General features: G+C 42.9%; 3 protein-coding genes across 5 annotated transcripts in view; all 3 read left to right on the top strand.

The window, feature by feature from the left end:
• Nucleotides 1–31,197: 31,197 nt before the first annotated feature.
• LOC311239882 (uncharacterized protein) lies at nt 31,198–43,397 on the top strand (the record flags this gene model as incomplete). The annotated part of the gene is made up of 4 exons (XM_084328326.1): nt 31,198–31,522; nt 32,837–32,914; nt 39,713–40,083; nt 43,383–43,397. Exons 2-4 carry the CDS (start codon nt 32,854–32,856, stop codon nt 43,395–43,397), a joined length of 447 nt encoding a protein of 148 aa, XP_084184452.1. The 5' UTR covers nt 31,198–31,522; nt 32,837–32,853.
• Nucleotides 43,398–45,546: 2,149 nt separating this feature from the next.
• On the top strand, nt 45,547–105,357 carry psmg3 (proteasome (prosome, macropain) assembly chaperone 3). Of its 3 annotated transcripts, none has more exons than XM_084328223.1 (4): nt 45,547–45,623; nt 58,107–58,184; nt 93,870–94,100; nt 104,133–105,357. In XM_084328223.1, the coding sequence occupies exons 3-4, from the start codon at nt 93,882–93,884 to the stop codon at nt 104,283–104,285; spliced, it is 372 nt and encodes a 123-aa protein (XP_084184349.1). In that variant the 5' UTR covers nt 45,547–45,623; nt 58,107–58,184; nt 93,870–93,881; the 3' UTR covers nt 104,286–105,357. The 3 variants fall into 3 exon arrangements, with proteins under 3 accessions (XP_084184349.1, XP_084184348.1, XP_084184347.1); XM_084328222.1 differs by lacking the exon at nt 45,547–45,623 and adding an exon at nt 56,455–56,786; XM_084328221.1 differs by lacking the exons at nt 45,547–45,623; nt 58,107–58,184 and adding an exon at nt 69,252–69,368.
• A 2,395-nt stretch (nt 105,358–107,752) lies between these two features.
• The window catches only part of tmem184a (transmembrane protein 184a), a 78,131-nt gene continuing 41,704 nt past the window's right edge, over nt 107,753–144,179 (top strand). The window contains exons 1-2 of the mRNA XM_084328404.1: nt 107,753–108,145; nt 117,621–117,842. Of these exons, the coding sequence (XP_084184530.1) occupies nt 117,621–117,842 (222 nt within the window). The 5' untranslated portion in view covers nt 107,753–108,145. The remainder of the gene's footprint in view (nt 108,146–117,620; nt 117,843–144,179) is intronic.

Genomic DNA, 144,179 nt, shown 5'->3' with positions numbered 1-144,179 from the left:
ATTTACTTGGAAGGCATATATAAAGACATGCATGAGGATTCACACCAGAGAAGAAACAAACTCACGTCCCTCCCTTCCTCATCTAGTTCACATTCAACCCCGTCCCTGAGTGGGAGGGTAGTTTGTTTACCAGTGTTGTGGCTATGTTTGTGAAGAAAGTGTTTTAAGTAATTGGCTACATCCAGTTTGTCTGTGATGAGCGTGTTGTCTGTCTTTATGTTTATATTTGAGAACCTGGTTTTAAGTTTTTTACTTCAAATTGAGTAATTTCCTAAGTTCACGTGGTTTATTTTTGTTTTCCTCAGTTTTGTCACTGACTGAACTGTCCTGGGGCACAGGAAGAACATACTGACTGAACTGTCCTGGGGCACAGGAAGAACATACTGACTGAACTGTCCTGGGGCACAGGAAGAACATACTGACTGAACTGTCCTGGGGCACAGGAAGAACATACTGACTGAACTGTCCTGGGGCACAGGAAGAACATACTGACTGAACTGTCCTGGGGCACAGGAAGAACATACTGACTGAACTGTCCCGGGGCACAGGAAGAACATGTGTGAATTCTTAAAATGGGTGGCTTTCCAATGGTGACAGCAATTACAACTATTCATGTTATTATTCTGCCTCCCTCCAGACCCCCCACAGCTCTCTGTCTGTGAAGAGGAGGTTCCCCCTGAGCAGCAGGAGAGGAGCCCCAGTCTGAGCCAGGAGCAGACAGAGCTCCTACAGATGAAAGAGGAACAGGAGGAACTCTGGACCAGTCAGGAGGGAGAGCAGCTTCAAGGTCTGGAGGAGGCTGGTATCATCAAGTTCACATTCAGCCCTGTCCCTGTGAAGAGTGAACATGATGAAGAGAAACCTCAGTCCTCATGGTTTAACCAAACCCAGGACCCAGAGCTCCTACAGATTAAAGAGGAACAGGAGGAACTCTGGACCAGTCAGGAGGGAGAGCAGCTTCAAGGTCTGGAGGAGGCTGATATCAAGTTCACTTTCAACCCTGTCCCTGTGAAGAGTGAACATGATGAAGAGAAACCTCAGTCCTCATGGTTTAACCAAACCCAGGACCCAGAGCTCCTACAGATTAAAGAGGAACAGGAGGAACTCTGGACCAGTCAGGAGGGAGAGCAGCTTCAAGGTCTGGAGGAGGCTGATATCAAGTTCACTTTCAACCCTGTCCCTGTGAAGAGTGAAGATGATGAAGAGAAACCTCAGTCCTCATGGTTTAACCAAACCCAGACTGAGGAAAACAGAGAGACAGAGCCTCTAGCCAGCACCTCAACAGAACAGATGAAAACAGAACCTGATAGAGAGGACTGTGGATTATCAGAACCAGTCAGTAACTTAGCTGGTGATTTAGAACCAACTACAGATGGCCAGCTCCTCTCTTCAGACTGTTCTGGAACTGATGACAGTGATGATTGGCTGGAGACTAGTGAACCTCATCCTGGTTTAAACTCACTGACATCAAAGAAGACACAGAAAAACAAAGGACAGAGTTTGTCTAACAGCAACCAGTTCAAGAGCTCTGTGGTTTCATCCCATGAGGTGAAATTATCAAACCAAATACCATGTGAGACCTGGAGCTGTAAAGTGTGTGGGAAATGTTTTCCTAATAGGAACGCTTTAATGCGCCATCTTAAAGCCCATTCTAGTGACTGTGGTTTGTGTGGAAAACATTTAGAACCCACAGAGAGCTTGAAACTTCACCTTCAAACTCACAGCACATGTACTGTTTGTGGCAAGAAATATACTGCCATTACACTCTTGGAAGCACATATGAGAAGCCATACTGGGGAAAAGCCCTATAGTTGCACCCTGTGTCCTAAAAGATATATTACACTGGGAGTGCTGAATATTCACATGAGAAGCCATACTGGGGAAAAGCCCTATAGTTGCACCCTGTGTCCTAAAAGATATACTACACAGGGAGAGCTGAATATTCACATGAGAAGCCATACTGGGGAAAAGCCCTATAGTTGCACCCTGTGTCCTAAAAGATATACTACACAGGGACACCTGAATTTTCACATGAGAAAATACTGGGGAAAAGCCCTATAGTTGCACACTGTGTCCTAAAAGATATAGTAGACGGGGAGAGCTGAATATTCACATAAGAAGCCACACTGGGGAAAAGCCCTATAGTTGCACCCTGTGATAAAATATTTGGTGCAAAACGTGACTTAAAAGTACATATCAGAACTCATACTCGGGGGGAAAAAACATTTAGTCGTGAAGTTTGTGGGAAAGGATTTACTCGGAAGGCATATATAAAGACACACATGAGGATTCACACCAGAGAAGAAACAAACTCACGTCCCTCCCTTCCTCATCTAGTTCACATTCAACCCCGTCCCTGTTGACTCATTGACCGCCACGCTCTTTTCCAATCTTTACTCAATGGCGCCAGCGTTATTGACCATTTTAGCGATGTTTGCGGACCCATTGTGTGTTCTGTATTATAGCTATGGAGACAATAGTATGGCTCATTTGACAGGCATTGTTTATAGTCCAAGACTGACTAACCAGTTAATTTCGACATACTTTAGTTTGTGCGCTATTCCATGCAAATTATTATTATAATCTTTTTTTACAGTGCAATAAAATAGTTCTGGATTTCTGTTCAACAGTTCAAAGTCGTCTTTACCTTCTCTGTTTGGTATCCACAGTTTAAAACTTGACAGTCTTCCCTCCTGTCTTATACCCACTTTGACCCTTCGAACCTCCCTCTCAGGGTGCAGTTCCCTCTCAGGGTGCAGTTCCCTCTCAGGGTGCAGTTCCCTCTCAGGGTGCAGTTCCCTCTCAGAGTGCAGTTCCCTCTCAGGGTGCAGTTCCCTCTCAGGGTGCAGTTCCCTCTCAGGGTGCAGTTCCCTCTCAGGGTGCAGTTCCCTCTCAGAGTGCAGTTCCCTCTCTCAGGGTGCAGTTCCCTCTCAGGGTGCAGTTCCCTCTCTCAGGGTGCAGTTCCCTCTCTCAGGGTGCAGTTCCCTCTCTCAGGGTGCAGTTCCCTCTCAGAGTGCAGTTCCCTCTCTCAGAGTGCAGTTCCCTCTCTCAGAGTGCAGTTCTCTCTCTCAGGGTGCAGTTCCCTCTCTCAGGGTGCAGTTCCCTCTCAGAGTGCAGTTCCCTCTCTCAGAGTGCAGTTCTCTCTCTCAGGGTGCAGTTCCCTCTCTCAGGGTGCAGTTCCCTCTCTCAGGGTGCAGTTCCCTCTCAGGGTGCAGTTCCCTCTCTCAGGGTGCAGTTCTAGGCCTGGTTCCTACACAGTTTTAAAGCCTGACAGTCTCTTGTTTGATACCCACACAGTTTAATACCTGACAGTTTTGAACCTGTAATAAAAAGCAATAGACAGAGTAAAATAATACAGTGCAATAATAGAATAGTAGAATAGATAGTAACATTATGCAATAGAATGGACAGAGTAAAATAGTGCTACAGTACAATCAACGTAATGAATAAAGGAAGATCCGGTCAGTTTGTTGTAGGCCTCAGTGTGCCGTGTATGATTGATTGATTGATTGATCGAAAACTTTATTAACAGATTGCAGAATGGGTACAATACAGTACAGCTCAATACACATAATTGTTAAGGGGATGCAGACCAGAGAAAGACTTTCATCTTGTTTACATCAGGGTCCCCCATTTTCAATTCATCATAACATATTATGACATACACAACATACAGATAGACAGTACTGCTACATCTATACATTTATGACATACCAGATTTACAAATACAGTACTGTTTGTGATACAAAAATAGTCTAAAAAAGAGAGTATATACATTTGACGTAGAAATTGTACATTGGAGGAGGTTGGGTAGGTGGGGGGGGAACTGTACATTGGAGGTGGGTGGGGGAAACTGTACAAGCAAAACTGTACATTGGAATATCGACTAAACCTTACTTCATCATCTATGTTTATTATGTAATCCTTCCTTATGTTTTCATGTTGTTCACCACACAGAAGGAGGCCCCTTAATTCAGCCTGACTGTGGGCAGTGACCTTCACATATACTGAATATATCATACATATAGTATATAACATAATATACTGTTTAATGTGTCCCAGCATTGACTACTGATAAAAGCAGCTTAAAATGTGTTTGTTCTTTGTTCGTTTTTTCCCCCTTCCTTTCCTTTATTCTTTGACATGTTTCTTTACATTTTTTTAATTCCTTTTAAATCAACTTCCATAATGATGTAACCTTTTTCAATGTACGTAAAGCACGTTGAAATTGCCTCTATGTGGCACGGCTGAGTGGCGCAGTGGGCAAGGCGCTCGCCACTAACACAGGAGATGCTGGTATCGAGCCCAGCTCTCTGCGTTGCTACCGGCTTGGCCGGTCGTCATACTAACACAATTGGCAAGTGTTAGAGGGTGGGAAAGCCGGTGGGTGGGGATTGGACGTTGTGGACAGCGACTCCTACAGGTCGGTTTGGTGACGCCGGTGCGGCGGAAACAGGAAGTATCGGGGGCAGCGTGAGCCTCCCACGCGTTACTCCTCGCCACTGAGAGTTCGAGCTGCTGCGGTGAAAAGATGCGACAGGCTGCCTCCTCGTGTACCGGAGGGGACACGTGATGCAAGGCTTCTATCCTCACTACAGCCGACCAGTGGGAGGCATAGTCTAGCAACGTTCAAGACAGGGGAGGGAAGAATTGGAAATATGAAATTGGGATGGGAGAAAAATAGAAAATGGGGAGAAAAAGTGGATAAAAAAAAATTGCCTATGTATGAATGGTACTACATAAATACATTTGCCTTGCCTTTGCCTGTATTGACCTGAACATCTCCTGCTTTTGCTGGCATCTAGGAAGGGGTACAGAATTGAGCATGGAGCACCGACCTGATAAATATTTATATATATATATATATATAGTAAGGGATATGTACAGATATATATATAGTATTAACATGTACAGTGTTACAAAGGGTCAGATTAAACCGAATATATATATTTATTTATGGATATATATTTAATAGTATTTGTATATCGTTTGATATCCCTTGTATATTCCTTGTACATATACACTGAATATCCCTTTATTCTACTACAGCCCATAATAGTTCATTCTCTCATTGGACAAGAACCTGGCGCCAGCAGACAGGCCCCTTGAGTCAAGTTCAATAGTGCCGACGAACATGTCCCAACTAGCCCCGGTTCCGCGTAGGAATACGGCTACCGAAATACGAATGGTACTATTTGTTCACCGTGCATATAAATAGGGCGCAAGAAATGTAGAATTCCTCTTAGTCCCTTGTCCCGTTCAGTCTCGTTCAGTTCCAGTTATCCAAGTGACGCCTGACCACACTATGCAACGTGCGGTAGAGTAGGACTCGTATTGCCCCAAATAGAGTCGTGTTTTATATCCTAATACGTTTGTTTAACGTATCGTTCGCTATTTACTAGTAAACCTTCATTACGAGTCAAAGACCACGTGAAGTGGGTAATTGTGTGTCTACATAGAGCACTTATTGCCGCGTGCTAATAGGATAGTAACGACAAGTTCAACCGTGGACCACCGCGCACCACGGAGGATACCTACACCGGTGATTGCAGAGCCACCTGGCAGGATTATTATTCTTCATTCTTCACCAAGCTGCTGGAGCAGAGAACCGTCTACCCCACTGCTGTGAGATCTACACATGCCCGTGAGGACATCACTCGAGCCCGTCTCTGTCGGAGCAGAGACTCCACGGCTTCATCTGCGGCGCGCACCCTAGTATTACAGCTGCTGCTTTCCCCGCTGACACAGGGGTGATATCGCCTCCGTGGACCCTTGACTTTGTATAGAGCATTGCCTCCCCCTGCTGGCTTACAACCGGTAGTACCCCCCTTTCAGTATCTCCAGTATCTCTCCTGAGTACCATAGATAATTACTAATATTCATTATTGATTTGCCTATGCACATTCTATTTGCCTTATAAGCGCAATTAAAGTATTGTTATAATATCCTTTTATGTAATAAATATTCTAAACAAGTATTTGTGTGGAAACCGTGTTATTGTGGAGAAGTTCTCATCATATACCTGTGTACGGTATTGGCCAGTAATGTACATAAGACGGTAGTAGTTTAATGATACTAATACTTGATTAATACAGTCAGGGAATTGTACCCCTCAGTTACATACAGTGATACAGGTATAAAGACACTATGGTAGTAAGTCATACTGGCCAGCAGCGTAACTAGTAAGAGTAGGTAAGGGACATGTACAAAATGTATAGATAGATAGAGGCTAGTATCTACAGATATACAAAGGATTATATGCAGGTATGTACAGACGGATGTGGATATATGTAAATGCAGATAATGGTTAACAGTTGGTTAATATAGTTATATTCGCTTACAATTTTATACGTTTATTTTTGCATATTAATAATAATACTCAGGATTGTATTTCATATGGGTTTATATAGATAATATGAGTGGCGCATGATTTCTTTTTGCTTGTGCAATTATTTAGTCTCACAAGACTTGTTTCCCACTTAATATCCGGTGACGTGTTTCCGCATTTCTTTGAGACCCGACATGACTTGATGGATGGCTGTCTTGACTTTGCGGTCAATTCAAGCAAGTAAAATAGTTGTCTAACACAAGACAATATAACAAGAAAAAGGACAAAGACACAACACAATCGATGTTCTCTTATACTGTCTGGCACGCAGCCAATAAGGTATTAGGCTTGTTCAAGATGGATTTCGGTTTGCCTCGACTAGTAGACGAGAGTAGCCGAGTGAAGCCGGGGGAGGAGTTAAAAGGGCGGACACTGCCGATTTCACGAGAGCCTCGCCGCCTAGTCTCGCATGGCAGATACGCTTTCACGTCACCACACACACATTACACACCTCTCCAGCTCATTATAATGCGATGGCCGTTTGCAAAATTAGATCAGATTCAAATGTACAGCACACACCATATACTGCTATAGTGGAATATACTATTCATATACCATAATGTATACCATCTTGTTGCGCGCTCCTGGCCGCACACACACACAACACACTGCTGAATAATTCTGTTTTGCATCAATATATATATATGTATACTGTGTATATTGAGGCAAAACAGAATTATATATACAGTATTGAGGCAAAACACGACGCATGTGTGTGTGTGTCTGACAGCTTGAAGTTCATCATGATGATATGATGATAACGCATAACATAATAAAGTTTTCAATCAATCAAACGTCTCATAACTCCCTGGCTGTCACATGGCTGGTGACTGACAACTTTTCTGAGCCAATAGGCGCTTTGCGCGACTGTAGCAAGTCGCTTCCCAGCCGGGAGCAGCCGGCTGAGAGGTACTGTGGCGCCTCGCTCTGAAGGCTGCTTGTGGCTCGCTCCCGCGGGAGTTCCACGCCTCGCCTCGTCAGATTTTCAGAGCAAGTCGGACAACATTCTAACCGTCATGCAACGCGCTTGGCGAGGCAGTAGTAAAACCTGCGCAGATCTGCGTCCGCCTATCCCATCTCGAACAAGCCTATTGATTGCTATGGATGATGATTTTCGTTATATGTTGACGGTTGATGTTAGCTACGTTTTTGATGGGCTTTCAATTGCTAATGGTATCATTTGTATGTATTTACGGTTTGGATGGAGAATGGACAAGCTTCATTAAAATCAGTTCAAGAAATCTACTTGTATACTGCGTCATGCCTGGAGGATGTCACAATATATATGGATAGATACATATTAATACAACAACTCTGTACATACATCTGATTAGCACTATTGCTCAGTAGTATGAATGAATGAAAACTTTATTATTATAACAGATTGCAGAATGGGTACTGTAACTGAGGGGTACAATTCCCTGACTGTATGGTTAGATATGATACTTACTACCACTACCTCTTGTACTTTAGACTCTGGCCACCCAGTACTAGGTATGAATATGTTGAACACTCCCACCTGATAAACGGATCCAACACAAATGTACCAAATCGAAAGTTTGAGTTTTAATACATAGCAAAAGGTATGTACAACGATCACTTAATTACATTTATGATTTGAAATAGTATGCACTTTTATGGCAAATGAGTATTCGTAGGTAGATCAATATCGAATGTCCAATCTCTGATTGCGCAGGAAGCAAATATACAACCTGGAATATTTAGGGAACAATAGCAATGATACTTGAATGATTATATAGCTGGATACACTAGGGGAAGGTTCCGACTGCTTGTAGGACAGCTGGAGGGGGGGGGGGGGTAGAGTCTGGCTGTATCCCGTCTGGCCGAGGGTATCCTGGGAGAGCCCACAGTCGTGCGACCCGGTGCCCAGCGATCCTCGATCCACAGATGAAAGCAGTTGGACTCTCTGTGGCCGGCGTCCTCCGGTCCACGATGGAGAGACGTGAGGCGACCTCGTCGTGTAGAGCGTCTTCTCACCTGTCGTCCTCTCCGGGGGGGGTATTTCCAACACACCGCAGTGTTGGCCTTTATCCATAGAATAATCAAAGTACTCAAAGCATAATCCAAGCCGGGGAAGGCTAGCCGTCGTCGGTAGAATAATCCAATATACAGGTCCACTCGCTCTTTGGCCTGGAGCTCCTCGGGTGCAGCTTCACGTGGGGTCAACCACCCTGGATAAGCGTCCAGCTGATGCCCGAAACGATGGGGGTGCTGATTACTATAGAACTCTTACCGCACGAGGCACTACATATGAATAGACTATTATTAGCTTAATAGAATACGTCCAACTCGACGATATAGTGCCAAATATGACTATTCAAATATTAATATACACGATGTCTCAATGCCGATACTGGGCCGAATTGGCCTTACTGCCCACACGTGGTTCGCAGGGAGGCTTTTGCGTCTGTCACTCTGTTGGAGGGTAAGGAACTGGACTAAAAGAAAGCTCTACTTTAATAGCGCAGTATATATACGCACTATGAACAAATAGTACCATTAGTGGTGCGGTAGACATATTCCTACGCGGAACTAGGACTTGTCCATACATGTTGAGCGGTACGATTGAACCTGGTCTGAGGGGTATGGCGACCTGGCACCAAGGTCTCGTCCAATGGTAGAATGGAGACTATTATGGGATGTTCAGTAGACTAGAAGGGATATTCAATGCATATTGTACAAGGAATATACAAGGGATATCAGGGGATATCAGGGGATATACAAATACAATTAAATATATATATATAAATAAATATATATATTCGGTTTAATCTGATCCTTCAGAACAGGTACAATACAGTACAGCTCAATACACACAATTGTTAAGGGGATGCAGACCAGAGAAAGACTTTCGTCTTGTTTACATCAGGGTCCCCCATTTTCAATTCATGATATTTATGACATAGGGACATACAGGTATATAGTACTGTTACATTTGTGACATATACGATATGCAAATATACAGTACTGTTACCCAGAGATCCTAAAAGAAAATATATACATACGGTGGGGAGGAGACTGTACATTAGGAGGGGGTGGGTGGGGGGGATTGGACATTTACAGTGGCCAGTTTCTAATTGCAGTCTCCCGTAGGTGCTCTTTGAGGGCGGTTTCGAAGGTGGGTAGTGATTCACATTCCTTTACGGCTGTGGTTAGGGCGTTCCACATTGTTGTGGCATAATTGCTAAACGTGTTTAGTCCCTTGTTTGAGCCGAATCTGGGTTGAACATGATTTGTGGAGCTCCCTCTGGTGTTGTGGGCGTGGTATTCACTGACCTTTTGGAAGTATTTCGACATGTACATGGGTACCTTAGTGTTGTAGTGTATCTTGTAGACCAGGCCCATTTAATAAAGTGTTCAATCAATCCACACAGTACATACAGTAACAAGGAAAGATGAAATTACCTACCTGGGTTCCATCCTAGAGGCTAATCTTTCCTGTGACAAAATGGCATCCAATGTAATAAAGAAAGTCAACCAACGAACTCGATTCTTGTACCGGATCTCCTCTCTGGTAAACAAGAATACCCTGAAGACTCTGGCAGGAGCACTCATTCAAGGGTACTACGACTATGCTTGCACCTCATGGTACCAAAGCACCTCAAAGGCGCTAAAAACAAAATTACAAACATCTCAAAACAAACTGGTCAGACTACTGCTTGACCTGACTCCTAGAACCCACCTCACCCCTGCCCACTTTGACAACCTAGGATGGCTTAGAGTAGACGACAGAGTACAGCAACTTGCAATGGGCCTGGTCTACAAGATACACTACACGACACATGGCCGCCTAGTTATAGTTGAATGTGGGGGTGCAATCATTCTTTTTTTTATATATATATATATATATATATATATATATATTTTATTTAAAAAAAAATTTAATTAAATTTTTTTAAATATATTGGGACAGGCAAGGGGTGGTTTGGAGGGGGTCCGGCACGAGCCCCGCCACGGCAGATTTTTTTACGTTATATTCGTTATATACGTTTTACGTTATATTCAACGGCATTTCCGTTTTATATATGCTAAAGAAATAACACAAACTGCATATGATCCGGGCTCTCCCAAAGCATGTATGGATGAAAGGGGGGCGGCGGGGGAGGTCGTTTAGTATTATTGATCACCAATAACAGTGTCCGTGTAACTGCCACATTCACCGATCGGCTGCTTCCGTTACACAGCAAGGTCCGATCCGGCTGTAATTTAGGTGAAAAGGGTCTTACCGTCAGCCCGTGGGATACCCCCCAGCATTTCCCCGTTATCGATCGGCATCTGGTAGATCGATATGCCCATTGGTTGATGATAAATCCCCTTATTCCATGGTGAAATCTGCGATTCGAAACGTAATCAACGGTGCATGCTGTTGGTTCGGGATCAGGGTAATATGAAACGCCATTGGAAGGTACACATTTTTTTTCTCCATTCGCCCACATGGTATACTGCAGTGGAGCGATGGCGCCCCTAAGAGGATCTGGCCGGTATTGCATGTTCTCAATTCCACAGACAAGGGTAGATCTGCAGAGCCGGTCGGGGATCTTGATCCGGTTATTAACACTTTGGTTGCCTAAGGTTAAATTAATGATATACCATAGATTGCCAGCGCTATTTGTCTATGGAGAAAGTCCCCTTCTTTGCAGGGCTATAACTTTTTAAATTCTATTGCTACATTGCCATTATTAGGGCCCATTCAAAGTCCTATATGTATTGTTCATTGTGTAGCAACGTTAAACTTTTTCATTCACATATTCATAGTAAAGTATGGTCTAATGTATAAGTATGTTTTCATCTCTTTCTGCAGCTTTCTCCAGAACGTGATATATAGCCCCAAATGCATTATATTGATGATGAAATACAGTTTGATGGCAATCAGCGCGATATAAAAAATTCCAACTAGACGTACTTCTAGAAGTTACTACACGTCATCTGATGTTGACCGGATGGGCGAGGGGGCGTTTATAATTCCGTGGGCAGCGTTATACCAATCATCTAATGCGGGTCAAATGTTGATAATATCAGTTATTATCGAAGACGGTAACGTTACACGCTGAAACTCACCCCAGTCTCCGCGCGCCGTTGGGCGATCATCGTCGAGTAGACATTTTATCATTATGGGATATATTATTACCCGGTCCATCTCCAGCTTGTATAATGGTATATACGTCCAAATCATGTTGTTTATCGAGTTATTGGCAATCGATCGCTATGTAGTGTGACGAGCTAGAGTGCCGGAACCTATACCGATTGCCCGGAAGTAATATGGCCGACCAGCAAAACCTCTACTGCGCTTCCTGTTAAGCGGTTGCGCCGATCGGCCACCAGATGGCGCTCCTGAACCGCCAGAGAGCTCAGTGGGTCCTGCTGGTGGATCTCAGGCCAGCGGAGGGACATTATGAATCCGATCGCAGATTTTTGAAATATTGATATAAGGACGCTGTACAGCGTCCCCCGGCAACTTTAGCATGGCCAGCAAAGACGTGAGAAGACGTGTCCCGGCACTCAAAGTGTTAATATGGAATAAAACAATAACAACTTGCCACGGCTATATACGTGCCTCTGGTCCACAACGCATGGCACCGAAACCCGTATATATACGTGGCCGGTCCCCATGGGGATGCAGACCAGAGAAAGACTTTTGTCTTGTTTACATCAGGGTCCCCCATTTACAATTCATAATAAATTGTAAGTAAGGGTGCAATTAACACTGTGCAATCCATTATTTGTGGAGCCCGCCCTTTAAGTCTTTGAGCTATTAGGCTACTAGGGTTCTTACTTTGCGTTTTGGTGTACTGAAAAATGCTCTGATGTCTGTATTCTTTCTTTTTTCTGCCATGTTACCTGGTTGGCTGGACACACACACATTTTCATTTCAGGTATTGTACCTTAAGATAATTGAAAACCTTGATTTACCGTAAATCCTCAAATATAGGACGGGTCTTCTATTTACCTCAGCTGCAAAGAGCACCAGGCCTTTATTAGAGAGGCTTATATAAGAGGCAGACCTTAATTTCTAAAAATGACACTCATGGACATAATCCCTTCATTTTCAGACTTGTATTGCATTATTATTATTATTATTATTATTATTATTATTATTATTATTATTATTATTATTATTATTATAATAGCACATCATAGCGTCTGTAATGTGTCAACTGGACAACGCCAGCCTCGTCTGCCATATAGATAGCGAACGTTAACGTTTGCAAACGAAGTCAACGTCATCCAGCTGACACCACATATCTAGATAATATGACAACGTTAGCTAGCGGCTAGCGCTAAAGTTAACGCCAACCAGAGGGAAACGTTATTATTATTATTATTATTAGAGGATTTACGGTATGACCAGATGGCATTTCGGGACCGTGAAACACTTTTATTGTATTGCGTGGTAGAAGTTCTACCACTCAATAGTAAAGACATGTCTAACATAATCATTTGTTTGAACAATTTACTGGAAAAGCCTGCCTGCCACCAATGACACACTCGGTGGCCTTTGATATTTACACTCAGCCTACCTGCAGCGCCGTGCGCCACTGTCTGCTGGGGGTGGGAGGCACTGGATCAAACCATATGGGGGGGGCAGGGGGGGGGGGTCGCAATCTTTGGAAACTTAAAAATTGCTATTAAGTGTCATTGCGTATTATTAATTTGATTGAAATTACGTAATTATGGTTAGATTTATATATTGGGGGGGGGGGGATATATCATATTTTTCATATGATCAAAAAGTGGGGGTGCAAAAGCACACGTTTGCACCCCCAAGTTCAATACTGGTGGAGCAGATGCTCCCCATGCTCTATTACGTAGGCGCCAGTGCATGTACATGTCAAAATACTTCCCAAAGGTCAGTGGATACCACGATCACAACACCAGAGGGAGCTCCACAAATCATGTTAAACCCAGATTCGGCTCAAACAAGGGACTAAACACGTTTCGCAATTATGCCACATCAATGTGGAACGTGTTGCGTGAGACATTTTTGTCAGCAGAAGTCTCCACGTGTGCAGTCAACCAAAGTAATTAGCATTCGACATGAAGAAATAGACACGACCACATGGACTGAGTTTCATCTAGGCTAAGGGGCGTTTATTTAGTGCGCATGCTCTTTTATATCAAAACACATTGTCTGTTGTACGCATGCACACAGTGATGTCATACAGGAGCAGACACATGACTTTGTCCACCAATAAAAAATATGCTCAACACTCCCACTCAAAGACATGTTGATTGCTCTCTCTCTACAGTGTTACACAAGATAAAAAAAAAATACACAACAACACCATCAACAACATCAATAAGAATAACTCTGGCGTTGTTCAATTTACACCTGCAATTTACATTTCTCCCCCGAACAGATATCCTTTGAACTTGTCAAGTTTAGCCTTTGTCAGAGGCTTGGTTAGGACATCAGCTACCATTTCCTCAGTAGGACAATATTCTATAGATATCTTCCCCTCAGCATGTGCAGACCGCATAAAGTGATACTTGATGTCCACATGCTTGCTTCTCTGTCTGCACACAGGGTTTTTGGATAGAGCTATAGCTCCTTGGTTGTCCTCGTATATCTTTACTGTCTAATGTAATGTGGGCTATTACGGTCTACCCCTTTTAATAACTGTACAAGGTACATGCTCTCTTGAGTAGTAGCCGCTAATGCCATGTACTCCGCTTCGCAGGTTGAAAGCGCCACTGTTGGCTGCTTCCTGCCTTTCCAGGATATAACTGGACCAGTTTTAGTTAAGCTGAAACAATATCCAGTTGTGCTTCTCCTATCATCTTGATCGGCTGCCCAATCAGCATCACTGTATCCCTCAAGCTTTAGGCTTTCCTCACTTTTCCTGTAGTGTAGCTCTTGATCTATAGTACCCTTCAGATACCTCAACAGGTGTTTTGCTGCGGCCCAATGCTGCTGTTTTGGTTCTGCTGAGTGTTGTGACAGTTTACTCACCACCCAGCTCAGATCAGGCCTAGTACATGTCATAATGTATATCAAGCTACCTACTATCTCTCTGTATCCTGTTGAATCCATAACTTCTCCCTCGTTGTCAAAATGCAGCTTTTGCTCGCATGGGGTTGATCTCGGTTTGCACTCTGACATGCCAAACCTCTCTAGCATCTTTGCTATGTGTCTGTTTTGGCTCATTTTGATCTCCCCTTCTCTCCGTGTGAAGTCGATACCTAGGAAGTGTTTGATTTCACCCAAATCTTTCATTTTAAACATCCTCTTCAGCATCTCTTTGACGTTACTAAGCGAACTGGTGTTATTTGCCGCTATAAGTAGGTCATCTACCCAAATCAACAGAATGACCCTTTCGTTTTCAGACTCTCTGTTGTAGACACAGTGGTCAGCATCATTTTGCACAAAACCATTCTCTGTACGGTGATCATGCAATAACTTGTTCCAGTTTCGCCCCGATTGCTTTAAGCCATACAATGACTTATTGAGTTTACACACCAATTGTTCTCCTGTTTTTGATTTCACCTCAAAACCTGCGGGCTGTTCCATGTACACCTCGCAGTCTATTGGTGCATCATGGAGATAAGCGGTTTTTACATCCATTTGGTGTAAGAGAAAATCCCCCTGTACAGCTGCCTGAATCACTGCTCGTACAGAAGTCATATTGGCAGTCGGTGAAAAAGTCTCCTTGTAATCGATACCTTCTACTTGACCGTAGCCCTTTGCTACATATCTGGCCTTAAAAGTCTCAGATCCATCTGGGCTTTCTTTTACTGTATATACCCAACGACCCCCCACTGCTTGTTTATCCTTCGGCAGTGTGGTCAGACTGAAGGTCTCATTCTCTGTTAAAGAGTTCATCTCCTCTTTCATCGCATCAGCCCACTTTTTGGACTTCTTAGAACCCACAGCGTCCCTGTATGATTTAGGTACGCCATAAGCAACCCTGTAGAAGTCATCTACATTTTCGTTCTCATCTTTACACTCAGCCTTGCACTGATACTCCCCTAAGTATCCTGGAGGATTCCTTTGTCTAGTGGGATAGCGTGGTGCACTCTCCCCCTGTTCTTTTTGAGTACCGTCTGTCTTGGTCTGACTAGCCTCAACAGGTTCTACACTCTCGGGCTGTATACCCACATCAGACTCTCTCCGACTATGGTTGACCCTCTTTGGCTCTGCTGGTGTCTCTGTTGGTGTTGCTGGAAAAATTTCCCCATAACTGTCATCCTCCATGCTACAACCTGTCTGAGTCTGACTATCTGTGCTACCCTTGGTGATACATTTCACCAGTCTGTGTTTCAGGACCGTCCCTGTCTCAGGATAAAATACTCTGTATGCTGGACTATATTTGTCGTATCCCACAAAAATACCCTTTGCACATCTAGAGTCTAGCTTCTTCTTATCCTGCTTATACACATAGCATTCGGAGCCAAATATCACCATGTTGGACAAGTTGGGTGTTTTGCCAGTAAAAACACGGTATGGGGTCTGCTCTAGACGCCTACAGTAACACCTGTTACGGATCTGTGCTGCTGTCTGTACAGCATGTGTCCATTGCTGCTTGGGGAGGTTACTCTCCAATAGCATGCAGCGAGACATCTCAAATAATGTCCTCCAACCTCTCTGGGCAGTTCCGTTCTGGTGAGGTGAGTAGGGTGCACTTGTCTCGTGCCTTATCCCGTTCCTCCTAAGTAAGGTTTGGAACTCATGCCCGGTGTATTCACCGCCATTGTCTGATCTTATGCACTTAATTTTCCCATAGGGAGCAATATCCGCTATGAATCTTTCAGTAGCTTTTGGTGTATCGCTCTTTGCTTTGATAAAGTAGGGAAAAATCATCCCACTATAATCATCAGTAAATGGTATGGCATATCTATATCCGTCGTTATCTGCTGGTTCTATTGGACCGCATAGGTCCGTATGTACAAGCTCTAGCACCGCCTCAGCAGTCTGTTCCTGCTTTGAGTGAACTTGCCCTGTGTACATACTTCACAGTTATGATTAGACTTATCATGTTTCCCTTTGATAGACATCCCTTCAACCACTTTCTCTAATTTTGACACATCCTCAAAATTACAGTGACCAAGTATTTTATGCCATGTCTGGATGTCATGACAACCATTGCATTCATCAGTATCTTCATCATCTACTGTACTAAGGTAATATTATAGCCTACCATACACATCCATTTTGAATTTGGTACCATCGGGATGAACCAGCCAGTCATCACCATCTTTGAAATGCACCACAGCTCCACTAGATGTCGCCGCTTTCACCGAAAAAATGTCTTGTGGGAAAGATGGGATGTAAAGCGCTCGTTTGAGCCTCGTCTTTACTCGCGGTCCCTCGCTGTCAAGCAAAGTCACTTCGGCGTCTCCCCTCATCTTCGCCATCCCGGTCGCTTTTGTCCCATCAGCCAGCTCTATCACGTGGTCCTCTGGTCGAAAGTCCTTATCGACTGTCTTGAACTTCATTAATCATGTGGGTCGTGGCGCCGCAGTCGACCATAAGACCCTTCTTATTTCCAGTCTGACAGTCACTTATCTTGAAAAAGAATGACGTAGTGGTGTCATCCTTCGTGCCGCCGTCAGCCTTCTTTACCTGGTCGCGGTATCGCCCTCGGCCTCGCCCCCTTCCTCGGCGTGGCGTGTCCCATCGTCTCTCCTCTCGCCTAGCTCGGGGCTCGTTAGGGCATGTTCGGGCCATATGCACCTTCTTGCCGCACGAGTAGCATTCAACGTCGGCTAGGTCCATCTTCTTCTCCCGTCCATGTCCTCGTGTCCTCGACATTGCCCCGCTGGTCAACATGACGTTGTCCTCGTCCACGTCCCTCGTCTTGTATTTATCAGTACTCAGGAGTTTGGTTCTAAAGAGGAGGCTGTGTGTGTGTTACCTGCAGGGTTGTAGAGGCTGTGTGTGTGTTACCTGCAGGGCTGTAGAGGAGTCTGTGTGTGTGTTACCTGCAGGGTTGTAGAGGCTGTGTGTGTGTTACCTGCAGGGCTGTAGAGGCTGTGTGTGTGTTACCTGCAGGGCTGTAGAGGCTGTGTGTGTGTTACCTGCAGGGCTGTAGAGGAGGCTGGGTGTGTGTTACCTGCAGGGCTGTAGAGGCTGTGTGTGTGTTACCTGCAGGGTTGTAGAGGCTGTGTGTGTGTTACCTGCAGGGCTGTAGAGGAGTCTGTGTGTGTGTTACCTGCAGGGCTGTAGAGGAGTCTGTGTGTGTGTTACCTGCAGGGCTGTAGAGGAGTCTGTGTGTGTGTTACCTGCAGGGCTGTAGAGGAGTCTGTGTGTGTGTTACCTGCAGGGCTGTAGAGGCTGTGTGTGTGTTACCTGCAGGGTTGTAGAGGCTGTGTGTGTGTTACCTGCAGGGTTGTAGAGGCTGTGTGTGTGTTACCTGCAGGGCTGTAGAGGCTGTGTGTGTGTTACCTGCAGGGTTGTAGAGGCTGTGTGTGTGTTACCTGCAGGGCTGTAGAGGAGTCTGTGTGTGTGTTACCTGCAGGGTTGTAGAGGCTGTGTGTGTGTTACCTGCAGGGTTGTAGAGGCTGTGTGTGTGTTACCTGCAGGGTTGTAGAGGCTGTGTGTGTGTTACCTGCAGGGTTGTAGAGGCTGTGTGTGTGTTACCTGCAGGGTTGTAGAGGCTGTGTGTGTGTGTTACCTGCAGGGTTGTAGAGGCTGTGTGTGTGTTACCTGCAGGGTTGTAGAGGCTGTGTGTGTGTTACCTGCAGGGTTGTAGAGGCTGTGTGTGTGTTACCTGCAGGGCTGTAGAGGCTGTGTGTGTGTTACCTGCAGGGCTGTAGAGGAGGCTGGGTGTGTGTTACCTGCAGGGTTGTAGAGGAGTCTGGGTGACGTGCACGACAAACGGTTTGAATGAGTCCGGTAACCCCTTCAACACCATGGCAATCTGCAACCCGTCACTGATATTTTCTTTGGCCCTTCTCAAAGACGTGAATATAGTCTCTGCTCGAATAACGTAGTCATGCAGTGACCGTCTCGTTGCTTGCTTTGTGGAGGGAGGAGAGTTCACAGTATAGACTCACGACACGTGGTTTGTCTCTGCCTGCGTAGTGCTCACGGAGTAACGCCAACGCTCTTCTTCCATCCCGTGTCGCGTCTCTCATTACTAGAGATAAACTTTTATTATCCAGACACTGCACTAATTCAGCATATGCTTCTGCATTCTTTGCTGCGTCTTCTTCAAGTGCTTCTTCGTCGTCATGGTGAATCTCCGGCTCTTCCAGGATAATTCCACTGAGCCCTCGCAGTTCCATGTGCGCCAAAAACCTTGTCTCCCATAACTCGAAGTTTTTCTCGTCGCCGTCAAATAACAGTCTAAACCAGTGGCGGCTCGCCACTAGGGGCGCTCGGGCGCCGCCCCCCCTCAGGCCCTACCCTGGTTATATGACAGAACAAGAAAAATAAGTTGTTAGTTTTTAGTTTTATAGCCCTATAAATAATATAAACATGTTTAAAATTAATAATATTTACTCATTTTAAGTGTTTGTGTTTCCAATGCACAATATAACGTTATTATCGCAATTAAAAAACACTCGTTTTCCAAAGCAGGAAGTGACATCATGTTTTTTTTTTTTTTTTTTTGTATTTCTCGGCCCGGGCTATACGCGATAGCGCTCTGAGTGCGCGTCACAGTTTGATCGCTGTATCCGTCACAGCCAATCAGTGCATAACGCGTTGTGCGTTGAAATATGACTATTATGTTGGAATCCGGGCGCGATTTGAAGCGGTCTAGCCAGTAGCGTCAAGAATATCTGTAGCCGCATTTCGCGGAGACGCTCTCTGATTGGCCGACGCCAGTATTTTTTTCCGTAGCAGAATTTCACAGAGACGATCTCTGATTGGCCGAATCCAATTTCTAGGTTATTCCTAGGTTGGTCGGTGGAGATAGTTGTGTTGTTGTGAGAATGATGCAGGCAGCTGTTTGTCTTAGACGAGCGTACCGTGACTGCAAGTTCTTTAGACTGTTAAGCTTAGGCACTCTTTCAAAGTTGGTTAAGGTTAGAGTTTGTCTTAGAGCATGGCGATAGAACGCCAGGTAGTTTGCAGGCTGTTCGAGGCGGAAATGGACAAAGACACAGCTCTTCACTCACACAGCTTGTTGGCTAACAACAAGCTATATGGATGCGGAGGGACAACAATGGATGGACATCAACACAGGCTGGATGGACAATGCCATGGAGTGGATATACTTTATCAACAAGCCAACAACAAGGTAGATTAGCGATCTTAACTCTAGTTTAATACATGATACGTTGTCTACTGATGCCGCACAACGTTGTAACGTTACATCTACTGCTAGCTGTTAGCTCCGTTATCTTAGCTGGCCACTTTTATAATTACTTCATGGAAACGGAGTAACGTTAACGTTTAAACGTTATGTCGAGGTCATACAATACTACAGTCGACATAAGGTTAACGTTACCCCGTTTCCATGAAGTGTTTAAATAGCAGCAATCTTGTTGAAAATGTAACTTTACTAAAATGCTCTCTCTCTCTCGCTCTCTCTCTCTCTCTCTCTCGCTCTCTCTCTCTCTCTCTAATTTCGCCGCATGTGGGACATAACCACTCAGACAATGAATGGTAACTTGTTTAAAATAACGAGCTTTACAAATGTGTTTATTATTGAATGGATCTGACATCATCTGAGAGAGAGAGAGAGAGAGCGAGAGAGAGAGAGCGAGAGAAAGAGAGAGCTGTGCGTGTTTCTGTTTGTTTTTTTACCAAACATTTGCAAAATGTTTGGTATAGCGCCCCTAGTGGCGAAGTACCCACCGGCCGCCACTGGTCTAAACCACTTTTGGCCACTTTGACTGGGCCCATAACCTGTTGCGTGAGACATTTTTGTCAGCAGAAGTCTCCACGTGTGCAGTCAACCAAAGTAATTAGCATTCGACATGAAGAAAGAGACACGACCACATGGACTGAGTTTCATCTAGGCTAAGGGGCGTTTATTTAGTGCGCATGCTCTTTTATATCAAAACACCTTGTCTGTTGTACGCATGCAGTGCACACAGTGATGTCATACAGGAGCAGATTGATTGATTGATTGATTGAAAAGTTTATTAACAGATTGCAGAATGGGTACAGTACAGTACAGCTCAATACATACAATTGTTAAGGGGATGCAGACCAGAGAAAGACTTTCGTCTTGTTTACATCAGGGTCCCCCATTTTCAATTCATCATAACATATATGACATACATGACATACAGATAGTCAGTACTGCTACATCTATACATTTATGACATACCAGATTTGCAAATACAGTACTGTTTGTGATACAAAAGTGTCCAGAAAAAGAGTGTATATACATTTGACGTAGAAACTGTACATTGGAGGAGGTTGGGTGGGTGGGGTGGGGTTGGGTGGGTGGCTGGGGGCTGTACATTGGAGGTGGGGGGGGGGGGGTGGGTAGGGGGGGGGACACTGTACACTGTACATTGGAATACTGACAAAGCCATACATTGTAATTTACTGTACAACTGGGTTAGGACATTTGTAGGGGCCAGTTTCGAATAGCAGTCTCCCGTAGGTGTTTTTTGAGAGTGTTTTTGAAAGTGGGTAGTGATTCACATTCCTTTACAGCTTTGGGTAGGGCGTTCCACATTGATGTGGCATAATTGCGAAACGTGTCCAGTCCTTTGTTTGAGCCGAATCTGGGCCCAACATGATCTGTGGAGCTCCCTCTGGTTTGATTGATTGATTGATTGAAAACTTTATTAACAGATTGCAGAATGGGTACAATACAGTACAGCTCAATACACACAATTGTTAAGGGGATGCAGACCAGAGAAAGACTTTTGTCTTGTTTACATCAGGGTCCCCCATTTTCAATTCATCAGGACATATATGACATACAGATAGTCAGTACTGCTACATCTATACATTTATGACATACCAGATTTGCAAATACAGTACTGTTTGTGATACAGAAGGAGTCAAGAAAAGGGAGTATATACATTTGACGTAGAAACTGTACATTGGAGGAGGTTGGGTGGGGGGGGTTGGGTACATTGGGATATTGACAACCATACTGGGTAATTTACATTGGAGGTGGTTGGGGGGGGGGGGGGGGAGACACACTGTATAAACAAGTGTTGTGATCGTGGTATTCACCGACCCCTGGGAAGTACTTTGACACATGACTTTGTCCACCAATACAAAATATGCTCAACAGAACGCCCTACCCAAAGAGGTAAAGGAATGTGAATCACTACCACTACTGTGTGTACGCAATACCAAGCTTCCTAAAACCAAACCACGCTTTATATTTAAAAGACTTTTTAAAAACTTTGAAGAACAAGCTTTCTTGCATGATTTATATCATAGCGACATTGAGAAAGTTTCCCTCATGTCTGATGTTGATGCTGCTTGGGATTATTTTCTGATGACATTTATGTCTATTTGTGATAAGCATGCCCCCATCAAAAAGTATAGGATCAGTGGAAGAGATAATCCTTGGTTTTCAGATAATATATCAACTTCTCTGAGACAAAGAGATGCTGCATGGGCAAAAGCTAGGAAATCGAATGCCCCTGCAGACTGGACCTCTTTTAGATCTCTCAGAAATAAGTGTACACGTTTGATTAGAACATCAAAATCAGAATTCTATTTGAAAGCAGTCACTGAAAATCTGAATAATCCAACAAAATTTTGGAAATTGGTTAAATCTGTAGCTGGTACAAGTGACTGCGCCAGCCTTCCAGACCACCTTAAGACAGATGGCAGTGGGATCAAAGATAAAAGTAACATTGTAAGGATTTTTAATGAACATTTAATCTCTGCTGGATCCATTTTGAACAATTCTGATACTGTGCCCTACACCTCGGCGGGACGCCCAATGGTGCCCCCGGCTGTAAGCTCTGTTGTGAATCCTTTCCACTTTAAGCCTATCACTGTCACTGAAGTCAGTAAAGCCCTGAAAGACATAGACTGTAAAAAGTCAGCAGGTCCGGACAACCTACACCCAGTCCTCCTAAAGACAGCTGCTGATTTTATTGCTGAGCCCATTGCCTCAATTTTTAATCTTAGTTTTGTGACTAGTACCATCCCCAAAGTGTGGAAGTCTGCTTTTGTCCTTCCATTATTAAAAAGTGGGGACCCCTCAGATGTTAATAATTATCGCCCCATTTCTAAGCTCCCTGTCCTGGCCAAAGTTTTTGAATCCTTTGTGAACATTCAACTAAAGCAATTCCTATTAGAAAATAACATCCTAAGTGAGGTTCAGTCAGGCTTCAGGTCTGGACATGGTACCATAACTGCAGCTATGCTAGTGGCTAATGACATAATCAACACACTTGACAATAAACAACATTGTGCAGCATTGTTTGTTGATTTATCAAAAGCATTTGACTCCGTAGACCACAAACTATTACTGGATAGTCACTGGACAACATTGGCATTGGACAGGAAGCGGTAAATTGGTTCAGAAATTACCTCTCAGACAGAACACAATGTATATTTGCAGAGAACTACAAATCAAGTTTTTTAGAAATCAACAAAGGTGTTCCCCAAGGGTCTATTTTGGCTCCGGTTTTATTCTCTATTTTTATAAATGACCTGGGGAAAAAAATCCAGACAGCCAAGATGCATCTTTATGCGGACGATACAATCCTGTATACAAGTGCTCCCTCCCTTACTCAGGTGATTGAGAACCTCCAGACTGCGTTTAATTGTTTTCAAACCTCCCTTTTTGATCTTAAACTAGTTTTAAATGCAAAGAAAACTAAATCCATGATGTTCACAAGGGCTCGCTCACAGCCAGTGAATCATGTTCATATCGTTACGCTAAAGGGAGCAACCATAGAAAATGTTTCATCCTACAAGTATCTTGGGCTATGGCTGGATGAAAAGCTATCTTTTAAAGTGCATATTGGAAACCTCACAAAGAAACTTAAACTAAAACTTGGTTTTTTCTTTCGCAACAAACGATGCTTTTCTTTTGAGGCCAGAAAGAAACTTGTTCAAGCCACATTCCTGTCTGTAATTGACTATGGTGACATAATATATATGCATGCTGCCTCTTCAATGCTAAAAAAGCTAGACAGTGTGTATCATGCTTCTCTGCGCTTCATCACTAGTGCCAAAGGGCTTACTCACCATTGTGTGCTTTACCAAATGGTAGGATGGACCTCTCTGTACGTACGGAGGAAATCCCACATGTTTGTTTTTATATATAAGGCCATCATAGGGAAGCTTCCCCTATATCTTTCCAACCTAATTAGCTTTGCCTCTAGCAGCTACCATACCAGGTCCACAAGATGGCTACTTTTAAAAAAAACGAGAATAAACACTGAACTAGGAAGAACGGCTTTTTCAAGCTTCGCACCTTGGGCATGGAATGGGCTACAGGACCATATCCACTTAGATACCCTGGTCTCCCTCTGCGAGTTTAGGTCTGTATTACATAACTTCCTACAGGAAGAGTGTCGCTGCTTTCTCTAGTCGGGTCCCAGCTGCAAAACTGCAGAGTTACTGTATTGCCCTGTATTTTACTGTTGTACACTTTTACTGTTATGTAGACTGTTCTGTTTTGTGTTTTTATGTTTACGTGTGATGTATTGTGTATTGTGTACATGCACTTTTATTATGTTCTTGTGTGATGTACCGCACATTTTATTGCTGTCTGATGTTTTCGGGTGTTATTGCTGTCATCTTGGCCAGGTCTCCCTTGCAAAAGAGATCTTGTATCTCAATGGGACTTCCTGGTTAAATAAAGGTTAAAAAAAAAAAAAAAATATCAAGACACCTTGTCTGTTGTACGCATGCACACAGTGATGTCATACAGGAGCAGATTGATTGATTGATTGATTGAAAAGTTTATTAACAGATTGCAGAATGGGTACAGTACAGTACAGCTCAATACATACAATTGTTAAGGGGATGCAGACCAGAGAAAGACTTTCGTCTTGTTTACATCAGGGTCCCCCATTTTCAATTCATCATAACATATATGACATACATGACATACAGATAGTCAGTACTGCTACATCTATACATTTATGACATACCAGATTTGCAAATACAGTACTGTTTGTGATACAAAAGTGTCCAGAAAAAGAGTGTATATACATTTGACGTAGAAACTGTACATTGGAGGAGGTTGGGTGGGTGGGGTGGGGTTGGGTGGGTGGCTGGGGGCTGTACATTGGAGGTGGGGGGGGGGGGTGGGTAGGGGGGGGGACACTGTACACTGTACATTGGAATACTGACAAAGCCATACATTGTAATTTACTGTACAACTGGGTTAGGACATTTGTAGGGGCCAGTTTCGAATAGCAGTCTCCCGTAGGTGTTTTTTGAGAGTGTTTTTGAAAGTGGGTAGTGATTCACATTCCTTTACAGCTTTGGGTAGGGCGTTCCACATTGATGTGGCATAATTGCGAAACGTGTCCAGTCCTTTGTTTGAGCCGAATCTGGGCCCAACATGATCTGTGGAGCTCCCTCTGTTTGATTGATTGATTGATTGAAAACTTTATTAACAGATTGCAGAATGGGTACAATACAGTACAGCTCAATACACACAATTGTTAAGGGGATGCAGACCAGAGAAAGACTTTTGTCTTGTTTACATCAGGGTCCCCCATTTTCAATTCATCAGGACATATATGACATACAGATAGTCAGTACTGCTACATCTATACATTTATGACATACCAGATTTGCAAATACAGTACTGTTTGTGATACAGAAGGAGTCAAGAAAAGGGAGTATATACATTTGACGTAGAAACTGTACATTGGAGGAGGTTGGGTGGGGGGGGTTGGGTACATTGGGATATTGACAACCATACTGGGTAATTTACATTGGAGGTGGTTGGGGGGGGGGGGGGGGGGGAGACACACTGTATAAACAAGTGTTGTGATCGTGGTATTCACCGACCCCTGGGAAGTACTTTGACACATGACTTTGTCCACCAATACAAAATATGCTCAACAGAACGCCCTACCCAAAGAGGTAAAGGAATGTGAATCACTACCACTACTGTGTGTACGCAATACCAAGCTTCCTAAAACCAAACCACGCTTTATATTTAAAAGACTTTTTAAAAACTTTGAAGAACAAGCTTTCTTGCATGATTTATATCATAGCGACATTGAGAAAGTTTCCCTCATGTCTGATGTTGATGCTGCTTGGGATTATTTTCTGATGACATTTATGTCTATTTGTGATAAGCATGCCCCCATCAAAAAGTATAGGATCAGTGGAAGAGATAATCCTTGGTTTTCAGATAATATATCAACTTCTCTGAGACAAAGAGATGCTGCATGGGCAAAAGCTAGGAAATCGAATGCCCCTGCAGACTGGACCTCTTTTAGATCTCTCAGAAATAAGTGTACACGTTTGATTAGAACATCAAAATCAGAATTCTATTTGAAAGCAGTCACTGAAAATCTGAATAATCCAACAAAATTTTGGAAATTGGTTAAATCTGTAGCTGGTACAAGTGACTGCGCCAGCCTTCCAGACCACCTTAAGACAGATGGCAGTGGGATCAAAGATAAAAGTAACATTGTAAGGATTTTTAATGAACATTTAATCTCTGCTGGATCCATTTTGAACAATTCTGATACTGTGCCCTACACCTCGGCGGGACGCCCAATGGTGCCCCCGGCTGTAAGCTCTGTTGTGAATCCTTTCCACTTTAAGCCTATCACTGTCACTGAAGTCAGTAAAGCCTGAAAGACATAGACTGTAAAAAGTCAGCAGGTCCGGACAACCTACACCCAGTCCTCCTAAAGACAGCTGCTGATTTTATTGCTGAGCCCATTGCCTCAATTTTTAATCTTAGTTTTGTGACTAGTACCATCCCCAAAGTGTGGAAGTCTGCTTTTGTCCTTCCATTATTAAAAAGTGGGGACCCCTCAGATGTTAATAATTATCGCCCCATTTCTAAGCTCCCTGTCCTGGCCAAAGTTTTTGAATCCTTTGTGAACATTCAACTAAAGCAATTCCTATTAGAAAATAACATCCTAAGTGAGGTTCAGTCAGGCTTCAGGTCTGGACATGGTACCATAACTGCAGCTATGCTAGTGGCTAATGACATAATCAACACACTTGACAATAAACAACATTGTGCAGCATTGTTTGTTGATTTATCAAAAGCATTTGACTCCGTAGACCACAAACTATTACTGGATAGTCACTGGACAACATTGGCATTGGACAGGAAGCGGTAAATTGGTTCAGAAATTACCTCTCAGACAGAACACAATGTATATTTGCAGAGAACTACAAATCAAGTTTTTTAGAAATCAACAAAGGTGTTCCCCAAGGGTCTATTTTGGCTCCGGTTTTATTCTCTATTTTTATAAATGACCTGGGGAAAAAAATCCAGACAGCCAAGATGCATCTTTATGCGGACGATACAATCCTGTATACAAGTGCTCCCTCCCTTACTCAGGTGATTGAGAACCTCCAGACTGCGTTTAATTGTTTTCAAACCTCCCTTTTTGATCTTAAACTAGTTTTAAATGCAAAGAAAACTAAATCCATGATGTTCACAAGGGCTCGCTCACAGCCAGTGAATCATGTTCATATCGTTACGCTAAAGGGAGCAACCATAGAAAATGTTTCATCCTACAAGTATCTTGGGCTATGGCTGGATGAAAAGCTATCTTTTAAAGTGCATATTGGAAACCTCACAAAGAAACTTAAACTAAAACTTGGTTTTTTCTTTCGCAACAAACGATGCTTTTCTTTTGAGGCCAGAAAGAAACTTGTTCAAGCCACATTCCTGTCTGTAATTGACTATGGTGACATAATATATATGCATGCTGCCTCTTCAATGCTAAAAAAGCTAGACAGTGTGTATCATGCTTCTCTGCGCTTCATCACTAGTGCCAAAGGGCTTACTCACCATTGTGTGCTTTACCAAATGGTAGGATGGACCTCTCTGTACGTACGGAGGAAATCCCACATGTTTGTTTTTATATATAAGGCCATCATAGGGAAGCTTCCCCTATATCTTTCCAACCTAATTAGCTTTGCCTCTAGCAGCTACCATACCAGGTCCACAAGATGGCTACTTTTAAAAAAAACGAGAATAAACACTGAACTAGGAAGAACGGCTTTTTCAAGCTTCGCACCTTGGGCATGGAATGGGCTACAGGACCATATCCACTTAGATACCCTGGTCTCCCTCTGCGAGTTTAGGTCTGTATTACATAACTTCCTACAGGAAGAGTGTCGCTGCTTTCTCTAGTCGGGTCCCAGCTGCAAAACTGCAGAGTTACTGTATTGCCCTGTATTTTACTGTTGTACACTTTTACTGTTATGTAGACTGTTCTGTTTTGTGTTTTTATGTTTACGTGTGATGTATTGTGTATTGTGTACATGCACTTTTATTATGTTCTTGTGTGATGTACCGCACATTTTATTGCTGTCTGATGTTTTCGGGTGTTATTGCTGTCATCTTGGCCAGGTCTCCCTTGCAAAAGAGATCTTGTATCTCAATGGGACTTCCTGGTTAAATAAAGGTTAAAAAAAAAAAAAAAATATCAAGACACCTTGTCTGTTGTACGCATGCACACAGTGATGTCATACAGGAGCAGATTGATTGATTGATTGAAAAGTTTATTAACAGATTGCAGAATGGGTACAGTACAGTACAGCTCAATACATACAATTGTTAAGGGGATGCAGACCAGAGAAAGACTTTCGTCTTGTTTACATCAGGGTCCCCCATTTTCAATTCATCATAACATATATGACATACATGACATACAGATAGACAGTACTGCTAGTGCTACATCTATACATTTATGACATACCAGATTTGCAAATACAGTACTGTTTGTGATACAAAAGTGTCCAGAAAAAGAGTGTATATACATTTGACGTAGAAACTGTACATTGGAGGAGGTTGGGTGGGTGGGGTGGGGTTGGGTGGGTGGCTGGGGGCTGTACATTGGAGGTGGGGGGGGGGGGGGGGGTTGGGTAGGGGGGGGGGCACTGTACACTGTACATTGGAATACTGACAAAGCCATACATGGTAATTTACTGTACAACTGGGTTAGGACATTTGTAGGGGCCAGTTTCGAATAGCAGTCTCCCGTAGGTGTTTTTTGAGAGTGTTTTTGAAAGTGGGTAGTGATTCACATTCCTTTACAGCTTTGGGTAGGGCGTTCCACATTGATGTGGCATAATTGCGAAACGTGTCCAGTCCTTTGTTTGAGCCGAATCTGGGCCCAACATGATCTGTGGAGCTCCCTCTGGTTTGATTGATTGATTGATTGAAAACTTTATTAACAGATTGCAGAATGGGTACAATACAGTACAGCTCAATACACACAATTGTTAAGGGGATGCAGACCAGAGAAAGACTTTTGTCTTGTTTACATCAGGGTCCCCCATTTTCAATTCATCAGGACATATATGACATACATGACATACAGATAGTCAGTACTGCTACATCTATACATTTATGACATACCAGATTTGCAAATACAGTACTGTTTGTGATACAGAAGGAGTCAAGAAAAGGGAGTATATACATTTGACGTAGAAACTGTACATTGGAGGAGGTTGGGTGGGGGGGGTTGGGTACATTGGGATATTGACAACCATACTGGGTAATTTACATTGGAGGTGGTTGGGGGGGGGGGGGGAGACACACTGTATAAACAAGTGTTGTGATCGTGGTATTCACCGACCCCTGGGAAGTACTTTGACACATGACTTTGTCCACCAATACAAAATATGCTCAACAGAACGCCCTACACAAAGAGGTAAAGGAATGTGAATCACTACCCACTTTCAAAACCACTCTCAAAGAACACCTACGGGAGACTGCAATTCGAAACTGGCCCCTGTAAATGTCCTAACCCAACCCCGTCCAATGTACAGTAAATGACCAAGTATGGTTTTGTCAATATTCCAATGTACAGTTTTGCTTGTACAGTTGTGTAGTGTCTTTGCCCATTTCCTCGTCAAACAGCCTGCAAACTACCTGGCGTTCTATCGCCACGCTCTCTGCTGAGGGGAGGTGCTTCAGTTTGAAATATAGCTCCTTATTTCACTCGTTTCTGCTAAATGTAACTCATTTACGTTTTAACTTGTAATACATAATGCTTAACGTTCATTTTATTACATGGTTTTATGACATTTGTGCTCATTTGACCACTAGTTCTAGTTTTATAGGTAGGAACTCTTAGAAGACTCTGATATCGCCGGTGTTCTGCAAAATCCTACTCCCTGCGGAATTCTACTGCAGAGCGCTCCTGCGCTTGCGCACGCATGCGCATGACCCACAATCCTTTTCCAATCGTTTTCAGCCACAATATTCTGCAGCCGAACGTATTGTTTGACTTGTTGATGGTGAGCAATATCTTAAAACATATTTGTACATACATAACTTATTACTGTATAAGCATGTAAATATTCGCATGTAATTGGCTTTGCAGCAGAATGTATAAAGCATGTATAAAGTAGATGATAAAATGTCGTACACCAAAATGTGACGATGTGACTCCCAGCTGACGACATCCAGCTGTAACACGCAGCTGTAAAAAGATATAGGCCTGAGTTTAGCGTTATCTTGTTTTAAAATCACTTTTGTATGCATCAAAAATCACTTGTGTGTTAATAATATCACTTTTTATGCATCAAAAATCACTTGTGTGTTAATAATACTTATCCCGACCCTGGTCTGTATAGCAATGGAGAACAGGTGGACCGCATATTTGTACATACATAACTTATTACTGTATAAGCATGTAAATATTTGCATGTAATTGGCTTTGCAGCAGAATGTATAAAGCATGTATAAAGTAGATGATAAAAAGTTTTGTTCCCTGAATTCTGAGTTTATTTGATAGCGATATATTGGTGTATTGAAATACCTTACCCCAGAAATCTTACATAAAAATGTTATGATGGAGTATAAAAATATGCTCACCATATGCATACAGTATACATGGAGTGAGTAGTGAGGTCATATAAAATGATTCTGTAGTGGGAGCATTCTTTGATAGCGATATATATGTATTAACAATTAGATTAATAACAACTACTCTGCTGAATTCTGCTGACAGCGCTCCTGTGCTTGCGCACGCATGCGCATGACCCACAATCGTTCACTCTACAATATTCTGCCACCTTGCTGACGAACGTCTTGTTGAGTCTTGTTGATATATCTTAAACAATATCATCCGAATGTATTTGTAGATGATAAAATGTCGGTACACCTGTTGGAATTCGGAGTGAACTATAGGGTGACGTCACCCAGCTGTCCAAAGATATAGGCGAGTCGCGCTACGGCAGCAGTTTTCGAGGAGGGAGTAGGATTCCGCAGAACACCGGCGCGATAGAATGACGTCGTTGTTTGACGTGATCTGCCTGGGAAATGTAGTCTATTTCCGGGGTTTTTTCGACGTAGCATTATGACGTGCCTTGAAACTACACGCTACTTTTTATTTGGTGTTGATAAAACAATAAATAACTGAACCAGGATCATTTCAATTCGATGCTAAATAAACCTATACGCATGCGTAAAATGTGCCAGATTTAATTTGACAGGCGTTACATTTTTATCAATATCTTGGCCATTTGTTGTGCTAGAATCAAGCCGAAAAAAGTGAGAGGAAGTTCTGAAGGAGGCGGAAGTTGACTGCCAGAAAATAACAGTAGAAGAAGAATGTAAGTGAGCGATCCGTTGTTTACAAGATCATTTCTGCAGAACACACGTTTTTCCAGCCAGCAAAACTTTAGCTTTAGTAGTTCGACTTATAACAGTAGTAGTAGCAGTAGCAGTAGTAGTAGTAGTAGTAGTCTAGTAGTAGTAGTAGTAGTAGTAGTAGTAGTAATTCGTCGTAATTCCACCAAATGGAGCGGTTTACGGCTTGAACGGAGCGAGTGACGTCATCTAAGATGGCCGCGCGTCGCTGTTAAACCAGCAGCTAACGTTTCTACAGCCAGACTGTTTACATTGAGGAGCTTTTAACTCGCTTCTCTGCTACAAAACCCTGATCAAAGGACCAGTTAAACACAACACAATGTGTTATCGGTCACCGTCAACTCCTCCGTGCAAACATGACTGACGTTGAACCCGATTGTGAAGCAGATTTGTTGTGAGTCGGAGCAGAGACATTAAACGAATCTCTTGCTAACGTCTCTGTGGCAGAACTGTACTGGATCAAAACGTAAGTACAGTTATATTCACATTGTTTTCCTCTTATCGCTCCTTTCTTGCAGCAGCAGCAGAAAGGAACCGTTGACACAGAACAACATAGTTCTCTAGGATGGCTGACAGTAGACGACTAAAAACCAAATTACAAACATCTCAAAACAAACTAGTCAGACTACTGCTTGACCTGACTCCTAGAACCCACCTCACCCCTGCACACTTTGCCAACCTAGGATGGCTTAGAGTAGACAACAGAGTACAGCAACTTGCAATGGGCCTGGTCTACAAGATACACTACACGACCAAGGTACCCATGTACATGTCAAAATACTTCCCAAAGGTCAGTGAATACCACGATCACAACACCAGAGGGAGCTCCACAAATCATGTAAAACCCAGATTCGGATCAAACAAGGGACTAAACACGTTTCGCAATTATGCCACAACAATGTGGAACGCCCTACCCAAAGCTGTAAAGGAATGTAAATCACTACCCACCTTCAAAAACACTCTCAAAGAACACCTACGGGAGACTGCAATTGAAAACTGGCCCCTACAAATGTCCTAACCCAGTTGTACAATAAAGACCAAGTATGGCTTTGTCAGTATTCCAATGTACAGCCCCACCGAACCCCACCCCACCTACCCAACCTCCTCCAATGTACAGTTTCCATGTCAAATGTATGTCAGTATTCCAATGTACAGTGTCCCCCCCCCTACCCAACCCCCCCCCCCCCCCCCCCCCACCTCCAATGTACAGCCCCACCCCACCTACCCAACCTCCCCCAATGCACAGTTTCTATGTCAAATGTATATACTCTTCTTCTGGATTTTTTTAGTGTCACAAACAGTACTGTATTTGAAAATCTGGTATGTCATAAATGTATAGATGTAGCAGTACTGTCTATCTGTATGTCATGTGTGTCATATGATGAATTGAAAATGGGGGACCCTGATGGAAACAAGACGAAAGTCTTTCTCAGGTCTGCATCCTCTTAACAATTGTATGTATTGAGCTGTACTGTACTGTACCCATTCTGCAATCTGTTAATAAACTTTTCAATCAATCAAGTAGTAGTAGTAGCAGTAGCAGTAGAAGTAGAAGAATCTTCATCGTTTGTAGATGACAACAACACAAGGTTAAGGCACTTATTTTGGAGATTTATTGCTTATGTTTAGTCAGTCACACTCTTACTGTACTTGTTGGGTTTGCAAAGAACACTCTTTGGATTGTAAATATGTGTATATGTGCTGTGCTGTGCTGTGTGCTGTATAAGATAAGAGATTCCTTGTTGAATGTTGAAAATAATGTGCTTTTTATTTTCTACAGTGAGGAGCAAGGAGCAGATGACCTGCCTTCAACCAGTTCAGTGCAGGCGAGACATGGAAGGAGGGCTAACCAAGACAGGTGAGAGACTTATTATTATTATTATTATTATTATTATTATTATTATTATTATTATTATTATTATTATTATTATTAGTGCTTTTGTTTAGTTATAACTCTGTTCATAGACAGAAACTGTTTTACTGCGTGGCACAATTGAGCAGTGTCTCTCTCACACACACACACACACACACACACACGTACGTACACATGAGTGTAGTGTATATATTTCTTTTGGATACACCTCAGGCATCCTGCACTCTATATGACTGCACTCTAGTCATATGTGTACTGTATATATGTATATTGAATATCCCACTTTACTTATCTTTTACTTTTTTACTGTAAAACTTATTTTTTTAACTTTTTTTTGTAAAAAAAACTTACTTTGACTGACTGTGTTAAAAAAAAGCATGCTGGTGATTGAGAATCAAATTTTCGTCTGTGTTTATTACCTGTGTATGGAGAAAATAATTATTTGTAAATTGAATTCTGTTCTGTTCTCTTTTGTTTATGTAAATATGCTACCTAGGGTGCATTTCCACAGTTTTATATGCTTGATTGAATATGTTTGCATTGGTTCATAGTAAAAATAACACATTTTCTCAATCTGATTTTGTGTTTTGTGTTGTACATTATGCAGTATACAGTATATACAGTATTATACAATATGAAAACTAACTTTCAGGTCATATATGTGAGGCTGTGCTGAAAAAAAGGATGCCAAACATACCATGGTAAAACATTTTAAAATGGGAATTATACAATTTAAATCAAAATTAGCTAAAACATTGAAAATATCCACCAACTCACTGACCTTTGGGAAGTATTTTGACATGTACATTGTGTAGTGTATCTTGTAGACCAGGCCCATTGCAAGTTGCTGTACTCTGTCGTCTACTCTAAGCCATCCTAGGTTGGCAAAGTGGGCAGGGGTGAGGTGGGTTCTAGGAGTCAGGTCAAGCAGTAGTCTGACTAGTTTGTTTTGAGATGTTTGTAATTTGGTTTTTAGTGCCTTTGAGGTGCTTTGGTACCATGAGGTGCAAGCATAGTCGTAGTACCCTTGAATGAGTGCTCCTGCCAGAGTCTTCAGGGTATTCTTGTTTACCAGAGAGGAGATCCGGTACAAGAATCGAGTTCGTTGGTTGACTTTTTTTACTACATTGGATGCCATTTTGTCACAGGAGAGATTAGCCTCTAGGATGGAACCCAGGTAGGTAATTTCATCTTTCCTTGTGACAATATTGTCACCCACTGTAACTGAGAAGCCGTCGGTCTTGCTGAGTTTGTTATTTGAACCGAAGAGAATGGACTCTGTTTTGCCCATGTGTAATGATAGTTTGTTGTCTGCGAGCCATATGCAGATTTTGCCTAGTTCCGAGCTGAGGGTTTTTTCAACCTGTAACTTGTTCTTCTCAGAGACCAGCAGGGCTGAGTCGTCCGCAAACAGGAACAAGTTGCAGTCACAAGCTGACGACATGCCATTTGCATAAATTAGGAACAGTAGTGGTCCTAGTATGCTTCCTTGTGGAACACCACAGTTCACTGTGAGGGGGGGGGGATAGGGTACCGTTTACCTCCACCATCTGTTCTCTCCCCTCCAGGTAGGATTGTATCCAGCTCACTGATAAACTATCAAAACCAATTGCTTTTAGCTTGTCAATCAGAATGGTGTGATTGACAGTGTCGAAGGCCTTTTGTAGGTCCAGCATGACCATGCCGCAGTATTTGCCCGTTCAAATAGACAAGGCATGTGTCAGTCGAGTGGGATGTTCTGAAGCCAGATTGGAATTCGTAGATTCGATTTTTTTCCGCAAGGTACTTTTCGACCTGTTCGTATACTATTTTTTCCATGACTTTCGAGATGGATGTAAGGATAGAAACAGGGCGGTAGTTGCCTGGGTCTAATTTGCTGCCCTTTTTGTGCAGGGGTGTTACTCTCGCAATTTTGAAGTCCTTGGGGACGTGTCCCTGTTTTATGGAGAGGTTTATTATGTGTGTGATGACTAGGGATGCCCCGATCGATCGGTCAATATAAATATGCGATCGGTGATCGGTGATGATGCTTTATTTTCGCCGATCGTCAAAACCGATCTCACTCGCTGAGTTCTGTCTCAGACACCGGGAGCTGCACACACTCCCACACAGTGGTGCGGCGTCTGCTCCTCCCTCCGGCCCCTCCCGCACGCAAACACGGTGTAGTCTAGTCTAAATAATAAACATAATCACGGTTATCTACCTCAACAACTGCATGTACGCGTCTCCCTGAGCTAACGTTAGCTACCGTTACAAAATGACCCAGTCAACCATTCACTTCCAGTCCAATACATGATGAGGCATTGTCTAACCGAGCGGTATCTAGCCGGCCAGCTACTGATAGCTCCTGACATCAACAAACGCTCCAGCAAGTCTGTATGATACCTCCGCTAGCTCACGTTAGCTGACGCCAGCTCACTGTTCAAAACGAAATGTCCCACTGAACTAAATAGTTCACTGAGGCGCTGTATCAACGTTATATAGCCGGCCAGCAGTAGCCACAGATGGCTCCTGATATCAATGTTTTATAACACTCATTCGATGCGTATTCGAGCTCAGGGTATGTTGTTGAATGTGATCAATAGGGTCCAGCTGCAGCTCCGGAGAATCCTGGCCGTAGCTGCAGGCTACTCGAGTATAGGGTGCAGCTCCGGAGAATCCTGGCCGTAGCTGGAGGCAGGGGGCAAAACTAGAGGCCGCCACCCGCCATTGGCGCTCAGTTTTTATGTTTGGCGCCTCCCACTGAGAGGTCTGCCCGCCGTGTGGCGGGCAATCAAATAGTCATGTGAAAACCGAAAATCATGATCCAATAGACCTGTCTCAAACCCTGCCCCTTTTCTTGATCCTCCAATCACAGCTGTCGCTTACCTCGGACTTTGTAGGAGGAAGTCCGAGGTAAGCGACAGCTGTGATTGGAGGATCAAGAAAAGAGGGCAGGGTTTGAGACAGGTCCATTCTTTAGCGGAGTTCTCACTCGCTGTCTCAGCACAGACACGCAGCGCATTGCTGCTCCTACCCCTCCCCACCTGTTTCTGTATGCTGCATGTAAACAGAGGCTATTGCCTCCGACAGTCACCGGTGTCTGGTAAAATTCAAATACTATGCGATATGGCCTAAATATGATATCACGATATTTTCTGACCTTTCGGCGATACACGATACGCATCACGATGTTTTTCTTTTTTTCCCCAAACAATTCATTATGAGGCTTACCAAGACAGTATTTGAGTTTGCAAGCTAACATTAAAGACAAAATAAAATACCCATGCATTTAGCATTTTTATATTATATATTAGATTTAGATTATTGGATTATTAGATTATATATTGCATATATTTAGCAATGAGATATTATATGATTTAGATATGAAATATGATGAATTGAAAATGGGGGACCCTGATGTAAACAAGACGAAAGTCTTTCGCTGGTCTGCATCCCCTTAACAATTGTATGTATTGAGCTGTACTGTACCCATTCTGCAATATGTTAATAAAGTTTTAAATCAATCAATAGGATTTTAGCATTTTTATGAAACTACTGTATATTTGTATGTCTCTAAATGTTTTGATGAATTGAAAATGGAGGACCCTTATGTAAAAAAGCCGAAAGTCTTTTTCTGGTCTTCATCCTCCAGTCAGTCCACTGTTGTTGTATTGAGCTGTACTGTATTGTACCCATTCTGCAATCGTTAATAACGTTCATTCATTCAATCATTCAGCCGGCAACAGAATAATTTTGATTGACAGTCGAGTCTGCCAATTACGTCACACCGCTTGTACCCGCCCTGCTGTTCTTAGCACCAATCGGCAAGCAGCGCTATTCTTTTTTTACTTCCTGAATGCCCTCCTTGATTTTAACGAGAGCTCAGCTCAACGACAACAACAACAGCTCACCGCAGCCGACGAGTGATTACTAGCGCACCGCAGCATGACAACGAGGCATAATGATTTTACTGCAACAAATGTTATAATAAAAGCCTTTCCATACATCTGTCTGATTGAAAACTTTATTAACAGACCGCAGAATGGGCACGCACAACTCGGCACGGACTGAGATATGAACAGTAACGCTTGCTATCTATTGCTATCTATGTCGTCATCGGACGTTGCTATGTTTGGGTAAATACGCTGATGTGTAACTATATAACGTGTAACTATATAATGTTGATGCCACAAAACGAATGCCTTTGTTAATCATAAGTACTAACTAACTTTGATGCAGTAGTGTGTGTGTGGGAGCGGCGTTGTTCAAAAGTTTGAACGGGGTGGACCAGATTGACGCGACACAATCCTCTTGGGCAAAACATCACGATATCCACGATACGTTAAAAAAGTGTATCGTTAATGAACTGTACCCGATATTTATATAATATCGTCATATCGCCCAGCCCTAATAACAATACAGTCCAATACACACTCAAAGACTGTGCTTTTTTTTTTTTTAAATAGAGACATCTTGTAACATTGCAATACAATTCAATGGACACTCAAGACTGCTTTTTCAAAAATAGAGACATCTTGTAACATTGCAATACAATTCAAGGACACTGCTTTAAAAAAAAATTAAAAAAAAAGATAGACAACTTTGTGAAAAACGTGTGAAAAAACTTGTGAAAGAACTTTGCAATTTGTGCAAAAAAAAGAGAAAATGTAAGTAAATTATGTGAGTCATCACAGCATTAGTGGCTGCAATGAGCGAGACCCCCTTGATGAGCGCCTGTAGCCCCCTCCTTTTCCCTGCCATGGCCTGCGCACCGTCAGAGCAAAAGCCCACACATAGGAAATAAGCAAACAGTCTTTATTGCTTTCAGTCTTTGACAAGGCAACACGCATGTCATCCTCAAGTCTCAACTTGGCCCTATATTTTGTTTTCAGAGCTGTCATGGATGAACAGCCAGCTTCACACAGATACTGTATGTGGTGCTGAATGGTATCAACACCTTAACTGCTGCATCATGAGATACTTGGTACTCAGCACCACACTCTGAAACTAGCTCTCCAGGTGGTATCAGATGAGATTTCAAAGAGTTCTGGATGGAGATGTCAGGAAGCTTTGTCTCAATGTTGTCTGTAAAGTTTTTTTTATCCAGAGTAACTTGGTGATCCTTTTCTGTGTTTTATTAAATAATGATTTTCAGATTTTGAGAAATGGTATTTTCATGGAGAACAGTGCAGCTGCAACAGATAGCACTTTAGTGATAATTTTCTGTAATAATAATAATAAAAAAAAAAAAATTATATAAATCTCAAGGCCCCCCCTGTCATGCCTCTGCGCCCCCCCTGGGGGGCGCGCCCCCCACTTTGAGAAACACTGGTCTAGTCAGTGTGGGACCTTCGTGAGATAACGTTAGCTACCGTTACAAAATGACCCAGTCAACTATTCAATTAGTTTAATACATGAGGCATTGTGTAACGTTATCCAGCCGGCTAGCTACTGATAGCTCCCGACATCAACAAATGCTCCAGCAATAGTCCAGTGCATAATACCTCCGTTGGCTAGGTAGCTCACTAGTCACTACGAAATGTCGCAGTAAACTAAATAGTTCACTGAGGCACTGTCCCAACGCCATCCAGCAGTAGCTATAGCTCCTGACATCAATGTCCTACAACAACATGCGTATTCGAGTCCCTGGCTTACATCGCATGAGGGCTGCTGAATAGGGTCCAGCTGTAGCTCAGGAGAATCCTTTTGCATGCTGAATGTAGCGTTTAGGGCTCAGCTGCAGCGCCGGAGAATCCTTGCTGGAGCTGGAGGCCACTCGAGTATACACACAGACAGTGGAGCTGTTTTCAGACAGCGAGGTGGCGAAGTCTCGCAGATAACACAATCACAAGTATGATTATATAATATATATATTTTATTAAAAAAAAAATTTATATAAAATAATAATTTTTTTTTATCAAAAAAAAGTTGGCGGGTAAGAAATATGCTTGGCGGGTAGATTCTTCCCATCTACCCGCCACTGGCCGGTGAGTCAAAAAGTTAATTTCGCTCCCTGGCTGGAGGCTACTAGAGTACACACAGACAGTGGAGCTTGTTGCGTGGTGGCGATGTCTCGCAGATAATACAAGTACAAGTCTAATTATATAATATATATATTTTATAAAAAAATATAAATTATATAAAATAATTAAAAAAAATTTTTAATCAAAAACGATCGGATCGGTATCGGCCGATATGGCTCACGACCATCGGTGATCGGTATCGGTGGCAAAAAAACGTGATCGGGGCATGACTGGGGTGATGGCGGCTGCTGAGTCTCTGAGGAATTTGGAGGGGATGTTGTCATGGCCAGTGGCCTTGTTCGGTTGGAGGGCGCTCAGTTTTTTAAGTACCTCATCTGTAGTTACCATTTCCAGTTTGAAGTCGTCTTTGTGGACGCCTAGGTTCTTGTAGTATGCTACTATGTGTTCTACCCCATACTGCCCTGAGTGGGAGGGTAGTTTGTTTACCAGTGTTGTGGCTATGTTTGTGAAGAAAGTGTTTAAGTACTTGGCTAAATCCAGTTTGTCTGTGATGAGCGTGTTGTCCGTCTTTATGTTTATGTTTGAGAACCTGGTTTTAAGTTTTTTACTGCAAATTGAGTAATTTCCAAAGTTCACGTGGTTTATTTTTGTTTTCCTCAGTTTTGTCACTGACTGAACTGTCCTGGGGCACAGGAAGAACATACTGACTGAACTGTCCCGGGGCACAGGAAGAACATGTGTGAATTCTTAAAATGGGTGGCTTTCCAATGGTGACAGCAATTACAACTATTCATGTTATTATTCTGCCTCCCTCCAGACCCCCCACAGCTCTCTGTCTGTGAAGAGGAGGTTCCCCCTGAGCAGCAGGAGAGGAGCCCCAGTCTGAGCCAGGAGCAGACAGAGCTCCTACAGATGAAAGAGGAACAGGAGGAACTCTGGACCAGTCAGGGGGGAGAGCAGCTTCAAGGTCTGGAGGAGGCTGGTATCATCAAGTTCACATTCAACCCTGTCCCTGTGAAGAGTGAACATGATGAAGAGAAACCTCAGTCCTCATGGTTTAACCAAACCCAGGACCCAGAGCTCCTACAGATTAAAGAGGAACAGGAGGAACTCTGGACCAGTCAGGAGGGAGAGCAGCTTCAAGGTCTGGAGGAGGCTGATATCAAGTTCACTTTCAACCCTGTCCCTGTGAAGAGTGAAGATGATGAAGAGAAACCTCAGTCCTCATGGTTTAACCAAACCCAGGACCCAGAGCTCCTACAGATTAAAGAGGAACAGGAGGAACTCTGGACCAGTCAGGAGGGAGAGCAGCTTCAAGGTCTGGAGGAGGCTGATATCAAGTTCACTTTCAACCCTGTCCCTGTGAAGAGTGAACATGATGAAGAGAAACCTCAGTCCTCATGGTTTAACCAAACCCAGGACCCAGAGCTCCTACAGATTAAAGAGGAACAGGAGGAACTCTGGACCAGTCAGGAGGGAGAGCAGCTTCAAGCTCTGGAGGAGGCTGATATCAAGTTCACTTTCAACCCTGTCCCTGTGAAGAGTGAAGATGATGAAGAGAAACCTCAGTCCTCATGGTTTAACCAAACCCAGACTGAGGAAAACAGAGAGACCGAGCCTCTAGCCAGCACCTCAACAGAACAGATGAAAACAGAACCTGATGGAGAGGACTGTGGATTATCAGAACCAGTCAGTAACTTTGCTGGTGATTTAGAACCAACTACAGATGGCCAGCTCCTCTCTTCAGACTCTTCTGGAAGGGATACTGATGACAGTGATGATTGGCTGGAGACTAGTGAACCTCATCCTGGTTTAAACTCACTGACATCAAAGAAGACACAGAAAAACAAAGGACAGAGTTTGTCTAACAGCAACCAGTTCAAGAGCTCTGTGGTTTCATCCCATGAGGTGAAATTATCAAACCAAATACCATGTGAGACCTGGAGCTGTAAAGTGTGTGGGAAATGTTTTCCTAATAGGAACGCTTTAATGCTCCATCTTAAAGCCCATTCTAGTGACTGTGGTTTGTGTGGAAAACATTTAGAACCCACAGAGAGCTTAAAACTTCACCTTCAAACTCACAGCACATGTACTGTTTGTGGCAAGAAACATACTGGCATTACACTCTTGGAAGCACATATGAGAAGCCATACTGGGGAAAAGCCCTATAGTTGCACACTGTGTCCTAAAAGATATAGTCGAAAATCTCACCTAAAAGAACATATAAGACGCCATACCGGGGAAAAGCCCTATAGTTGCACACTGTGTCCTAAAAGATATACTACACAGGGACACCTGAATTTTCACATGAGAAGCCATACTGAGAAAAAGCCCTATAGTTGCACACTGTGTCCTAAAAGATTTAGTCGAAAATCTCACCTAAAAGAACATATAAGACGCCATACTGGGGAAAAGCCCTATAGTTGCACACTGTGTCCTAAAAGATATATTACACTGGGAGAGCTGAATATTCACAAGAGAAGCCATACTGGGGAAAAGCCCTATAGTTGCACCCTGTGATAAAATATTTGGTGCAAAACGTGACTTAAAAGTACATATCAGAACTCATACTCGGGGAAAAAACATTTAGTCGTGAAGTTTGTGGGAAAGGATTTACTCGGAAGGCATATATAAAGACACACATGAGGATTCACACCAGAGAAGAAACAAACTCACGTCCCTCCCTCCCTCATCTAGTTCACATTCAACCCCGTCCCTGTTAACTCATTGACCGCCACGCTCTTTTCCCATCTTTACTCAATGGCGCCAGCGTTATTGACCATTTTAGCGATGTTTGCGGACCCATCGTGTGTTCTGTATTATAGCTATGGAGACAATAGTATGGCTCATTTGACAGGCATTGTTTATAGTCCAAGACTGACTAACCAGTTAATTTCGACATAGTTTGTGCGCTATTCCATGCAAATTATTATTATAATCTTTTTTTACAGTGCAATAAAATAGTTCTGGATTTCGGTTCAACAGTTCAAAGTCGTCTTTACCTTCTCTGTTTGGTATCCACAGTTTAAAACTTGACAGTCTTCCCTCCTGTCTTATACCCACTTTGACCCTTCGAACCTCCCTCTCAGGGTGCAGTTCCCTCTCAGGGTGCAGTTCCCTCTCAGAGTGCAGTTCCCTCTCAGAGTGCAGTTCTCTCTCAGGGTGCAGTTCCCTCTCAGGGTGCAGTTCCCTCTCAGAGTGCAGTTCCCTCTCAGAGTGCAGTTCCCTCTCAGAGTGCAGTTCCCTCTCAGAGTGCAGTTCCCTCTCAGAGTGCAGTTCCCTCTCAGGGTGCAGTTCCCTCTCAGGGCGCAGTTCCCTCTCAGGGTGCAGTTCCCTCTCAGGGTGCAGTTCCCTCTCAGGGTGCAGTTCCCTCTCTCAGGGTGCAGTTCCCTCTCAGAGTGCAGTTCCCTCTCTCAGGGTGCAGTTCCCTCTCAGGGTGCAGTTCCCTCTCAGGGTGCAGTTCCTTCTCAGGGTGCAGTTCCCTCTCTCAGGGTGCAGTTCCCTCTCAGGGTGCAGTTCCCTCTCTCAGGGTGCAGTTCCCTCTCAGGGTGCAGTTCCCTCTCAGGGTGCAGTTCCCTCTCAGGGTGCAGTTCCCTCTCTCAGGGTGCAGTTCCCTCTCTCAGGGTGCAGTTCCCTCTCTCAGGGTGCAGTTCCCTCTCTCAGGGTGCAGTTCCCTCTCAGGGTGCAGTTCCCTCTCAGGGTGCAGTTCCCTCTCTCAGGGTGCAGTTCCCTCTCTCAGGGTGCAGTTCCCTCTCTCAGGGTGCAGTTCTAGGCCTGGTTCCTACACAGTTTTAAAGCCTGACAGTCTCTTGTTTGATACCCACACAGTTTAATACCTGACAGTTTTGAACCTGTAATAAAAAGCAATAGACAGAGTAAAATAATACAGTGCAATAATAGAATAGTAGAATAGAATAGATAGTAAAATTATGCAATAGAATGGACAGAGTAAAATAGTGCTACAGTACAATCAACATAATGAATAAAGGAAGATCCGGTCAGTTTGTTGTAGGCCTCAGTGTGGCGTGTATGATTGAGTGATTGATCGAAAACTTTATTAACAGATTGCAGAATGGGTACAATACAGTACAGCTCAATACACATAATTGTTAAGGGGATGCAGACCAGAGAAAGACTTTCATCTTGTTTACATCAGGGTCCCCCATTTTCAATTCATCATAACATATTATGACATACACAACATACAGATACAGTACTGCTACATCTATACATTTATGACATACCAGATTTACAAATACAGTACTGTTTGTGATACAAAAAGAGTCTAAAAAAGAGAGTATATACATTTGACGTAGAAATTGTACATTGGAGGAGGTTGGGTAGGTGGGGGGGGAACTGTACATTGGAGGTGGGTGGGGGAAACTGTACAAGCAAAACTGTACATTGGAATATGGACTAAACCTTACTTCATCATCTATGTTTATTATGTAATCCTTCCTTATGTTTTCATGTTGTTCACCACACAGAAGGAGGCCCCTTAATTCAGCCTGACTGTGGGCAGTGACCTTCACATATACTGAATATATCATACATATAGTATATAACATAATATACTGTTTAATGTGTCCCAGCATTGACTACTGATAAAAGCAGCTTAAAATGTGTTTGTTCTTTGTTCGTTTTTTTCCCCTTCCTTTCCTTTATTCTTTGACATGTTTCTTTACATTTTTTTAATTCCTTTTAAATCAACTATTCCATATGATGTAACCTTTTTCAATGTACGTAAAGCACGTTGAAATTGCCTCTGTGGCACGGCTGAGTGGCGCAGTGGGCAAGGCGCTCGCCACACAGTTCGAGCTGCTGCGGTGAAAAGATGCGACAGGCTGCCTCCTCGTGTACCGGAGGGGACACGTGATGCAAGGCTTCTATCCTCACTACAGCCAACCAGTGGGAGGCATAGTCTAGCAACGTTCAAGACAGGGGAGGGGAGAATTGGAAATATGAAATTGGGATGGGGATATATTATATAAATATCCCCATTTTCTATTTTTCTCCCATATATATATATAGTAAGAGTAGGTAAGGGATATGTACAGATATAGATATAGTATTAACATGTACAGTGATACAGGTATAAAGACACTATGGTAGTAAGTCATACTGGCCAGCAGCGTAACTAGTAAGAGTAGGTAAGGGACATGTACAAAATGTATAGATAGATAGAGGCTAGTATCTACAGATCTACAAAGGATTATATGCAGGTATGTACAGACAGATGTGGATATATGTAAATGCAGCTATGGTTAACAGTTGGTTAATATAGTTATATTCGCGTACAATTTTATATGTTTATTTTTGCATATTAATAATAATACTCAGGATTGTATTTCATATGGGTTTATATAGATAATATGAGTGGCGCATGATTTCTTTTTGCTTGTGCAATTATTTAGTCTCACAAGACTTGTTTCCCACTTAATATCCGGTGACGTGTTTCCGCCTTTCTTTGAGACCCGACATGACTTGATGGATGGCTGTCTTGACTTTGCGGTCAATTCAAGCAAGTAAAATAGTTGTCTAACACAAGACAATATAACAAGAAAAAGGACAAAGACACAACACAATCGATGTTCTCTTATACTGTCTGGCACGCAGCCAATAAGGTATTGATTGCTATGGATGATGATTTTCGTTATATGTTGACGGTTGATGTTAGCTACGTTTTTGATGGGCTTTCAATTGCTAATGGTATCATTTGTATGTATTTACGGTTTGGATGGAGAATGGACAAGCTTCATTAAAATCAGTTCAAGAAATCTACTTGTATACTGCGTCGTGCCTGGAGGATGTCACAATATATATGGATAGATACATATTAATACAACAACTCTGTACATACATCTGATTAGCACTATTGCTCAGTAGTATGAATGAATGAAAACTTTATTATTATAACAGATTGCAGAATGGGTACAATACAGTATGGCTCAATACACACAATTGTTAAGGGGATGCAGACCAGAGAAAGACTTTCGTCTTGTTTACATCAGGGTCCCCCATTTTCAATTCATATAGACATTTATGACATACACAACATACATGACATTTATGGCATAGGGACATATAGGTATTTAGTACTGATACATTTGTGACATAAACGGTATTCCAATATACAGTACTGTTACCCCTAGATCCTGACAGAGTATATACATATGATGGGGAGGGGACTGTACATTAGGAGGGGGTGGGTGGGTGGGAGAGAAATATACATACGGCGGGGAGGGAATATATACATGCGGTGGGGAGGAGACTGTCTATTAGGAGGTGGTGGGGGTTTTGGGCATTTACGGTGGCCAGTTTCGAATTGCAGCCTCCCGTAGGTGCTCTTTAAGAGCGGTTTTGAATGTGGGCAGGGATTCACATTCCTTTACAGCTTTGGGTAGGGCGTTCCACATTGTTGTGGCATAATTGCGAAACGTGTTATAATGTACTGATGATTGCTCTACTACTGTGTAGATGCAACAACATTCTCAATACTGACAGACATGTCAAATTTACCGTAGCTCCCTCTGACCAATCCCAACGCTCCAAATTCTACCAAGGCGGGTCTTAGTTGTCGGGCTGTTGGTGGGATCCGTGACGTCACATCCTCCTTGGTTCAGAAACACGGCGCACGCGGGAGGAATGATGACTTGACGTTTGACGTAATTGTTGTGGCTGTTCTTCCAGCACGTGCGCGCGCCGCCGGTACGAAAAGAAAACACACGGTGAGAAAATAATGTCTTAGTTTTTATTGCTATTCTCGAAAAGTTATTATTGACCACCGCAACACTTCCGGTATGTTGAGCTCATAGCTGGGGGGGGGGTGATACAATGAATGAATTTTGATTAGAGAGCCTTGACGTTAGTGGTTAGCTTAGCTACAACCACTTACACCAAGGCTCTAATCAACATTCATTCATGTTATATTATATGCCCCCTTCCCCCCCACAAGCTCCATGTAACGCGGAAGTGCAGTGGTCTGTAGTGCTTGTTGTGTGTACCCTAACCCCCTCACGAGCTCCATGTAACGCGGAAGTGCAGTGGTCTGTAGTGTTGTTGTGTGTACCCTGACCCCCTCACGAGCTCCATGTAACGCGGAAGTGCAGTGGTCTGTAGTGTTGTTGTGTGTACCCTGACTCCCTCACGAGCTCCATGTAACGCGGAAGTGCAGTGGTCTGTAGTGTTGTTGTGTGTACCCTGACCCCCTCACGAGCTCCATGTAACGCGGAAGTGCAGTGGTCTGTGGTTTTGATTGATTGATTGAAAAGTGTATTAGCAGATTGCAGAATGGGTACAGTACAGCTCAATACATACAATTGTTAAGGGGATGCAGACCAGAGAAAGACTTTCGTCTTGTTTACATCAGGGTCCCCCATTTTCAATTCATCATAACATATATGACATACATGACATACAGATAGACAGTACTGACTGCTACATGTATTTATGACATATCAGATTTGCAAATACAGTACTGTTTGTGATACAAAAAGTGTCCAGAAAAAGAGTGTATATACATTTGACGTAGAAACTGTACATTGGAGGAGGTTGGGTGGGTGGGGTGGGTGGGGGCTGTACATTGGAGGTGGGGGGGGGGGGACACTGTACATTGTACATTGGAATACTGACAACGCCATACTTGGTCATTTACTGTACAACTGGTTTAGGACATTTGTAGGGGCCAGTTTTGAATTGCAGTCTCCTGTAGGTGTTCTTTCAGATAGTTTTTGAAAGTGGGTAGTGATTCACATTCCTTTACAGCTTTGGGTAGGGCGTTCCACATTGATGTGGCATAATTGCGAAACGTGTTTAGTCCCTTGTTTGAGCCGAATCTGGGTTTAACATGATTTGTGGAGCTCCCTCTGGTGTTGTGATCGTGGTATTCACTGACCTTTGGGAAGTATTTTGACATGTACATGGGTACCTTGGTCGCGTAGTGTATCTTGTAGACCAGGCCCATTGCAAGTTGCTGTACTCTGTCGTCTACTCTAAGCCATCCTAGGTTGTCAAAGTGGGCAGGGGTGAGGTGGGTTCTAGGAGTAAGGTCAAGCAGTAGTCTGACTAGCTTGTTTTGAGATGTTTGTAATTTGTTTTTTAGTGCCTTTGAGGTGCTTTAGTACCATGAGGTGCAAGCATAGTCGTAGTACCCTTGAATGAGTGCTCCTGCCAGAGTCGTCAGGGTATTCTTGTTTACCAGGGAGGAGATCCGGTACAAGAATCGAGTTCGTTGATTGACTTTTCTTATTACATTGGATGCCATCTTGTCACAGGAAAGATTAGCCTCTAGGATGGAACCCAGGTAGGTAATTTCATCTTTCCTTGTGACAATATTGTCACCCACTGTAACCGAGAAGCCGTCGGTCTTGCTGAGTTTGTTATTTTAACCGAAGAGAATGGTGCTTGTGATTTGTGTAACCCACGTCCGGTCAGTTGTAACCCCGTTTCCGGACAATATAGGAAGTAGTGACTGAATGAATGAATGAAAACTTTATTTAACAGATTACAGAATGGGTACAATAAAATACAGTACAGTACACACAATTGTTAAGGGGATGCAGACCAGAGAAAGACTTTCGTCTTGTTTACATCAAGGTCCCCCATTTTCAATTCATCATAACATATATGACATAGACATACAGATATACAGTCAGCCAGGGCTCTACGCTAACCTTTTTCACTAGGGGCAGTGCTCCTAAATGAAAAAAGTTAGGAGCACACAAAGAAATTTAGGAGCACCCAAAAATATTTAGGAGCACAGTGAAAATATTTCAAGTAAAAGAGTTTTTTTTTTTTTTTTTTTTTTTTTTAAATAAATGTATATTTGTACTGTGCGTGCATGTGTGTAAATTAGCTCTTGCTACAACCCTGCATGTTTACATTTTGTATTTTGTACTTGATGTTCATTAACATGTGCTGTCCCTATCAAATAAACTATCAAATCAAACTACTGCTACAAAAGTAACAGTCACTTAACTTTAGCTTTTGCCCCTTTTATGCATACAATGCCTATGTTTTGGCTGTGTTTCTCTTCTAGAGAAATAATCCTTTCAGGGTTGCCTATTGAAATACTGTACACCTCCAGTACAGAAACATTGTTTATGAGTTTGCGTGTTAGGTAGACCATTGATTGACAGTCGAGTCTGCCAATTACGTCACACCGCTTGCACTTCGGCCGTCCGGCGCTGCAGCTGGGCCCTAACCTCGTTCCCAGCTTTATCTCGAGAGAGCTGGACCCTATTGCCCACGTCTGCTGTTCATAACGCTAGCCAAGTTAGCTGTACACACATACACAGTGGGCCAGTTACTTTGGTGTAGGGGTGTAACAATGCATCGATCCTAAGGGGGAAATTCAACTGCATAGATTTGAAAATGTTAGAATCGATTATCGCAATTTGAATGTGTACACAGTGTTATGTTGTTATCATGTCCGTTACAGTCAACACAACGGCATACGCTACTGCATCAACATTATGATCAACAAAGCAAGGCATTCGTTTTGTTGCATTAAGTTACGTTATATTACTATTGCTATCGCTAAATCTAGGTGTTCTAAAATATATTGCTATTGGTAAGACTAGAAGTTACATGTATCGGGGAAACTCTCGCATATCGCAATGGTGGCGTTTCAGGAAGTAAACAAGCCAAATGAGAGCTTCCGATTGGTCATTTGCTTTCTTTCTCATGAAACCAGTCACGTCACTCTACTGTGATTGGACCGTTGGCTTGAGTGCAATGTGGGACTTGTAGTTTTTTAACGATCTCACAGCGGAGGAAAAAAAAGACGAGAGAGGCTATAATCTGTATTCGCACAGCGTGCGCGTAATTGATTTTTACGGTTCGCACACATATTTTTAGGGGCATATGCGAGCAATTTGGTCGCACTGTAGAGCCCTGACAGTACTGCTATACATTTATGATATACAAGATATACAGTACTGTTTAAGAGACAGAGTTTCTAAAAGAGAGTATATACGTTTCCGGACTATAGAGAAAGTAGTGTAGAGATTGTATGTAAACTACATTCCAAAACAAAAGTGAGGAGTAGGTCTCATTAAAAAGCACATTTGAGGACCGCCTTTCTCGGCTGTTGTCCTTGAAGATGCGTCAAAATCATGCAACGGTAATGTTAGCTACATCTAAAATAAATACTTAGAAAAATGCTTACTATTCAATCCGTTGTGGATAGTCTGCATAATCTAGTACATTTACATTTACATTTAGTCATTTAGCTGACGCTTTTATCCAAAGCGACGTACAAGTTCTGTACGATAAGTCATCAGGAAGGGCACAACTCTATCAGCTGAGTAACAATGTTCATGAAAGTGTTGGGTGCTACAGTGTAGGTTAGTTTATTAGGACAAGTGTAGTAAGGTTAGTTAGGGTTAGATTAGGGCTGGGTGATAAAACGATAACGATAACTATCGCGATAAATTATTTCCTCGAAATAAACATGAAACGTGGTCGCAAAGTTTCGATATATCGATTTTCCAAGCTTGGCTCCGTTCAGCCTCGGCTCAGCTCACTCACTAACAACAACCAACGTTACGTGATGACGTGTTTACGCACAACAGCTAACAACCAATCAGTGAAGGAGATGGCCGAGAGCGAAATATACCCGGAAGGAGGTAGGACTCACTCAACAAGGCTTGCTAGGCTAATTAGCTTGCACGCCGATGTTTTATATATTTACGTGCCGAGTATGTGTGTGACGTGAATTCTGAGGCCACGTTTATAGTAGTGGGGATATACAGTGGACGTCGTTTCAATATATTGTGGCGGAAGAGAGTATTTTAGTGTAATATTTAGCACATTGTCATGGAATACAGCGCTTAGATACTACAGGCTTGCTAGGCTAATTAGCTTGCACGGCGACGTTTTATATATTTACGTGCCGAGTATGTGTGTGTTTTGAATTCTGAGGCCACGTTTATAGTAGTGTGGGGTATACAGTTCGGGGTAGAACACATAGTAGCTTTCTACAAAAACCTAGGGGTCCGCAAGGACGACTTCAAGCTGGAAACGGTAACAACAGATGAGGTACTCAATAAACTGAGCGCCCTCCAACCTAACAAGGCCACTGGCCATGACAACATCCCCTCCAAATTCCTCAGAGACTCAGCAGCCGCCATCACACCAATCATCACACACATAATAAACCTCTCCATAAAACAGGGACACGTCCCCAAGGACTTCAAAATTGCGAGGGTGACCCCTCTGCACAAAAAGGGCAGCAAATTAGACCCAGGCAACTACCGCCCTGTTTCTATTCTCACCTCCATCTCGAAAGTCATGGAAAAAATAGTCTACGAACAGGTCGAAAAGTACCTAGCGGAAAAAAATCTAATCTACGAATTCCAATCTGGCTTCAGAACATCCCACTCCACTGACACATGCCTTCTCTATTTGAATGACCACATCAAACAAGAGGTGGACGCAGGCAAATACTGCGGCATGGTCATGCTGGACCTACAAAAGGCCTTTGACACGGTCAATCACTCCATTCTGATTGACAAGCTAAAAGCAATTGGTTTTGATAGTCTATCAGTGAGCTGGATGCAATCCTACCTTGAGGGGAGGGAACAGATGGTGGAGGTAAACGGTACCCTATCCCCCCCCCTCACAGTGAGCTGTGGTGTTCCACAAGGAAGCATACTAGGACCGCTACTGTTCCTAATTTATGCAAATGACATGTCGTCAGCTTGTGACTGCAACTTGTTCCTGTTTGCGGACGACTCAGCCCTGCTGGTCTCTGACAAGAACAAGTTACAGGTTGAAAAAACCCTCAGCTCGGAACTAGGCAGAATCTGCATATGGCTCGCTGATAACAAACTATCATTACACATGGGCAAAACAGAGTCCATTCTCTTCGGTTCAAATAACAAACTCAGCAAGACCGACGGCTTCTCAGTTACAGTGGGTGACAATATTGTCACAAGGAAAGATGAAATTACCTACCTGGGGTCCATCCTAGAGGCTAATCTCTCCTGTGACAAAATGGCATCCAATGTAATAAAAAAAGTCAACCAACGAACTCGATTCTTGTACCGGATCTCCTCTCTGGTAAACAAGAACACCCTGAAGACTCTGGCAGGAGCACTCATTCAGGGGTACTACGACTATGCTTGCACCTCATGGTACCAAAGCACCTCAAAGGCGCTAAAAACAAAATTACAAACATCTCAAAACAAACTGGTCAGACTACTGCTTGACCTTACTCCTAGAACCCACCTCACCCCTGCCCACTTCGACAACCTAGGATGGCTTAGAGTAGACGACAGAGTACAACAACTTGCAATGGGCCTGGTCTACAAGATACACTACACGACCAAGGTACCCATGTACATGTCAAAATACTTCCCAAAGGTCAGTGAATACCACGATCACAACACCAGAGGGAGCTCCACAAATCATGTCAAACCCAGATTCGGCTCAAATAAGGGACTAAACACGTTTCGCAATTATGCCACATCAATGTGGAACGCCCTACCCAAAGCTGTAAAGGAATGTGGATCACTACCCACTTTCAAAACCTCTCTCAAGGGACACCTACGGGAGACTGCAATTCAACACTGGCCCCTGTAAATATCCTAACCCAATCATTCCAACCCCCTCCAATGTACAGTCATTTACCTAGTATGGTTTTGTCAATAGTTCAATGTACAATTGTGTTTGTTTGTACAGTGTCTCCTCCCCCCCCCCCTCAATGTACAGTGTTACTTGTTTATACAGTATGCCCCCCGCCCCCCCCCCCCCCCCCAACCACCTCCAATGTAAATTACCCAGTATGGTTGTCAATATCCCAATGTACCCAACCCCCCCCACCCAACCTCCAATGTACAGTTTCTACGTCAAATGTATATACTCCCTTTTCTTGACTCCTTCTGTATCACAAACAGTACTGTATTTGCAAATCTGGTATGTCATAAATGTATAGATGTAGCAGTACTGACTATCTGTATGTCATGTATGTCATATATGTCTATATGAATTGAAAATGGGGGACCCTGATGGAAACAAGACAAACGTCTTTCTCAGGTCTGCATCCCCTTAACAATTGTATGTATTGAGCCGTACTGTATTGTACCCATTCTGCAATCTGTTAAATAAAGTTTTCATTCATTCATTCATTCATTCAATATATTGTGGCGGAAGAGAGTATTTTAGTGTCATATTTATTGTCATGAGATACTCCGCTTGCTTAACGTGTAACGTGCGCGGACTGATGACGACATCAACTCGACTTGAGACATTCGCAGCAGCATAAGAAGTTAATTAAACTTGACGGACATTATATCGACGATAATTATCGATATCGAATTATATGAAAATAATTTTATAATTTTATCGCGATAACGTTTTTGGTCATATCGCCCAGCCCTAGGTTAGATATCTTTTTTAAATTTTTTTAATTTCAGATAATGGTTGAAGAAGTGCGTCTTTAGTCGACGGCGAAAGATTGGACGGGTTTCGGCTGTTCTAACTGGGGTGGGTACTGGGTAGTTCATTCCACCATTGTGGGGCAAGGACTGAGAATAGGCAGCTTCTCTTTGATGACTCTCCCGGAGCTCGGATAGGAGTAGGTCTGAGGCGGCCAGAAGATGCAGAGCGTAGGGGTCTTGAGGGTGTGTAGACTAGTTGGAGACCATTGACCGGAGGTAGGCGGGAGTGGTTCCCTTTGCCGCACGGTATGCTAGGTCGAGGGCCTTGAAGTGGATTCGTGCAGCAATGGGGAGCCAGTGCAGGTCCCTAAGAAGTGGGGTGACATGGGCCGACTTCGGTAGGTTTGAGATCAGGCGGGCCGCTGCGTTCTGAATGAGTTGAAGAGGCTTGGTGGCAGTGGCCGGGAGGCCAGCGAGCAGTGCGTTGCAGTAGTCGAGGTGGGAGATGACTGTTGATTGGACGAGGAGTTGGGTGGCTTCTTTTGTCAGGAAGGGGTGGATCCTTCTCACGTTGCTCAGGAGGAATCTGCAGGTTCTGGTTGTCGCTGCGATGTGAGCAGAGAAGTTCAGCTGGTCGTCGAGGACAACACCAAGGTTCTTGGTGGTCGGGGACGCGGTCACAGCTGCATTCTCGACTGTGATGTAAAGGTCGTCAGGGGGGAGGATTTGGCCGGCAGGTGGAGCAATTCTGTTTAGCTTAGGTTCAGTTTGAGGTGGTTGGTCGTCATCCAGGCGGAGATGTCAGAGAGACAGACCGAGATCCGCTCAGAGACGTGGATATCTGAGGGAGGGAAGGAGAGGAAGAGTTGAGTATCTCTCATTACTATATAAGCATGTAAATATTCGCATGTAATTGGTTTTGCAGCAGAATGTATAAAGCATGTATAAAGTAGATGATAAAATGTCGTACACCAAAATGTGACGATGTGACTCCCAGCTGACGACATCCAGCTGTAACACGCAGCTGTAAAAAGATATAGGCCTGAGTTTAGCGTTATCTTGTTTTAAAATCACTTTTGTATGCATCAAAAATCACTTGTGTGTTAATAATATCACTTTTTATGCATCAAAAATCACTTGTGTGTTAATAATACTTATCCCGACCCTGGTCTGTATAGCAATGGAGAACAGGTGGACCGCATATTTGTACATACATAACTTATTACTGTATAAGCATGTAAATATTTGCATGTAATTGGCTTTGCAGCAGAATGTATAAAGCATGTATAAAGTAGATGATAAAAAGTTTTGTTCCCTGAATTCTGAGTTTATTTGATAGCGATATATTGGTGTATTGAAATACCTTACCCCAGAAATCTTACATAAAAATGTTATGATGGAGTATAAAAATATGCTCACCATATGCATACAGTATACATGGAGTGAGTAGTGAGGTCATATAAAATGATTCTGTAGTGGGAGCAGGGGAGGAAACTAACTTTTTGGCTTACCAGCCAACTGGCGGGTATCCGATTTTTTTTACCAGCCAAATAGATTTTTTACCAGACAAAAAAAATCGCTAATTGTGATAATTACTTCTTTGTACGTCTTCGTCTAAATTGATTTTCAATCATAGTAAATTAATCACACTGTCTCTACTCTTCAAAATATTACATCATTAAATCACATATTAACATGAAAGAGGGAACTATTCTGGACTGGGTTGGGCTGAACTGGGCAGTGAAAGATGCTGGGTTGGGCTGGTCTAGGTTATACTGAATGATGAATTGAAAATGGGGGACCCTGATGTAAACAAGACGAAAGTCTTTCTCTGGTCTGCATCCCCTTAACAATTGCATGTATTGAGCCGTACTGTACTGTACCCATTCTGCAATCTGTTAAATAAAGTTTTCATTCATCACAGCTCAACTACTAGGAATGTGTGTCTGACTCTTAAGTGCAGGAAATATTCATCAGAAAGGGGGGACATGATGGAGGGAATGGAAAGAGCAGGTTTGACAGGAGCAGGGTTGAAGGGATTGATTGATTGAAAAGTGTATTAACAGATTGCAGAATGGGTACAGTACAGTTCAATACATACAATTGTTAAGGGGATGCAGACCAGAGAAAGACTTTCGTCTTGTTTACATCAGGGTCCCCCATTTTCAATTCATCATAACATATTGGAGTGTGGAGGAAGTGGACAAGGCATTAAGCAAACAGGACTGAAATGGGGGACCCTGATGTAAACAAGACTAAAGTCCTTCTCTGGTCTGCATCCCCTTAACAATTGTGTGTATTGAGCTGTACTGTATTGTACCCATTCTGCAATCTGTTAATAAAGTTTTCAATCAATACTGGGTTGGGCAGTGAAAGAACCAAGCATTTCACTGTAATGTAATAGCTAAATAAAACAACTTGAACTTGACTTGTTACATTTGCACTCTGGTTGTATGCCAAATGTATTCTGGTTGTACTGTACTTGTGCTGTAAGATGACAATACATTGGAACCGAATCGACAACGCTAGGGGTTCAGCGGGTGTATTCTGAATGCCAAATATGACAACATCACCGTTGTGAAGGGCATATGGGCGAGTGGTGATATGCTGGGAAACCCGGTAATAATAAAATGTCACTCGGCTGCATTTAAGCAAAGCCGCTCAGTATAGTCCACTATGTTGAATGCGCGTTATGGTAGCTTGTTACATGCTAGGTAGCTAGCCGGCTAATGTTGTTGACTTGTCATTCTCATCCGACTCGAAGGAGACGCGTCGCGTGCTGTTGTTCGCCCCCATGTCAGACCGCACCGATATCCGAAAGCGACGACTCTACATGCAATTATTTTCATCCACTCATGTGTTTTTGTAAGTTTGTCTACGTTGTCAAGCCGGCTGCCGGTGGCAGGAGTTTGTAGGTCTGCGCGCAGTCAGTGGTCTGTCCACTTCCCCTAGATGGGCGGCATCTTCTAGAAAACGAGTGTTCATTGGAGGAGCTTAGAGCGCATCTGTACAACGATGATGTTCATTGGTTATGGTCTGATTATTATGTGGCGCAAATGGGAGGAATCAAGGGGGGAGTCAGAGTTCGGTTTGTGTCAGTGAGCGAATCAGCAGATTGCAGAATGATTTTTTTGTTTTGTTTTGTAATTACTAGTACTCGCCAGACTGGCGAGTGCTCTTCATGAATTACTCGCCAAACGTAAAAAATACTCGCAATTGGCGAGTAAAGTGGCCTAATTTCCTCCCCTGAGTGGGAGCATTCTTTGATAGCGATATATATGTATTAACAATTAGATTAAAAACAACTACTCTGCTGAATTCTGCTGACAGCGCTCCTGTGCTTGCGCACGCATGCGCATGACCCACAATCGTTCACTCTACAATATTCTGCCACCTTGCTGACGAACGTCTTGTTGAGTCTTGTTGATATATCTTAAACAATATCATCCGAATGTATTTGTAGATGATAAAATGTCGGTACACCTGTTGGAATTTGGAGTGAACTATAGGGTGACGTCACCCAGCTGTCCAAAGATATAGGCGATTCGCGCTACGGCAGCAGTTCTCAGCAGAGTAGTGGAATTTTGCAGACGCGTCTAGCGAGTCGCGCTACGGCAGCAGTTTTCGAGGAGGGAGTAGGATTCCGCAGAACACCGGCGCGATAGAATGACGTCGTTGTTTGACGTGATCTGCCTGGGAAATGTAGTCTATTTCCGGGTTTTTTTCGACGTAGCATTATGACGTGCCTTGAAACTACACGCTACTTTTTATTTGGTGTTGATAAAACAATAAATAACTGAACCAGGATCATTTCAATTCGATGCTTCAATTCGATGCTAAATAAACCTATACGCATGCGTAAAATGTGCCAGATTTAATTTGACAGGCGTTACATTTTTATCAATATCTTGGCCATTTGTTGTGCTAGAATCAAGCCGAAAAAAGTGAGAGGAAGTTCTGAAGGAGGCGGAAGTTGACTGCCAGAAAATAACAGTAGAAGAAGAATGTAAGTGAGCGATCCGTTGTTTACAAGATCATTTCTGCAGAACACACGTTTTTCCAGCCAGCAAAACTTTAGCTTTAGTAGTTCGACTTATAACAGTAGTAGTAGCAGTAGTAGTAGTAGTAGTAGTAGTAGTAGTAGTCTAGTAGTAGTAGTAGTAGTAGTAGTAATTCGTCGTAATTCCACCAAATGGAGCGGTTTACGGCTTGAACGGAGCGAGTGACGTCATCTAAGATGGCCGCGCGTCGCTGTTAAACCAGCAGCTAACGTTTCTACAGCCAGACTGTTTACATTGAGGAGCTTTTAACTCGCTTCTCTGCTACAAAACCCTGATCAAAGGACCCGTTAAACACAACACAATGTGTTATCGGTCACCGTCAACTCCTCCGTGCAAACATGACTGACGTTGAACCCGATTGTGAAGCAGATTTGTTGTGAGTCGGAGCAGAGACATTAAACGAATCTCTTGCTAACGTCTCTGTGGCAGAACTGTACTGGATCAAAACGTAAGTACAGTTATATTCACATTGTTTTCCTCTTATCGCTCCTTTCTTGCAGCAGCAGCAGAAAGGAACCGTTGACACAGAACAACATAGTTCTCTAGGATGGCTGACAGTAGACGACTAAAAACCAAATTACAAACATCTCAAAACAAACTAGTCAGACTACTGCTTGACCTGACTCCTAGAACCCACCTCACCCCTGCACACTTTGCCAACCTAGGATGGCTTAGAGTAGACAACAGAGTACAGCAACTTGCAATGGGCCTGGTCTACAAGATACACTACACGACCAAGGTACCCATGTACATGTCAAAATACTTCCCAAAGGTCAGTGAATACCACGATCACAACACCAGAGGGAGCTCCACAAATCATGTAAAACCCAGATTCGGATCAAACAAGGGACTAAACACGTTTCGCAATTATGCCACAACAATGTGGAACGCCCTACCCAAAGCTGTAAAGGAATGTAAATCACTACCCACCTTCAAAAACACTCTCAAAGAACACCTACGGGAGACTGCAATTGAAAACTGGCCCCTACAAATGTCCTAACCCAGTTGTACAATAAAGACCAAGCATGGCTTTGTCAGCATTCCAATGTACAGCCCCACCCAACCCCACCCCACCTACCCAACCTCCTCCAATGTACAGTTTCCATGTCAAATGTATGTCAGTATTCCAATGTACAGTGTCCCCCCCCCTACCCAACCCCCCCCCCCCACCTCCAATGTACAGCCCCACCCCACCTACCCAACCTCCCCCAATGCACAGTTTCTATGTCAAATGTATATACTCTTCTTCTGGATTTTTTTAGTATCACAAACAGTACTGTATTTGAAAATCTGGTATGTCATAAATGTATAGATGTAGCAGTACTGTCTATCTGTATGTCATGTGTGTCATATGATGAATTGAAAATGGGGGACCCTGATGGAAACAAGACGAAAGTCTTTCTCAGGTCTGCATCCTCTTAACAATTGTATGTATTGAGCTGTACTGTACTGTACCCATTCTGCAATCTGTTAATAAACTTTTCAATCAATCAAGTAGTAGTAGTAGCAGTAGTAGCAGTAGCAGTAGCAGTAGAAGTAGAAGAATCTTCATCGTTTGTAGATGACAACAACACAAGGTAAAGGCACTTATTTTGGAGATTTATTGCTTATGTTTAGTCAGTCACACTCTTACTGTACTTGTTGGGTTTGCAAAGAACACTCTTTGGATTGTAAATATGTGTATATGTGCTGTGCTGTGCTGTGTGCTGTATAAGATAAGAGATTCCTTGTTGAATGTTGAAAATAATGTGCTTTTTATTTTCTACAGTGAGGAGCAAGGAGCAGATGACCTGCCTTCAACCAGTTCAGTGCAGGCGAGACATGGAAGGAGGGCTAACCAAGACAGGTGAGAGACTTATTATTATTATTATTATTATTATTATTATTATTATTATTATTATTATTATTATTATTATTATTATTATTATTATTATTATTATTATTATTATTATTATTATTATTAGTGCTTTTGTTTAGTTATAACTCTGTTCATAGACAGAAACTGTTTTACTGCGTGGCACAATTGAGCAGTGTCTCTCACACACACACACACACACACACACACACACACACACACACACACGTACGTACACATGAGTGTAGTGTATATATTTCTTTTGGATACACCTCAGGCATCCTGCACTCTATATGACTGCACTCTAGTCATATGTGTACTGTATATATGTATATTGAATATCCCACTTTACTTATTTTTTACTTTTTTACTGTAAAACTTATTTTTTTAACTTTTTTTTGTTAAAAAAACGTACCTTTACTGACTTTTTGTAAAAAGAAAAAAAAAAAAAAAACGCATGCTGGTGATTGAGAATCAAATTTCCGTCTGTGTTTAATACCTGTGTATGGAGAAAATAATTATTTGTAAATTGAATTCTGTTCTGTTCTCTTTTGTTTATGTAAATATGCTACCTAGGGTGCATTTCCACAGTTTTATATGCTTGATTGAATATGTTTGCATTGGTTCATAGTAAAAATAACACATTTTCTCAATCCGATTTTGTGTTTTGTGTTGTACATTATGCAGTATACAGTATATACAGTATTATACAATATGAAAACTAACTTTCAGGTCATATATGTGAGGCTGTGCTGAAAAAAAGGATATCAAACATACCATGGTAAAACATTTTAAAATGGGAATTATACAATTTAAATCAAAATTAGCTAAAACATTGAAAATATCCACCAACTCACTGACCTTTGGGAAGTATTTTGACATGTACATTGTGTAGTGTATCTTGTAGACCAGGCCCATTGCAAGTTGCTGTACTCTGTCGTCTACTCTAAGCCATCCTAGGTTGGCAAAGTGGGCAGGGGTGAGGTGGGTTCTAGGAGTCAGGTCAAGCAGTAGTCTGACTAGTTTGTTTTGAGATGTTTGTAATTTGGTTTTTAGTGCCTTTGAGGTGCTTTGGTACCATGAGGTGCAAGCATAGTCGTAGTACCCTTGAATGAGTGCTCCTGCCAGAGTCTTCAGGGTATTCTTGTTTACCAGAGAGGAGATCCGGTACAAGAATCGAGTTCGTTGGTTGACTTTTTTTACTACATTGGATGCCATTTTGTCACAGGAGAGATTAGCCTCTAGGATGGAACCCAGGTAGGTAATTTCATCTTTCCTTGTGACAATATTGTCACCCACTGTAACTGAGAAGCCGTCGGTCTTGCTGAGTTTGTTATTTGAACCGAAGAGAATGGACTCTGTTTTGCCCATGTGTAATGATAGTTTGTTGTCTGCGAGCCATATGCAGATTTTGCCTAGTTCCGAGCTGAGGGTTTTTTCAACCTGTAACTTGTTCTTGTCAGAGACCAGCAGGGCTGAGTCGTCCGCAAACAGGAACAAGTTGCAGTCACAAGCTGACGACATGCCATTTGCATAAATTAGGAACAGTAGCGGTCCTAGTATGCTTCCTTGTGGAACACCACAGTTCACTGTGAGGGGGGGGGATAGGGTACCGTTTACCTCCACCATCTGTTCTCTCCCCTCCAGGTAGGATTGTATCCAGCTCACTGATAAACTATCAAAACCAATTGCTTTTAGCTTGTCAATCAGAATGGTGTGATTGACAGTGTCGAAGGCCTTTTGTAGGTCCAGCATGACCATGCCGCAGTATTTGCCCGTTCAAATAGAGAAGGCATGTGTCAGTCGAGTGGGATGTTCTGAAGCCAGATTGGAATTCGTAGATTCGATTTTTTTCCGCAGGGTACTTTTCGACCTGTTCGTATACAATTTTTTCCATGACTTTCGAGATGGATGTAAGGATAGAAACAGGGCGGTAGTTGCCTGGGTCTAATTTGCTGCCCTTTTTGTGCAGGGGTGTTACTCTCGCAATTTTGAAGTCCTTGGGGACGTGTCCCTGTTTTATGGAGAGGTTTATTATGTGTGTGATGACTAGGGATGCCCCGATCGATCGGTCAATATAAATATGCGATCGGTGATCGGTGATGATGCTTTATTTTCGCCGATCGTCAAAACCGATCTCACTCGCTGAGTTCTGTCTCAGACACCGGGAGTTGCACACACTCCCACACAGTGGTGCGGCGTCTGCTCCTCCCTCCGGCCCCTCCCGCACGCAAACACGGTGTAGTCTAGTCTAAATAAATAAACATAATAATCACGGTTATCTACCTCAACAACTGCATGTACGCGTCTCCCTGAGCTAACGTTAGCTACCGTTACAAAATGACCCAGTCAACCATTCACTTCCAGTCCAATACATGATGAGGCATTGTCTAACCGCGCGGTATCTAGCCGGCCAGCTACTGATAGCTACTGACATCAACAAACGCTCCAGCAAGTCTGTATGATACCTCCGCTAGCTCACGTTAGCTGACGCCAGCTCACTGTTCAAAACGAAATGTCCCACTGAACTAAATAGTTCACTGAGGCGCTGTATCAACGTTATATAGCCGGCCAGCAGTAGCCACAGATGGCTCCTGATATCAACATTCGATGCGTATTCGAGCTCAGGGTATGTTGTTGAATGTGATCAATAGGGTCCAGCTGCAGCTCCGGAGAATCCTGGCCGTAGCTGCAGGCTACTCGAGTATAGGGTCCAGGTGCAGCTCCGGAGAATCCTGGCCGTAGCTGGAGGCAGGGGGCAAAACTAGAGGCCGCCACCCGCCATTGGCGCTCAGTTTTTATGTTTGGCGCCTCCCACTGAGAGGTCTGCCCGCCGTGTGGCGGGCAATCAAATAGTCATGTGAAAACCGAAAATCATGATCCAATTCTTTAGCGGAGTTCTCACTCGCTGTCTCAGCACAGACACGCAGCGCATTGCTGCTCCTACCCCTCCCCACCTGTTTCTGTATGCTGCATGTAAACAGAGGCTATTGCCTCCGACAGTCACCGGTGTCTGGTAAAATTCAAATACTTCTGGCACTCATTTGCTTCCATAGACGTTAGTCTAGTCAGTGTGGGACCTTCGTGAGATAACGTTAGCTACCGTTACAAAATGACCCAGTCAACTATTCACTTAGTTTAATACATGAGGCATTGTGTAACGTTATCCAGCCGGCTAGCTACTGATAGCTCCCGACATCAACAAATGCTCCAGCAATAGTCCAGTGCATAATACCTCCGTTGGCTAGGTAGCTCACTAGTCACTACGAAATGTCGCAGTAAACTAAATAGTTCACTGAGGCACTGTCCCAACGCCATCCAGCAGTAGCTATAGCTCCTGACATCAATGTCCTACAACAACATGCGTATTCGAGTCCCTGGCTTACATCGCATGAGGGCTGCTGAATAGGGTCCAGCTGTAGCTCAGGAGAATCCTTTTGCATGCTGAATGTAGCGTTTAGGGCCCAGCTGCAGCGCCGGAGAATCCTTGCTGGAGCTGGAGGCCACTCGAGTATACACACAGACAGTGGAGCTGTTTTCAGACAGCGAGGTGGCGAAGTCTCGCAGATAACACAATCACAAGTATGAAGCGATACCGGAGTCTTAAGGCGAGCACAGAAAGACTCAGAAGAAGCTTCTATCCCCAGGCCATCAGGCTGCTAAACGAACAATAATCGCTAAACGAACAATAATCACTATGCAACAACCATCAAATGCACACAGCACACACACCCACACGCACACACTCACTCAAACAAACAACACACTGCAGCACCCACTCTCCACACTTTAGATCACACAAACACACTTACACTTTATATTTATTGATAAAGGATTTGCACTACAACTCGTACACCTACTGTGAATTGTACCTAAATTGCACCTCGTCCCATTTCTCCATTTCTGCCTTGCACTATATAGTATTGTATATTAGTACACTGCACAGTATTGTATATTGTATGGTAACTACGTCTATTCTGCATCGAACATTGTACATATGTCTAAACTGAACACTGTGACCTTTTTTTTTTACTTCTAATTTTACTATGTTTTTATTTCATACTTATCTTGTCTTGCACAGTCTCTGGAGCGCAACAGTAAGAAGCATTTTGTACAAAAGTATTCTGTACTTCTGTATGACAACTATTAAAGAAACTTGAAACTTGAAACTTGATTATATAATATATATATTTTATTAAAAAAAAAATTTATATAAAATAATAATAATTTTTTTTTATCAAAAAAAAGTTGGCGGGTAAGAAATATGCTTGGCGGGTAGATTCTTCCCATCTACCCGCCACTGGCCGGTGAGTCAAAAAGTTAATTTCGCTCCCTGGCTGGAGGCTACTAGAGTACACACAGACAGTGGAGCTTGTTGCGTGGTGGCGATGTCTCGCAGATAATACAAGTACAAGTCTAATTATATAATATATATATATATATATTTATATATAAAATAATTTTAAAAATGTTTAATCAAAAACGATCGGATCGGTATCGGCCGATATGGCTCACGACGATCGGTGATCGGTATCGGTGGCAAAAAAACGTGATCGGGGCATGACTGGGGTGATGGCGGCTGCTGAGTCTCTGAGGAATTTGGAGGGGATGTTGTCATGGCCAGTGGCCTTGTTCGGTTGGAGGGCGCTCAGTTTTTTAAGTACCTCATCTGTAGTTACCATTTCCAGTTTGAAGTCGTCTTTGTGGACGCCTAGGTTCTTGTAGTATGCTACTATGTGTTCTACCCCATACTGCCCTGAGTGGGAGGGTAGTTTGTTTACCAGTGTTGTGGCTATGTTTGTGAAGAAAGTGTTTAAGTACTTGGCTAAATCCAGTTTGTCTGTGATGAGCGTGTTGTCCGTCTTTATGTTTATGTTTGAGAACCTGGTTTTAAGTTTTTTACTGCAAATTGAGTAATTTCCAAAGTTCACGTGGTTTATTTTTGTTTTCCTCAGTTTTGTCACTGACTGAACTGTCCTGGGGCACAGGAAGAACATACTGACTGAACTGTCCCGGGGCACAGGAAGAACATGTGTGAATTCTTAAAATGGGTGGCTTTCCAATGGTGACAGCAATTACAACTATTCATGTTATTATTCTGCCTCCCTCCAGACCCCCCACAGCTCTCTGTCTGTGAAGAGGAGGTTCCCCCTGAGCAGCAGGAGAGGAGCCCCAGTCTGAGCCAGGAGCAGACAGAGCTCCTACAGATGAAAGAGGAACAGGAGGAACTCTGGACCAGTCAGGGGGGAGAGCAGCTTCAAGGTCTGGAGGAGGCTGGTATCATCAAGTTCACATTCAACCCTGTCCCTGTGAAGAGTGAACATGATGAAGAGAAACCTCAGTCCTCATGGTTTAACCAAACCCAGGACCCAGAGCTCCTACAGATTAAAGAGGAACAGGAGGAACTCTGGACCAGTCAGGAGGGAGAGCAGCTTCAAGGTCTGGAGGAGGCTGATATCAAGTTCACTTTCAACCCTGTCACTGTGAAGAGTGAACATGATGAAGAGAAACCTCAGTCCTCATGGTTTAACCAAACCCAGGACCCAGAGCTCCTACAGATTAAAGAGGAACAGGAGGAACTCTGGACCAGTCAGGAGGGAGAGCAGCTTCAAGCTCTGGAGGAGGCTGATATCAAGTTCACTTTCAACCCTGTCCCTGTGAAGAGTGAAGATGATGAAGAGAAACCTCAGTCCTCATGGTTTAACCAAACCCAGACTGAGGAAAACAGAGAGACAGAGCCTCTAGCCAGCACCTCAACAGAACAGATGAAAACAGAACCTGATGGAGAGGACTGTGTATTATCAGAACCAGTCAGTAACTTTGCTGGTGATTTAGAACCAACTACAGATGGCCAGCTCCTCTCTTCAGACTCTTCTGGAACTGATGACAGTGATGATTGGCTGGAGACTAGTGAACCTCATCCTGGTTTAAACTCACTGACATCAAAGAAGACACAGAAAAACAAAGGACAGAGTTTGTCTAACAGCAACCAGTTCAAGAGCTCTGTGGTTTCATCCCATGAGGTGAAATTATCAAACCAAATACCATGTGAGACCTGGAGCTGTAAAGTGTGTGGGAAATGTTTTCCTAATAGGAACGCTTTAATGCTCCATCTTAAAGCCCATTCTAGTGACTGTGGTTTGTGTGGAAAACATTTAGAACCCACAGAGAGCTTAAAACTTCACCTTCAAACTCACAGCACATGTACTGTTTGTGGCAAGAAATATACTGGCATTACACTCTTGGAAGCACATATGAGAAGCCATACTGGGGAAAAGCCCTATAGTTGCACACTGTGTCCTAAAAGATATAGTCGAAAATCTCACCTAAAAGAACATATAAGACGCCATACTGGGGAAAAGCCCTATAGTTGCACACTGTGTCCTAAAAGATATATTACACTGGGAGAGCTGAATATTCACATGAGATGCCATACTGGGGAAAAGCCCTATAGTTGCACCCTGTGTCCTAAAATATCTACTACACAGGGAGACCTGAATAGACACATGAGAAGCCATACTGGGGAAAAGCCCTATAGTTGCACACTGTGTCCTAAAAGATATAGTCAAAAATCTCACCTAAACGAACATATAAGACGCCATACTGGGGAAAAGCCCTATAGTTGCACACTGTGTCCTAAAAGATATACTACACAGGGACACCTGAATTTTCACATGAGAAGCCATACTGAGAAAAAGCCCTATAGTTGCACACTGTGTCCTAAAAGATTTAGTCGAAAATCTCACCTAAAAGAACATATAAGACGCCATACTGGGGAAAAGCCCTATAGTTGCACACTGTGTCCTAAAAGATATACTACACAGGGAGAGCTGAATATTCACAAGAGAAGCCATACTGGGGAAAAGCCCTATAGTTGCACCCTGTGATAAAATATTTGGTGCAAAACGTGACTTAAAAGTACATATCAGAACTCATACTCGGGGAAAAAACATTTAGTCGTGAAGTTTGTGGGAAAGGATTTACTCGGAAGGCATATATAAAGACACACATGAGGATTCACACCAGAGAAGAAACAAACTCACGTCCCTCCCTCCCTCATCTAGTTCACATTCAACCCCGTCCCTGTTAACTCATTGACCGCCACGCTCTTTTCCCATCTTTACTCAATGGCGCCAGCGTTATTGACCATTTTAGCGATGTTTGCGGACCCATCGTGTGTTCTGTATTATAGCTATGGAGACAATAGTATGGCTCATTTGACAGGCATTGTTTATAGTCCAAGACTGACTAACCAGTTAATTTCGACATACTTTAGTTTGTGCGCTATTCCATGCAAATTATTATTATAATCTTTTTTTACAGTGCAATAAAATAGTTCTGGATTTCGGTTCAACAGTTCAAAGTCGTCTTTACCTTCTCTGTTTGGTATCCACAGTTTAAAACTTGACAGTCTTCCCTCCTGTCTTATACCCACTTTGACCCTTCGAACCTCCCTCTCAGGGTGCAGTTCCCTCTCAGGGTGCAGTTCCCTCTCAGGGTGCAGTTCCCTCTCAGAGTGCAGTTCCCTCTCAGAGTGCAGTTCTCTCTCAGGGTGCAGTTCCCTCTCAGGGTGCAGTTCCCTCTCAGAGTGCAGTTCCCTCTCAGAGTGCAGTTCCCTCTCAGAGTGCAGTTCCCTCTCAGAGTGCAGTTCCCTCTCAGGGTGCAGTTCCCTCTCAGGGCACAGTTCCCTCTCAGGGTGCAGTTCCCTCTCAGGGTGCAGTTCCCTCTCAGGGTGCAGTTCCCTCTCTCAGGGTGCAGTTCCCTCTCAGAGTGCAGTTCCCTCTCTCAGGGTGCAGTTCCCTCTCAGGGTGCAGTTCCCTCTCAGGGTGCAGTTCCCTCTCTCAGGGTGCAGTTCCCTCTCAGGGTGCAGTTCCCTCTCTCAGGGTGCAGTTCCCTCTCAGGGTGCAGTTCCCTCTCAGGGTGCAGTTCCCTCTCAGGGTGCAGTTCCCTCTCTCAGGGTGCAGTTCCCTCTCTCAGGGTGCAGTTCCCTCTCTCAGGGTGCAGTTCCCTCTCTCAGGGTGCAGTTCCCTCTCAGGGTGCAGTTCCCTCTCTCAGGGTGCAGTTCCCTCTCTCAGGGTGCAGTTCCCTCTCAGGGTGCAGTTCCCTCTCAGGGTGCAGTTCCCTCTCAGGGTGCAGTTCCCTCTCTCAGGGTGCAGTTCCCTCTCTCAGGGTGCAGTTCCCTCTCTCAGGGTGCAGTTCTAGGCCTGGTTCCTACACAGTTTTAAAGCCTGACAGTCTCTTGTTTGATACCCACACAGTTTAATACCTGACAGTTTTGAACCTGTAATAAAAAGCAATAGACAGAGTAAAATAATACAGTGCAATAATAGAATAGTAGAATAGAATAGAATAGATAGTAAAATTATGCAATAGAATGGACAGAGTAAAATAGTGCTACAGTACAATCAACATAATGAATAAAGGAAGATCCGGTCAGTTTGTTGTAGGCCTCAGTGTGGCGTGTATGATTGAGTGATTGATCGAAAACTTTATTAACAGATTGCAGAATGGGTACAATACAGTACAGCTCAATACACATAATTGTTAAGGGGATGCAGACCAGAGAAAGACTTTCATCTTGTTTACATCAGGGTCCCCCATTTTCAATTCATCATAACATATTATGACATACACAACATACAGATACAGTACTGCTACATCTATACATTTATGACATACCAGATTTACAAATACAGTACTGTTTGTGATACAAAAAGAGTCTAAAAAAGAGAGTATATACATTTGACGTAGAAATTGTACATTGGAGGAGGTTGGGTAGGTGGGGGGGGAACTGTACATTGGAGGTGGGTGGGGGAAACTGTACAAGCAAAACTGTACATTGGAATATGGACTAAACCTTACTTCATCATCTATGTTTATTATGTAATCCTTCCTTATGTTTTCATGTTGTTCACCACACAGAAGGAGGCCCCTTAATTCAGCCTGACTGTGGGCAGTGACCTTCACATATACTGAATATATCATACATATAGTATATAACATAATATACTGTTTAATGTGTCCCAGCATTGACTACTGATAAAAGCAGCTTAAAATGTGTTTGTTCTTTGTTCGTTTTTTTCCCCTTCCTTTCCTTTATTCTTTGACATGTTTCTTTACATTTTTTTAATTCCTTTTAAATCAACTATTCCATATGATGTAACCTTTTTCAATGTACGTAAAGCACGTTGAAATTGCCTCTGTGGCACGGCTGAGTGGCGCAGTGGGCAAGGCGCTCGCCACACAGTTCGAGCTGCTGCGGTGAAAAGATGCGACAGGCTGCCTCCTCGTGTACCGGAGGGGACACGTGATGCAAGGCTTCTATCCTCACTACAGCCGACCAGTGGGAGGCATAGTCTAGCAACGTTCAAGACAGGGGAGGGGAGAATTGGAAATATGAAATTGGGATGGGGATATATTATATAAATATCCCCATTTTCTATTTTTCTCCCATATATATATATATATAGTAAGAGTAGGTAAGGGATATGTACAGATATAGATATAGTATTAACATGTACAGTGATACAGGTATAAAGACACTATGGTAGTAAGTCATACTGGCCAGCAGCGTAACTAGTAAGAGTAGGTAAGGGACATGTACAAAATGTATAGATAGATAGAGGCTAGTATCTACAGATCTACAAAGGATTATATGCAGGTATGTACAGACGGATGTGGATATATGTAAATGCAGCTATGGTTAACAGTTGGTTAATATAGTTATATTCGCGTACAATTTTATACGTTTATTTTTGCATATTAATAATAATACTCAGGATTGTATTTCATATGGGTTTATATAGATAATATGAGTGGCGCATGATTTCTTTTTGCTTGTGCAATTATTTAGTCTCACAAGACTTGTTTCCCACTTAATATCCGGTGACGTGTTTCCGCCTTTCTTTGAGACCCGACATGACTTGATGGATGGCTGTCTTGACTTTGCGGTCAATTCAAGCAAGTAAAATAGTTGTCTAACACAAGACAATATAACAAGAAAAAGGACAAAGACACAACACAATCGATGTTCTCTTATACTGTCTGGCACGCAGCCAATAATGTATTGATTGCTATGGATGATGATTTTCGTTATATGTTGACGGTTGATGTTAGCTACGTTTTTGATGGGCTTTCAATTGCTAATGGTATCATTTGTATGTATTTACGGTTTGGATGGAGAATGGACAAGCTTCATTAAAATCAGTTCAAGAAATCTACTTGTATACTGCGTCGTGCCTGGAGGATGTCACAATATATATGGATAGATACATATTAATACAACAACTCTGTACATACATCTGATTAGCACTATTGCTCAGTAGTATGAATGAATGAAAACTTTATTATTATAACAGATTGCAGAATGGGTACAATACAGTATGGCTCAATACACACAATTGTTAAGGGGATGCAGACCAGAGAAAGACTTTCGTCTTGTTTACATCAGGGTCCCCCATTTTCAATTCATATAGACATTTATGACATACACAACATACATGACATTTATGGCATAGGGACATATAGGTATTTAGTACTGATACATTTGTGACATAAACGGTATTCCAATATACAGTACTGTTACCCCTAGATCCTGACAGAGTATATACATATGATGGGGAGGGGACTGTACATTAGGAGGGGGTGGGTGGGTGGGAGAGAAATATACATACGGCGGGGAGGGAATATATACATGCGGTGGGGAGGAGACTGTCTATTAGGAGGTGGTGGGGGTTTTGGGCATTTACGGTGGCCAGTTTCGAATTGCAGCCTCCCGTAGGTGCTCTTTAAGAGCGGTTTTGAATGTGGGCAGGGATTCACATTCCTTTACAGCTTTGGGTAGGGCGTTCCACATTGTTGTGGCATAATTGCGAAACGTGTTATAATGTACTGATGATTGCTCTACTACTGTGTAGATGCAACAACATTCTCAATACTGACAGACATGTCAAATTTACCGTAGCTCCCTCTGACCAATCCCAACGCTCCAAATTCTACCAAGGCGGGTCTTAGTTGTCGGGCTGTTGGTGGGATCCGTGACGTCACATCCTCCTTGGTTCAGAAACACGGCGCACGCGGGAGGAATGATGACTTGACGTTTTCACGTTTGACGTAATTGTTGTGGCTGTTCTTCCAGCACGTGCGCGCGCCGCCGGTACGAAAAGAAAACACACGGTGAGAAAATAATGTCTTCGTTTTTATTGCTATTCTCGAAAAGTTATTATTGACCACCGCAACACTTCCGGTATGTTGAGCTCATAGCTGGGGGGGGGGGGGTACAATGAATGAATTTTGATTAGAGAGCCTTGACGTTAGTGGTTAGCTTAGCTACAACCACTTACACCAAGGCTCTAATCAACATTCATTCATGTTATATTATATGCCCCCTTCCCCCCCACAAGCTCCATGTAACGCGGAAGTGCAGTGGTCTGTAGTGCTTGTTGTGTGTACCCTAACCCCCACACGAGCTTCATGTAACGCGGAAGTGCAGTGGTCTGTAGTGTTGTTGTGTGTACCCTGACCCCCTCACGAGCTCCATGTAACGCGGAAGTGCAGTAGTCTGTACTAGTGTTGTTGTGTGTACCCTGACCCCCTCACGAGCTCCATGTAACGCGGAAGTGCAGTGGTCTGTAGTGTTGTTGTGTGTACTGATTGACAAGCTAAAAGCAATTGGTTTTGATAGTCTATCAGTGAGCTGGATGCAATCCTACCTTGAGGGGAGGGAACAGATACCCTAAACGGTACCCTATCCCCCCCCCTCACAGTGAGCTGTGGTGTTCCACAAGGAAGCATACTAGGACCGCTACTGTTCCTAATTTATGCAAATGACATGTCGTCAGCTTGTGACTGCAACTTGTTCCTGTTTGCGGACGACTCAGCCCTGCTGGTCTCTGACAAGAACAAGTTACAGGTTGAAAAAACCCTCAGCTCGGAACTAGGCAGAATCTGCATATGGCTCGCTGATAACAAACTATCATTACACATGGGCAAAACAGAGTCCATTCTCTTCGGTTCAAATAACAAACTCAGCAAGACCGACGGCTTCTCAGTTACAGTGGGTGACAATATTGTCACAAGGAAAGATGAAATTACCTACCTGGGTTCCATCCTAGAGGCTAATCTCTCCTGTGACAAAATGGCATCCAATGTAATAAAAAAAGTCAACCAACGAACTCGATTCTTGTACCGGATCTCCTCTCTGGTAAACAAGAATACCCTGAAGACTCTGGCAGGAGCACTCATTCAGGGGTACTACGACTATGCTTGCACCTCATGGTACCAAAGCACCTCAAAGGCGCTAAAAACAAAATTACAAACATCTCAAAACAAACTGGTCAGACTACTGCTTGACCTTACTCCTAGAACCCACCTCACCCCTGCCCACTTTGACAACCTAGGATGGCTTAGAGTAGATGACAGAGTACAGCAACTTGCAATGGGCCTGGTCTACAAGATACACTACACGACCAAGGTACCCATGTACATGGCAAAATACTTCCCAAAGGTCAGTGAATACCACGATCACAACACCAGAGGGAGCTCCACAAATCATGTTAAACCCAGATTCGGCTCAAATAAGGGACTAAACACGTTTCGCAATTATGCCACATCAATGTGGAACGCCCTACCCAAAGCTGTAAAGGAATGTGGATCACTACCCACTTTCAAAACCTCTCTCAAGAGACACCTACGGGAGACTGCAATTCAACACTGGCCCCTGTAAATATCTTAACCCAACCCCCTCCAATGTACAGTTATTTACCTAGTATGGTTTTGTCAATAGTCCAATGTACAATTTTGTTTGTTTGTACAGAGTCTCCCCCCCCTCAATGTACAGTTTTGCTTGCTTATACAGTGTGCCCCCCCCCCAACCACCTCCAATGTAAATTACCCAGTATGGTTGTCAATATCCCAGTGTACCCAACCCCCCCCCACCCAACCTCCTCCAATGTACAGTTTCTACGTCAAATGTATATACTCCCTTTTCTTGACTCCTTCTGTATCACAAACAGTACTGTATTTGCAAATCTGGTATGTCATAAATGTATAGATGTAGCAGTACTGACTATCTGTATGTCATGTATGTCATATATGTCCTGATGAATTGAAAATGGGGGACCCTGGTGGAAACAAGACGAAAGTCTTTCTCTGGTCTGCATCCCCTTAACAATTGTGTGTATTGAGCTGTACTGTATTGTACCCATTCTGCAATCTGTTAATAAAGTTTTCAATCAATCAATCAATACCCTGACCCCCTCACAAGCTCCATGTAACGCGGAAGTGCAGTGGTCTGTGGTTTTGATTGATTGATTGAAAAGTGTAGCAGATTGCAGAATGGGTACAGTACAGTACAGCTCAATACATACAATTGTTAAGGGGATGCAGACCAGAGAAAGACTTTCGTCTTGTTTACATCAGGGTCCCCCATTTTCAATTCATCATAACATATATGACATACATGACATACAGATAGACAGTACTGACTGCTACATCTATACATTTATGACATATCAGATTTGCAAATACAGTACTGTTTGTGATACAAAAAGTGTCCAGAAAAAGAGTGTATATACATTTGACGTAGAAACTGTACATTGGAGGAGGTTGGGTGGGTGGGGTGGGTGGGGGCTGTACATTGGAGGGGGGGGGGGGACACTGTACATTGTACATTGGAATACTGACAATGCCATACTTGGTCATTTACTGTACAACTGGGTTAGGACATTTGTAGGGGCCAGTTTTGAATTGCAGTCTCCCGTAGGTGTTCTTTCAGATAGTTTTTGAAAGTGGGTAGTGATTCACATTCCTTTACAGCTTTGGGTAGGGCGTTCCACATTGATGTGGCATAATTGCGAAACGTGTTATGTCCCTTGTTTGAGCCGAATCTGGGTTTAACATGATTTGTGGAGCTCCCTCTGGTGTTGTGATCGTGGTATTCACTGACCTTTGGGAAGTATTTTGACATGTACATGGGTACCTTGGTCGCGTAGTGTATCTTGTAGACCAGGCCCATTGCAAGTTGCTGTACTCTGTCGTCTACTCTAAGCCATCCTAGGTTGTCAAAGTGGGCAGGGGTGAGGTGGGTTCTAGGAGTAAGGTCAAGCAGTAGTCTGACTAGCTTGTTTTGAGATGTTTGTAATTTGTTTTTTAGTGCCTTTGAGGTGCTTTGGTACCATGAGGTAGGGCTGGGCGATATGACGATATTATATAAATATCGGGTACAGTTCATTAACGATACACTTTTTAAACGTATCGTGGATATCGTGATGTTTTGCCCAAGAGGCTTGTGTCGCGTCAATCTGGTCCACACGTTGACACTTTTGAACAGCGCCGCCCCACACACACTACTGCATCAAAAGTTACTACTTATGATAACAAAGGCATTCGTTTTGTGGCATTAACGTTATATAGTTACACTTTCAATAACATCAGCGTATTTACATAGCAACGACCGAGGTCGACCTAGATATAGCAAGCATTAGTCGTTCATATCTCAGCCCGTGCTGACTCAGTTGTGCCCATTCTGCGGTCTGTTAATAAAGTTTTCAATCAGACAGATGTATGGAAAGGCTTTTATTATAACATCCGTTGCAGTAAAATCATTATGCCTCCAGTCGTTTAGTCCTTCTGCGGAGCTAAAAGCTAAACGTCGGCCGCGGCGAGCTGCCATTGTTATTGTCATTGAGCTCTCCAATGGCGGAAGTAAAAAATGAATACGCGCTTGCCGATTGGTGCTAAGAACAGCAGGGCGGGTGCAAGCGATGTGACGTAATTGGCAGACGCGACTGTCAATCAAAATGATTCTGTTTGCCGACTGAATGAATGAGAACGTTATTAACAGATTGCAGCATGGGTACAATACAGTACAGCTCAATACAACAACAGTCAACAGCGGACTGGAGGATGCAGACCAGAGAAAGACTTTCGTCTTGTTTACATCAGGGTCCCCCATTTTCAATTCATCATATTTCATATCTAAATCATATAATATCTCATTGCTAAATATATGCAATATATAATCTAATAATCCAATAATCTAAATCTAATATATAATATAAAAATGCTAAATGCATGGGTATTTTATTTTGTCTTTAATGTTAGCTTGCAAACTCAAATACTGTCTTGGTAAGCCTCATAATGAATTTTGGGGAAAAAAAGAAAAACATTGTGATGCGTATCGTGTATCGCCGAAAGGTCAGAAAATATCGTGATATCATATTTAGGCCATATCGCCCAGCCCTACCATGAGGTGCAAGCATAGTCGTAGTACCCTTGAATGAGTGCTCCTGCCAGAGTCTTCAGGGTATTCTTGTTTACCAGGGAGGAGATCCGGTACAAGAATCGAGTTCGTTGATTGACTTTTCTTATTACATTGGATGCCATCTTGTCACAGGAAAGATTAGCCTCTAGGATGGAACCCAGGTAGGTAATTTCATCTTTCCTTGTGGCAATATTGTCACCCACTGTAACCGAGAAGCCGTCGGTCTTGCTGAGTTTGTTATTTTAACCGAAGAGAATGGTGCTTGTGATTTGTGTAACCCACGTCCGGTCAGTTGTAACCCCATTTCCGGACAATATAGGAAGTAGTGACTGAATGAATGAATGAAAACTTTATTTAACAGATTACAGAATGGGTACAATAAAATACAGTACAGCTCAATACACACAATTGTTAAGGGGATGCAGACCAGAGAAAGACTTTTGTCTTGTTTACATCAAGGTCCCCCATTTTCAATTCATCATAACATATATGACATACATGATGACATACAGATATACAGTCAGCCAGGGCTCTACGCTAACCTTTTTCACTAGGGGCACAGGTGCTCCTAAATGAAAAAAGTTAGGAGCACACAAAGAAATTTAGGAGCACCCAAAAATATTTAGGCGCACAGTGAAAATATTTCAAGTAAAAGATTTTTTTTTTTTTTTTTTTAATAAATGTATATTTGTACTGTGCGTGCATGTGTGTAAATTAGCTCTTGCTACAACCCTGCATGTTTACATTTTGTATTTTGTACTTGATGTTCATTAACATGTGCTGTCCCTATCAAATAAACTATCAAATCAAACTACTGCTACAAAAGTAACAGTCACTTAACTTTAGCTTTTGCCCCTTTTATGCATACAATGCCTATGTTTTGGCTGTGTTTCTCTTCTAGAGAAATAATCCTTTCAGGGTTGCCTATTGAAATACTGTACACCTCCAGTACAGAAACATTGTTTATGAGTTTGCGTGTCAGGTAGACCATTGATTGACAGTCGAGTCTGCCAATTACGTCACACCGCTTGCACTTCGGCCGTCCGGCGCTGCAGCTGGACCCTAACCTCGTTCCCAGCTTTATCTCGAGAGAGCTGGACCCTATTGCCCACGTCTGCTGTTCATAACGCTAGCCAAGTTAGCTGTACACACATACACAGTGGGCCAGTTACTTTGGTGTAGGGGTGTAACAATGCATCGATCCTAAGGGGGAAATTCAACTGCATCGATTTGAAAATGTTAGAATCGATTATCGCAATTTGAATGTGTACACAGTGTTATGTTGTTATCATGTCCGTTACAGTCAACACAACGGCATACGCTACTGCATCAACGTTATGATCAACAAAGCAAGGCATTCGTTTTGTTGCATTAAGTTACGTTATATTACTATTGCTATCGCTAAATCTAGGTGTTCTAAAATATATTGCTATTGGTAAGACTAGAAGTTACATGTATCGGGGAAACTCTCGCATATCGCAATGGTGGCGTTTCAGGAAGTAAACAAGCCAAATGAGAGCTTCCGATTGGTCATTTGCTTTCTTTCTCATGAAACCAGTCACGTCACTCTACTGTGATTGGACCGTTGGCTTGAGTGCAATGTGGGACTTGTAGTTTTTTAACGATCTCACAGCGGAGGAAAAAAAAGACGAGAGAGGCTGTAATCTGTATTCGCACAGCGTGCGCGTAATTGATTTTTACGGTTCGCACACATATATTTTTAGGGGCATATGCGAGCAATTTGGTCGCACTGTAGAGCCCTGACAGTACTGCTATACATTTATGATATACAAGATATACAGTACTGTTTAAGAGACAGAGTTTCTAAAAGAGAGTATATACGTGGGAGCTGAGCGATCATGGAGTAGACGTGTTTCACATGAGCTCCCTTCTACCGTGCTGAATATACGTTTCTCCCCATTAGTCTTTATTTTATTTTTATTTGTTTTTTATCTGTTTGCTAGGTCGTCGTGTTTAGTATACATTCATCAACTTTTTTCGACTTTCTACGATGGCGGGGGTGGAAACCAGAGCCATGAAAGAATTAGGCACGACACCGGCACCGCCGAGCATGGCCGCACCGTCTCCCGCTGTCGGGGAGTTAAGCGAAGCTGTGCTCTTGGTCATGACCAAGCTACACGCAGACTCTGAGACACGCATCGCTGAAGCACAGAAGAAAGTACACGCAGACTCTGAGGCACGCATCGCTGAAGCACAGAAGAAAGCGTTGGCGGATTTCTGTATCAGCCTCCGTCGTGAGATATCAGAAGAAATACGGCTGGCGGTAGTCCCGCTGACAGACAAGATGGAGACGATTCACGCTGCCTCATCGGCTAATGCTAACGAACTAGCCATGCTAACGACGGAGGTATCATCACAGTGTGAGAAGATGGCGGGTCTTGAATCCGCCCTGCTGGCTAGGCAGGCTGAAGTCAACAAACTACAGTCGGCGATGGAGGAGATGCAGTCCCGGGATAGACGCCACAACGTCAGGATTGTTGGAGTACCGGAGCCCAGCGGTGAAGGCCGTCTCTCTGAGACCATGCCCGAACTGCTGCAGAAGATACTAGGGACGGACGTCCTCCCCTCGCCTCCTATCTGTGAGTCGGCCTACAGAGCGGGCAGGTTTTCTCCCGGCGTGAACAAAGAACCGAGGCCCATCATAGTCAAGCTGAACAGACTCCAACAGAGAGAAATCATCATGCGGTCGGCTCGTACCAGAAGGGGTACTCTGAGGCTTGGCGATCACAAAGTGGCCATTTTCGAGGACTTTACACCGGAGGTTCAAGCTCAGAGAGCCGAGTACAAGGTGGTCCTGACTAAGCTATGGAAACTAGGCCTGAGGCCCACGTTATTCGCTCCCGCGAAACTATCTGTGTTGGAGAAGGTCGGTGGTCAGCGTTTGTTTTGGTCGTTGGCTAAAGCGAAGGAATATCTCGCGGAGACACCCGAGTCTGTTGCTTGATATCTATGGAGGGTGAGTGACTTGGCGGTTTGGGCCTATATACATTGATTAGGTCGACTATTCACAAACACTTGCTGTCATGCCCAGACATGCTAACTGTCCTCTGCCCATCCAACTAGCGGGGCTTCCCAATGACTTCTGTTACTTGCTAAAGCTGACCTCATGGTCGTACCTGTGTATCGCCTCTTTGGAAGCTAACGAGCTAGCTGAACAATGTACATAGTAGGCTAACGTGCTATCCGGATTCGTCACTAGCTTACGTGCTAGCCTCGGGCTAGCCAGCGGGCTTCGACTATGGTCTGCGCTGAGACATTCGAGACCCGTTAATGGTTACGTTGCTGTTCAAAGGGACATTGGTTTGCACAGTTCAAGAGTGACCGAGTCCCTAACTAACTTCTGGTATGCTTTTTATTTTTATATCCAGGTTGTTTTGAGCTTTGGTGATCCAAAGTAGATGCCAAGGTCGGTTGAATATGCATATACAATATTTGATAAACGGTTGGGTCGGGTATGGCTTGCACTTCATGGCTATATGGTTATATGGCTTGCACTCTAGCCATTACCCTCTTTTCCTTTCTTTTTTCTTTCCTATTGTCGCTGTTTTTATGTCATCTATATGCGCGATTTAAATGTGATCCGGTTCTACCTTGGACTAACTGCTGACTCGCCTTAATTTTGTTTTGAATTTTCCGTGAGGCACTTATGCTATAACGTTGATACATTAATATGCAGACTCCAAGGTAGATGGTTACAGGTTGATGCTGAGTAATTATATAATAATTATTGTCGCTGTTTTAATGGCATTTGAATGAGCAATTTAACTGTGATCCGATCCTACCTTGGACTAACTGCTAATCTGCCTTAAATGTGTTTTGATTTTTCCGTGATCCACTTATGCTATAACGTTGCGACATTAATATGCAGACTCCAGGGTAGTTGGTTACAGGGTTGATGCTGAGTAATTATATAATAATTAGTGTCGCTGTTTTAAGGGCAATTGAATGAGCAATTTAACTGTGATTCGATCCTACCTTGGACTAACTGCTCCGACCGATATCTTTATTGAAACAATGTATGATGACAGGTGGTGTCAGGTGTTGCCTATTACCATCCCCGGATTGATTAATGAATGATTGTGTTTAATTCTATTCTTACATAGGTTAGGTCATTTCAGCCGTTGTGCCTGATCAGAGGGACGGCTAAAGGGGTGCACTTTGACCATAACCTTTTTTTTTTTCCCTTCCTCCTTTTTTTTGGTCATTGTTTAATTGACACTGTTCACACAATTTTGCACAATTAACCTGTGACCCGAACCTGCCTTAGACTATCGGCTGGGATGCTTTAATTTAATTTTGTTTTGAATTTTCCTATACCTTTTTGGGCTATAACAATGTGATGTTGAAGCGCAGATTCGGAAATAGAGGGCTGCAGGTTGATGCGGAGTTATTATTTAATAATGGCTATTTTTACCATTATGGTTGTCTCATGTTGGGGCCAGGGCTCAGGTGGGTCTCGACCGATATCTTTATTGAATTTTATTTTATTATTATTTGTGTTTATTGGACTAGTGGGGGTTTACTCAGGGGTTTATCTAGAGGGGGGTGGGAGTGGGAAGCGTCTTATTGATCCATGTCTCTAGTGGGAAGTGATAGGAAGATGACCATCCTCAGTGGATGGGGCATAGGGTGGGGATTGGAGAGTGGGTATAGAGGAACTTATAGTAGGACGGGTGGGTTAGGGTTTAGAGTAGAAGGAGGGGGGGCTGTAGCTGGGGTGGTATTTTTATGTGTTCTATGTACTGTTGTCTTATATATGTGTAAGTGTTCCTCCTCTGAACTCCTGGGATTGACCGTCCGGGCCCGCTGGGATCGGCACCTCTGTACTCAGCCTGGCTGCACGGTATGTTCTCTACGCACTTATACAAGCTCGACCATGGCTAAATTGAATATTTTAATTTGGAACGCAGGAGGGCTTAACGCCCCACACAAGCGTGCCAGTGTCCTTTGGCTATTGAAGAGGAGAAATATTGACCTTGCTCTCCTTAGTGAGACGCATTTAATGGTAGGTGACGTGTCAAGACTGGCAAATCGGCAATATCACGTTATCTCCTCATCCTCAGCCGATGATAAGACGAAAGGAGTAGTCATAGTTACAAGACGTAACCTTGATATCAAAATCTTGGATGTATGGTCGGACACGGAGGGAAGGATTACTATAGCAAAAGTTGAATTCTTGCATAGGAAGATGGCTATAATAGCATTGTATGCTCCTAACACATTTGATTCAGCGTTCTATAATACAATCACGAAGAATATGTTGGAACTTAATGGATACGCTCTCATTGTGGGTGGCGATTTTAATGCGTGCTGGGATGCGGAGATAGATAGGTCCGGGCCCTCTGAAACGAGCGACCAGAAACGGGCCTCTAAGGCCCTCAGGATGTGGGCCAAAGACACGGGGCTCACAGACCTCTGGCGCTTATGCAACCCCACCCTCAGAGATTACTCTCACCTGTCAGCCAGACACAAAAGCTTCTCTCGAATTGACTATGCATTCGCGTCCCCTAATATGTTTGATAGTTTCGATGTCTCATTGGTTCCCTTGGCTCTCTCAGACCACAAGGGGATTTTCCTTACGGCAACCTTTGGCAGGCTCTCCGCAAGAGCTCCCAGATGGCGTTTTAATTCGACCTTGCTAAAGAACGATGACTTCTGTTCTGAGTTCAGGAGTAAACTAGCTGAATTTTTGCAGATCAACGTTGGCACAGTAGAAGACCCTAGGGTCCTGTGGAACGCATTGAAAGGATTCATCAGGGGTCATGTCACACTATTTGCCTCCAATTTGCGAAAATCCCGGTCAAAAAAGCTAGAAGGACTGGAATCATTATATGCGGACCTATACGCATCCTTGCAAACTGACTATAATGAACGACTAAACACACAACGTAAGATAGTCAAAAAAGAAATAAACTCCATACTTAAACAACAGTCTGAGTTTTTGATACATAGGACAAGACAAAATTACTATTTTCACGGCTCCAGACCTAGCCATCTATTGGCAATGAAAATACGATCAAATGATCATTTCTCAGATATCCCCTCGATTAGGACGAGCCAGGGTGCAGTCACTACTGATTCGAAAAAGATCAATGACACTTTTAAAGAGTTTTACTCACAGTTATATAGCTCAGAGGGTAATCTGGATGACTCTAGATTTGAATCGTTCATTGGCGGGCTTGAGATACCCCACATTTCTGAGGAAGAGGCCAAGGAACTGGGGAGACCGATTACTCTCGTAGAATTGAGGGAGACTATTGTTGAAATGCAGAGGGGTAAGGCGCCAGGCTGGGATGGTATTCCACCCGAAGTGTATTTAGCTTTCTGGGACCAACTGGGTCCATTGATGCTCGATATGATCAATTACGCTATCGAACAAGGGGAGTTCTCAAGAGATGTCAATATGGCGTTGATTTCTTTACTTCTCAAAAAGGACAAAGATCCCAATGATTGTGGTAGCTATAGACCCTTGAGTCTTCTCGGGGCCGATTTAAAGGTGTTTGCCAAGGTGCTGGCCCGTCGCCTGCAGAGATTTATGTCTGTATTGGTACACTGCGATCAAACTGGTTTTATCCCGGGGCGTCTGGCTGCAGATAATCTTAGGAGGCTGTTGCATGTAATCGATAACAGTAAAGACAATACAACTCCATCCACAGTTCTGTCTTTGGATGCCATGAAGGCGTTTGACAGACTTGAGTGGTCATATCTGTGGAAGGTACTTGAGGTCATGGGTCTTGGAAAGAGTTTTATTCATATGATTAAAGTCCTGTATGCCTCGCCGTCTGCGATGATACTGACAGGCAAAAACTGTTCCACACTCTTTCCAGTCTCCAGATCTTCTAGACAGGGTTGCCCTCTGAGCCCGGGACTGTTCGCGCTTTCCCTCGAACCTTTGGCCCAATTTATTAGGCAATCGGAGGACATCGTCCCCATAATGGTCAACAATACTCCACACAAAATTGCTCTCTATGCGGATGACCTGCTGATTTTCATGGACGACCCCTCCCGGTCGGCCACAAAATTATTGAGGATAATCGACGACTTTGGTAAATTGTCAGGTTTTAAGATTAACTGGAACAAATCAGCCTGCCTACCTCTTAATGAACTGGCCAAGGCGGTACGACTACCAGCTGATATCCCCATAGTAGAACATTTTAAATACCTGGGCATAGAGATATTCCCCACGCTGAACCAAACTACTAAGTACAACTTCACGGGTACTTATGATAAAATACGCCAGGATCTAGACAGGTGGTCGTCCCTTCCTAACTCCTTACAAGCCCGGGCTTCCATAATCAAAATGAACATCCTGCCTAGGATAAATTTTATTAGCTCAATGCTCCCCCTGCCCCCTCCAATAGACCACTGGCGCAAGGTACAATCGATGGTATCTAAGTTTGTCTGGAATAACAAACGCCCGAGAATCAAAAGGGCTACTACTCAACGTAGGAAACAAGATGGGGGCCTCGCAATCCCTGATTTTAAACTGTATTTCTGGTCCTTTTCACTGAGACCTTTGATGTGCTGGCTAGACCCTGTAGAGGCTGTATCGTGGCGCTCCTTAGAAGCGGCGGCGGTGTCTCCGCTAAGATTGCAGGATGTAGTGTACTCCACTGTCTCTATTGCGAAATGCCGGCTGAGGTATGGACCGATCATAACTCACGTGATCCAAACGTGGCGTAATGTACAGAGGTCGTGTGGGGTTAAATGCCCTTGGCACCTGGACTCTCCAATTTTTAATAACCAGCAATTACTTGTTGGACACAAGCCGGTTAATATTCCTCAATGGCAAAGGAGGGGAGTGCATACTCTGGAGGATATTTATGATAAGAACGGCCTCCGTGCGTTTCAGGACTTAAGAGAATTTTATGATCTTCCCGGCGAGTCCTTCTTTCTTTACCTTCAACTAAGGTCAGCACTGAGGGCGCATGGCGTACCGTGGGCTCAAGCCTTGCACCCACACCCCTTCCTCAGGCTCATAGTGGACAGGACGACATCCAGAGGGTTTGTCTCCGACTTTTATACGCTCTTAATTCAATCCACGTATAAAAATTTATCATTGGATACAATCTGGCGTGTTGATATCCCGGAGTTGGACCCCGAGTTTGACTGGGATGAGGTTTGGGCAAATGTGGCATTATCTTCCCGCAACCCCAATCACCAGCAAATTAATTTTAATTATATTCATAGGACCTATCTTACACCTAGGAAGCTATTTGCTATGGGACTGATAACCGACTCTCGGTGCACTTTGTGCTCTCAAAAGGCCACTGGCACTTATATGCATATGTATTGGGATTGCCCACCAGTGGCCCGTTTCTGGAGGTCAATAACGGACAAACTTTCAGATCTGTGTGGCTTAACTATCCCATTCACAGCTGTTACGCTACTCCTGAACGATATAACGACACTACCCGCGTCCGTACAACTGAAAAGGGTTGTCCTAGCGGGCGTCACAGCAGCGAAGAAGCTAATAGCAATGAGATGGAAGGAGCCTGAGGAGCTTACAATGATTAACTGGTCCCTAACTCTATTGGATGTGATTTATCTTGAGATATCCACGGCCCGGGTGATCGGGGTAGGGCAGGCTGGAATTGACCTGTGGTTCGCAGCAGCTGAGAAGGTAAAGACCGCAGTGTGCGGCTGAGCGGGGTTGGGGCGCTTGATCGGGGGGGTCCGGCGGTCTCTGGGGAGGGGGAGGAGGAAATGTCTTGTCTGTCTTGGTTTTTGTCTTGTCCTTCTTAACTTTGACTGGGGGGATTTTAGGGGGGGTTGGTATTTAGCTATTCTGCGCTATATGTCAATTCACATGCCATCTCCCCAAGAGACTAATATTGGCAGACTGATTGACCTGTCAACAGGGTTAGAAATTAAAAATTTTTTTCAAGGGCTTTTTTTGCCCCCCTTAATTGATTTTCGGGGGCTTTTTTATGTATTTCGGGGGCACTGAATTTTTATGATGAAAATTAACATAAGGATTATAAAACATTGTTGACACTTTTTTTTACAGTCTTCGTCCCTATGTTTGATAATGTAATGTTAATGTCTCCATATATAGGGCTCTACGCTAACCTTTTTCCCAAGGAGCACATGTGCTCCTAAATAAAATGTTAATAAATAAAATCTAAATAAAAATTTAGGAGCACACAAAGAAATTTAGGAGCACAGTGAAAATTGTTAAAGTAACACAGAGTTTATTAACTATTTATCTCATGCATTATTATACTGTGCGTGTGCACACTATGAATTGAAAATGGGGGACCCTGATGTAAACAAGACGAAAGTCTTTCTCTGGTCTGCATCCCCTTAACTTGTGTGTATTGAGCTGTACTGTATTGTACCCATTCTGCAATCTGTTAATAAAGTTTTCAATCAATCAAACGCAAAGGATATCGGTTGTCAAGCTGCTTTTGTATGTTGTAGTGTTGTTATGATACCAACATTTTGACTTTGATACAGATAGGAAAGGTAATGGAATATATTATTAGATGACAGAACATTGAAAATTCTTTATACAATTATTTAATTCATTATGAAATAGAAATTCCGTTTTTGGGTGGAACGTTTGTTGCAAGGAGGGAGGAGGCGGGGACCGCTGCGTGTTACACACAACACGGAGAAATGGTCTAGCTGCTTCGGTGCGTCGTTAACGTTAACGTCGGAAGAAATTCCCCACTAAGCCCTAAATTCAGAGCAGAGCAGTATCCTAATGACTTTTATGCTTCAGTCGATAAGGTGTTTTGCGAATTCTGTCAACATACCGTGGGGACTGGACCCGCAAAAACACGTGCGAATATCACTTCAAAAGCCATGTCAGCCGGATTCCTCTCTTTCTCCTCGTCTCTCTTTTGCTCAAAATAAAAATGAATGGGCTTCATGGCTGGCTGATTTTTTTGCGTTGTCTGATTCTGAATGTATAACTTGCCTAAGCCGGTACCGTGACTTTGTTTTCGGGCGCTACTGTGATTGGACGTTTATGCGCCTTGTGTAATGTGGGACTATTATAACAGCGGAGCTGTTTTGTAATCGTCACTCGTCTCGAGTAAATGATTTTTCCGGGTGGCGCACACACACATATTATTAGGGCCAAATACAAGGGAAATGCTCGCACTGTAGATCATATATATAATTATATATATAATTAGTAAACTGTCGGGGGCATTTTCTGCCCCCCTTAACTGATATTCGGGGGCATTTTGTCCATTTTCAAGGGCATTTTGCCCCGAGCCCCCGTTAATTTCGAACCCTGCCTGTCAACCAACTTGGAGGAAGAATTTCTTTCTTCTTGCACTTTACCTTCTGCAAGTTTGGCAGTCTTGAACATGTGTAAGGGACCTAGGCTATCTACAGTAAATCTGCGGCAACACTCTCATAAACAATCTTTTAAGTCACTCCACTTTGTAAAGGTGGGGAAAGGTTGCCATGTTTTGAAGACCCTTTTTGTTATTGAAGTAGCCATCTATATTTGATAGGTTGGACGCTGTTTCTTTTTCTTTTTGTCTTTATAATTTATTATTCTGTATTATTATTGTTTGTTATTCTCCTGTGAAAGTTATGTTTTTTGTTACTGTGGTTATTGTGTTGTCCTGTTTCATGTAATTAATAATAAAAAAATTTGATCAAAAAAAAAAAAAGAGTATATACGTTTCCGGACTATAGAGAAAGTAGTGTAGAGATTGTATGTAAACTACATTCCAAAACAAAAGTGAGGAGTAGGTCTCATTAAAAAGCACATTTGAGGACCGCCTTTCTCGGCTGTTGTCCTTGAAGATGCGTCAAAATCATGCAACGGTAATGTTAGCTACATCTAAAATAAATACTTAGAAAAATGCTTACTATTCAATCCGTTGTGGATAGTCTGCATAATCTAGTACATTTACATTTACATTTAGTCATTTAGCTGACGCTTTTATCCAAAGCGACGTACAAGTTCTGTACGATAAGTCATCAGGAAGGGCACAACTCTATCAGCTGAGTAACAATGTTCATAAAAGTGTTGGGTGCTACAGTGTAGGTTATTTTATTAGGACAAGTGTAGTAAGGTTAGTTAGGGTTAGATATCTTTTTTAATTTTTTTATTTCAGATAATGGTTGAAGAAGTGCGTCTTTAGTCGACGGCGAAAGATTGGACGGGTTTCGGCTGTTCTAACTGGGGTGGGTACTGGGTAGTTCATTCCACCATTGTGGGGCAAGGACTGAGAATAGGCGGCTTCTCTTTGATGACTCTCCCGGAGCTCGGATAGGAGTAGGTCTGAGGCGGCCAGAAGATGCAGAGCGTAGGGGTCTTGAGGGTGTGTAGACTAGTTGGAGACCATTGACCGGAGGTAGGCGGGAGTGGTTCCCTTTGCCGCACGGTATGCTAGGTCGAGGGCCTTGAAGTGGATTCGTGCAGCAATGGGGAGCCAGTGCAGGTCCCTAAGAAGTGGGGTGACATGGGCCGACTTCGGTAGGTTTGAGATCAGGCGGGCCGCTGCGTTCTGAATGAGTTGAAGAGGCTTGGTGGCAGTGGCCGGGAGGCCAGCGAGCAGTGCGTTGCAGTAGTCGAGGTGGGAGATGACTGTTGATTGGATGAGGAGTTGGGTGGCTTCTTTTGTCAGGAAGGGGTGGATCCTTCTCACGTTGCTCAGGAGGAATCTGCAGGTTCTGGTTGTCGCTGCGATGTGAGCAGAGAAGTTCAGCTGGTCGTCGAGGACAACACCAAGGTTCTTGGCGGTCGGGGACGCGGTCACAGCTGCATTCTCGACTGTGATGGAAAGGTCGTCAGGGGGGAGGATTTGGCCGGCAGGTGGAGCAATTCTGTTTTGCTTAGGTTCAGTTTGAGGTGGTTGGTCGTCATCCAGGCGGAGATGTCAGAGAGACAGACCGAGATCCGCTCAGAGACGTGGATATCTGAGGGAGGGAAGGAGAGGAAGAGTTGAGTATCGTCGGCATAACAATGATACAAGAAGCCATGCGACTTGATAATGTTACTAGGGCTGACCCCTATTAATCGATTTGTCGACTAATCGGTCGAAAGGAGCCGTAGTCGACTGGCCAACCTCTTAGTCGAATATAATAAAAAAAATATATAATTTAAATATATAATTTTCTTTATTTTATTTTATTTTTTTATCATTCAGAGGCCTAGGCCTAACAAAATTAATAGTTGGTTTCCGGTTGCCGACCGACCCTGCCGATTTAGGTTTGACCCAATATATTTTATGAGTTTTTAAAAAAAAGTATAAAAAAAAAAAATCCGATTTTAATTTCTTTTTTAGAATAAAGTTTCATAGAAATCTTAGTCAAACATTTGGTATTATGGATATTAAACATGCTGGCAGAGTACATGCATCCATGTTGTTGTGAACATTTTAATTAAATAAAGAAATTCCCTATCCATAGTCGCTGTGGGAAAAAAAAAAAAGAAAAAAAAAATCCCTACCTACCCATGGCCAAACTGACAACCAACAGGAAACCAACAATATATTTTACTTTGCCCTAGAAGCGTAGCTAACGCTAATGGCACGCATACCAGAGGCTAACTGCCTACGAAAACAGGCACTGAGGCACTGAAAGAGGATTTCACCCGTCTAATGAACACACTAGACTAGACAAATATCAACATGTATCCATCAGTGGACCAATTGCATGCTTTTTCAGAGGACAAGAAGCCTTCAGTTGACTCCCTCAGACATTAAGCACCCCCCACAGCCCAAATGGAATGATAAAAAAAAAAAAAAAAAAATACAAATTAAAAAAAAAAGTTTATATATTTTTTTAAGTCGACCAATACTCGACTAACGGCAAATTTTGGCCAATCCTAGTCGACCATCCAAATCCTTAGTCGGGGACAGCCCTAAATGTTACCCAGTGATATGTTAGTGTAGAGGGAGAAGAGAAGGGGTCCTAGGACCGAGCCCTGGGGGACACCCGTCCGTAGGGGGCGGGTGGCCGACAGGGTCCCCTCTCCATGACACTTGGTAGGAGCGGTCATTGAGGTATGATGTCAGCGCAGAGCCAGCCACTCCCATTCCTGCGAGGGCCGTGAGGAGGATCTGAATGTTGACTGTGTCGAAGGCTGCAGATAGATCTAGGAGAATAAGGACAGAGGAGAGACCTTTCGCTTTTGCTAAGTGAAGTGCCTCTGTGACCGCAATGAGGGCCGTTTCTGTGGAGTGGCCAGTCCGGAAGCCAGACTGATTAGGGTCTAGGACAGTGGTTCTCAACTGGTCTAGCCTCGGGACCCAACATTTTCCTTAGTCAATTAAGTCGCGACCCAAATTTTTTAACCACTATAATTTATAAAAAAAAAATATATTTTTAATATTAACAGTAATATGCAATCTTTCATGCACTGTTAAAAACATGAAATAAACACAAAAAGTGCAACAAAAGTGCAACTAGGGCTAAAAACCCAATGAAATAAAATAATAAATAATTATGCTTCTTAGCAGACTTCTTAGCTTAACATAACAGACCTACAGTAAGTTTGGGTGAACTATAGGATAACTGGGGTTGCAACAAAAGTGCAACTAGGGCTAAAAACACAATGAAATAAAATTATAATAATAATAATAATAATAATAATAATAATAATAATAATAAATAATATATCCTTCTTAGCAGACTTCTTAGCTTAACATCCCAGGGAACTAATGGGATAACTGGGGATGTTGTTTGCTCCTGACAAGAGTATCAAAGTCTGGGGTGATCGTAGACAAAGCAACTCTGAGGTCATGCTCAATGTCCAATCTGTTCCTCTGCTTTGTCTTCAGCTGGACCAGAGCTGAGAAGCCACTTTCACAAAGATAGGTAGTGAATTTTCTTTTTTAAACTTTAAAAAAAAAAAAATTTATTTAAAAAAAAAATTTAACACACATCCGCGACCCACTCAAAATGGCCCCGCGACCCACTCTTGGGTCGCGACCCACCAGTTGAGAAACACCGGTCTAGGAGATCATTCTGTAAGAGATAAGCAGTAAGTTGGTTGGATACAGCATGTTCAAGTGTTTTAGAAAGGAAGGAGAGAAGAGAGACAGGACGATAGTTGCCTATGACGGTGGGGTTCAGGGTTGGTTTTTTTATGAGCGGTGTGACTGGCTTGTTTTAGGGAGGTGGGGACCACCCCCGAGTTGAGGGAGGAGTTGATGGTTGCAGTTAGGAATGGGAGGATGTCCGGTGCTATGGTCTGGAGGAGTGGGGAGGGTAACTGATCCAGCTGGCATGTAGTCAGACGGTTCGACGTTACCACTGTCGGGGTCTCGGCTTCTGTAATGGGAGAGAAAGATGACAGAGTGAAGGATGAGGTTCTCGATTCAGCATTTGGAATGGGTGGGGGTGAAACGTATCACTGTACATATTAATACTACAACTCTGTACATACTAGGGGTGGGAATCACCGGAGGCCTCACAATACAATATTATCACGATACTTAAGTCACGATACGATAGTATTGCGATTCAAAATATATTGCGATATACTGAGTATTGTGATATTAATATTGCGATGTATTAGGGGTGGACGGTATAAACGGTATACGGTATAAACGGTATGAATTTGCTCTACGGTATGGATTTTGACTATACCGTGTAACCGGTAGGGCAGCTCTAAAATAGCAATGACGTCATGTAACCACAGCGCGACTATTTCACTCGCATTTGCCCCTAAAAATAGATCGAATTAGTCATAGATAATAGATATGTGCGAACTGGAAAAAGTTATTTAGGAGGCTTCGCGCAGTGGGCGTGCCAGCCCCTACCGCACGCATGTAAACACGGGTCTAGTAGTCTAGTGGGACGGGACACGGGAGGAGCTAATGTCTCCCTGAGCTAACGTTAGCTTAGCTACCGTTACAAAATGACCCAGTCAACTATTCACTTTTAGTTTAATACATGATGAGGCATTGTCTAACCGAACGGTATCTAGTCGGCCAGCTACCGATAGCTCCTGACATCAACAAACGCTCCACAAAGTCTAGTAGAGACATGTATGCTACCTGTTAGCTCACGTTAGCGCAAGTTAGTTCACCGTTCAAAACGAAATGTCCCATTGAACTAAATAATTCACTGAGGCGTTGTATTAACGTTATATATCCGGCTAGCAGTAGCTACAGATAGCTCCTGATATCAATGTCTTATAACACTGATTCGATGCATATTCGAGCTGAGGGCTTGCTGAGCACAGTTAAGTAACGTTATGCCAATAGGGTCCAGGTGCAGCGCCGGAGAATCCTGGCCATAGCTCTGCTCGAGGCTACTCGAGTATAGGTCCAGGTTAGGCCTGCCACGATAACACATTTTGCTGGACGATTAATTGCCCCCGAAAATATCGCGATAAGCGATATTATTGCGACCGGTTAGAGAATTTTTTTTGGAGAAATTTATTTCCCAAAACTTTTATTTTGAAGCCCACCGCTCCGTCTTTTCCGGTGTTTAAGACTTTTATTTTGAAGCCCACCGACCGGACCGGAAGTATTGTTGTGGTTATCAGGTACTTTTTGGGTACCAGAAAAGTCACGTGAAACACTGCAGACCACTGAATAGAGACGCGTCTCTAGGATTTCATAATCATTATGTTTGCAGCAGGCACAAGTGCAATAAACAAAGGATACAGTCACTGTGTATTCTGCCTCATTTATTGATTAAACAAAACCGACATCAACACAATTTGCCACCGAGCGGAGAGTTTAGTCTCGCAAAAAGATCGCTGACTTGTTAAGGCTTGTTGTTAGGTTAGGTGCTAATGTTGTGCTAGCGTTTTAGCATGGCTATCGTACATAGCGTGATCAATATAACTCGCTATTGATTGTTTGTATGAGTAACGTTAATGCTAGTAGAATAGACACAACGTGAGGTAATCACCATCCATTTTAAACCGGTTATTACCTAATGCTAACGTTAGCAAATAGACGCGACTGGTAACGTTACAGCTTGTTAGCCTAATGCTCGGTAACGTTACAGCTTGTTAGCCTAATGCTCGTTAACGTTAGCATAGACAGCCTAGCTAACGTTAACGCTTGTAGAATAGACACAATGAGAGGTAACGTTAGCGTTAGCAGAATAGACACAACGAGGGTCTCGTTAATGTTGTTATTGATTGATTGATTGAAAACTGTGTTTACTCTGTTTGTATGAGTAACGTTAATGCTAGTAGAATAGACACAATGAGGGGTAACGTTAGCCCCACGGAGCTCCTGTGCTGTGCTCTGTAGTAAAGCCAGCGGCCCGCCTCCCAACACGGACAGTGACTGACAAGGGGCACTGGGTCCGCCTCATTAAAACAAACGCGCAAATAGCAATTAATCGCGCCCGTCAAAATCATAGCATTCATTTTAATTATCGCGGCAATTAATCGATTTATTGCTTATCGCGGCAGGCCTAGTCCAGGTGCAGCTCCGGAGAATCCTGGCCGTAGCTGGAGGCTACTAGAGTACACACAGACAGTGGAGCTTGTTGCGTGGTGGCGATGTCTCGCAGATAATACAAGTACAAGTCTAATTATATAATATATATATTTTATAAAAAAATTATAATAATTATATAAAATAAAATAATTTTTTTTTATCAAAAACGATGATACCGTGATATATACCGTTACCGTCTATGCTTCAAATTATACCGTGATATAAATTTTAGACCATACCGTCCACCCCTACGATGTATTACCTTTTTCAACTGCAAAGTAAAACTGTCAACATGTTTTATCTAATAAAATTAAGTTTTCAGTCTGTTCATCTCACTTCAATCATTTTTATTGCAGAACATGGTATTTTCTCAAGCAGACAGATGTCAACACTGTAATCTGTGTTGCATGTACCTGACAAACTGAACTGTTTGTATTACAGTCATATTTTCTTTATGTTTTACAGTCATATTTATTTATGTTTTATCTTATGTTTGTGGACTTGTACAGCACTTTGGTCAACTTTGTTGTTTTAAATGTGCTTTATAAATAAAGTGGATTGGATTGGATTGGATATTCCAACTTAACTGAATGCACACGTGTGCGTGCGTGTGTGCTAATGGTATACAATAGGAAAATATACTGACAGGAAATATACTGTGGCCAACGCTTATCCCCTGGCAATGGAATGGCAATGGAATTGTTGTGAAAAGGTCAATAGCTCTGTGGGTATATCTGCTGATATCTGTAGATAGATATGTCAGTACAGCGTGTCATTTTTTCATCCCAGTAGAGATTTTACTCCTGAGGCCTAACAAAAATAATAGTTGGTTTCAGGTTGGTTGTCAGTTTGGCCATGGGTAGGTAGGGAATTTTTTTTTTTTTTTTTTTTTTTTTTATTCTTTCCCACGGCGACTATGGATAGGGAATTTCTTTATTTAATTAACCCTTTCACTGCCACACGACAGAAGGTTAGCCCTTTACTATCACACAACCGACGGCGATGCTCCATCATTAGCATCATTAGCTCCGCGGACGCGGAGCTAATGATGCTAATGATGGAGCATCGCCGTCGGTTGTGTGATAGTAAAGGGCTAACCTTCTGTATTGTCACAGTGAAAGGGTTAACCGGCTGTCGTGTGGCAGTGAAAGGGTTAAAATGTTCACAACAACATGGATGCATGTACTCTGCCAGCATGTTTAATATCCATAATACTAAATGTTTGACTAAGATTTCTATGAAACTTTATTCAAAAAAAAAAAAAAAAAAAAAAAAAAAAAACGGATTTTTTTTTTTTTAATATATAATTTTTTTTAAAAACTCATAAAATATATTGGGTCGCACCTAAATCGGCAGGGTCGGTCGGCAACCTGAAACCAACCATTATTTTTGTTAGGCCCTATGTATGACGTATGGCATACTGCAATGTATGGCTTTAGGGGACCTTGTGTGTGTGTATAGTGCACCTTGTGTATACTGTTTACTTTTACTCTTATATTCAGATTCAAATTCCTTATTGCCTATATTATTGTAACATAATATATCCAATAGGACATACAGACCCCCCCCTCATCTGCACCTTAGTTTACACTGTTTATTTCTCTCGTATTTTTATAGTCAGAGTTAATTATATTGTTTATTTTTTTCTCTCATTATTCTTCATATTCAGATCTAATTGTATCGCCTATATTTATGTATTTCTATTATTACCCTGCCCATACCTGTACCTCCCCTCCCCTCCCTCCCCCATGCTGCTATGGTGCCCGGATTTCCCCCAAGGGGATCAATAAAGGAATATCTTGTATCGTCAGTCAAAACAGTCATCTAGTTAGGCATCTGTAATAATAATTATTACCTCCACTGTCTTATCTCATCATACCAGTTGACTGGTACCAGCCCAGCATTGTGCTACAAAAGTCAATATTGGAAAAGTAAAAACATGAATCACAAACGTGACACTCTTAGTTAACGGCAACCAGAGACAGTAGAGCGGCCCAGCAGCAAGGCGAGACATCACCACCGCAACCCGCTGCTCTAGATGAGGGATGTAAGGCTGAGCCCGAATGTTCGAACGTTTGAACGTTCGTTCGTTATGTTAACATTCGAATTCTAAATCAAAATTCGAAATTTAAATTTTTAATAAAAAAAAAAAAAATATATATATATATATATATATATTTTTTTTTTATGTTTCTTTTATGTGTATTCATTCTGTTTGAACCAATGTGGTTTTTCTTCACAGTTGCAGATAAAGATTAGGCTACACTAATATTATAGTATTAAAAAAAAACGTTCATATTCATTAAAGAAAGTTGATTTAATAAAAAAAGAGACTCATTTAATCAGATGAATCACTTTATTCAAATTGAGGATTTAGTTTGAGGATATAAAAAAAATAATAATAATTTTAAACTTTGAATATATATATTTTTTTATTTTAATTAAAAGCGAAGGTTCGAACGTTCGTTCGTAAAACCCTGGCGACGAAGTTCGAATCCCAAAAACGGGCTTCGGGGGAAACAGCCTTAGAGGGATGACATGAATAGAATAGAATAGAAATCCTTTATTAATAATCCCGAGTGGTGCGTTGGTGATTTCATACCTGGTTGCACTGTGTGTTTTAATGACGTCGCGTTAGGGCTGGGCGATATGGAAAAAAATCATATCGCGATAACGATATGATAATTTTTATTTTATTTCTCGATATCGATAATTATCGAATTGTTATAAGTTTTTTTTTTTTTTTTTTTTTAACAACAGATGTATGTTTATTTTGCAGCAATTCTTTGTCGTTGCCGCCATCTTTAGTGTTACATCCCCTCACACTCCAGTTCTCAGGCTGCAGCTGGTTTAAAAGCTAAAGTAAACCGGCTTCTCTGCTGGCTGTGGCTCCAGGGGAGTTGAACAGTTCTGGCTCTGCTAGTTTATTTTCGATCTTTTGGCGCTTTTTTGGTGGACAAACCACCGCACATGTGCACTGTGACTCGTGACTGGAGTCTAGTTCTGCTAGCACACATAGCCTACTGTGTACAGACGGTTTCAAAATGTATTTTAAATTAGAAAGCAAACAAAATAAATGGACAAGAGAAAAAGAAATCTGAATTTGGTCAGTATTGTCATTTGGACAAGCAAAGCCATTACTTTAAGTTGCAGGCAAGAAAGACAAGTCTGTCCACTGTCTCTGGTTTTAAAACTGCCCTGTTGCAGGTAAAAAATAAAAAAAAACGATTTTTCGATTTTTTTTAAATTTCGATATTCGATATCGATTATTAAAATATATCGCGATATTTATCGTTAAATCGCCCAGCCCTACCCGGTCGCGTACACGCGTGCTCCCGGGCATGATGCACATACATGTTCCCTCGCGTGCGCACAGAATAAAGACGATGCCTAATTCTTGCCTCTAGGAATGGAATGTAACACACATTTCCTTCACATGTTTTGTGTGACTGTATCTGAGGGAAAAGTGCTTCGACGGCTCTCGTCCTACTAATCAAAGGGAAGCCGGTTCTCTCTCTGTACAGGAAGGAAGCCAATTTTCTGTCGCAACTTGGAGGCGAGGTTGAATAATAGACGGACGTAGTGTCTGTCTGTGTCAATTAGCCACCTGACAGGGTGGCTCGGGAGTTAGAGCAGTCATCTGGTAATCCCAATCCGGAGGTTCCCGGTTCGATTCCAGCTCCTCCCGGGCAGCGTGTCGAAGTGTCCTTGAGCAAGAGACACTTAACCCCCTAACTGCTCCCGATGAGCAGGTCGGCACCTTGCATGGTCGCCTCCGCCATCGGTGTGTGTGAGTGAAAGGGTGAATTTGAGGAACAAATTGTAAAGCGCTTTGGATAAAAGAACTATATAAATGCACCATTTGACTCCAGATCACAGGATTCTAAAGTGATTCTGAAAATCAGGAGAAATAATAAGTCTGTGATTTGTGCGGTTTGCATATGTTTAATTTGCTCCTCGTAATAGTCGAGTAATCTAAATATTTTTTCTTCTTCTTCTTCTTCTCCTCAGGACTATTAAAACATGTCTACTCCCCAGTCGCTCGTCAAATCGAAGCAAACGGAGACGACGATCAATGGAATTTCAACACAGGTGGTTTGTACAGAATTCAGTAATTACATATTCATAGTTCTCACACAGTATGGCAAGATAGGAACATTGGTGTCCGTCACGCCCGACGCCACCTCCGGCGATATCTGCACTCCGATGTTCTCCACCAAAGTGCTGCTGGGAAAAAACGAGGTGGGTTCAATCGTTAGAATAAATAATGTGTCAAAGTTATACAGCCTATTGATGAATGATGTTAACCCTTTCACCACCGCACTACAGAAGGTTAACCCTTTCACTGCCACACTACAGAAGGTTAACCCTTTCACTGCCACACTACAGAAGGTTAACCCTTTCACTGCCGCACTACAGAAGGTTAACCCTTTCACTGCCACACAACAGAAGGTTGACCCTTCACTGCCACACTACAGAAGGTTAACTCTTTCACTGCCGCACTACAGAAGGTTAACCCGTTCACTGCCACACTACAGAAGGTTAACCCTTTCACTGCCACACTACAGAAGGTTAACCCTTTCACTGCCGCACTACTGACGGTTAACCCTTTCACTGCCACACTACAGAAGGTTAACCCTTTCACTACCGCACTACAGAAGGTTAACCCTTTCACTGCCACACTACAGAAGGTTAACCCTTTCACTGCCACACTACAGAAGGTTAACCCTTTCACTGCCACACCACAGGTTAACCCTTTCACTGCCGCACTACAGAAGGTTAACTCTTTCACTACCGCACTACAGAAGGTTAACCCTTTCACTGCCGCACTACAGAAGGTTAACCCTTTCACTGCCGCACTACAGAAGGTTAACCTTTCACTACCACACTACAGAAGGTTAATCCTTTCACTACCACACTACAGAAGGTTAACCCTTTCACTACCACACTACAGAAGGTTAACCTTTTCACTACCACACTACAGATTGAGTTGTTTTTCTTTTTTGTTATTGTTTGTTGTATTCATTGCATGTTCGAAATAAAGACTTCAAAAAAAAAGTTAACCCTTTCACTGCCGCACTACAGACGGTTAACCCTTTCACTGCCACACAACAGAAGGTTGACCCTTCACTGCCGCACTACAGAAGGTTAACCCTTTCACTGCCACACTACAGAAGGTTAACCCTTTCACTGCCACACTACAGAAGGTTAACCCTTTCACTACCACACTACAGAAGGTTAACCCTTTCACTGCCGCACTACAGAAGGTTAACCCTTTCACTGCCACACTACAGAAGGTTAACCTTTCACTGCCACACTACAGAAGGTTAACCTTTCACTGCCACACTAAAGAAGGTTAACCCTTTCACTACTGCACTACAGAAGGTTAACCCTTTCACTGCCACACTACAGAAGGTTAACCCTTTCACTGCCGCACTACAGAAGGTTAACCCTTTCACTGCCACACTACAGAAGGTTAACCCTTTCACTGCCGCACTACAGACGGTTAACCCTTTCACTGCCACACTACAGAAGGTTAACCCTTTCACTACCGCACTACAGAAGGTTAACCCTTTCACTGCCACACTACAGAAGGTTAACCCTTTCACTGCCACACTACAGAAGGTTAACCCTTTCACTTCCGCACTACAGAAGGTTACCCATTTCACTGCCACACTACAGAAGGTTAACCCTTTCACCGCCGCACTACAGAAGGTTAACCCTTTCACTGCCGCACTACAGAAGGTTAACCCTTTCACTGCCACACTACAGAAGGTTAACCCTTTCACTTCCGCACTACAGAAGGTTAACCCTTTCACTGCCACACTACAGAAGGTTAACCCTTTCACCGCCGCACTACAGACGGTTAACCCTTTCACTGCCACACTACAGAAGGTTAACCCTTTCACTGCCGCACTACAGAAGGTTAACCCTTTCACTGCCACACTACAGAAGGTTAACCCCTTTCATTACCACACTACAGAAGGTTAACCCCTTTCACTACCACACTATAGAAGGTTAACCCTTTCACTGCCACACTACAGAAGGTTAACCTTTCACTACCACACTACAGAAGGTTAACCCTTTCACTGCCACACTACAGAAGTTTAACCCCTTCCATTACCACACTACAGAAGGTTAACCCCATTTCACTACCACACTACAGAAGGTTAACCCCTTTCACTACCACACTACAGAAGGTTAACCTTTCACTACCACACTACAGAAGGTTAACCCTTTCACTGCCACACTACAGAAGGTTAACCCTTTCACTGCCACACTACAGAAGGTTAACCTTTCACTGCCACACTACAGAAGGTTAACCCTTTCACTGCCACACTACAGAAGGTTAACCCCTTTCACTATAGAAGGCTGGCACCTTGCATGGCCGCCTCCTCCCTCAGTGTGTGAATGTGTGAGTGAACGGGTGAAATGTGAGGAACAAATTGTAAAGCGCTTTGGATAAAAGCTGTTCTATAAATGCACCGTTTGCCATTTAATTACCGGAAGTGGGAGAAACCAACAAATGTGCATATTAACGTCATGATACGTCCACAATCTGATGCACACGTATTTTTTTTGTCGTGCTTCAAATAAAAAAGGTTTTTGCAGCGTTCGGTGTGTGTGTGTGTGGGCTGACGGAGTGCGCGTGAGAGGATGGATGAAGGCCGCCTGTCGCTCCTCTTCTCACTCAGACGGTGGCCCTTGAACCAGATCGTAGTTCTTTTTTTTTTTACTCAATTAAAAACGATGTTTCACAGCCGGGATGTTTCTGGACTCGGAGGATCTGTTTCTCTGCGGGTTCCTGTTTGTGAAGGATGAGTGGAAAAAGAGAGAAGAAAACACTCATTCAAAGAAACACTTTCAGTCGGAAGAAGATTACTTTATTGTTTGTCTTTTCACATATCCCTCCTAGTTACACACACACAGTCCTTATATCCCTCCTAGTTACACACACACAGTCCTTATATCCCTCCTAGTTACACATACAGTCCTCATATCCCTCCTAGTTACACATACAGTCCTCATATCCCTCCTAGTTACACACAGTCCTCATATCCCTCCTAGTTACACACAGTCCTTATATCCCTCCTAGTTACACACAGTCCTCATATCCCTCCTAGTTACACACAGTCCTTATATCCCTCCTAGTTACACATACAGTCCTCATATCCCTCCTAGTTACACATACAGTCCTCATATCCCTCCTAGTTACACACAGTCCTCATATCCCTCCTAGTTACACATACAGTCCTCATATCCCTCCTAGTTACACACAGTCCTCATATCTCTCCTAGTTACACACAGTCCTCATATCCCTCCTAGTTACACACACAGTCCTCATATCCCTCCTAGTGACACACACACAGTCCTCATATCCCTCCTAGTTATACACACACAGTCCTCATATCCCTCCTAGTTACACACACAGTCCTCATATCCCTCCTAGTGACACACACACAGTCCTCATATCCCTCCTAGTTATACACACACAGTCCTCATAATCCCTCCTAGTTACACACACAGTCCTCATATCTCTCCTAGTTACACACAGTCCTCATATCTCTCCTAGTTACACACAGTCCTCATATCCCTCCTAGTTATACACACACAGTCCTCATATCCCTCCTAGTTACACACAGTCCTCATATCCCTCCTACAGTAGTTACACACACACAGTCCTCATATCCCTCCTAGTTATACACACAGTCCTCATATCCCTCCTACTAGTTACACACAGTCCTCATATCTAGAGCCATATGAAATCCGTTTTATTTTTTTCCAAATTCCATTAAATTTTTTTCCAAATTCCGTTTTTTCCGTTTTAATATTTCAGAATTCTGTATTTTGCTTTGTACGCTCATTTTACCATCAGAAATAGTGTCTAATAAGTGGGAATGAATAAATGTCCACAATTTAATAAGATATAACAGTCCATTTAATAGGGCTGTCTTAAATACTTCGACGCTTCGAAGCTTCGTTCGATGGGCATGGGATTCGAATATGAAAAAGAAATTCGATTATTAAAAAAAATATATATATATATATTTTTGCAAAATCAACTCTGCCTCTCTTTGTTAACTACAACAAGCAATGCTGTTTGTTATTTAAGATGAGGTCGGACTCTGCACTGTGACAGATTTGTGTTCATTGTGCTGCTTTTATGAAGCCTCAAATGATGGCTTACAATATTTCATGAAAGCAAAGTGTTTTGTTTGTCTAAGATTTAAAAAGGTTTAAACTTTACAGCACTGACAAAGTTGAACAAAGTGCTGTACAAGTCCCACAACATTAAAAAAAAAGTAATTTTTTTTTTTTTTTTTTAATAATAGCTGATTCCATTTTTATTGCTCAATTCCGCGATTCCGTCCGCGATTCCGTGATCGCGGATTCCATATGGCTCTACTCATATCCCTCCTAGTTACACACAGTCCTCATATCCCTCCTAGTTACACACACAGTCCTCATATCCCTCCTAGTTACACACAGTCCTCATATCCCTCCTAGTTACACACAGTCCTCATATCCCTCCTAGTTACACACACAGTCCTCATATCCCTCCTAGTTACACACACAGTCCTCATATCCCTCCTAGTTACACACAGTCCTCATATCCCTCCTAGTTACACACAGTCCTCATATTCCTCCTAGTGACACACAGTCCTTATATCCCTCCTAGTTACACACAGTCCTCATATCCCTCCTAGTTACACACAGTCCTCATATCCCTCCTAGTTACACACAGTCCTCATATCCCTCCTAGTTACACACAGTCCTCATATCCCTCCTAGTTACACACAGTCCTCATATCCCTCCTAGTTACACACAGTCCTCATATCCCTCCTAGTTACACACAGTCCTCATATCCCTCCTAGTTACACACAGTCCTCATATCCCTCCTAGTTACACACAGTCCTCATATCCCTCCTAGTTACACACAGTCCTCATATCCCTCCTAGTTACACACAGTCCTCATATCCCTCCTAGTTACACACAGTCCTCATATCCCTCCTAGTTACACACAGTCCTCATATTCCTCATAGTTACACACAGTCCTCATATCCCTCCTAGTTACACACAGTCCTCATATCCCTCCTAGTTACACACAGTCCTCATATCCCTCCTAGTTACACACAGTCCTCATATCTCTCCTAGTTACACACAGTCCTCATATCCCTCCTAGTTACACACAGTCCTCATATTCCTCCTAGTTACACACAGTCCTCATATTCCTCCTAGTTACACACAGTCCTCATATCCCTCCTAGTTACACACAGTCCTCATATCCCTCCTAGTTACACACAGTCCTCATATCCCTCCTAGTTACACACAGTCCTCATATCCCTCCTAGTTACACACAGTCATCATATCCCTCCTAGTTACACACAGTCCTCATATCCCTCCTAGTTACACACAGTCCTCATATCCCTCCTAGTTACACACAGTCATCATATCCCTCCTAGTTACACACAGTCCTCATATCCCTCCTAGTTACACACAGTCCTCATATCCCTCCTAGTTACACACAGTCCTCATATCCCTCCTAGTTACACACAGTCCTCATATCCCTCCTAGTTACACACAGTCCTCATATCCCTCCTAGTTACACACAGTCCTCATATCCCTCCTAGTTACACACAGTCCTCATATCCCTCCTAGTTACACACAGTCCTCATATCCCTCCTAGTTACACACAGTCCTCATATCCCTCCTAGTTACACACAGTCCTCATATCCCTCCTAATACCAGCCACCCTTCAGTCACCAGCTCACAGCTGGAATACACCCTCCTGTCGGGGACCAGGGATCGAACCAGCAACCTTTGTGGTTACTGGCCGGCCTCTTTACCTCTAGGCCACCATGCCGCCCCCTAGTGCTCTGGTGAATTATTGGAACTAGTGGCGCACGATATATCGGCCGATATGGTAATTTCTTTACACATCGGTATCGTTCCGATGTCAAAATATAATATCGGCCGCCGATATAATGCCAATACTTTTGGGCTTTGGCCATTTAAGGCCTACTACTGTACTTTAAGGTTTTGAACTGTTGTACAATGTTCACAGAATACAGTGACTTGGTCTCAAGTTAGTTAGATGTCTGTTGAGAATACTCAGGGCTGGCTTATCCATGGTGTATAATTCAGGACACACTTGTATCCTTTATAAAAATTTATTTTTATTTAAATATTTATTTTTATTTAACAACAGTTCAAAACATTAAAGTACAGTAGTAGGCCTTAAATCGGAACGATACCGATGTGTAAAAAAATTACCATATCTGCCGATATATCGTGCGCCACTAGTTCAGCCTAATGGGGGCTGATAGTCGCGGCTCCTTGGACCTCGTAGAGCTGACGGCTTCCACAGACACCACAACTTGAATGAACTCTAGATCTTTTATCCGCTCCTCGTCAATAAGGCTGAGACGATATGCCATTTGGAAGAATCGATAAATCTGGACAAAATTATCTATAAATAATATCGATTTTTGTATTATTATTTTGCATGTGTAAAAGAAAAAAAAAGTTTAAAATACTGTTTTCTTAAAAAAGATAAAAACGTATTAACGTTAGTTTGTATGTATCGTGGGCCAACTACAGCATCGCAAAAACTAGTGAATGCATGTGACACACGCATGTAGTTGCCACACGACAAAGGGTTAACCCTTTCACTACCACACTACAGAAGGTTAACCTTTTACTATCACACTACAGACGGTTTTAACCTTCTGTAGTGAAAGAGTTAAGGCACAATCATTTATGGAAATATGCAACTTAAATACTTACCATCAAATGTGTCTCGATTAAGCTGAACTAAAGGAGGATGATGAATGAAGAACATGTTTATCCCTCTCTGGACTTGAGACGACCTCATCATAACACAAATACCGTGCAGCGTATGAATAGTGATGCCTGTGGACTCGTTCTACTTGCATCACAACATGACTTAATGGAAGTGTGATATTGCTATCTTGGTGGAATCCATAGAGCAACAATATATTGCAATACTTTTGACACCAATCAATCTCAACAATCTCATTTTACTGCAATAATAAAGAATATTGTAATGAGGTGAACAGGCTGAGAAACGTTATCTTATTAGATAAAACAGATGATGATGTGTGTATATTATTGCAGATGTTAATTTCCCGTCGGGGACATAATTTGCAGTTGAAAAAAGGTAGTAAATCACAATATAGCAATATCTTGATCAAGGTAAAATGACTTGAGGTGTGATTAACCCTTTCACTGCCACACGACAGAAGGTTAACCCTTCACTATCTATCACACAACCGGCGGTCGGAAAAGGGTTAACCGGCTGTTGTGTGGCAGTGAAAGGGTTAACCTTCTGTGTATTGTCGCAGTCAAAGGGTTAACCGCTTGGTAGTGCGGCAGTGAAAGGGTTAATATCACAGCTGCACATCATGCAAAACAATAACATACAGGAGACGGGCGGGGGGGGGGGGGGGGGGGGATTCTGTACAGAGTGTAACAGATGTCACTTTACACCCAGAGGACGACACAAGGCAGCTTTATCTCAAGACAAAAGTATTCTTGTAAAGGAACACGGGGGAGTGGCCTATATCCATTATGGGGGTGTGGCCTACATCCACTGTGGGGGAGTGGCCTACATCCACTGTGGGGGAGTGGCCTACATCCACTGTGGGGGTGCATCCAAAGTAAAAGTATGCAGCATACTACGTGACGTGGGTGTGTTCCAGTGCTTGGGAGTGTTCAACCCTCAAACCATTGACCTCTAAAGGTTGTGTTAAAGTGGTATGTGGTCCAGTTATGCTGCTCTGACTAAAGGTGATGTTAAAGTGGTATGTGGTCCAGTTATGCTGCTCTGATTACAGGTCATGTTAAAGTAAACCGTATCCACAAGGTGCAGTAAACACAAGGTACTCACTAAAGCATTGCCCCCCCCCCTTTTTTTTACCCAGGCAAGATTTGCATCTACAGTATACAAACACGCAGACTGGAACTGGAACCTTTGAGTTTATTTTTTTTTAAAGGACAGTACAGATTGATAAACATTTCCCTTTTTTTTTAATCTACTTTTTCTCCTTTTTTTCTGTGATTTTTCTCCCCATCCCAATTTACCTCTTGTGCCAATTCTCCCTCCCCTGTCTTGAACGTTGCTCGCATATGCCCCCCACTGGTCGGTTGTAGGGAGGATAGAAGCCTTGCATCACGTGTCCCCTCCGATACACGTGGAGGCAGCCTGTCGCATCTTTTCACCTGCCAGCGCGGACTCTCATTGGCGAGGTGTAACGTGTGGGAGGCTCACACTACCCCCGCCATTTCCTGTCTTTGCTGTGCAGGCGTCCCCCAACCGACCTGTAGGAGTCGCTGTCCACAACGTCCAGATTACCACCCATCGACTTCCACCCGCTAACTTTGCCAATTGAGTTAGTATGACGGCCGGCCCAAGCCGGAGGCAACGCCGACAGCCGGAGTCGAACCCGGTGTCTCTTGCGTTGGTGACGAGCGCAATGTCCGCTGCGCCACCCAGCCGCCCATTGATAAACATTTCTGTAAATGTGTCCGTTTTTTATTCGCAACTGTAGTCCTTTTGGCAAGATGTTATGAGACCGACAATACACAACAGAAGCATTACAAGTAAAACAGTATTTAATTACAACACAATCCAACATAATAGCAAAAGCAATAATAAAATACACAATGAACTGATTAAAAGTGATTACATGTTTGATTGGTGGTTAATAACCAGGTATTGAGTTTTTTTGTAAAGGTGTGGTAGGTAGCACAGTGTCTTATTTCAGTTGGTAGGATGTTCCAGAACTTTGAGCCAAGCGGTACAGTAGCTTCTACTGACGGCCACTGGGTACATTCACTGGCCCAGGCGGGGTCTCGTTGCCCTAGAATCCTGCCCTAGAAACCTGTATTACCGGTGGGGAGGGGGGGGGATTAATATACTGTCCTCTCCCTCAGTCGAGGTCTTTCACCTCTCCCCCCAAATGTTAAACCCCTCCCTTCCCCCAGATCTACAGTTTAGGGTGTGTCCCGTCCCCTCTCCTGCCTATATAGGAGCCCCCTCTCTCCCTCATTCTCTCTCTCTTACTCCCGGGTCTCTGATCTAGTAGCCTGGATGAGAGCCGTTCAGCCATACCTCTGACTGAGTAAGTTATTACATGTCTCCCCACACCGGTCACTGTGTCGCTCCAGGGTCCCCCAGTGTCCCAGGCAGGGAGAGAGACTGTCTGTCGGGTTTTAAACTGTGTGGGGGGCCCAGGTGTGGGGGGGCCCAGGTCCTCCGGAGCTGCGCCCCGAGAGGGAAGTTTGAAGGGTCAAAGTGGGTTTTCAAACTGGAAGAAAGACCGTCAGGGTTTAAACAGTCTATTCTGTTTGACTAACCGTTTCATTACGCTGCACTATTGCACTATGTTGTTGCTCTTTTATTACTGTATATTATTTATTCTATATATTATGTGTGACAATCAAACCATAAACAAAGAGGCCTATTGGGATGTTGGATCCTAATGTGAAGAACTGTGATTTTGCGGGTTTTACAATTTAGCCTGTAATTATGTTTTTCATATTTGAAACATACACGACTGACATAATAAAAAGAAATAAAAAACAACTAACCTTCGTACTGTCTTTTACTATAGTATGCACTTTGCTACTAACTAAGTGCTACTTCCTTGCCTATACTACTCCTTACTATGCTAATATGTCTATACTAGTATACACTCCGACTGTAACACTCAAGTTCAACACCATTTTATGAACAATCTTACTTAACCCTTTAGCTGCCAGAGTCGTACTTCCTGCTGCTGCTGCTGTTGTACAGAACTTGCAATCGTAATATGCAGCAGCCGTATTTAAAATAAGAATGTCTTCTTCCTGCTCCTTTTGACGGAGTTAAAATTGTATTGTAGTGTACATAGGAACCAGTGCCTTCTATTTTTATCATGCACATCTTATGTCTTACCTGTGTATTTTTTTATATGTCTATTTTATTATTGTATTATTGCACAATCGATGCGGGCATGACCACCCGCATTTCACTGTATGCCCTGGTATATGTATGTGACAAATAAACCTCTGATTCTTGATTATTTTCACTCATGGAATGTACAAATCGTGAGATGCTTTTTTTTTTTTTTTTTAATGTATTATGAAATGATGCTGCCGTGAAGCTGTGCATATTGCCATGAACGGAACAAAATAAAAATGAAATGAAAAATAATGCACGATTTTTCACACGTCGTCTCCCTTCTTCTTTTTTCCCCTTCTCTCTTTCAGCCTCTGACACACGTCTGTGCCAAGAACCTGGCAACGTTTGTGTCACGGGAGGCGGGCAACAAGCCTGTCCTCCTGGGACTGTCTCTCAAGGACACCTCCATCGAGGCAATAAGACACATGAAAGACACCATCAAGAGTTGTCGAGTCTGGTGACCGGGAGGTCGTAGCAGCGGCGCTTTTCAACATGGGATGTAATTACTGAACCTCGACGCCGGTTTCCCCCCTGTGTTCCTTATGTTGTCGTTATTTCTTTTTCACCCGTTTGAACTATAACAGTGGTTCCCAAACTGTGGTGTGCGCACCCCTTGTGGTGCGCGTGACATGAAAAGGCTAATGGCGGGGGAGCTCCAGTAGCTCACCGCATATCTCGGCGCTATTTCTGCGTCGGGGAAAACCGTGCTGCGTCACGGATCTGGTGGACTCCGAGTTCGATTCCCGGACCCGCCGTCATTTGCCAGAATGTTTTCCCCTGATCTATATCCCGTTTCACCCTGTATCTGTCGGTCATGCTTGACCAGAAAAGCGATAAACGCTAAAAAAAAAAAAAAGTAAAAAAAAAAAAAAAAGGCTAATGGCGGTGCTATGGTGTTATTTTACTAATAAATATAACTAATACATTATTTCAAATGGGGATTTTCACTGTGTAAATCATGAAATTTACTAAACTTTTAAATTAAAAACATACGTTTTAATAATAATAATAAAAAAAAAAGATGTGTCCAAAATGCACTTTACTTCGTGCCAAAATGCCATAGGCGCGCGACCGGGACCGGTGCGCTATTATTGTGGCAGCGTATTATGCTCATGTGTTTCCCTACACTTCTTGGAGGGAAACAAAGTTGTCGTGGGTGAACCTGTAAAAAGCCTAATAACAGAACACCTCAACCAACTCGCTGAGCAGCTACGGACATATTTCCCACCTATGGATGCATCTCAGACGTGGATTCAACCAATTTTTTTGTTTTTTGGCCAATCTGGTTCTGAGTCTATGCATGTAATTCTCATTTTGTTCTTTTGTGTGGTGAAGTATTTTATTTAGTTTGTCATACTTTGGTATGTGTTCTTATTGGATTAAACCTGATGCCTTTAGTGCACCTATGAATAGACTGTAGGGCTGCAACTAATGACTATTTTGGTAGTCGACTAATCTGTCGATTATTTTTTCGATTAGTCGGCTAATTGAAAAACAATTATATATATATATATATATATATATATATATATATATATATATATATATAAAAATGGTATATATATTTTTTGCACTACCTATCTTTGTGAAAGTGGCTTCTCAGCTCTGGTCCAGCTGAAGACAGAGCAGAGGAACAGATTGGACATTGAGCATGACCTCAGAGTTGCTTTGAGACTCTTGTCAGGACCAAACAACATCCCCAGTTATCCCATTAGTTCCCCCAAACTTACTGTCGGTCTGTTATGTTAAGCTAAGAAGTCTTCAGCTGGTTGGACCAGAGCTGAGAAGCCACTTTCACAAAGATAGGTAGTGAGAAAAAAAATCGACTAATCGACGCAACAATTCCTCGTCGACGATTTTTTATAATCGACATCGTCGATTATGTCGACTAGTCGTTGCAGCCCTAATAGACAGTGTTGTCTTTTTTATGTTGGGCATTGGGGGGTGCGTCAGCTAGGTCAGGAGGTGACGGGGGGTGCATGGTCAAAAAAGTTTGGGAACCGCTGATTACTATAACAACGTGGGGTAGACCTCTCTGAATGCAATGTATGTACGTGTCGTTTTAATGCTGTCGTCCAATAAAGTATGACTGTGTATAAGCTTAATGTCATGTGTTTATTGATATTGATGTTGTTTTATTTAATTAAACATTGCAGGGCTGCACATTTATTAAAGCGCTGTTGAAAAGGATTTCTAGCCTAATATATATTATATACTGTAATAATGTTCGACCCTATCACAGAAAACATTTGAGAAATAATTGCACAAATTCAGCTGGACCTAAAAAACATTAAATTATTTTTGTTGAAATAATGTGTTAAATTAAATAGCTCTACATTCCGACATATCCTCTCCTGATTGGATAAAGTGGTAACTGGATTCCAGAGAGTGTATTTTCTGTTTACTGTAGAGTGGATGGACTGGGAGACCCATGTTACTGACCAAAACACTCAGTTGGTCAGTAACATGGGTCTCTCTGTCTCTCCACTCTGCAGTAAACGGAACATATTCTGGTATCCCGTTCTCACTTTATCCAATCAGGAGAGAGAACCCTAGATATTTTGTTACTTATTTCAAGAAATCTTGCCAAGCCAGATTTGTTTACTGCACTGATTATTTTACTTGTTTCAATGACACATTAGCTTAAAAACTAGTTTTGATTCCTTATTTTTGCAGTGTGGAATTCTCTCTCCTTATTGGATAAAGTAGGAACAGGATACTAGGAAATTTATTTTGTGTTTACTGCAGAGCGGAGGGACTGGGAGACCCATGTTACTAACCACTACCCACCTGTGTTCACTACCCACCTTCAAAACCGCTCTCAAAGAGCACCTACGGGAGGCTGCAATTCGAAACTGGCCCCCTGTAAATGTCTGAACCACCCTCTCCCACCCACTCCCTCCTAATGTGTTCCCTCCCCCTCGTATGTATATATTTACTGTTAGGATCTGTTTAACAGTACTGTACATTTGCATATCTTCACTTGTATGTCACAAAAGTAACTACTGTATATCTGTAACATGTCATGATTAGATTAGATTATTATATCTGTATGTCATATATGTTATGATGAATTAAAAATGGGGGACCCTGATGTAAACAAGACTAAAGTCTTTCTCTGGTCTGCATCCCCTCAACAATTGTGTGTATTGAACTGTACTGTACCCATTCTGCAATCTGTTCAGATTCAGATTACTTAATAACATTTTCAATCAATCAAACCAGACACACACAGACACTCTATATCAGTGATGGCTGTCAGGAATGTAGAGCTATTATTTTAACATATAGACCACTTACTTTAACAAAGAAAAAAATACCACTTAATTAAAGCACATTTAACTGCTATTATGCTTTCGATTACGCCAGTGAAGCAAGTAGGCCCCGACAGTCTACTCCCCACCGTATGTATATATTCTCTCCCCACTGTATGTATATTTTTTCTCCCACCCACCCACCCCCTCCTAATGTACAGTCTCCTCCCCATCATATGTATATATTCTCTCCCCACCGTATGTATATACTCTCTGTTAGGATCTATGGGTAACAGTACTGTATATTTGCATATCGTATATGTCACAAATGTAACAGTATATATACCTGTCATGTATGTCCCTATCCCATAAATGTCATGTATGTTGTGTATGTCATAAATGTCACTATGAATTGAAAATGGGGGACCCTGATGTAAACAAGACGAAAGTCTTTCTCTGGTCTGCATCCCCTTAACAATTGTGTGTATTGAGCCGTACTGTATTGTACCCATTCTGCAATCTGTTAATAAATAAAGTTTTCATTCATTCATCATTCATTCATTCACAGGTCTCTGACAGGTAGGCGTGGCCACGACACTACGTCACGACTCTTGGTCACGTGACCCGTGCACCTGTGCCGCTGAACCTGTTTCTCCTCCTCCATGAAACTCGCTACCTGGAGGATAAACAACGACAGGCCCGCTGGCGCTGTGTTCATTAGCAAAAGTATAGTTTCGTCGGGTGGTTTAGCAGAATAATATAGAATATCACAGGTATAGGCTTCAAGTTAAAGAGTTTGTACCTGGAGGCTGGAGCCCCAACGGGTGACTTTGGACTTCGACAGTTTATTTCACCTCAACAAGGAAGTAGCTGCTGCTGTCTGAACCCCGTCCGTCGGCGCCGCGGACCGTTCATAATAATATATAAATAGGCCTATTTTTTTTGTATACGTGTTTATTTTCTATTAGGTGTTTCTCTATGCAGACGTTTCCTACTTATTATTAAGAAAAAAAATTCATCCGTTTGGATCCAGTAACCGTCATCTTGACTTCTTCACGAGATCAAAGGTACGTCGGTGTTAAAGGTGTGCAAGACAAGGACTATTAGGACCTAGGTGACGTATAGGTGACATTTATAATAATATTAATATTATAATAGGCTCTTTAACCTTCTGTTAAATCAGTATATCATTATGAATTGAAAATGGGGGACCCTGATGTAAACAAGACTAAAGTCTTTCTCTGGTCTGCATCCCCTTAACAATTGTGTGTAGTGAGCTGTACTGTATTGTACCCATTCTGCAATCTGTTAATAAAGTTTTCACTCATTCATTCATTCATTCTGTCGTGTGGCAGTGAAAGGGTTAACCTCTTGTGTGTTGTACTTGTCGCAGTGAAAGGGTTAACCTTCTGTGATTTGTCACAGTGAAAGGGTTAACCTGTGATTTGTCACAGTGAAAGGGTTAACCTTCTGTGTGTTGTCACAGTGAAAGGGTTAACCGTCTGTGAATTGTCGCAGTGAAAGGGTTAACCTTCTGTGTGTTGTCGCAGTGAAAGGGTTAACCTTCTGTGTGTTGTCTCAGTGAAAGGGTTAACCTGCTGTGTATTGTCGCAGTGAAAGGGTTAACCTTCTGTGTTTCGTCGCAGTGAAAGGGTTAACCTTCTGTGTGTTGTCACAGTGAAAGGGTTAACCTTCTGTGTGTTGTCGCAGTGCTTTCTGTGTGTTGTCGCAGTGAAAGGGTTAACCTTCTGTGTGTTGTCTCAGTGAAAGGGTTAACCTGCTGTGTATTGTCGCAGTGAAAAGGTTAACCTTCTGTGTGTTGTCGCAGTGAAAGGGTTAACCTGCTGTGTGTTGTCGCAGTGAAAGGGTTAACCTTCTGTGATTTGTCACAGTGAAAGGGTTAACCTTCTGTGAGTTGTCGCAGTGAAAGGGTTAACCGTTTTGGTAGTGAGGCAGTGAAAGGTGTTAAAGGTGTACAAGACAAGGACTATTATGTGACATGTTCAGGGGAGCGGTGATGTGTCAGGAGCTTCTCTTGTTTGTGCTATATAAACTAATAATAATGCGATATTATTACAATTGAAGGTGCTGTAAGTGGTATTTTCTTGTTCAAATAAGTGTTAACTAGCTCTACTGATATTAGTGTCTGGTCAGTAACATGGGTCTGACTACCAGTCTCCACTCTGCAGTATACAGAAAATAAATATTCTGGTAACCCCTTCCCACTTTATTCACTCAGGAGAGAGAACCCTAGATATTTTTTTTTAAACTTATTTCAAGAGATCTTGCCAAGCCAAATTTGCTTACTGCACTGGTAGATTATTTTACTTGTTTCAAGGACACTTAAAACTAGTTATTTTTGCAGTGTGGAGTTCTCTCTCCTGATTGTATAAAGTAGAAACAGGATACTAGGAAATGTATTTTGTGTTTACTGCAGAGTGGAGGGAGGTTTGATTGATTGATTAAAAACCTTATTAACAGATTGCAGAATGGGTACAGTATAGCTCAATACACACAATGCAGACCAGAGAGACTTTCGTCTTGTTTACATCAGGGTCCCCCATTTTCAATTCATCATAACATATATATATGACATACACGACGACATACAGATAGACAGTACTGCTACATCTATACATTTATGACATACCAGATTTACAAATGCAGTACTGTTTGTGATACCAAAAGAGTCTAGAAACTCTACATTGGAGGGACTGGGAGACCCATGTTACTGACCAGACACTCTATATCAGTGATGACTGTTTACTGCAGAGTGGAGGGACTGAGAGACCCATGTTACTGACCAGACACTATCAGTGATGACTGTTTACTGCAGAGTGGAGGGACTGGGAGACCCATGTTACTGACCAGACACTATATCAGTGATGGCTGTTTACTGCAGAGCGGAGGGACTGGGAGACCCATGTTACTGACCAGACACTCTATCAGTGATGGCTGTTTACTGCAGAGTGAAGGGACTGGGAGACCCATGTTACAGACCAGACACTCTATATCAGTGATGACTGTTTACTGCAGAGCGGAGGGATTGGGAGACCCATGTTACTGACCAGACACTCTATATCAGTGATGACTGTTTACTGCAGAGTGGAGGGACTGAGAGACCCATGTTACTGACCAGACACTATCAGTGATGACTGTTTACTGCAGAGTGGAGGGACTGGGAGACCCATGTTACTGACCAGACACTATATCAGTGATGACTGTTTACTGCAGAGTGGAGGGACTGAGAGACCCATGTTACTGACCAGACACTATCAGTGATGACTGTTTACTGCAGAGTGGAGGGACTGGGAGACCCATGTTACTGACCACCAGACACTATATCAGTGATGGCTGTTTACTGCAGAGCGGAGGGATTGGGAGACCCATGTTACTGACCAGACACTCTATACCAGTGATGGCTGTTTAAACAAACAACATAAATACACGTACAGTACCTTTTTAATGCTTTCTATTACAATAACCCCATTCTTGTTGCAAGGGATATGATGTGATGTGTATTGCTTTGTGTAAACATGCAGTAAATGATGGGACATCAAATTGACGCAGTGTGGCATTGAAGGAAAACATTAAAACTCTGTTTTACATACTAGACATGTGATATTAAAGGGAAACGCCACCCAAATCAAGAATATCAATATGTTACTACTAGGATGCATGATAATTATCGGGTCGATACTTTTTTTACACTTTTTTTTTTAACTTTTCTTTTCATGTCAACGTTCACACGCACAATATATGCTTACTTAGGATTTGACTTGATTCAACAACAAAGCAGTCGGGGCAATGGCAAGCCGAAAACGATCGAAAATGTGGTTATTTGAAGTTTGGATGTTTTTTTTTTTTTTTTTTACAACTGAGGTAGGTAGATTTTTTTGTGACTAAAGTACTGAAAAAAGGTACCGTTGGGTACCGGTATCGATTCACAGGTACCGGTACCCATCCCTACTGACAAAGCACAATACCTGTTGGTTTTTAGTTCACTCATTGTTCAGGGAAACACATTGTTAATGACATTGACGGATTGTGAATTTTGTGATTGACTAAAATTATATTTATTTGGAAAAATAAATATAGTCACTTTATTTGAAGAGGTAAAAACTGTTCTCTTGGCTTTGTTTTGTTCATAGTAGTAACGCTCATGTCATGATACATCTGGTTAGGTCAAAAATACAGGAATATACATTAAAAAAAATATTATAATACAATAAATATATATATCGGGTATCTGTATCAACTTTGAGGAGCAGAAAGTAATCGATATCGGGGTCAAAAAATCAATATCGTGCACCCGTCCCCTAGTTACTACTACCATGGTCTAGGTCTAGGATGTTAATCAATTATTTGCATAGGTGTCTTTAAGGTTCAGGTTTCAAGATCAGATATGTGGCCCTTATCTTATTTAACAACACACATTCTGAGGTTTCTGAAGATATGATTCATTATATCACAATAGGAAGCCAATGGAAATATAATGTTTTAGGCAAATTTGCACATAAGGCAGGAAGCTACTGCAGCCACTGTGCCACAAACTCACCACGACACAGCTCAACTAGACCCTGGAGATTTACATGACATGGTTTCTGTCAGAAGCAAGGTTTCTCTTACAAGGTGAAACACTTTGTCAGTAAACATGTCAAGTCAAGTCAAATTTATTTGTATAGCCCGAAATCACAAGAAGTTGCCTCGACAAGCTTCACAGATTAACAAGTAACATCACAATAGATCCACAATAAAAAAGGGAACCGCTCCCGCCTACCTCCGGTCAATGGTCTCTAACTACACACCCTCAAGACCCCTACGCTCTGCATCTTCTGGCCGTCTCAGACCCACTCCTATCCGAGCTCCGGGAGGGTCATCAAGGAGAAGCCGCTTATTCTCAGTCCTTGCCCCACAATGGTGGAATGAACTACCCATCCCAGCAGGGAACAAAATTAACTTTTTGACTTACCAGCCATTTGGCTGGTAGATTTTAAAAACTACCAGCCAGGCAGATTTTTTACCAGCCAAAAATTTAAAATGGCTTTTTAGTATATCGCCATGTGTTATTATTACTATATAATACTCTCATATGCTATTTTCAATTAATATCATAAACAACATAAGGAATATTAGCATAATTTTGAGTGGACTGAAGGAATGAGTCAGCGTTAATAGTTTTAAATGCAAATAATTTATTGAAACATAGAAGTGGGGTCGGGGACACACACACTGTTTCAACTCACCACCCCGCATCATATTGTAGTCTAGTCTGTCTTCAAACTTCCACTCCTCTCGAAACCTTTTTATATTTGAATATCAACATTATCTGTGCATCCTCAGTAATCCTCAGTTTACTACAATATACTCCTCTCCTGAGTCCTGACTAGTGACTTCATCGTCTTTCCAAACGCACGCACACACACAGAGAAAGGGAGAGTGCCCCCCCCCCCCATTTCCCTTTCCCCAGACCACACTGTCTGCTGTTCTCTATGGCTCTGCCGCTGATCAGGATTAGCTTGTTAGCTTACGATAACATAACGTTCATTTCGGGCGATGTGGGCATAAAGGAATGGCGACGATGCAATGCATGTTAGATGCATTTGACTTGTTGTGAGAAGAAGAAAAAACCACAGACTTATTTCGGCTCGCAAAATAGGCGCACTGCTGTGTAGCTCTGCTCTCAGGGAACAAACGTAACTTTTTGACTTACCAGCCATTTGGCTGGTAGATTTTAAAAACGACCAGCCAGGCAGATTTTTTACCAGCCATTGGCGGTTGGCTGGTACTTATTTTGTTCCCTGCATCCCAGTTAGGACAGCCGAAACCTGACCAATCTTTCGCCGTCGACTAAAGACGCACTTCTTCAACCATTATCTTATTTTTTTTATTTTTATTATTTTTTATATCTAACCCTAACTACCTTTACTGTCATGCACTTGTCCTAATAAACTCCTACACTGTACCACTCAACACTTTGATGAACATTGCTACTCAGCTGATAGAGTTGTGCCCTTCCTGATGACCTGTCGTACAGAACTTGTAAGTCGCTTTGGATAAAAGTGTCAGCTAAATGACTAAATGTTAAATGTATGTAAGCTGAGGAACAACTCCCTGAAACCTACAATAGGGGAAACAGGGAGACACCTCAGATGGGCAGTTCAAAGGGGACCCCCCCCCCCCCCCCCCATCAGGGTATCTGTGATCTAGGTGTTACTATGGATGATGGAGAATAGAACAACAAACAAATATTTGGTATGCATGTATAATAATTTGTCTTTGTCTACTAAAGTTAAAATAATAATAGAAATAAGAACAATAAAGCACAGGAATACAAACTGCTGCTATGATGAAATATTACACCGCCATTGTCTTGTTGCTAGAAAGGTACAAATACAAGCTACTAATATCTTTATGGCATTACTGCGTCAGATTTAGCCTAATGTAACTCTAATTATGACATGAACAGGGCTGTTGAGCCAAAATTATGTAAATATGAGTACAACAAGATCTTTCTGTGTTGGCGATGTTGCCTTTTCAAGCGTTTTCCACCATGAATCAGTTACAGTAGTATCCACGTTTTGGCGCAGAGCGCGCATTTGCTTGATCAACACAGGGTGTGTTTGCTTTGTCAGTCCGCGGCCCTGCTAGCGAGTGGGGCCGTTTCAGGTGAAACATAACTAAGAAAGACCATATAATATGAATTATATACCGTAATTCCTCTAATAGTAACCGGTATTCAATTAAAAACCGGGTCTCTATTAATGACCGGGTGCGCTGTTGAGCTAAGCAATTATAGGCCGGCCTCCTAATACAAGCCGGGTTTCATGTATATTATAGGAATTACGGTATTTCCCTCAACGGATTTACCATAGGCAATATATTTTGTTATTGTTGTTATATGCTGGCCTGGCTGTGCAGTAAATACCATATAGGGTATGGTGTTAATGTTTACCAAGAGAGTAAGCCTACCTCAGAATTGTATAAAACGAAGTTATTATTATTATACCAGTATTGTGATTGCACTATTTGACTTTATATAACTTATTTTGACCACCTGTAATTGCACTGTTTACTACCGTATTTCATACAGTACTTTGTTTCAATAAATGAACCTTGTACATTTGACTGGGTTCAAACTGACACAAAATGTTAATTTATTCATTATGATCTGTTTGAAAATTTGAAATATAGGCCTCTCTCTTATACAGGCCTCCTCCTAATACAAGCCTGGTATCCGCTACAGTTGAAACAAATACAAGCCGGGGTTACTATTAGAGGAATTACGGTAAATAGATATTTATGAACATGAGCTATCTTCCAAAGCCCGAAAACCAAGAAAGTCTCAAACTTGTGATGTCATCATCGGGTATTAGTCTGGACTGGAGCTGCTCCATTGGCGATGAACGGGAGACTGATTTTGTGGACTAACAGAATGTCTTTTATTCCCAAATGAGCTTTAATCTGTAATAGTGTTCTCTGTTCTGAAACAGAACATGTACCTGTATACTGTATATACTACATCTTTCCCAGTTCACCGACTATGGAGTCGGACTTTATACCTGATTAGGGATGGGTACCGTTCACATTTGAACCGATACGGTACCGGTACCTGTGAATCGATACCGGTACCCAACGGTACCCTTTTTCTGTACTTTAGTCTCTAAAAATGTAATCTACACCTCAGTCGTGGAAAAAAAAATCAGAACTTCAAATAACTACACTTTCGACCGTTTTCGGCTTGCCATTGCCCCGACTGCTTTGTTGTTGAATCGAGTCAAATCCTAGGTAAGCGTATTGTAGAGGAGCCAAAGCTATATATTTAGGTTATTGTATTATATGAACGTTTATATGTTTATTTTTATAACCTTACATTGAAACGGTATTAGGAATATTGATTGGATTTAGATAAAGTCATTGAACCGTATTATTTGTCATAATAGAACATTCTAGAACATTTGTGATGTCATAGTCAAACATTCTAGAACTGCATTTCTAGACCAGGGTGCCTTGCCGACCGTTTTGCTATGGAAAGAGCCGGCAAGTTGATTTACGGCTTTCAGGTGAGGAGGAATTTTCATGTGTCGAGTCAGCGGTGATTTTGGAGACTGGGAAAATACAGTTTTCTTACCTTGTAGTAGTGACGTGAATATTTAGGAAAATAGCTTTAGGATCACTTCTGTAAAGAAAGACTTCGCTGTGGAAGAGAATAATTATCTTTGTTTTACACCGGAGCGGCTGTGGACCTTATTTTTCTTTATCAACGAACGTACTACTCACGAGTAAGCAACTTTAACCAGTAGAGTGAAACGTCGGCCCTGATACGTATATTGTGCGTGTGAACGTTGACATGAAAAGAAAAAAGGTTACCGTACTTTCCGCACTATAAGCCGCACCTGAATATAAGCCGCAGCAGCTAAATTGAATGATGTGTACATATATAAGCCGCACTGGACTATAAGCCGCAGGTGTTTTAATGTTTAATTACCATATGTAAGGGTTCGTGCACAGAGGGGATTGTCGGGAAAGAGATGGCTGTTTGAGGAAGCTCCCATTTATTAACATTTTTGTTTAAACAGGAACGATAGCCAGTTAGCAGCGCCGGGTACAGTAGGTAGCAACGTTAGCTCTCATAACGTTAGCCAGTTAGCAGCTCCGGGTACAGTAGGTAGCAACGTTAGCTCTCATAACGTTAGCCAGTTAGCAGCGCCGGGTACAGTAGGTAGCAACGTTAGCTCTCATAGCGTTAGCCAGTTAGCAGCGCCGGGTACAGTAGGTAGCAACATTAGCTCTCATAACGTTAGCCAGTTAGCAGCTCCGGGTACAGTAGGTAGCAACGTTAGCTCTCATAACGTTAGCCAGTTAGCAGCGCCGGGTACAGTAGGTAGCAACGTTAGCTCTCATAACGTTAGCCAGTTAGCAGCGCCGGGTACAGTAGGTAGCAACGTTAGCTCTCATAACGTTAGCCAGTTAGCAGCTCCGGGTACAGTAGGTAGCAACGTTAGCTCTCATAACGTTAGCCAGTTAACTTCAAATAACCACACTTTCGACCGTTTTCGGCTTGCCATTGCCCCGACTGCTTTGTTATTGAATCAAGTCAAATCCTAGGTAAGCGTATTGTGCGCGTGAACGTTGACACGAAAATAAAAAAAAAGTGTAAAAAATAAAGAAAATTCTTTTTTAAACGGTATCTCACGTGAATCGATACTCGGTAGTACCGACGTGTTTCAGTAAGTACCTTTTTTAATGTACCGAATTCGGTACCCATCCCGTTTGAATTTTAGAAGTCTATTTTTTGGATTTGGTTGCAAGAGGTGTTCATGTTCACTAATATCTTAAAGTTTGGACCGTCTTAGACCAGAGGAATGACTCGTATGAATTCTTAAATTGGGCGTAGTTCCACTTGGAAGTCCAACCTATTGACATAGAACTTATCTCCTAAAGCCAGATAACCGAGAGTCTGTTACTGAGGTCTAGACTCTGGACCTGCTGTTGACATTTGGAGGCTGGTTTTTGTGGCACCTTTCTGGGTTTTTAACACCCAAAATAACTTTAGTCAGTGGTAGTTATCATCAGTTCTGAACAAGAACATGTAGGCGACCCTGAGAGTCCAGACGATCCGTCCTTAGTTCTGTAAACCCCTCCATGCTTTACATCTTGATTTCAATAAAGAAAAAAAAGATAAAAATTGGTTCCTGACTTCTGTGAGGTGGACCACATATTAGGGATGGGCTATCGATTTTCTAATATTCGTTAAATTATAGAAAATCGTTATGTCTCAAAAAATATTTACCAGCAATTTCACTGTGTAGTGTATTGAGAGGGGACCTTATTGACTGTTACACCGCTGAACAGCATGCTGGGCACTAACGATGCAGGCTTACCTGTATGCCTGATATGTGGTGAGAAATTAGCGAACAACAAAAAATGTACTTTTTATTTGATAGATTTTCCACAAATAAGGGAAGGACTCAAAATAGAGCTGCATAGTTCTGTGTTTTATTTCGAAGTCGGTCTACAGACGCCAGTGTTTTGTCTCCTCTTCTGTGTTTTATTTTAAAATAGGTTTATAATTTCATAAATACAACAAACTGTGTGCTGCCTATAAGTATAAAGTATAATACATTGCAAATGACTTTGGGTATGCAATCGTCAGGCGTTTTATGCTAAATGTGGGGTATGCTTGGGGGATAACTATATATAAAATGTTATACACTGTTAGCTTCATTTGAACCCTTTCACTGCCACACGACAGCCGGTTAACCCTTTCACTGTGACAATACAGAAGGTATTTGCGGAGCTAATGATGCTAATGATGGAGCATCGCCGTCGGTTGCGTGATAGTAAAGGGCCAACCGTCGTGTGGCAGTGAAAGGGTTAAGGGTAAATTGGTTTTGCGGCTCCGGATGAATTTTATTTGAAAAAAATTGCTCTTTTGTTAGTAAAGGTCGCTGAGCCCTGGTCTAAAGCCCGGCGTGTCGCACTATAATGCGAGGTCCCTATTAAATGCTAACTTCCTGTATTTCTTACTCGTTATTCCAGATGAACAGGTCCTTGGAGGAGATGGGAAACGACTCCATGGTCCACCTGGCCGCCGCCGCCCCCGCCGTACTGCCGGCCAGGTCGGACGTCGCCAACAACAACCTGACCATCATTCAGACGGGAAGCGGCGTCTTCTTGCACGAGATCTTCCTGAACACGGTGGCGGCCCAGGGCCTGTCGGGGGTCTTCGTCTTCTCCGCCCTGCTCATCACTTGCCATCAGGTAGGGTCTTTTTGTGTCCTCCTTTTTAAAAATAAACAACGAACATTCTCTTTTCTTGTGTTTTGGGCTTGGCGCCGCCTTCCATTCCTCGCTGTTGGAAAATGAAACTCATCTCTGCTAGAGCCATATGAAATCAGTTTTATTTTTTTTCCAAATTCCATTATATTTTTTCCAAATTCCATTTTTCTTCCGTTTTAATATTTCAGAATTCTGCATTTTGCTTTGTACGCTCATTTTACCATCAGAAATAGTGTCTAATAAGTGGGAATGAATAAATGTCCACAATTTTATAAGATATAACAGTCCATTTAATAGGGCTGTCTTAAATACTTTGAAGCTTCGTTCGATGGGCATGGGATTCGAATATGAAAATAAAATGTGATTATTAAAATATATATTATATAAATGATATATTTTTATTTTATTTTGCTAAATCAACTCTGCCTCTCTTTGTTAACTACAACAAGCAATGCTGTTTGTTATTTAAGATGAGGTCGGACTCGGCACCGACAGATTTGTGTTCATTGTGCTGCTTTTATAAAGCCTCAAATGACGGCTTACAATATTTCATGAAAGCAAAGTGTTTTGTTTGTCTAAGATTTAAACTTTACAGCACTGACAAAGTTGAACAAAGTGCTGTACAAGTCCCACAACATAAAAAAAATATATATATAATTATTATTATTTTTTTCTTCCATTTTTATTGCTCAATTCCGCGATTCCGTCCGCGATTCCGTGAGCGCGGATTTCATATGGCTCTAATCTCTGCCCTAGGCTGGACAAGCTATGCCTCCTAAAGTGTCTAACCGGAAGTACAGGAAGTACAGGCGTTCCGGTTTTCGACAAAACAATTATAGAAACGTGTGAAGTGCACAATATTTCCTCGTTTATTAAGCCACTGCAACGGCTTTGCCTGAAGAACGTACTACATGACCGGGACGTTCTTCTAGCTTGTTTGCCGACAGCCAGGATTCGGGGGAAAAGTTTGGTCCGTTCGGAGGCAGCTTCCAGGGGAAGTACATACACCGGAAATTCTACCCCACACACACTTTCGGTTGTAGTTCTTTACCAGGCTTTGGAGATACAACTGGGAACGAGGTTATCTCTGCCCAGACTCCAGGGTTAGTGTAACTGTCTTGGGACCAGCTTGGGTGACATTAGCACCTAGCGTCGTTAGTTTAGGTCATCGAACTGTCATCTTGATATATGATCTTTTACTGTAATCTTTGTGCTCCTAAAATATTCTATTCGGTTTTGCACACATGTGTGTTTTTAGTCGCAAATGCTCACGAAACGCTCTCTCAGGTTGAGTCCTGGCTTTAGGCAGAATTACCAACAGACAATGGAAGATTCTTTTGTGTGTGTGTTCAGCCGACACCGTTGACACGCCCACTATGCAAAGCCTACACACACACACACACACTCACTCACTCACTCACTCACTCACTCACTCACTCACTCACTCTCTCTCTCTCTCTCTCACTCTCTCTCTCTCTCTCTCACACACACACACACTCACTCACTCACTCACTCACTCACTCACTCTCTCTCTCTCTCTCTCACACACACACACACTCACTCACTCACTCACTCACTCACTCACTCTCTCTCTCTCTCTCTCACACACACACACACTCACTCACTCACTCACTCACTCTCTCTCTCTCTCTCTCACTCACTCACTCACTCACTCACTCACTCACTCACTCACTCACTCACTCACTCACTCACTCACTCACTCACTCACTCACTCACTCACTCACTCACTCACTCACTCACTCACTCACTCACTCACTCACTCACTCACTCACTCACTCACTCACTCACTCACTCACTCACTCACTCACTCACTCACTCACTCACTCACTCACTCACTCACTCACTCACTCACTCACTCACTCACTCACTCACTCTCACACACACTCTCTCTCTCTCTCTCTCTCTCTGCTCCAGTCACCCAACTCCTAGAAAATACAGCATCAGGATATTATTCTAAAAGTATCGATACTAATAAAATGGGAGTATTGGACCGTTTTTATAACAGTTGGGTATCTCAATACTTTTCTAGTATCGGTGTATAGGGAGGTGTAGTGGTTACTTCCTGGTCTATAGGGAGGTGTAGTGGTTACTTCCTGGTCTATAGGGAGGTGTAGTGGTTACTTCCTGGTCTATAGGGAGGTGTAGTGGTTACTTCCTGGTCTATAGGGAGGTGTAGTGGTTACTTCCTGGTCTATAGGGAGGTGTAGTGGTTACTTCCTGGTCTATAGGGAGGTGTAGTGGTTACTTCCTGGTCTATAGGGAGGTGTAGTGGTTACTTCCTGGTCTATAGGGAGGTGTAGTGGTTACTTCCTGGTCTATAGGGAGGTGTAGTGGTTACTTCCTGGTCTATAGGGAGGTGTAGTGGTTACTTCCTGGTCTATAGGGAGGTGTAGTGGTTACTTCCTGGTCTATAGGGAGGTGTAGTGGTTACTTCCTGGTCTATAGGGAGGTGTAGTGGTTACTTCCTGGTCTATAGGGAGGTGTAGTGGTTACTTCCTGGTCTATAGGGAGGTGTAGTGGTTACTTCCTGGTCTATAGGGAGGTGTAGTGGTTACTTCCTGGTCTATAGGGAGGTGTAGTGGTTACGTCGTTGCTGTTTCCGGCCGGTCCACCATCTTGAAAACGCAATGTAATTCCCCATTGCCCCATTTCTAAATCGTCTCGTTCAAAACAAATAAAGCATTAACATTTGCACGGTGTACCTTTCTGTGCTTATTCATCCACAGTCTATAGCTCAACATGTAAATATTCTCAATTAATCGTTGAAATAAAATTCTGCGTTTTTCTTTTAACAAAAAATGCTTAAACAATAATGTTAGTGATAGAAGGGAACTCGTTTTGTGCAAAAAATGGAAAGCTTTTCAATATTCATGAGGCAGAATTATTACAATAGCCGATAATCCATTTTCCCAATGATAAATCCCTATACGGGTGGACCTCGCGGGAAACTAAAGTGACGTCAGACTACACCTCCCTATTGTGCAACACTATTGGACACTATCCGGAAAGTGAGAGAAAAGAATCTGAGTGGTCAATAGGAGAGGAGGCCCAAAGCGTTGCTCACCTAAGTAGTCAAACATGAGTAGGTAATGAGGTAATCAGGCTATGTTCACACACTGCAGGCAAAGGGGGCCCTGGTTTCTTTGCTCATGTGACTCGGATCAGATTTCCTCACAGTTTGAGCAGCACAAATCACATGGAATCTGGTCCTAAATCAGCTGCTACAGGTTTGTTTGCTTTTCTTGCAGACCTCAGTCTGAACAGTCATAGCTGCTGAATCCATGTGAGGGGTGTAACGATGCGACCTCACAACGATTAATTTCGATTACGATTATTCAGGCAACGATTCAATGCATCATGATATCTCTTCATATGACCACGATTCGATTCGATACATTTTCTTTTTTTTTAAACTTTATTTTTTAGCGTTTATCGCTTTTCTGGTCAAGCATGACCGACAGAAACAGGTTGAAAATGGGATATAGAGCAGGGGAAGACATTCTGAGAAATGACGGCGGGTCCGGGAATCGAACTCGTGTCCCCCAGATCCGTGACGAGCACGGTTTTCCCCGACGCAGAAATAGCGCCGAGATATGCGGTGAGCTACGGGAGCTCCCTTCGATACATTTTCTATCAGTTAATTTCCCAAAAAAATTTGAATACACAAATGTGGCTGGGGGAACTGATTCACTCAGCATGAATGGACTATAGGTCAATAGTTTGAACACAGCCTCAGTAGTCAAACACAAATGGGTAACGAGAGCTATTGAGGTGCTGTAGGATTCCTCCCCCCCCCCTGCCAGAGGACAGACATGATAATAACTAACATCAGTGATGTTTGTCACTATGAACCAGGTGAGAGCGTATCATCCGATACAGTGAGTCCAGTGTCTGATGACGGAGTGGCCTACTTCAATCCACACGTTTACACTGTTTTATGATTCTGTAACTAACCAGACAAAGGTGGCTGTTTTCCCTTTTGTCACCAGATATCATGGTCTCTTCCTTTTTAGTATGACATTATCCCCATGGCATCGTGGGAATGTTTTCATTTAGTATTTTTTTTATAATGTTTTGGATGGCTCTGCTCTTCACAGAGACGTCACAATGGAATGGACTGACCCAGTGGATACAAGTAGAAAGAAAACACAATGATCGATAGACGCAGGATAGAAGGTGATCAATATGATCAGGATAGAAGGTGATCAATATGATCAGGATAGAAGGTGATCAATAGACACAGGATATAAGATGATCAATAGACAGGATATAAGATGATCAATATACTCAGGATTAGGGCTGCAACGATTAGTCGACATAATCGATTATAAAAAATCGTCGACGAGGAATTGTTGTGTCGATTACCGGTAGTCGTTTAAAAAAAATATTATTATTATTATTATTTTTATTTTTATTTTTTTTGCACTACCTATCTTTGTGAAAGTGGCTTCTCAGCTCTGGTCCAGCTGAAGACTTCTTAGCTTAACATAACAGACCGACAGTAAGTTTGGGGGAACTAATGGGATAACTGGGGATGTTGTTTGGTCCTGACAAGAGTCTCAAAGCAACTCTGAGGTCATGCTCAATGTCCAATCTGTTCTTCTGCTCTGTCTTCAGCTGGACCAGAGCTGAGAAGCCACTTTCACAAAGATAGGTAGTGAAAAAAATATATAAAAACTATAAAAAAATAAATATATATATATATATATGTTAATAAAAAAAATCGATTAGTCGACAAATTGAAGAAATTATCGACAGATTAGTCGACTACCAAAATAGTCATTAGTTGCAGCCCTACTCAGGATAGAAGGTGATCAATATGAGCAGGATAGACTGTGATCAATATGATCAGGATAGAAGGTGATCAATATGATCAGGATAGAAGATGATCAATAGACACAGGATAGAAGATGATCAGCATAGAAGATGATCAATATACTCAGGATAGAAGATGATCAATAGACTCAGGATAGTTACAGTCGAACATGTAAATTGAGTTGTTTTGTTTTTATTATAAAAAAAAATCCATTTCATTGCTAGATCAATGATTTGTTTTAGTTTTATATTGTTTGTATTTACATGTTCGAAATAAAGATTTCAAATCGATTCGAATCAAATAGAAGGTGATCAATAGACACAGGATATAAGATGATCAATAGACACAGGTTTGAAGATGATCAATAGACACAGGTTTGAAGATGATCAATAGACACAGGTTTGAAGATGATCAATAGACACGGTAATTGAACTGGGCTACATGTAGTTAAAGGTGCTGTAAGTGGAGCATGACGGCCCGTATGAGGGCCGTCCGACATTATGTGGTTATTAAGCCATTATTTTAACAAGGTGAGGATATGGAATACTTGCCGGTGGTGTAACTGATGCCGTCGGCTCACTCACCGACCCCTGCGGTTGAGAGTTCTGGGTGCCGTCGCCCGGCCTGGCGTTACAGACGGGGGCAAGGAATGGGGTCAGGAGACAACAATGTGTTAAAGGGGTTATGCACTGCTATTCCTAGCACTATTTGGGCAACTTTACACACTTCCTGTGAGTCTATGTAACACATCTGTAATTTTTATTCCAAAAATAATCATTGTTTTATATTTCTAATATTGTACTCAACCAGCATTTTTCAGCCTCATGAAAGCAGGCTATTATTGGCTTGGCTCCACCCATTCTGGCAGAATGCTTTGAGTGACAGCCACCCACCAAATAGCTCCGCCCATCTCCCCGTCAGAGATTAGGTTTCAGGTTACATACAAATATGGTATGTCATAAATATAGAGATGTAGCAGTACTGTCTATCTATATATATATAATATGTTACCATGAATTGAAATTGGGGGACCCTGATGTAAACAAGACGAAAGTCTTTCTCTGGTCTCCATCATAGCAGTACTGTAGCAATACAAATATGGTATGTCATAAATATAGAGATGTAGCAGTACTGTCTATCTATATATATGTTACCACTATTTGTAAAAGCCACAACCACGTTACCATATTTGTAATAATGTAAATCATTGTGTCGTTGTACATATTGTGTATACACCGTTAGAAGCTAACATAGCTTAGCTTGGTAGCTATTGTGCTAACAACATATCCCGACGTCCGGCTCGCTGGCCGGCATGCACGCCCGACACAAAATGGTTCTCTCCTCTCTGTACACCCCCGTCCCCACGGGTACCCTGCCGGGGAGCCCATGGACGCGACAACGGCGGCAGCCGTAGGGTGCTCGAGCCCGCCGTAACGCTAGTGGTACACAATAGCTATGAGCTAACTAACGCTACGGCCGCCGCTGTTGTCGCGTCCACAAGCTCCCCGGCAGGACACCCGCGAGAACGGGGGCACACAAGGAGGAGAGAACCACCCCAAATCGAGCACTCATGCCGGCCGACAAGCCGGACACCGCGGTTGTTGTTAGCACAATAGTAGCCCACTGTGATGCACCGAGTGGGCCACCATTGATCAACATGCAGCGATGTGTAGCTTGCATGATGCGTGTGCAGTGCTTTGCCACACAGGTCTGAGAAGAGGACCTGCACATGATAGCAACCGGGAGCGTCGCGGAGCATTCAGCCTGCTGGCTACCTAGATCCACTTCAACCAGCCGAGCGTCGGGAGCTCCAGCAGCTTGTCGATGTGCTAATAGCCTGGAGCGAGCTACCGTTAGCTTGCAGAGGCTCCAGCACACCGACAAGCTGTTTAGCCAGCTACCGTTAGCTTGCAGAGGCTATTAGCACACCGACAAGCTGTGTAGCCAGCAGGCTGAATGCTCCGCGACGCTGGTTGAAGTGGATATAGGTAGCCAGCAGGCTGAATGCTCAACGACGCTCCCGGTTGCTAACGCCGGCCCCGGCTGGTGCTAAGTAGCTAGCGATCGCTCCCGAGTCCCGAGAGCTAACGCCGGTCTGTCTGTCGAAGACCGAGGGAACCGCATCAGGCTTCAGCTGATTAGTGATCTTCTGGACAAACCTTCCACCCTGCAGGTAGCAAGAATGGAGGCGGGCATTACTAAAACCACAGAGCCAATCACATCACCGTGCGCTATAAACAGCGCCCTGTGACGTGCACCAGGTCGTCAAATCAACATGACCTGATTTACTAGAGGCAAAGAGGGGATGGGCTGTAGCTGAGGAATTCGCCAATATAGTATTTAGGCCCAAAAACACATTGATACGAACTCCTATTACTATAATACAATGCTAGAGACTGAAAAATGACATTTATAATGCATAGCACCTTTAATCCACACCGGACCGCGCCACACCGCAGCGCGCAGACCAAAGCTTCAGTCGGCGCCGGCGGAAAGCCCAAAGGTCCTGGAGCGTTTCTCATGCTTCAGAGCGGCGTGACTGACGCCTCGGCGCTGGTCCCGGTGTGTGACGGAGTGCAAAGCTCCGCGACCATCGCATCTTTCTTAACCTTTTTTTTGTCTCGTCGTGACCCACTTTTCTTTCGCCCGTCTGATGCTTCCCCGGGTCGCTCGGAACCAGGCGACGAGCCAGAACCCAGAGAGTTTGCGCTAAAGGCTCCGTATCGACTACACCACCACTAGCAAGTAATAATCCATACCATTTAATGTCCAAGAATCACTACCGTCTGTCTGTCACGGTGAAGTAGTTTGGTGAATCACTACCGTCTGTCTGTCATGGTGAAGTAGTTTGGTGAATCACTACCGTCTGTCTGTCATGGTGAAGTAGTTTGGTGAATCACTACCGTCTGTCTGTCATGGTGAAGTAGTTTGGTGAATCACTACCGTCTGTCTGTCATGGTGAAGTAGTTTGGTGAATCACTACCGTCTGTCTGTCATGGTGAAGTAGTTTGGTGAATCACTACCGTCTGTCTGTCATGGTGAAGTAGTTTGGTGAATCACTACCGTCTGTCTGTCATGGTGAAGTAGTTTGGTGAATCACTACCGTCTGTCCGTCACGGTGAAGTAGTTTGGTGAATCACTACCGTCTGTCTGTCATGGTGAAGTAGTTTGGTGAATCACTACCGTCTGTCTGTCATGGTGAAGTAGTTTGGTGAACTACAGTTTCCTTAACACTTCAACAACAACATATCTATCCACATCTGTACATGCCTCCTATTATCTTTTTTACATATACGTATATGATACTATATCTATATCTGTACATATCTCTTACCTACTCTTACTAGTTACACTGCTGGCCAGTATGACTTACTACCATAGTGTCTTTATACCTGTATCACTGTACATATTAATACTATATCTATATCTGTACATATCTCTTACCTACTCTTACTAGTTACACTGCTGGCCAGTATGACTTACTACCATAGTGTCTTTATACCTCTATCACTGTACATATTAATACTATATCTATTATCTGTACATATCTCTTACCTACTCTTACTAGTTACACTGCTGGCCAGTATGACTTACTACCATAGTGTCTTTATACCTGTATCACTGTACATATTAATACTATATCTATACATATCTCTTACCTACTCTTACTAGTTACACTGCTGGCCAGTATGACTTACTACCATAGTGTCTTTATACCTATATCACTGTACATATTAATACTATATCTATATCCAGTGTACATATCTCTTACCTACTCTTACTAGTTACACTGCTGGCCAGTATGACTTACTACCATAGTGTCTTTATACCTGTATCACATTCACTGTACATATTAATACTACAACTCTGTACATACATCTGATTAGTACTAATTTATATATTTTATACCCAGTTTAATCACCTGTACATTGTATATTACTGCTGCACTTTACTGTTACGTTTGCACTCTGGTTGGATGCCAGACTTATTTTTGTTGTGCTGTATGATCACGATACATTTTAATCGAATCTAATCTAAGTTAGAATATTGTAGCTCTATTCTAATTCTATTGAGAATATGAATAGAAACGCCCCGTTATTCCAGGGTGTGGAGAGAGGGTTCTCTGTTGTTGCCATAAAGCGTTTTTTATCCGGTGAGTTGAGGGTTACCTGCACCTGGTGGCTCATCATCATCATCATCATCATCATCATCATCATCGTCACAGCTTCAGAGGACGCCGGTGGACCGTGAGCTTAGCAACGGGGAAATCAAGTCCCATCGAGAGGCCGTGTTTACAGCATAATAAAACACGGATTCCTGTTTTTATTAACGGCAGTGTTCTGAAGCCTCTCGGGGACTTAGGCCCGCCGTCGACCATACCGGTGTTACTGGGCGTTCAGGCAACCGCCGAGTACATAACTTTTACAGAGTACAGCATTTTTAGATTATATTAGTTATTAGATTATTATTATTATTTTTCTTTCAATCTTTATTTCGAACATGTAAATAAATACAATATAAAATTAAAACATCATTGATCTCAAGAAATTTAATGAAAAAATAAATAAACAAAAGCAAAACATAACTCAATTTACATGTTTGAAAAGGAGTAGGAAGAAGTATACACTTATTTAATCCTACCCCTTTTCCACTACTCACATGAGTACTAATTTAAAACCTTACAAAACAAATATATATATATATATATGCAAAACAAAAATATAAATTATATATATATTGTAACTATTGTAGGGCAAATATAACTGGGAGGGCATACATACCCTCATCCTCCACCTTGACCTTTTTACACTGCCTACTTGCCCATATTATGCGCATACTCGGAGTTAATTATATTCTTTACACTGCCTATTTTTATTCCATTATTTTTATTTTTTACTTCTCCACTGTACTATAATTCTATGACCTGTATCATGTCTTCTACTACCTGTACCCCCCCTTCTCCCCTCCCGTTATGATGCCTGAATTTCCCCCAAGGCGATCAATAAAGGAATATCGTATGTTAATAAAACCCATTTAGTTCATTTTCGCACATCAGTTCCCCCACATTCAAATAATATTTGTAAAATACTAAACGCGTTTATCGGACGACCTTATGAACTGAACATGTCTGTGCGGAAAGCGGCCATCTGTAGGTTTCACAGAGTAGGTTTAACTTCATGTGAAGGAGAGAGAGAGAGAAGCTCCAGAGACGACATGTTACACAACGATGGCAGAGAGGATTCAGAAACGTATGGGATTAAAACCTCACAGCGGCAGAGAGAGCTGCACTGGAGAGGAGCTCGGAGGACCGGTCCAGACTAGAAACAAGCATGTTTGGCACAGTATGTGATCGATACGCTACATTGATCCGTCCGTCGACGAACAGATAGGAAAGTGACAGAAGGTATTACTGTCCATTGGTTTATTCTTAAAATGAGAACCTAATGAACTCTGTCTGTCCAACGAGCGGATACCCAATCATTGAAAATTTATTAAAAACAGACTGGGATCAGAGCGGATCAATGTAGCCGCGTGACGTTAAAGATCAAAGTAAGCACTCTGCGGATATTGAGTGTTATTTTGTCAAATGTCAGATGTCACCGGTAATTATCACCAAGAGTTTATTATTAGTCATGAGAAATTCGACATCGCCGCGGCAACCCTAGGTGAGACTGGCTCTCATATTTCTGCTGATGAGTTGATGACCCGTGCAGGTACTGAATGTGTCCGTCCAACATTTACAGACTAGATGGGCACTATATCCTTTCCTAAGAGAGTTGTCTCTCCCTCTCTTTCTCTCTTTCTCTCCCTCTCTCCTTTTCTTTATTTCAAGTTCAAGTTTCTTTATTAGTTGTCATACAGAAGACGTACAGAATACTTTTATACAAAATGCTTCTTTCTGTTACGCTCCAGAGACTGTGCTAGACAAAAAAGATAAGTATAAAATAAAATAAGTTGTATAGCAAGTAAAAAATAGAAGTCACGTAGGTACAATGTTCAATGCAGAGTAGAAGTAACTGAGTTACCATACAATATACTATACAATATACTAATATACAATCTACTATATAGTGCAAAGCAGAAATGGGATGAGGTACAATTTAGGTAAAATTTACAGTAAGGTGTACTGAGGTATGGGTTGTAGTGCAAATTCTTTGCCAATAAATATAAAGTGTGTCTAGGTGTTCTAAAGTGTGTAGAGTGGGTGCTGCATTGAGTTGTTTGTTTAAGTGAGTGTGTGTGTGCTGTGAGTGCATTTAATGGTTGTTAGTTGTATAGTGTTATTGTTCGTTGAGCAACCTGATGGCCTGGGGATAGTAATTACTATCACACAACCGGCGACCGTCGGTTGTGTGATAGTAAAGGGTTAACCTTCTGTCGTGTGGCAGTGAAAGGGTTAAGGGTATCGTCGACCCAATCACATCGGCGCTACAGAGTGACCCCAGGAAGACCAGCTGGGAGCCATGGCACCAGCTAATGGGGATCCTTAATAAAAACAAAAAACAGAGTACCGATTCACGTGAGATCCACCGGTGCCACATTTCGGTACTGTTTAAAAGAATATATATATATATTAAATAAAATAAAAATGTATGACGTCAACTTTTAGTTTACCGCAAAACGAAACCTATGAAGTGTGCCGCACGCTCACACACACGTTCACACGCATACTACACGCTTGCCTAAGATTTTACTTGATGCACTTAATTTAGCTGCACCTCTCCCTTAGATGCCCCTCATTTAGATTCACCTCTCACTTATAGATGCACCTCTCACTCAGATGCAACACTGTGTGTGTGGAGAGACGTATTCCTCAGTTATTTTTCTGGTCAGAAGTGAACTCTGGTCAGGGTACAAAATAGTTACACGGCCAGCGCCATTGGCTTGTAGATTTATTGTTTGGCGATTAGAATTTAAGGTCTGCCCGCCACCTGGCGGCTAACAAAATACACTGCATGCATCTACCTCGGCCGGCAGGTAATGGGTCGTCTGTGCTCGGCGTCAATATGATGCAGCGGTGGTGAGTTGAAACTGTGTGTGTGTGTGTGTGTGTCACGTGTCCGTTCTAATGTTTACAAACAATGAACCTTTAAATGTAAATGAGATGCGCTCTGCTCACGAGGTCAAGTTTGTAACATGAGACGCACATGAGGTCTTACATCACCCGTTCTTTAGCCTACAAGAAAACCCTGCAATCGCGTTTTTGATTGTGCTCTGATATTTTACTATTTCGCATTAGATTTGACCAAATATATGTGGAGGCATATTCCCTGCAACAGGTTCAAAGATAACTTCACATTTATTGGCAATTCGTTTCCTTATATCGCTTCCTCCAGGGTTCCAACTTGTGTTGACAAAATGCAACCCTGCTCAGCTACGGAGAATCAGCGCTCTCTCTCTAGACTAGAAAGGTGCACTCAGTAGAGCACAGATGTCCGCCAGGGCGGCAGCCACACATATTAATAATAATAATAGATTGGATTTGTAATGCACTTTTTGTTCACTGGGATCCCAAAGTGCTACACTACATGGTTAAAACAGTTAAAAAAAATAGAAATAAAATAGTTATTAGTAAAACAAATAAAATAAAATACAGAATAAAAATAAGATAAAAATAGAACATAGTTAATTAAAAACATAGTATAAACAGACAATTTAAAAACAAAAGCGCAATAAAATTAAAATAAAAAGCTAACAGTCAAAAGACTAAAGACTCACTTCTTCAACCATTATCTGAAATGATAAAAAAAAAAAAAAAAAAAAAAAAATCTAACCCCGACTAACCTTAATGTCATGCACTTGTCCTAATAAACTAACCTACACTGTAACACGCAACACTTTGATGAACATTGTTACTCAGCTGATAGAGTTATACCCTTCTTGCTGTCTTGTCGCACAGAACTTGTAAGTCGCTTTGGATAAAAGCGTCAGCTAAATGACTAAATGTAAATGTCAAATGCCTTTTTGAACAGGTAGGTTTTCAGGCCTGCCTTCTCTATCTATCTATCTATCTATCTATCTATCTATCTATCTATCTATCTATCTATCTATCTATCTATCTATCTATCTATCTATCTATCTATCTATCTATCTATCTATCTATCTATCTATCTATCTATCTATCTATCTATCTATCTATCTATCTATCTATCTACCTCTCTCTCTCTCTGTTCAATGATTTAAAGTGGCCAAACGTTACAATATAAATACTAATTGGATTTTTGGCTGGTAAAAAATCTGCCCGGCTGGTAGTTTTTAAAATCTACCAGCCAAATGGCTGGTAAGTCAAAAAGTTAAGTTTGTTCCCTGGTGTTTAGCGCATTCTAACCCGCCCCGGTTGAGCCGAGTGATCGGTAAGCGCGGCCGGGCCGGGACCACCACCGCCAGCCACAGCCGCACAGAGTCTGCTGGAGCTTATTTCCCAGGGTGCAGCGCTGCTGGGGCTATTACCCAGGGTGCAGTGCTGCTGGAGCTTTTTACCCAGGGTGCAGCGCTGCTGGAGCTATTACCCAGGGTGCAGCGCTGCTGGAGCTATTACCCAGGGTGCAGTGCTGCAGGAGCTATTACCCAGGGTGCAGCGCTGCTGGAGCTATTACCCAGGGTGCAGCGCTGTAGGCGCACAGAGTCTGCTTATTACCCAGGGTGCAGCACTGTAGCCGCACAGAGTCTACTGGAGCTATTACCCAGGGTGCAGCACTGCATCATTGTCAGGGTCAGCGTTCTAAAGCCTGGAGGACCGCCGCTTTTATTTTTTTTGCCGTTCCAGCGAAAATGGAAGACCTCCCGTCTACACAGCCGCGGCCACAGGGCCGAATACATCAACCCCCCCCCCCCGCCCGACCCCCCCCCCCCCCCTCCACCCTGCCCCCGCATCGGGCCGGCTCTAATGTGCAGCTCGGTAATGGGCATTTAATTCTGTTGTGTACATCATCTCCCTGGAGCCCCCTCTCTCTCTGCACCTGGACCACACCGCCGGGCAGCTCGCCCCTCCGGATGATTAAAAAATGCAAAACAGTTGCACGCTTTTTCAGACTAGATTGGCGCTCTGTCCTTTCCCACAGTGTTGTGTCTCTCTCTCTCTCTCTCTCTCTCTTTCTCTTTCTCTTTCTCTTTCTCTCTCTTTCTCTCTCTCTCTTTCTCTTTCTCTTTCTCTCTCTCTTCTCTCTCTCTCTCTCTCTCTCTCTCTCTTCTCTCTCTCTCTCTCTCTCTCTCTCTCTCTCTCTCTCTCTCTCTCTCTCTCTCTCTCTCTCTCGCTCTCTCTCTCTCTCTCTCTCTCTCTCTCTCTCTCTCTCGCTCTCTCTCTCGCTCTCTCTCTCTCTCTCTCTCTCTCTCTCTCTCTCTCTCTCTCTCTCTCTCTCTCTCTCTCTCTCTCTCTCTCTCTCTCTCTCTCTCTCTCTCTCATCTCTCTCTCTCTCTCCTCTCTCTCTCTCTCAGTTGCACGCGGCTGCTGCAGTGGAAGACTGACAGTGCATTCCGGCCTCGTGGTCTTGATTAGCATTTTCCTCTCAACGCGCCCGTTCTTTATTCATACGTGGGAAGTTATATATGGGAGCTATTTCAGTATCGGGATCACGGGACGTTCTGAATTTTGAACGTTTTCTAACATCCAACGATCCGCTACACTCTTTAACCCTTTCACTACCACACTATAGAAGGTTAACCTTTTCTACCACACTACAGACTGTTGACCATCTGTAGTGTGGTAGTGAAAGGGTTAACCTTCTGTATTCTGGCAGTGAAATGGTTAACCTTCTGTAGTGTGGTAGTGAAAGGGGTTAACCCTTTGTCGTGTGGCAGTTAAAGGGTTAACCGTATGTAGTGTGTAGTGAAAGGGTTAACCTGGCAGTGAAAGGTTAACCTTCTGTAGTGTGGTAGTGAAATGGTTAACCTTCTGTAGTGTGGCAGTGAAAGGTTAACCTTCTGTAGTGTGGTAGTGAAATGGTTAACCTTCTGTAGTGTGGTAGTTAAAGGGTTAACCTTCTGTAGTGTGGTAGTGAAAGGGTTAACACGTTGTCGTGTGGCAGTGAAAGGGTTATCCTTCTGTAGTGTGGCAGTGAAAGGTTAACCATATGTAGTGTGGTAGTGAAAGGTTAACCTTCTGTAGTGTGGTAGTGAAAGGTTAACCTTCTGTAGTGTGGTAGTGAAAGGTTTAACCTTCTGTAGTGTGGTAGTGAAAGGTTTAACCTTCTGTAGTGTGGTAGTGAAAGGGTTAACCCTTTGTCGTGTGGCAGTGAAAGGGTTAACCTTCTGTAGTGTGGTAGTGAAAGGTTAACTGTCTGTAGTGTGGTAGTGAAAGGGTTAACCCTTTGTCGTGTGGCAGTGAAAGGGTTAACCTTTTGTCGTGTGGCAGTGAAAGGGTTAACCGCATGTAGTGTGGTAGTGAAATGGTTAACCTGCTGTAGTGTGGCAGTGAAAGGGTTAACCTTCTGTAGTGTGGTAGTGAAAGGGTTAACCGCATGTAGTGTGGTAGTGAAAGGGTTAACCTTTTGTCGTGTGGCAGTGAAAGGGTTAACCGCATGTAGTGTGGTAGTGAAATGGTTAACCTTCTGTAGTGTGGCAGTGAAAGGGTTAACCTTCTGTAGTTGTTAGTGAAAGGGTTAAAGGCCCCATGGAATCAATGACCTGGCGTGTACTAATTTAGCATCCAATGAAATGCTTTCTAGAATGACGTTTACAGAACATTGTAACTAAGATGTATGCCCTATCGGGTTATATTATACATTATAATAAATGTAGGCAATAAAGAATTAGAATCTGAATGTATACTACTAATGAGTAAACGGTATACACAAGGTGCAGTATACACGAGGTACCCTAACGGGCATGATGTACGTCATACGTCCGTGCAGCTGTTGGTGGTTTAAGGAAAACTCCAACATTTTGGGATATTAGCTTACCGTCTTCTCCAGAGAGAGACAAGAAGATAGATACCAGTCTCCTCTCTGTGCGTTCAGTAGAAAGCTATCTGGCTGCACGTTAGCCTAGCTTAGCACAATGAATGGAAGCGGACATGACCGGGTAGCCTTCGGGAGAGGCGTTAGTTGGACAATGCTAAGCTACCCAGTCATGTCCGCTTCCATTCATTGTGCTAAGCTAGGCTAACATGTGGCCAGATAGCTTTCTACTGAACGCACAGAGAGGAGACTGGTATCTATCTTCTTGTCTCTCTCTGGAGAAGACTGTGAGCTAATTTCCCAAAATGTTGGAGTTTTCCCTTAAGAGAGACGCGTAGTGGTCAGCCATTCCTAACAGTTCTGGAGTTCTGCAGCCGTTAACGGCATCGGACGTCTGCTTTGGAGAGAGTCAGTACAGCCTGAGGGAGTTCTGGACCACGAGCGTGTTGTTTTCTGGTCCTCACCTCAGCTACTTCTGGTTGAATATAATCGTTACCAACAAGGTTATGTTTTTACCCCTTGGTTTGATTTGATTTGATTTAGATTTGGATTTGGAAATTACAAACGCATCATAAAAACTAATTATCATGACCAATTTGTATTCCTGAGGATATCACATAAAAAGCATTGATTAAAACACTTATTTCCATGGTGGTCCTCGATGGAAGACATAAAAACATAAAAAATGATCAAAACCAGACCTTGCAATCAAAAGTTAGGGGGCTAATAACCCTTGCCATAATTTCAGTGCGCCCCCTAACTTTGATTGCAAGGTCTGACATTGACCCCCTTTTCAGGAGTTGACCTAGAGCCCACCAAGGTCAGCATATCAAGTTTGGTCAATGTCAGACCTTGCAATACACTGTAAGGCACTGTAAGGCTACTGTCCTGCCTCACTTCCAGTGATGAAGCTAAGCTATGCTAACGGAGCGTCTATTCCCAAAGCTAAAATGCACGCACAGAGACAAAAAAGGTATGCATCTTCTTGTCTAACTCCAGGGAAGATGTTAAATAAGCGAATTTCCAAAAAAGTGGAGTTCCCCTTTAACATAAAAAGAAAACGCAGCACCTATAGCCTACTAGGAAGGGTCGGTACCCCCCCGTCTACTATAGCCCTGGAATCAGATGTTCTGCCCTATCGCTGCTGAGCCATTTGCTATTCCCATAAGTTACCTTTGTTTTTTAATCCTTTTGGTTTGACTTTGCTTGGTTGTCTTGTTTCGTACATTTCTAGTGTGAAAGTAACCGCATGGTGGCCAATCGTTGAGGTTTTGTTGCTTTGTCCTCCATTTATTGATCGACTTGACGTCGATTCCTTTTGCAAACAAAGAAGCCAAAGCGTGTCACTCTACCAGAGCTCTGCTTCTCGTCACACATGGATCCTTTTATTGCTGCCGTTTCTCCAAACTAATCCTCCTTCACTGAGTTCAAGGAGAAGATTAACGCAACTAATTAAAATGAGGACTGATGAAATACCCATTTAGCCAACCTGGGACGGACGGCAGACAGAGATTGGATGATAGTTTTGGTTTAATTTGCTTGCTCGTGGACTCAACATGTCCGGGGTTTAAAAAGAAAAGCGAATGCTAGCTAAACCTTTTTATGTGAAGTAAAACCCTTTCTCTGTTTAATAGGCAGTGTGGAATTTCCTTCCAAGGCCTTTTGTCAACACCTCCCTCCCCCTGTATCCTCCTCATCCCTCCTCCTCTCCTCTCCCCTGTATCCTCCTCATCCCTCCTCCTTTCCTCTCCTCTCACCTCGTCATCCCTCCCCCTGTATCCTCCTTTCCTCTCCCCTCACCTGGTCATCCCTCTCCCTGTATCCTCCTCATCCCTCCTTCTCTCCTCTCCCCTGTATCCTCCTCATCCCTCCTCCTTTCCTCTCCTCTCACCTCGTCATCCCGGCTCCCCCTGTATCCTCCTCTCCTCTCTCCTCACCTCGTCATCCCTCCCCTGTATCCTCATTTCCTCTCCCCTCACCTGGTCATTTCCTCCCCCCTGTATCCTCCCCCCCCCCCCCCTCACCTGGTCATCCCTCCCCCTGTATCCTCCTTTCCTCTCCCCTCACCTGGTCATCCTCCCTCCTGTATCCTCCTTTCCTCTCCCCTCACCTGGTCATCCCTCCCCCTGTATCCTCCTTTCCTCTCCTCACCTGGTCATCCCTCCCCCTGTATCCTCCTTTCCTCTCCCCTCACCTGGTCATCCCTCCCCCTGTATCCTCCTTTCCTCTCTCCTCACCTGGTCATCCCTCCCTCCTGTATCCTCCTCTCCTCTCTCCTCACCTGGTCATCCCTCCCCCCTGTATCCTCCTCTCCTCTCCCCTCACCTGGTCATCCCTCCCTCCTTTATCCTCCTTTCCTCTCTCCTCACCTGGTCATCCCTCCCCCCTGTATCCTCCTTTCCTCTCTTCACCTGGTCATCCCTCCCTCCTTTATCCTCCTCTCCTCTCTCCTCACCTGGTCATCCCTCCCTCCTTTATCCTCCTCTCCTCTCTTCACCTGGTCATCCCTCCCTCCTTTATCCTCCTTTCCTCTCTCCTCACCTGGTCATCCCTCCCCCTGTATCCTCCTTTCCTCTCTTCACCTGGTCATCCCTCCCTCCTTTATCCTCCTCTCCTCTCTCCTCACCTGGTCATCCCTCCCTCCTTTATCCTCCTCTCCTCTCTTCACCTGGTCATCCCTCCCTCCTTTATCCTCCTTTCCTCTCTCCTCACCTGGTCATCCCTCCCCCTGTATCCTCCTTTCCTCTCTTCACCTGGTCATCCCTCCCTCCTTTATCCTCCTTTCCTCTCTCCTCACCTGGTCATCCCTCCCCCTGTATCCTCCTCTCCTCTCTCCTCACCTGGTCATCCCTCCCCCCTGTATCCTCCTCTCCTCTCTCCTCACCTGGTCATCCCTCCCTCCTTTATCCTCCTCTCCTCTCTTCACCTGGTCATCCCTCCCTCCTTTATCCTCCTTTCCTCTCTCCTCACCTGGTCATCCCTCCCCCCTGTATCCTCCTCTCCTCTCTCCTCACCTGGTCATCCCTCCCTCCTTTATCCTCCTCTCTTCACCTGGTCATCCCTCCCTCCTGTATCCTCCTTTCCTCTCTCCTCACCTGGTCATCCCTCCCCCCTGTATCCTCCTTTCCTCTCTCCTCACCTGGTCATCCCTCCCCCTGTATCCTCTCCTCTCCCCTCACCTGGTCATCCCTCCCCCTGTATCCTCCTCTCCTCTCTCCTCACCTGGTCATCCCTCCCCCTGTAGCCTCCTCTCCTCTCTCCTCACCTGGTCATCCCTCCCCCTGTATCCTCCTCTCCTCTCTCCTCACCTGGTCATCCCTCCCCCCTGTATCCTCCTCTCCTCTCTCCTCACCTGGTCATCCCTCCCCCCTGTATCCTCCTCTCCTCTCTCCTCACCTGGTCATCCCTCCCCCCTGTATCCTCCTTTCCTCTCCCCTCACCTGGTCATCCCTCCCTCCTGTATCCTCCTTTCCTCTCTCCTCACCTGGTCATCCCTCCCCCCTGTATCCTCCTTTCCTCTCTCCTCACCTGGTCATCCCTCCCCCCTGTATCCTCCTTTCCTCTCTCCTCACCTGGTCATCCCTCCCCCTGTATCCTCCTTTCCTCTCTCCTCACCTGGTCATCCCTCCCCCTGTATCCTCCTCTCCTCTCCCCTCACCTGGTCATCCCTCCCCCCTGTATCCTCCTTTCCTCTCTCCTCACCTGGTCATCCCTCCCTCCTGTATCCTCCCCTCATCTGGTCATCCCTCCCCCTGTATCCTCCTTTCCTCTCTCCTCACCTGGTCATCCCTCCCCCTGTATCCTCCCCTCATCTGGCCATCCCTCCCCCCTGTATCCTCCCCTCATCTGGTCATCCCTCCCCCCTGTATCCTCCCCTCATCTGGTCATCCCTCCCCCGCCCCCTTTCCTCCCAGAAAGCCTAAAAGACCCCACAGATTGATCCCACAGATTGAGGGGGCGGAGCTTGACCCAGTCTCCTGGCCAGAGAAAGTCGAGTCCTTTACTGAACTAACACTAAATTGCTTTTGATTAGCCATGTTTTCAACCCAGAAGACTCGACCACGATTAACCTCCAGTTCCACCTCAACAGCCACCGGAGAAACCTCATGTGAGCAATTAAGGTCCGATGGATTAACCTTTTTTAAATGGAAAGGTCTCTTCAAGTTAATGCCGTTCAAGAAGATTAATCTATTACTGAATTAGGGATCCACCACTTTCTTTGTCTTTGAGGTACAGAGCTTGCAAGATGCCAGGCAGGTCTTAGCCTAAATTAACCTGACCTCCCACATGTCTTTGGAGTAAATTAACCCGACCTCTGACCTCCCACATGTCTCTACAGTAAATTAACCTGACCTCCCACATGTCTGCAGTAAATTAACCTGACCTCTGACCTCCCACATGTCTCTACAGTAAATTAACCTGACCTCCCACATGTCTGCAGTAAATTAACCTGACCTCCCACATGTCTACAGTAAATTAACCTGACCTCCCACATGTCTTTGCAGTAAATTAACCTGACCTCCGACATACAGAAACAATAATTTCATCATAAAGTATTCTGTATTTTATTATGACAAATAATAAACAAACTTGAAACTTGAACTTGATGTCTTTTGAGGTACAGAGCGTGCAAGATGCCAGACGGGGTAGCAGCCAAAATTAACCTGCCCTCTGATTAGTCTTTGAGGAACTTTCAAGATGCCAAATCGGGTAGTCGAATAATTCAGTCAAGTTTTTTTTTTTTTTCTTTTTTTTCAACTACCTGCTTTTGGCTGTTTTCTTAATTTTTTGAGTAGATAATGAAAAGCATCGTCCCGTCTGTATTTTGAAATTGATTAATTTGTTTTTGAAAAGTCAAATGTGCCAATTTATTTTTCGGGGACATTGCAATCTGCAAGAATTGCCGCCTTGTACAGACAGAAATGATGTGTGCAGAGTGTAGACGCCCCAAAATTGCCTCGTACAGACAGAAGTGATTAGGGATGCGCGCCGATCCAACTTCTTCAGTCCCGATACCGATACCTGGGCTTTTGGGTATCGGCCGATGCCGAGTACAGTTCGGTTATTTTTATTTAACCAGGCCGGTCAAATTAAATTTACAATGACTGCCTGGCGAGAGGACAAAGGGTAAAGGGGACAAAAACATATTAAATAATAGAATAGAATAGAAATACTTTATTCGTCCAGAGGGAAATTTGGCATTATACAAATTGCTCACAGTAAAGTTAGTAAACGGTAAACATTTTAGGTAGACAAAAACAAAAGTCACGAATAAGAATAAAAATAAGCCTAAGAATAAAATATGGTCCGGGATATTACATTTCCTATGTTACATTCTAATATAAAATATACAGTAGAAATATCCAGAATATGTAAAATTGTACTATCTCTAAAAGTAAAAGTCCAGGAAGATAGTACCGTCACCCTGTTCTCAGTGATGCATTATAAAGTCTGATGGCTGTTGGGAGGACGGCCCTGCTACATCTTGGGAGTCTCAGTCCAGCACTGAACGTGCTCCTTCTGTCAGCCAAGAGGCCGGTACATGCATCACAGAGGTAAGGGGAATAAATTATTAAAACAATCAAATGAAATGACCGTCAGATCACAGTGAAGCGGCTGGGTGACAGTCGCAGGTGTGTAATATATATAGAGAGGAGGAGAAGGGGAATCGACATGTACAGCAGCCAGCTGGGGACCGTTGCAGCTTCTGCTTAAACACATGAAATGACGGAAGTGATGAAAGTTTAGGGTTTGTAATCTGCAGTGAAAAGGTGTCGTATATAGACGGCTCCCTACTGTTGAGAAATAAATGACGTCATCAATCTTACAAAACAGTGAACCGCCACACAACGTGACCGGAAACCGGACTCATCGATTATATATCGTAGACGGATCTTCTGATAAAAATAGGCTTAATAGTAATAACAATTGATACAAAATACATGTGGGTTAAATGAGAGCTCTGGCTGCGCTGTGCTCTCCTCCTCCTGGCCAAGCTAGGAGACGATGAGCAATAACGCTGAAGTTACACGAGGGGGGAAATATCGAATAGCGAATATAAAAAAAAAAAAAAAAAATTGTGTTTATTTTGTATGTTTATTTTGCAGCAATTCTTTGTCATTGCCGCCATCTTTAGTGTTACATCCCCTCACACTCCAGTTCTCAGGCTGCAGCTGGTTTAAAAGCGAAAGTAAACCGGCTTCTCTGCTGGCTGTGGCTCCAGGGGAGTTGAACAGTTCTGGCTCTGCTAGTTTCTTTTCTATCTTTTGGCGCTTTTTTGGTGGACAAACCACCGCACATGTGCACCGTGACTCGTGACTGGAGTCTAGCTCTGCTAGCACACATAGCCTACTGTGTACAGACGGTTTCAAAATGTATTTTAAATTAGAAAGCAAACAAAATAAAAGAGAAAAATAAATCTCAATTTGGTCAGTATTGTCATTTGGACGAGCAAAGCCATTACTTTAAGTTGCGGGCAAGAAAGACAAGTCTGTCCACTGTCTCTGGTTTTAAAACTGCCCTGTTGCAGGTCAAATCGATTATTAAAATATATCGCGATAATTATCGTTTATTTTGTTTGCTTTCTAATGTGGCTGGGGGAACTGATTCCAGCATGAATGGACTATAGGTCAATAAAAACAATAAAAAAAAAAAACTTGACTTGTTCTGTCTAAATGTTTAATGTGAGCGATTTCTAGTGTCAAATTTCCCTCTGGGAAAATAAAAGTATTTCTATCTATTCTATTCTACACTTAGTAGTCACACATTCCTGTGAGTTGAGTTCTGCAGCCATTAGTTCTCCAGCTGCTGGCAGCGGTCCATGCCCACAGTCGTGGAGCCTAATGGCCGCTGGCATGAACGACTGGCCGATGTGGTTAGTTGAGTGTCGGGGGTCGTATGAGTCTCTGTGACTGAACGTGCTCCTCATCTTGGCTGGCTCCTCGTAGAGGGGGTGGGAGGGAGGGAGGGGTTCTCCAGGATAGCGGCCAGCTACCTTCCCATCCTCCTCTCTGCTGCCGCCTCTAGTCTGACCAGCTCGACTGCCCACCACGGAGACCAGCTTGCTCAGTTTGTTGTTGGTGTCCCTTGAGTTGATGTAACACCCCCCCCCCCCCCCCCAGCATACAACAAAAGAAAAATACACAATGTTTTTGTTGGGTGAGGCACACACCAAATGTTAAACAAATAATGTCCTTCCCTGCCTGGCTACCTCACACCCAAGAGTAGAAAACCTGGCAGTACATTAGGTAGGCAGTGTTCATGGCTCCAAAAAGCACCGCCAATTGATTTAATTAAAGCGAATTTATTGCTTTTCTCCCCCTTGTGACACCACAAAGGCCAATGATTCTGAACAGCTTGTTAATCCGAATGCTTCAAATGGTACCTACGTCATTCATAACATTCCAGACTGCCAAGTCAAGTCCATACAAAGACTGAGGCACAACCCGTTGTCCATAATGTCCCTTTTGTCCCCCATTGTCTATATCAGTGTTTCTCAACTGGTGGGTCGCGACCCAAAAGTGGGTCACGGGGCCATTTTGAGTTGGTCACGGAGGTGTTTTGCACTTGCTATCTTTGTGAAAGTGGCTTCTCAGCTCTGGTCCAGCTGAAGACAAAGCAGAGGAACAGATTGGACATTGAGCACGACCTCAGAGTTGCTTTGTCTACCATCACCCCAGACTTTGAGACTCTTGTCAGGAGCAAACAACATCGCCAGTTATCCCATTAGTTCCCTGGGATGTTAAGCTAAGAAGTCTGCTAAGAAGGATATATTATTTATTATTATTATTTTATTTCATTGTGTTTTTAGCCCTAGTTGTACTTTTGTTGCAACCCCAGTTATCCCATTAGTTCCCCCAAACTTAGGTCTGTTATGTTAAGCTAAGAAGTCTGCTAAGAAGCATATTATTTATTATTATTATTATTTTATTTCATTTTAGCCCTAGTTGCACCTTTGTTGCAATCCAGTTATCCCATTAGTTCCCCCAAACTTACTGTAGGTCTGTTATGTTAAGCTAAGAAGTCTGCTAAGAAGCATAATTATTTATTATTATTATTTTATTTCATTGGGTTTTTAGCCCTAGTTGCACTTTTGTTGCACTTTTTGTGTTTATTTCATGTTTTTAACAGTGCATGAAAGATTGTGTATTACTGCAAAATTACTGAAATAAATCATAGTGGTTAGAAAATGTGGGTCGCGACTTAATGACTGGCTAGACCAGTTGAGAACCACTGCTCTAAATTGTCTTATCTAATTCATTGCCCCGTCGTTGCCGTTAGGCATTTGCCTCGTCTCCTGCTGACTCTGCGGGACAATGCTTGGTTTGAGGAGAACAACCTCGGGACAAAGTATTAATCTCCTCTGAGTATTTTATGGCCACATCGGCTTGTTCCGGAGACGGTCTTGGTAACGGCGCCCTACGCCGATATCTCCGCTTGTGACACTTAACCACAAACCACACCTCAATGTGGGCAGCCGTGTGCAATAAAAACAAGATAACGGTCCATATCCTTCCATATCCGCTCTAAAAGCAACGTCGTTGTGAAAGTAGGCATGGATTAACACCGGACATATTTAAAGGAGTCCCTTGACCTCTGACCTTAAAGGAAAACTCCAACATTTTGGGAAATTAGCTTATTTAACATCTTCCCTGGAGTTAGACAAGAAGATACATACATTTTTTGTCTCTGTGCGTGCATTTAGCTTTGGGAACAGTCGCTCCGTTAGCGTAGCTTAGCTTCATCACTGGAAGTGGGGGAGATCCGGAGCTTAATCACTGGAAGTGGGGGAGATCCAGAGCCTGACGTTCCCTTACACTGTATACAGTCACGAAATACACTTCAAATACAACTCCAAAACGTTCATGTAAACATGTTGTGACCTGTGTATTCACCACGTGGAGAAATAAAAAATAATTGAATTAGACAATTACGTTTTATAAGCAAATATACTCGGAACTATTTTTTGCCTAACCACTCCTCTCTGAGCGCAGTCAGTGATTTCAACGTGTCGTCGTGATTGTTGACATTCTCATTAATTCAAAGGATCCGAACCGATTGAAGTTTATGGATACCATGACTTAAAATCCTCTTACCTTGACGATTAAAAGCCTCCCCAATTTAGAAAACAGTAATCCAATGGCTGGTATTGTTATACCGGACGCTCTGAGCTAACCGGAGCTAACACAGAACAGGATGGTAAAGCATATATAATGACTTCCTTTCTGGGGTTTTCAAAATAAAAGTGCGACGTTTATAGCAGCGGAAAACGTTTATTTTGTACATTATCTAACGTTAACACGAACCTAAACTAACGTTACAACTAACCTAAAGTTAGTTTAGGTTCGTGTTAACGTTAGATAATGTACAAAATAAACGTTGAAATCACTGACTGCGCTCAGAGAGGAGTGGTTAGGCAAAAAATAGTTCCGAGTATATTTGCTTATAAAACGTAATTGTCTAATTCAATAATTTTGTATTTCTCTACGTGGTGAATACACAGGTCACAACATGTTTACATGAACGTTTTGGAGTTGTATTTGGAGTGTATTTCGTGACTGTATACAGTGTAAGGGAACGTCAGGCTCCGGATCTCCCCCACTTCCAGTGATGAAGCTCCGGATCTCCCCCACTTCCAGTGATGAAGCTAAGCTACGCTAACGGAGCGACTGTTCCCAAAGCAAAATGCACGCACAGAGACAAAAAAGGTATGTATCTTCTTGTCTAACTCCAGGGAAGATGTTAAATAAGCTAATTTCCCAAAATGTTGGAGTTTTCCTTTTAAGATATAAATAAAATGTACACGATAGATCCACACAGGACTCCATATATACCAGCCCCATATATATACCAGTCCAAACCATGCAGCACAAAGAGTTTATTTGCACCTTTTTTTTCTTTTTATATAAATTTAGATTATTTTATTGTCGCCGCTTTTTTAGTACATTCAGAAAAACACCAGATGCTTGTTCTTCCCGGCTCCTCAACCGTAGATTTGTAAACATACACAACGTATATCTATCTACAAACTATAACTATAAACTATTAACCAACTATAAACTAAATAAGCTATAAATAAACTATGAACTAAACATAATACACAACGTATATTCTATATATACAAACTATAACTATAAACGATTGACTATAAACTAAATAAGCTATAAATAAACTATAAACTAAACATAATACACAACGTATATTCTATATATACAAACTATAACTATAAACGATTGACTATAACTATAAACTAAATAAGCTATAAATAAACTATAAACTAAACGTAATACACAACGTATCTTCGATCTATACAAACTATACTAACTGTATATAAAAACTAAACTAAACATGATACACAACTTATCTTCTATCTATAAAAACTATACAAGGTATAAGTTTGCAGCAGTGTGTGTGTAATACATCAGGGATGGGTACCGAATTCGGTACTTTTAAAGGTACTTACCGAAACACGTCGGTACTACAGAGTATCGATTCACGTGAGATACAAAAAAATATATATATCATATATATATATATATATTTTTTTTTACACTTTTTTTTTCTTTCATGTCAACGTTCACACGCACA

This window comes from Notolepis coatsorum, assembly GCF_963971535.1.
Source record: "Notolepis coatsorum genome assembly, chromosome: 14".
Taxonomy (NCBI): domain Eukaryota; kingdom Metazoa; phylum Chordata; class Actinopteri; order Aulopiformes; family Paralepididae; genus Notolepis; species Notolepis coatsorum.
Note: the sequence above shows the minus strand (reverse complement) of the source record. Positions and strands in the feature narration are given on the sequence as shown.

Excerpts from the sequence above, each read along its gene's own strand:
- psmg3 (XM_084328223.1), top strand. The coding sequence starts at position 93,882 with ATGTCTACTCCCCAGTCGCTCGTCAAATCGAAGCAAACGGAGACGACG. Across the intron at positions 94,101-104,132 it reads TGCTGCTGGGAAAAAACGAG|CCTCTGACACACGTCTGTGC; the intron begins GTGGGTTCAATC and ends TCTCTCTTTCAG.